Consider the following 144,179-nt stretch of genomic DNA (forward strand, 5'->3'; position numbering starts at 1 on the left):
GAGCCAGTGCTGAAGTGGTCTCATATGCATCAACCCCAGCGGAGGATGCCATATGCCCCAGGAGCTGTTGGAAACGTTTTAGCGGGACCACGGCGCCTGGCTTGAAAGAAGTGAGGCATTTCAGCACTGACTGAGCACGCTCGTTGGAGAGACGTGCTGTCATTGAGACTGAGTCTAACTCCAGACTGAGAAAAGAGATGCTCTGGACCGGGGAGAGCTTGCTCTTTTCCCAGTTGACCTGAAGCCCCAAACGGCTGAGGTGGCTGAGCACCTGGTCTCTGTGTGCGCATAGTAACTCTCGGGAGTGGGCCAGTATGAGCCAGTCATCGAGGTAATTGAGTATGCGTATGCCGGCTTCTCGGAGCGGGGCAAGAGCTGCCTCTGCGACTTTCGTGAAGACGCGAGGGGACAGAGACAGGCCGAAGGGGAGGACTTTGTACTGATACGCCTGGCCGTCGAACGCGAACCGTAGGAAGGGTTGATGTCGAGGGCGAATTGAGACGTGGAAGTACGCGTCCTTCAGGTCTACCGCTGCGAACCAATCTAGATGCTGGACGCCAGATAGAATTTGTTTCTGGGTGAGCATTTTGAACGTGAGTTTGGACAAGGTCCGATTGAAAACTCGCAGGTCCAAGATCGGTCGTAAGCCGCCGCCTTTCTTGGGTACAACGAAGTAAGGGCTGTAGAAACCCTTCTTCGTTTCGGTTGAAGGAACAGGCTCTATCGCATCCTTTAATAGAAGGGAGGCGATTTCTTCGCGCAGGGAATGGGCATGTTGGCCGTGTACTGCGGAAAAATGTACGCCCACGAAGGGGGGCGGAGACATGGCAAACTGAATTGCGTAACCGAGTCGAATGGTCTGGTGCAGCCAGCGTGACGGGTTGGGCAGTGAAAGCCACGCCTCTAAGCTCCGTGCTAGTGGCACCAAGGGGACGAGTTTTTTGGACGTACCAGGTGGGGCTTCGCAGCGGTGCGGAACAGGTAACGCGGCGTCAGGAGGCAATGTGGCGTCCCGAGGCTCTGGTGCTGAGAATAAACTCAAAGCACTTACCTTGCTCCGCGCACCCGGAAGGGGGCGGGTTCGTGACTGAGGAGGAGGTCTGATGCTTGCGTTCTCTGGACTCGTCTGAACCGGCCGGCTGGGGAACAGTCGTGAGGCTGAAGGCGGGGACACCGCGTCCGTGGAGCCGGGACTGTTGAGGCCTGAAAGCAGAGTGCCGTGAGAACGGCATTTGCGGGCCATGTGCCCCAGAGACAAAGGAAATAGCTCTTTTATGCCCCCTCGCCGCTGGCTGTGAGGCGAGGGGGCGTACCCGGCGGAGCTGCACCCGCTGCCATCCCCAAATCGCCTCCATCGCCAGCCGCATTTTCCTCAATCCCGTGGGAAGAAGGAGCAACACGGGGGGCGGCTGGAGTGGCTTGCTCACGGTTGTAAGCAAGCCGCGATCGCAACGTTGTCATGGTCATGTTCTCGCAGTGAGAACATGAACCATCCACAAATGCAGCCTCGGTGTGATCGCTACCCAGACACATGAGACAACGCCTGTGGCCGTCTGAAGCGGAGAGCACTCTACCGCATCCAGGAACAACACAGGGGCGGAAAGGCATCTTTATGAAGACGCGTCCTTAAAAGGACGTTCAACGCCGCTGTGTTTTGCTCTTTTAGTGAAATTTACTCTTTTAATAAAAATCACTCTTTTGTGAAAAAAACTCGTGAGAGCTTTTTTAATCTGCACTGTCGATGCGCCCAGGGGCAGGAATGCACAGCCGTGCAAACAGGAGAAAGCCACTGTTGTGCGCCGTAGAATCCAACAGCATGCAGCAGAGGAATGTCAGGAACTCAGTGTGTAGTATGCAGCAACTGCAGACACGACCATCGGCTCCGAAGAAATTTTCTGAATGAACTCCCGTATTTGCGCCGCTTAAATACCCGTATGTCCGGGGGCGGGACATGCAAATACTGGTTGCCAACTCTCATTGGCCTTTTTTCATAGTTCAGAGGTGAATATCGGCGCTCAAGAGAGACCCCTAGTGTCGCTTCTCTGACACAACGTGGAGAGAGCGACAGAAGGGGAATGGTGTTTGTTGGGGTGATTTGGCATGACACTGCCTTAAGGTGTTTTCACACTGACAGAGATTAAATCACTGGAGGTCACTGGCATTTTTACTCAACTCCAGTATCCAAGTGTATCTCACTGGTAGTCACATTATTGCTCATTTGCATAAAATGTAACTCTGATCAACTTTGTTGAATTGCCAATGGTCACTGTCTCTCATATCACCTGAAACACCAACTGTTTTTGAAAATGAATTGTTTAGTATACACATTAGTGCCATGTAACATATCTCAACAGTAGCTTCTACTAAACATGAATCTTACAATCACTAAAATGACAACTCGCCGCCTCTCTTTCATACACACTTACACACACATGTATAATAAGGTTGACTATATGCAAGGCCAGCCCAAACTGCAGTGATTAGTATGCAGAGTCACTGCTCTTCACAGACTGTCATTAGAGAGGTGATCTCCAGCATATACTCAGACACATTTGACTCCAACATATTAATCACTGCAACCATCAGGGAATTCTCACCCCGCTGAAAGATAAACATCAGTGTAATTGTGCCCAAAAATGTCTATGGAGAATCATTTGTCTGTCTGTCTATACCATGGATCAGTGATGGTATTAAACACACAAACAATGGCACTAAATAATTACAATTAGGGCTGTTAAACCGATTACAATTTTTAATAAATGTAATTATACGGCATGCTGATTATTTAATCAGATTTATCACATATCAATATTTGCTAAGAAAGGCCCTTGATTAAAGATAAATAAATATAAGTAATCCATAATAATTTAAATAATTATAAATGTAATGTAATAAATATAATAATTTAGATATACAGATTAAAATATATTCCATTATTGTGGCAGACAAGTAAAGCATTGACTAGACAATACAAAAAGTGGCTTTAGAAGTCAATATATTGTTTGTTTTATTCCCAAATCATTGAACATAAGCCTACAGTCAACAGCAATACTTGTTGTAATTTAGTTTGTCAATCTGTCCTGTTTTCACAGGACGTGTTCTTGCGTTCCATCTGTGCTATTTTTAATTGTCTTATGTACATATGCGTAAGACAGACACGTTGGAGTGTCTCTCTGGTTTTATGCTTTAGAAGAGCTGCATTTTTAGGATCTTGTGTCAAAGCTAAAAGATGTTGAAACTTCATGTCTCATGTCTCGTAATCCCTGCATTCTGTTCTGCTTCATCCACCTATTAACATGTCCTGTATGACTGGCTCTCATTCTGTGGCTGTACTGTGTGTGAAGTATGTTAAGGTGCGCTGACTGCCCCCTGCTGACACAGCACATAAAAACATAAAGTTACATGTACCTAAACTCGAATTGCCCAACAGAATGTTTACTTTTATTATGGGATATACATACAGGCATGATTAATTATGTAATTATTTTAACATATATTTTATATATTTAATTGCATTAAAATGTAAGAGGCTGGGGCAGCCCTATACATTGTGAATATTGCATATTTGACCAAATTTTGCACTTAAAAATGTGACTAAAAATGTCCTTTTGTTAGCCATTGACTAGTAAATATTCAGATTTCACTCATCAGTGAAAACTGTTTTGTGGCTGAGAAGAATTTATGCACCGAGAACCTTTCACTGCATGTTGCGTCCATGAATGTGTACATGTAAGTAACAACATAATATGTGAGTAAAGTGACTTGCTTTGACTCGTTCCGTATAATGTGTGTCCAAATATGAGATCCCCACAATCCATTTTCATTTTATAACATCCTTTCTGTTATTTACAGTCAGTTGTTGATCAAAAAGTAAAAAGAAACATTAATTATAATCACACATTGCACAGATGAGGTAAAAAGCATCTAGCAACTTCTCTCATTAATTTGCAACCAACCAACACTTAATTATTTGAGGATCTGACAGGAACTCTTAAAGAGACGTACCATTTTAGCTCTTGCTATACAGATCAATGTAATCTCAATGTAAATACTTGTAAATATTACAAATGATGCATATAAACAAACATATACCAAAATGTAGTAATGTAGTAAGTATAATAAATGCTTGATTTTATGCCCCTTCAAGTAAAGGTAATAGATGAAATAGCCAAATCCACATAGAAAGTGTCCACATACTTTTTGTTCATGTAATGCAAATTCACTTAGCTACTAATAAGCATTTTCACCATGAAACATACAGATTTGTGTTGGAAAAACCACAATAAGAAAGCCATGTTTATGTAATCCTGGGTCAGTGTCCTCATATGAGCACGTTCCATGCGGACAGACCAGCAGTGGTGCAAACAAATAGCCCAAATTAGAATTGCAGAATGTTTCTGTCTCAAGATTGTGCCTTCTGGAAAAATGTTTAGAGATTTAGACGGGTCCGTGTTTTAGCCTTACTGTCAGAGATTCCTGCCAATTCTGCAAAAGACAGGAAAATAATAGCATAGGCAAGAACCACTGAATATGCTAAATAAACCAAAGGCTGGTTGCAGATGGGCACTCAAAGGGCAAATCAATTAAATATCAAACCTTCTTTCCTTTTTTTATGGGTTTATTTTATTATTCCACATGCATCTTTTGGGAGGACACATGGAATACCATTTTTCTTCAACACTCAATCTATCAGACTTTCCATATCAAACTGGAAACTTCCATAACTGAGAATCTGGTGAATCACTTGCTTCCTTCCTTTGGTAACATTCTGTTGTTGTCTTTATGTATCCAGATATTTACAAGGAAAGAAATCATGAATTTTAAAAGGCCGTGTAGAAGCTCAGTGAAGCAAAACTCCAGAGTTCACATTTTGTATGGCACCATAATGACTGAGTGTGCATGCTCTGTGCTTTGGAAAGCTTTCTTATGTGCTGCTTCAGTTGTTGTGCTGCTGTGGTGTCTCGGAACACTAGCACTCAGATGGTAATGACATATAGTGTGCAGGAAAAAAAATAATTGGCAGTTTTCAAGTGTCAGGCAGTTTTCAAGTGACCACTGGCCTGTCTTCTGGCACTGCAGGAAATTTAATTAAGGGGCGATGCTTCATTTTCTAAGACTGCAGCTGAAAAACTTTGAAAGGAGTCAGTAATAAAAAAAGGAGCTTTTTACACTTTGAGGAAAATGTCAGAGGTGCTTGTCTCTGCAAAAGTTGCCACCATGATGTTAAGATATTGTCAGCAAGACGTAATAATTGTACAGGACAGCGAAACCATAAGAAATCGAGTTACAATCAAAGTTATAATGATATTTCCTAAGATAACCAGAGAAGAACTTTGTGCACCATAATCAAACCTACAGTACGCCTAACCATGAAGTCTATCCCGTTACCCAAACTTAGACCACTTAGACTTATCGAATCAAGTCCTATTTTTGTGTGCATGTTCAAGAAGCAAATGGAGGTAAAGTCACTAAAATCTTGTACCGCTCAGATAAATGAATAAAACTTTTTCTTATTTTTATCACCTCATTATTATTACATTGGAAAAATGTATTTGGCCGAACAGAATAGGAAGGTTAACTGTTAAAGAATTACTACAGAATTCAGAAAGAAAAAGATGCTTGATACTTGACAAAGGACACCTTTTCGGATTAACTTTTTAAAGTAATTTTTTCAAGTTAACCTGACAAACAACATCAAACAACATCAGTCCTAACTGATCACCTTTATGAGCATCTAATAAACTAAAAATATATTGATGACACATATTTTACACTTCCATTTGCCAGTAACAAATATTATATTGGTAATTCTTAACAGACTAGTTCACTCAAATATATAAAATCAAACTTTGATGACATTCATAACTATTTGAATGTATTTTCAGCTGAAACTATCTCTGTTAAGTACACTCACTGAGCACTTTATTAGGAACAGATGTACACCTACGTATCATGCAGTTATCTAATCAGCCAACTGTGTGGCAGCAGTGCAATGCAAGATATGGGTCAGGACTTCAGTTAATGGTTACATCAACCATCAGAATTGGGAAAAAATGTGATCTCAGTGATTTCGACCATGGCATGATTGTTGGTGCCAATTTTTCTGTAACTGCTGATCTCCTGGGATTTTCACGAACAACAGTCTCTAGAGTTTACCCAAAAACAAAAAACATCCAGTGAGGCCAATGAAAATCAGCATTTTTACAAATTTACAAATGGAATTTGCATACCACTCCCCCGGACATACGGGTAGAAAAGGGCCAGGTGTATGAGGCTGGCCCGGCTGGTGCTGGAGGCGATTTGGGGAGTTCAATGGGCATGGTTTCACTGGGTAAGTCCATGCGGACCTCCCGTTCCCCAGCACACTCGTATGCCCCCTTCTGGTTCCGAATTGAGACCAGCCCACCTCACGGCCAGTTTGACGTCTCTTTCGGGGCCCATTAGCTGGATGAGTCTTCGATTGCTGCATCAGAGAGTGCACTGGCAATGTCGGATGCTGAGGACTCGACTGGGCTGCCACCTTCAGGTCTGCCCGCCCAGTCTGAAGCCGATGCAGAGCTGACAGCCATGCTTGCCCAGACCACCACGAGTATCGGGTTGGACTGGAACCCTCCAGCCTCCCCTGAGCGCTCGCTAGGTACACCAGGGCAAGGCACTAAAAGAACTGCATGTGGATAGTCCTGATCCTTATGTGCTGCAGGAGCTGTGCTCGGCGACCGACCTCACCCTCCGGGTGACAAAGTTCACGGCGCGTGCACTCGGGCAGGCGATGTCCACCTAGGTGGTCCAGGAGTGCCACCTGTGGCTGAATCTGGTCGAGATTAGGGACGGCATCAAAGCACGCTTTCTCAACGCGCACATCTCCCAGATTGGACTTTTCGACGACACCATTGAGGACTTCGCCTAGCAGTTCTCAGCGAAGGCATTGCTGTCTCCTCTGGAGTCAGCAGCACCTGAGGTCACTGCGGGCCACTCATATCCCGGGCAGCCACAACACCACAGCAGGAGGGCTGTCACAGCAAGCAACGCTCAGCGGAGAGTGGAGACTCCACCCCAGGTGGTCAGGCTTATTTGGAGTCGATTCGGCAAAGCACAGGTAGACCTGTTCGCTTCCCGGGAATTCTCCCACTGCCCGCTCTGGTATTCCCTGACGGGAGCCACCCTCGGGACAGACGTGCTCGCACACAGCTGGCCCCAGGAGCTGCTCAAATACGCATTCCCTCCAGTGAGGTCAGGGAGGATGAGGAACAAGTCACCCTCCTGGCCCCATACTGGCCCACCCAGACTTGGTTCTCGGACCTCACGCTCCTCACGACAGCACCTCTCTAGCAGATTCCTCTGAGGAAGTACCTTCTTTAAGTTCTGTTCTGTGGATGGAAACACCTAGTTGATGAGAAAAGTCAACAGAGAATGGCCAGACTGGTTCGAGCTGATAGAAAGGCTATGGTAACTCAGATAACTACTCTGTACAATTGGAGTAAGCAGAATAGCATCTCAGAATGCACAACATTTCGAACCTTGAGGCGGATGGGCTACAGCAGCAGAAGACCACGTCAGGCACTTTATTAGGACCATAGTGTTTGGAATAAAGCTAAATGTAATGTTATTCATGAATGTTATAAAATATTAATATATTTTCTATGACGTGCACATAAACTACCTCACATTTTATTGAAGATGCGTTTCTGTATCTGAGTCCTGTTTTAAAATAGATTTTCTATGAAAATCTACACTAGACGGAGGTCTTTGACCAATGCACCGCATCTAGCAGTTTTTCTCCGAATCTTGTGCATGTGTGCCATGTTTTTAAGACAAAAATAAAAATATACAAGCAAAAAACATTTTGGCTTCACTTGGGCTGTTATTCAATGTGTATTCTTTTGTGTTCTTACGTTCTCGTGGACTCATTCGACGTCATCATCCACTGCCAAAGTTCAATTCTAATAGGCTTCTCAACAACGCAAGTACAGAGAATGCATATTATTACACAGATATGTTCTGATCAGGCCAGATATCGAGGATGGATCGAGTGGTGACTTGTGAGCAAGAACCCGATACTACGGTGACAGATGAAGGACATTTATCGTTGTTTACCCACATAAATATCATTGGTTTTACATCAAGAGTTTCCCACTGTAAGGTGGCGAAAGTCTGACAGCTCGTAGATTCGTTATACTCTATCAACATTTGTTGTTTTGTTGGGCATCATTTTAATATCGAAATAAACACATGAAGGAAATGAGTAATTTTCACTCCCAAATGCATCTAATACTCGACTGTAGAGCCCTGCAAGCATCTCTAAAAATGATCAAACAGTGATTCATTGATATTCTTGAAGCCCTATTTAAATGTACACAATAAAACCAAGACACCACTGGACAACATTGAGTTTTTGGCAAATTTAGTTTTATACCCTTTACAAAGAGCTGTACTACCACAGTTTAAAGAGGTACATATGTTGACTGCGTCATAAGCACCCAGTCACATGACATGATGGCACCTTAAGCCACATTCCGGAAACTTCCACTAAAGTACAAAAAACAATTGTACACATCAACAGCTTGCAAATACAAACAGAACAAACCACATCAAAGAAATATCAAATGGTAACTCACAAAAGCTCCTTTTGCCTGGTACTTGAGTACTGGAGACATTGATGTTAAAGTGAGTTTGTATATGTTTGTGTGTTTTCACGTGCATGTGTGTGTGTATAGATAAGTGATAAATTGATGTTTAATTAATGGAATGAGATTAGATGCATGATCATTACAATTGTTTCTGTTTCTGTTAAACAGTAAGGCAAGAAAAATACTTAACGCAAGTATGAAAATGCAGACACAAATGATTTTACTTTAACTAACTTGCTCAGAAAGATTCTCTTCAAACTGTTCTTCTTTACATTACAGAAGTAGGTTTGAAAAAGAAAACAGACCACAGTAGAAGAGTTTGCGCTAATGTCTGCTATAGTGCCCCTGTTGGCAATGCTGAGAAGGCCACATGTACATGCCATGCTTTATGAAATGTAATCAGACACATTTTGGAACATATGAAATTAAGCTAGCAAATGTAGAAGCATTGGCATTCGTGTACTAGTGCAGTGTGTTTTCAAGCCTTGCTCTAGTTGAAAGAACGGACACATAAAATGTATACCGCATTTCAGGGAACTTACACCTCATTTGTTCATAGGTGGAATGCGTATTTTAATTTAGATCCTTGTCTTGTTGCTCTTTAGGTCCATGCAGCATATTGCAGGTCATGCTGGATTGTCTTGACATACTTTTTTCTTTTTTCTTTTCTTTACTTGAGATCTGTTTCTTCAAGGCACAGCAAGAGAGCACAAAACAAATCACAAATCCTTTACATTCAGATTGGCAAGAAAACCCTCCACCCACCCCATCCCTTCCAGTCCTATAACCACTAGCAGCAAAGACCACGAGTACAAAATTTACTAAGGAAATTAGAGTGTTTGTTACAGAAGCCAGGGCAACACTTGACGAATCTAAAGAGAGCTGCAGGCTGTTTTGAGCATGAGACAGAGGTGGTCTTGTAAACAACATAATGTTAGAACGTTTGGGGTTGAATCTAATGTACCAGGATAAACCAACATGACACTTTCAGTTTGGGTTGAAACACATACTGTAAATCATTTTAGCCACAACATAGTTGAATGATTATCCTTAAAGTAATGTTCCAGCTTTAATAGAAATTAAAGGAATAGTTCACCCCAAAATGAAAATTCTGTCATCATTTACTTAACCTTCATGTTCTCCAAACCTGTATTACCTGACCTCTTTCTTCTCTAAAATAATGCATTTTTTAAATTTCTGTTTGTTTTCCAAGGAAGAAAGAAAGTCATATGAATTTGAAACAACAAAGTGTGAGTAAATGATGATAGTTTTTTTTATTATGGGGTGATTCGCCCTTTAAGGCCCTTTTTGGTTTTCAATGCAATTAAAGGAATAATTCACCTAAAAAATATAATTCTCTCATCATTTACTCACCCTTATGCTATCTCAGACTTGTATCTCTATTGGTTTAATCCATATATTCTAAAGCGATACGATTGGTTTTGGGTGAGAAACAGACCAAAACGTAACTCTGCTGTATACAAGTGAAATCGCGCTACAAACATGATCACACCAAGGAGACTGCAATGTCAAGATTTATATAGAAAAGTTACATTTTGGTCGGTTTCTCACCCAAAACCGATCGCATCAGAATATATGGATTAAACCACTTGAGTCTCGTTGATTACTTTTATGCCACCTTTATGTCCTTTTTAGAGCTTGGAAGTCTTGGACCCCATTGACTTGCATTGTATGGATATATTCACATCATATCTCCATCAAAATATGTTCATTTGCGTTCTGCAAAAGAAAAAATCATACAAGTCTGAGATGGCATAAGAGTGAGTAAATGATGAGAGAATTATAATTTTTGGGTGAACCATTGCTTTCACAATGGGGCAAGGTACTGCACTGGGATAAAATGTAAAAATACACCTTGTTTCTAAAGTATAGTCACCACACTTAAAGATTGTTTGTGTTAACTTGGTTCTATTTTGATAAAATCGTTTATTAACCTTGCTTGTGCAAAGATCCATCCGATTTTTCAACTCCTGGAATGACCATGTAAAGCCGGAATGCTTTGCCCAACAGACTTACAATGCAAGAGCATTAAAACTGAGGTATGAGTTCAAATAATTTTCTGAAGTAATTGACTGCATTTATGACATGAAAGCATAACTTGTTTTGAACCTGGAACATCTTTTGATACATTGGATTTCAAAATAATGTAAGCACTTTTTTCATTTTTAAGTAGCTGCAATTATTTTTCAATTAAATTAAAAGGTAACCGGGGGTTGGGCAAAGAAAGGGCAAAAAAAGTTGGTGATAATAAACGCAATAATAATCTAACAATAGTAAACACATGAAAACAACACCCTCTTGGCACAATGTTGCACAATTACATACTTTACCAATGCTAAAATACAAGTAGTTAATAAAATAGACAATAATAAGCACAAACTGTAATAACAGAAAAAGGATTAATTAACTAATTAGATTTGCATGTCTGGAGCACTGCCTCTCTTTGGAGCTACATGATGACTATGCCTAAAAAAGCACATCGAAAAATCTTTCAAAATGCAGTGTTCCAAGGTTCAATCTACCGTAATGACAGACGCCATTCATTTGATTATGCAGGAAAGGAAAATACAAGAGAATATCGAGAAAGTAGAAAAACAATTGGACTGGTCTCTTTTTTTTTTTTTTTGCTTTTATCCACTTCAGATTGAGCCTGTGGTACATCTTTGAAAGCTCATCAAAGTCTTTAGAACTAAAACCACCATCTCAGCAAATTCCCCATCAACAAGCTTTTGAAGCAGTTTATAGCTTGGATGACCCTAATTAGTCTGTAAATGGAGACTGTCGAGGACAAAAAAAAATGCTGCATAGTTCCTCTGTATCAGCCACTAGCTAAGATGGGGTATGGGGCTTGAGCTTTGGGGATGGAAGCAAGGCGAGGGGGCGAGGCGGGTCATTTGAAACCCACAGGGCTGTCCATGAGAGTGCTGGGACAAACTAGGTCATCCTTGAGTTCAGTCTCCAGAGTTTCCTCCAGGTCTTTCTCCTCCCCCTCTTCAGTGTCACGCACTGAACTCTGGCTGTTCCCCATGGTGCCGTAACTCTGGTGGGCCGGAGAAGGCATGGGAGTCAGACTCAGCTCAGGCTCCAGCAGGACGGACGCTATAAAAACCTATTAAAAGGAGTGAAAGAAGTAGAGGTAAGCAGGTGGACAGCAAGAGTGTCATTATTTCAAGAGCTTCTTTTTTGGTTTAGGCAGCATGCTACAGGTTAAGTGCCTTTGACACGATGAGTGGAAGCCTTAGAGGCAATGAGAGGAGAGTGATTAATTAATTTTATGAGAGAGGCTTGAAATGAGAGGGTGATGAACTAAATGAGCTGTGATGAGGGAACATGAGCAGGTACATTAGCTGTGGTTGTGCTAGAAACAGTGCTTCTCTCTGCATCACTGAAAACTCCTTCTGTTGCCTGATCAGACATCTGAAACAAAGAAGGATAGCAATCAGTTTAGTTTTTTGCCTGAAGATATAATTCTCCCACAAACATTCATCCTTGACAGATTATTCTCCAAGCCCATTCCAAGATGATTTAATTACAGCGCCTGCACAGCAGTACCGTATTGAAATGACTCAAACATTCTGGTTTGAGGTTTTTTCTAAAACCATAACCTTAATAACTAAACTTCTGCAAATAATTCAGCCTGAACTGCTTAACATACAAACTACATTCAAACTTTGTTTTGTAGATGATTTCAGACTCAGGTGTGCCATCTATTTTTGATGTAAACTTTATATTTTTAAAAGGGATAGTTCACCCAAAAATATCATTTACTCACCCTCATACCATCCCAGATGTGTATGATTTTTTTATCTGTAGAACACAAATTAAGATTTTTAGATGAATATTTCAGCTATGTAGGTCCATGCAATGCAAGTGAATGGTGACCAGAAATGTTAAGATCCAAAAAGCACATTAAGGTAGCGTAAAACTAATCCATACAGACTCCATGTCATCTGTAGTGAAATAATAGGTGTGGGTGAGAAACAGATCAATATTTATGTTATTTATTTTACTATAAATCTCTACTTTCACTTTCACATTTGGAGATGTTCTTCTAAATATCTTTGTTTTTGTTCAGCAGAAAAAACAAGTTATACACATCTGGATGGGCATGAAAGTGAGTAAATGATGAGAGGATTTTAATTTTTGGGTGAACTATCCCTTTAAGAAATGTAAGCTAAACGTTACAAAATCTCCCATTGGATTACGTTGAAAGTATGTTCAGCATTAACTGACAGTGATGATGTCAACGTTATATATGCATTTCTTACATGTGCACTCACTGAGAATTTTTTTAGGAAAACCTGTACACTTACTTATTCATGTGATTATCTAATCAGTCAATCATGTGGCAGCAGTGCAATGCATAAAACCATGCAGATATGTGTCAGGAGCTTCATTCAATAATCACATCAACAATCATAATGGGAAAACATATGTGATCACAGCACTGATTGTTATATATATAGATCAGCGGATCACAGTGATTTCAACCGTGGCATGATTGTTGGTGCCAGATGTGATGGTTTGAGTATTTCTGCAAGTGCTGATCTTCTCAGAGATCAACGGAGAATGGCCAGACTGGTTCAAGCTGACAGAAAGGCTACGGAAACTCAGATAACCACTCTATATAATTGTAGTGAGCAAAATAGCATCTCAGAATGCACAATGCGTCAAACCTTGAGACCGATGGGCTACAACAATAGAAGGCCATAGTAGACCTAATAAAGTGCTCAGTGAGTGTATATACATACTGTATGTGATCAGTCTTGTCTTCCTTGTATATATTTTTTCTGCACAATAAATACTTTATTATTATTATTATTATTATTATTATTATTATTATTATTATTATTATTATTATTATTATCATTAATTAAGAGTCAACTGAAAACATGGCAGGAACAGAAAATCACATGACAGGAACATTATTCAAAATAAAAGATGAAAATAAAATAAATATATATATATATATATATATATATATATATATATATATATATATATATATATATTATAGGACATCTGTCATGTTTTCATGTGTTTTTGTTCATGTCATTCATTTTGAAAACTAAGTTACTTGTTTATGTCATGTTTTCATGTCTTTTGTCCTTTTGGTTGCTGTCATGTGACCCTCTTGTTTCACTATGTTTATTAGTCCTGTCTCTTCATTGGTCTTGCCATTGGTTGTCTCTGTCTTGTAGTTACCCATGTTCATGTATTCAGCCCTCATGTTTGCCATTGTCTGTTGTCAAGTATTGTCTTAAATGTAACATTGTGTCAAGTCGTTTATGTTTGTTTTGGATTCTCACTGTTGGGTATATCACTCAGCACAACGAGCCAACGGCCACGGCCGCCACGGCCACTGAGCCAACGCCTGCCACAGCCAACGAGCCAATGCCTATGCCCGCCACGGCCAACGAGCCAGCATGGCAAGCCTCGTCCATCCCAGAGCCAGCTTTGCAAGCCTCAGCGGTCATGTCATGCCATGTTGACACGCCTGCCATTCCTACCTCGTCATGCCATGATGTCACGTCATGCCGTGTTGCCACGCCTGCAATTCCTACCTCATCATACCATGTTTCCACATCTACTCCTCAGCCTAACACGGCCGTCCGGAAGCAGAAGAAGAGAAGGGCTCCTACTCCCCAGTCTCTGCCCATGCTCACGACCAAAGATGTCATTCCCAGTCTCTGCCAGTGCTCATGACCGCAGAGTTTGTTCCCTGGACTCTGCTGGTGCTCACAAGCACAGAGGTCGTTCCCCTGTCTCTGCCCATGCTCACGACCACGGAGGTCATTCCCCAATCTCTGCCCATGCTCTCGACCACGGAGGTCATTCCCCTATCTCTGCCAGTGCACATGACCACAGACATCGTTCCCGTCTCTACCCGTTCTAGTGACCACAGAGGTTGTTCCCCAGTCTCTGTCAGTGCTCATGACTACAGATGTCATTCCCCAGTCTCTGCCCATGTTCACGACCATGGAGGTCATTCCCCAGTCTCTGTCAGTGCTCACGACCACAGAGGTCGTTCCCTAGTTTCTGTTAGTGCTCATGACCATGGAGGTCGTTCCCCTGTTTCAGTCAATGCTCAAGACCACAGAGGTCGTTCCCCTGTCACGGCCCATGCTCACAACCACAGAGGTCGTTCCCCTGTCTCTGCCCATGCTCACGAACATGGAGACCTTTAGCTTTTTACTGCCTGTCCTCACAGCCACCAAGACTGTTCCCCTATGTGGTCAATTACTGAGACTTCCACATCTCTGCCCCCTGAGCCTTCATCTTCTGGCCCTGACCATGTCCTGTGGCTGCCTCCCAGGCCTCTTGACCATGTCCTGTGGCTGCCTCTCAGGCCTCCTGACCCTATTCTGTTGCTGCTTCTCAGGCCTCCTGACCATGTTCTGTGGCCGCCTTCCAGGTCTCTTGACCCTGCTCCCTCCTGGAGCCACCACCCAAATGGCCAGACCCACTCTTTTCCTGGAAGCCACTTCTCTGGTCAGTCTCATGCTCCATGCCCTGTCTTACCAGGCCATGCTCCACGCCCTGTCTCGCCAGGCCATGCCTCAAGGCCCCCCCCCCCCAATGTTCATGTATTTAGCACTCATGTTTGCCATTGTCTGTTGTCAAGTATTGTCTTAATGTAACGTTGTGTCAAGTAGTTTATGTTTTTTGTTTTGGATTCTCGTTTTTAGATATATCACTCATGTAAATAAACTGTAATTGGGTTCTCAGCCTGCCTACATGTTACACCTTCAAATCAATTAAAATGAACAAACACTGTGAAGAAGCACTGTTCCTTGTTAGTTCACATGAACTATATACTGCATCTATAAATTAACATAAACCAAGATTAATAAATGCTATAAAAGGGTGTTGTTTATTGCTAGTTAACTTAGGCTAATGCATTAAAGGTGCTATATATAATATTTTTACTGTACTAAATCATAAAATGACCATAATATATCATTAGAAAATTAGGAAACATGCTAAGTTTAAATACCGGCTTCTCCGATAACAATGCTACAGCCATTATATTCTACTTTGAAGTTTCCATTCCAGGCCGGAATTTCTGTTTATGTTTTGGCCTGTGTGATCCCGCCCACTGCCCACTCACCAATAGTATTTCGACACCACTGGGTTGCCAGATTTGAACAAGTTTGCAGGCAAACAACACTGCGTGCTGCAGCCATGGAAGCCAGCAAACAAACTGGATTAGAGATAACAGATTCCACCCGACCTAAAAAGCCTCGCCATCCATCTAAAAGCCACCATGACCAGAGGCTTAGTAAAACAAAGGATAAACACTGGAGATGCCTTTGGAAGATGGAGACCGCTTACAGCCCAGAATCCTTTAAAACAGATGCTGAGTTGGCTAAATTGTATCAACATTCTGGCAACCCACATGAGCTTCGAGTTTGGGGCGGGGCAGACAACTCTCCAATATTTTGAATTTGGACTGCAGTACCCATTTCAAATACTTGATGTCAATCTTACATATAGCACATTTAAGTAATGTTAACTTTTACACCTTTTTAATCTTAAGAAATGTGTTATTATAAGTATAAATTAACATTAAATAAGATTAATAAATGCTGTAAATAAGTGTTGTGCATTGTTAGTTCATGTTAACTAAGGCACTCTCTATCTTATCAGTATAATGCAAAAACAAATTATAATAATAATTGTAAAGTACATAAAAACATTGTTGTAAGACAGTTTGTTTTTCATTGCTGTATTACAGAAAATCTTTGAAAAAACTATGAAAAACAAACTGTTGAATAAATTGTCATAAAAGCAATGATATATGAATATATTATATCAGAATAATAATACATGACCCTCACATATATTTGTGAGATTCATCCATAAACTGAGCATTTACATTTCACCAACATATGAACCATGATACGACTCTACAAAACATCGAGGTTTCCATGGCTGACCTGATAGGTTGTTGATCTGTTAGGATTTAGTTTTTTGAGACACACGCCAAAGCAGGAGAAGGCAATACAGGACAGTAAAGTTCCAAAGGTAAACAGACTGATGGGCTGCATTGGACCTGCAGAGAGATAAAGCGATAAACCATGGGGTTATGCAGAATCATTTAATAAAACATTTATCTAAGTTTTTAAATGCACATTTTGCAAGATTGTATTTGCGTCTTAGTGTTTCCATTCAGCATTTTTTAGGCATAAAAAATATGCGGATGGAAACTCTGCTCTTAAGGCTGTATGGAAAAACGAAAACACTGAGAAACATTTGTTGCATGGGAAAATTGCTAGATTGTCGTTCTATTCTGAGTCTGGCCTGCAATTGGAGCAACAGTACATAGAAACACTAAAAAGCACAATTAAAATATGATACTTCAAATACTAATACTTGTTCTGATTTATCTGCACATTAAACCAGTCCCATATGCAAAAAGACATTAAATCATGTAATAAAATCATAGAATGAGCATAAACCTACCCAGTCTGAGTACAGAGAAGAAGAGCAACCAGAATATGCAGAGAATGGGTGCCACTACCACCTGACTGATGGCAGCCGAGTGGATCCGCTGGCTGAGCTTTGTGGGTATATAAGTGTAGTAGATATTATAGCGATCTACCATATGCTTCAGAACAAGGTAGAGCAACCCTGCAAAAGAAAGTTTATAGATTACAATTCTGAAATACTTTAAGTTAACACATGGTCATTTTTCAAGTGTTCTTCTGATGGTTTATAGCAATGGTTTTTAGAGTATTCTGATAGGACAGCAATGAAAAACAATGATAAATGCAAATAATAAAATGCAACTAACCATATAATCGTGCAAAGTTAAGAGAGTAAAACACATAGGCTTATATATTTTAATATATTTAAAAATAATTTCTTCTCATATCTTTTGTTAGTTACATCAAAGGCCGGTGTCCAGCCAAACTCAAATGTATTTTGTAGAAGTTAGTCAAATTAGGCAGATGTCAACAAAGACATTCCCTTATCTTCGAAAGCCATGAACAAAAGTACACAAGACAAAAGAAAATACAAATCAGACAACATTTAATATGGGTTTACTTGCAATAAAAGTATATGAAAGTGGTTTGTGCCAAACTCTCAAACTTTTGAGCTTATCAAAAGAAAGCAACATGATCAAATTGCTGTTCTTATTGATATTAATACATTTCAATGTTTTATTTTAAAGACATTTTTCCAATACTTGTGTACAATAAACAATTTTGGTACTGTGTTGGGTGGCCACTTGATGTCCAATGTTGAGAACTACTGGTTTATAGGCCCTAAGTTTTCCTCTCCATGCACAGGTATAATATTTATAAATGATAGTGTGTATATAATCCACATGTGAGTTAGTGGCCAAATAAATGCAGAACTAAGTTAAAAAAAACATGATGATGGATGTCAGCGTATAGTAAATAAACAGTCATGGTGTGTATTGGTGAAAGAACAGTCGTGGAGTGGGCGTCTGGATCTCGGCTAGACGGGTCGGAGCGTCTGGAAGACTACAGCAGATTCGCACCTAGCGGTCATGTCACACTGCGATACTGAGATGCGGCTCAGACACCCACACACACTCACTGGCGATGGGAACAAGGTATGAGAACATGCACGAAGGTACAAATGAAGACTGGTGGAAAGAAAAAGAAAGCAGTGGTGTAAAAAATGAAAGGAAATGAGAGGAAAAGAACAAAAAAGGACATAAATGGTGTCGTTGAGATGATAGAAGAGTGCAAATTGGGAGGGAAGAGGAATAAGGGAGTGCACAATATGGGCTAAAAGGAAAAGAAACCCTAAAATGATGGACTCACCGAAAGGTACAATGATGGGGCAGGTGATGCTGTAGGTCATGCTGACTGAGAATATGCACATGGTCCAGGCATATTCGAGACCAAACTGAAACTCATAGGCCTGACTCTGTGGGTGAAGAGAAACGGGTTGTTAGCGGTTTATGATAGGTCATTAAGAGCGGTTTGTCTATGGGCCTCCAAGACAATTACTATCAGTTACATTTGACATGTATTACACAACGGTACATGGCATAGATGGAATAGGAAAACGTTTATACTAGAAATACAGACAAATATGGAGTGAAATGAATGTCCATAAATGAAAGGATGAAATTCTTATCTATAATTCTATAACATAATGAAATTCTTCATGATGAATGAGGGATTTTAAATGGCGGTTGTTTGATTTACTGAATCAGACACAACTTATTATACAGATTCACTCACCCTTTTAATGTGGATTCGCTCAGCTATAGATTTGGCAAAACAGAGGCGAAGAGAATACACCAGCAGTGCAGGAATACGCAACAGCTCCATAGCCGTTCCTATCAGACTAGACGTGATCACATAATTCACAAAGAACGCCCCATTATCAGGCAAAAACACACACCTGGGGAAATAAAACGAATTCGATTACATCTATTGGTAAATGGCTTTAGTTCTAAGAAAATTATTATGATTTAGGGAGCAGCAAGAACTTACTGAAACTTCAAATCTGTTTCATCAAGGAAGTGGATGTCAAAAAGCCACCTGAAGAACAAATCCAAGCTGCGGAGCAGATAAAGGGGAAAATATTATAATGTCACTTTGTTGGACATTTTGCTATCTAATGCAACGGCATGCCTTATAGGAATATTCCGGGTTCTATACAAGTTACGCTCAATCGAATGCATTTGTGGCATAATGTTGATTACCACAAAAATGTATTTCAACTCATACTTCCAGTTATTTAAAACCAACAAAGAAATTGGGTTATAGTGAGGCACTTACAATGGAAGTGAATGGGGCCAATCCGTAAACGTTATAATACTCATTGTTTCAAAAGGATAGTCACAGGACATACACAATATGTGTGTTAACATGATTTTAGTGTGATAAAATCACTTAATAACCTTTTCTGTGTAAAGTTATTTCCAATTTTACAACTTCGTTGCCATGATGATGTAATATCAACAAACCCTAAAACGACTGTAAAATGATGATTTAAACAACTTTGCAGCTCAAATAATACATGAGTTTTAACAGAAGAATGAATGTAAGTGGTTTAATAAAAATATTAGATTCACATTTCTGACTTTAAACCTTCCAAAATTTGGCCCCATTCACTTCCATTGTAAGTGCCTCACTGTAACCTTGATTTTACTGTTGAATTAGGACCTGGCTAATTGGCCCTCAATTATATCGACATCAATTATAGTGGTTTTGATTACAGAATAAAACCGGCTGTTTTTTTTAATGAGGATTCCATTATTAGTAGTGCATGTTAATGAATTAAAAAAATTCACCATGGTTGGAAAGGGCTCCAGGATACAATTTTGGAAGGCCCTAACTATCCCTCTCAGTACTGTTCAGAGCATTATTAAGTGCCAGGAGGATATTGATCAGGGAAGCTATCAAGGGACCAAAGGCAACTTTTAAGGATTTTACAAGCCCTTATGGCTGAGATTGATCAGTCTGTGCATGTGACAACAATCTCATAAGCTTGTATGGCAGAGTGTTAATAAAGAAGCCTCTTCTGAAAAAGTGCCACACCAAGTCTCATTTGCACTTTGCGAAAAAACACTTGGAGGATTCTGATGCCTTGTGTTAAATGGTTTTATGTTTCCCCTGTTCATGTGTTTTGCTCTTGTTTTCATGTCTTTAATTTCTAGTTTAGTTCCTGTTCTGGTCATGTGGTGTCTTGTCATGTGATTTACTGTTCCCTCATGTGATCTTGTCACATGTTTCCCCTGTTCATGTGTCTTGTTTTCATTGGTTCATTGTTTGATTGCTTTGTTATTAGTCTTGTCTTTTCATTGGTTATATTTCATTGAGTCTTGTTATCTTGTTTATAGTTTAGTCTTGTGAATGGTTGTCTTGTTTACCTGTTACTCATGCCCTTGTCTTTAAGCCATCAAGTTTGTCATTGTCTAGTGTCAGGTATTGTGAATATAACTTTGTTGTTTTGTGTCAAGTCAAGTCAAGTCAAGTCCAGTCGCTTTCATAGACTTACCAAATCATGTCAAGTTTAGTTTAGTCAAGTTCATGTTTATGGTCAGATGAGACAAATGTTTTTGGACTGAACTTGACAATGACCCTAAACACACCACCACCACCACCAAAAAAAATAAAAATGCAGTGCCTCAAGTATAGGACGGTCGAAGTCCTTGACTGGCCAAGTCAGAGCCCTGACTTAAATCCAATAGAAAACCAGTGGATGGACTTGAAGAGAGCAGTCTAACACGAACAATTCTGCAAGGAAGAATGGCCAAATATTCCCCAATCTAGGTGCGAAAATCTACAGTAGTAGAGACGTATCCAGAAAGACTGATGGCTGTCAACAAAGCAAAAGGTAGCTCTACAAATGATTAAATCCAGGGTTATGATCACTTTTCATTCCCTGTTATTCTTGTTTTTCATCTTTTATACATTTTTGAAACTGTTGCCCTTTTTTCCCCTTACTTTAAATAAAACTGGGAAAAAAAATATTTTTAATGTCTTTTTATTTCAGGCTATAAGACAATAAAGTGACTATGCCAAAGGGGTATGATGATTTTCTAGGCACTGTATATAAAAGAAAACAATATTATTCTGAGATTAAAAAAAGGTGTATTTTATACAAAAGCCTGAGTAATATTTTATTGTGATGCTTTTATAGCTGATAAATTCTGTATTCAGATTATACGATATTTACCTCGACAGACCCAGTGATGGTAGAATAATGACCATGAAGACAAGCAGTGAGAAACATTTGTGCATGGTGACCTGATTCTCACAGGACCTAAGAGAGACACACATAACAAGAAGTGAGTAAGTGAACTGAAATGTTTTCACCTCAGCAACTAAATAGTGTAAATTGACAGTCTTCACTAGAAATAACTACACCTTCGTTCCAGTTCTTCAACAAGAATCTGCATTTGCAACCCATTTTACTTTAAAAATAAGAATTTAAGAGTTGAAGAAAAAATAGGAATGGACTTTTTTATCAGAATTGATTGGAGTGTGAAAAGTGGTCAATATGTGACAAATATTTGGAAGGAAGGGGTTAAAAAAAAAAGAAAATTGATTCAGAGGAGGAGCAAGTTATTAGTCCTACGTTTTGATGAAAGATTGCAAAGACTAACAATTTGAGTCATTCACAATAAGACCGGGAGCATGTATAAAGTATATAAATGGGGTCAATTTTGATTTCATGTTCACTTTAAAGTACATATTTTTGCACAGTGTTTCCATTGTAAATACACCAGGTATTCAAGTGGACATATAGCAGTAGCAGAAAACCCAGAGTTTGATCCACATCAACTATAATGTGACTCTGTGAAAGATGCCGCCAGTGTGCATATGATTATTCCCTTGTTGTGATCGCTATGACAACAAGACTGGAGAGGCAATCAGAGAGTGTAGAGAGAGGGACGGCATGTAAGCGTGTTGTGCATGGGTGGGTGGGAGTCTGGGTTGAGGGCTGTTCTGCTGTTATGCAATATGTTTGTGCTCTGATAATATGAACATGTTTATGCAATAGATTTAAGCTGCATTACAAATACAGCTACCAAAAGCACAAACTTTTTTACCCTGGCCATTGGGAAATGCTATATTTGCTATATTATTAACAGTCATCAAAAACTATGAATAAATATAAGACATAGAAGCTGAAGGTAACACAATACGAACACACTGTTGCATGCACATGCACGTTGTGCTTGAGACGTCTGTGAAAGAGTGCATTGCCTGATAACATTACATTCTATTTTAACCATCATATTTGTGTACAAATATCTGATAATTTTTTTTTAAATAGGCTTATTCCTTAGGAATAAAAAACCGGTTCTGTTAATGCATGTTTGGTTTTAAAAGAGAGTGACAGCTATATTCTTTAAGCAAAGTGGCTCTCCTAAGAGTCATCGAATCAAATTTTGGTTGTTGTCCAATACGAATGGAATTGAAATCAACAACTAGTTGTATGACACGTTATTGGAATAAGTAAATAATGAGGTATCGATGTTATTGACGTGCCACCATATTGGATTTGTGTTTTGTTTCCATGAGAGAAATCAATGGTTTGATATGAGAGTGAATAGCAACTTTTATTCATAAAATATGTTTATCATACAAAGTAACTGTATACCTTCAGAAGACATGGAATATGACACACAAGTCACATGGACTGCTTTTGGGTGTATTTTTAAGATTTAAAATAGGGATGTCCCGATACCATTTGTTTTTTCAGAATGAGTACAGATACTTGCATTTTGGTACTCACCAATACTGAGTCCGATACCTGTTTTTGTTTTATTTTAATAATTTATTTCAATTGTATCATCAAAATAGTATTTAAATAAATGAATTCATTAAAACTTAAATTTGTAATGTATTATTTTATCAAATAAAGTGATTGTGGAGCGGAGGGGGCGGGCCGGGTCGGAATATCGCGCGCCTGGTCCCCAATCGGCCTGATGAGGCGCTACGAGGATAAAGGCGGCGGTGACGATTGTTTGAGAGAGAGAGGATTACGGGCATGTCCGTCATATGTGTTTGTTTATGTGTTTTTGGTTTGAGTTTTCATTAAATTATGATTTATATTGACAAGTCGGTTCTCGCCTCCTCCTTGCCCATACTTTAACTGTTTTACATTGGTGCCGAAACCCGGAAGGAGGAGGGATGGCCGTCGCAGAGTCCTCGACACTGCCGCCCACCCAGGGAGCGCCGCTGCCATCTGCCGGGTGACGGAGTAGCCCGACCGCCCGGATGCGGGTACGGCCATCGTCCGCGGAGCAAGTGGGGACTGGATACCCCGACCGCCTGGAGCGAGGGAGCTGCTGCCGGGGGCGGAGGAGTGCCCTGCCGTCCCCAGAGACGCGGAGGGGTCGAGGGAAGACCGCCGTCCGAGGGGAGGAGGGAAACTCTCCGACCGCCCGGAGCGGTAGAGCCGCTGCCAGGGGCGGAGGAGTGTCCCCATTTGCCGCCAGAAAAGCAGAGGCGCGTTCTGCCCGCTGGGGGTCGACGGTTTCACTCCGGTTCGCCAGGGGGTGGAGCGGCTGTCGTCCGCCTGAGTGTGGAGGAGTGTTCGAGGACCACGCGACGGTACATCAGAGAACCGGTGAGTGAGCTTTTCTCTCTCTCCTCTCTCTCTCCCTTTCGCACCGTGTTGGCCTTTTCCCTCGCCTATTTTGTTGTTGTTTTTCCCCTCCTGTCTCCTCCCAGGGCGAGGAAGGCGGGGATGACCACGCGGGACGCAAGATACACCCCGCCCCAGGGATAGGGGGGGTGTACATCATGCCGGTGGCACCCCGGCCTGAGATAACGCCGGGAGAAATGTGGAGCGGAGGGGGGCGGGGCCGGGTCGGAATATCGCGAGGGATAAAGGCGGCCGGTGACGATTGTTCGAGAGAGAGAGAATTACGGGCATGTCCGTCATGTGTGTTTGTTTATGTGTTTTTGGTTTGAGTTTTCATTAAATTATGATTTATATTGACAAGCCGGTTCTCGCCTCCTCCTTGCCCATCCTTTAACTGTTTTACAGTGATTATATACAGAACATCACAGCACAATACAAAATACAACATTGGAGTTATTTTTGTCATATAAATGTTGCATAACACAGATGTGAGATATTGCTTAAATATAATACAATTACTATTGATTTATTATTGGTAGTAGTAGTATTACAGTAAATATTAAATAACTATACAGTAGTGATCTAATTCTCTCGTACATTTTTCCATTTAAATAGAGCTTTTATTATGGCAGAGCTTTTATTTTGAAGTCTTTCTGTGTTGCAATGATGGTAGCATCTCAGTCCAGAAAAGCCGATCGCTACGTGACTCAAAGTGATTATTCAACCGGAAAAAGCTGTTATTAAATTAAATATGTAGTCTGTACCTCACGCTACAAAATAAAATAGTGCTCTGTCTGCTGTCATCTTCTAAAAACAGAATGTGGGATGCTCTAAATGGTATGAGCACTTTGTGTCTTTATATCAGCTCAACACCGTTTCCACACATTCACAAGCACTCACATTTGAAGCACGCTGCACATGTAAACTATATATTTATCAAATTAAATCACAGCTTTTGTGGTTAACTAATGTCTAGGACATAACGTGATTTTAATTAGAGCACTGAATGTTAATGGGATGACAACCTGAGCATTTTTAAGAGCATGAGTACAAGTAGCCTACATGAGCGCTGTATCGGATCCGATTCCGATACAAGTCATCCCTACTTTAAAGGAATACTTAACCCAAAAACGAAATCTCTCATAATTTACTCATCCTAATGCCATCCCAGATGTTTATTACTTTTTTTTCTTCAGCTGAACAAAGCTTTGTAGCTCTGTAGGTCAATTCAATGCAAGTGAATGGTGGCCAGAACTTTGAAGCTCCAAAAAGCACATAAAGGCAGCATAAAAGTAATTAATGTGACTACTGTGGTTAAGTTCATGTCTTCAGAAGTGAAATGATAGGTGTGGGTGAGAAACAGACCAATATTTAAATCAATTTTTCTATAAATATACACTTTCACCAGCCCGTTCACCAGCCCGAGAGGACAATTTCTTCTTCTTCCTCTGTTTTTAGGTGATTTGCATTATTTGTGCATATTAACATCTACTGGACAGGGATGAGAAAGAAAAAAGGGAGGGTTAAAGGAAAAGAATAAATAATATCGCACAACAGCCCAGTAGGTGGCGATATGCACGAAGATTGCGAATCACCCAAAAACAAAAGAAGACCTCTCGTTAACTTGCATAGGAGGGCTGGTCAAAGTGGAGATTTAGAGTAAAAAAGGACTTTTGATCTGTTTCTCACCCACACCTATCATATCACTTTTTAAGATATGGATTTAACCACTGGAGTCTTATGGATTACGTTTATGCTGCCTTAATGGGTTTTTTGGAGCTTCAAAGTTCTAGACACCATTTACTTGACAGTGTTGAATTGACAGACAGAGCTGAGATATTTTTCAAAGAAATCTTCATTTGTGTTCTGCAGAGGAAAGAAAGTCATACACATCTGGGATGGAATGAGGGTGAGTAAATGATGAGAGAATTCACATTTTTAGGTGAACTACCCCTTTAAAGTCAATTGCTATTGTACAGAAATCAATGATTGTAAAATGTTTTATAAATAAGATTGTCTAAATGAAAATGCACAAATCAAATAGATTTCTCAATGACCTGTTATCAGGGAAGAACTTTCCACACTATGACAGACTGGGGTTCATGTTTCAGTGCGATAATGACAAAGGGCCTCATAAAACAGAACAGAGCAGAACAAAGTTCTGTGTACATTTGTAAAAAACAAATCTGACCTAAACCTGCCTTGAAACTAAGCCAACTGAATATACATCAAAAAAGGTAAGAATGGTTTTACGAACAATTTAAACAAAGATCTGTTCTGTTTGTGTTTCATGCATGAGGCCCAGTGATTATTAATGCATAACTGAGAGAATGGACCTACCAGATAAAACTATTTCCTCTTCTTACACTATGCAACTAGCAATGTTTAAAGTCAGATGGTGGAAACAGTATCATACCTGGTCCAGTGGTACTCAAAGAATGATGAATAGTACACTATGAAGGGCAGGAGGATGGAAAAGGCCCACAGGAGTAGGGTGGGGAAAAACTGGGTAATTACTGGGTTCTAGACAGTAAAAGACAGTAAAAGATCAAATTCCAAACATTCAACATCTGAAAACAACACAAAAAAGCACTTTAAGTTTTATTTTATTTTCTAATGTGGCGTAATACAGAGGTATGGTTATAAAAGTGCTTTGATGGTCACTGACCCTTAGGCTTTCAACTGGCCGAGTGACGTTGAACTTGTCCATAGTATTTACAATGATAGCAGGGGTTGTGAGAAAGAAGAGCAGGAGGAAGAGAGTAATGTTGAGCAGAATGCATCGGAGCCACCAGCGAGAGCCACACACTGACAGATTTTCCCTGGACAAACACAGGCAAAAATCAACACAAGTTTTTAACTGCAGTTACAGGACAAGCTGAGTGTTCTCTCCAAGAATAAGTCGGATTTCCAGCTACCATTACACAAATAAGACTTTTTGTGCTGGAAACAAGGCATTAGTGATTCCCAATACGGGAAAGTCTGCTTTCGACACTTAAAGGTGTCATTTTTTGATGCTAAAACACTTTCTACTATGCCAGATTAAAAGGAATAGTTTACCCAAATTTTTTTATTCTGACATAATTTATTTTCCCTCATGTTGTGCCAAACCTGAACACAAAATATGTAAGGCAGAAATTTAGGCTATGAAAGCCTCAGTCACCATTCACTTTTGTAGTATGGGGAAAAAAGATCCCATTAATGCGAATGGTGACTGAGACTAACATTCTGCCTAATATGTCCTTATGAGTTTCAGGGAGCAAATAAATTCATATGGGATAGGAACAAAATATTGTGGCTAGAACTTTGAAGATCCAAAAAGCAGCATAAAAGTAATCAATACGACTCCAGTGGTTAAATCCATATCTTCAGAAGCAATATGATAGGTATGAAAAATAAATAAAAATTAAGATCTGGGTGAGAACCAAACCAATATTTAAGTACTTTTTTACTATAAATTCTCCTTCCTGCCCAGTAGGTGGCGATATGCACAAAGAATGCGAATCGCCAAAATGAAAAGTAGAAGAAGAACGTGGAAGTGAAAGCGAAAGTGGAATTTTATAGTAAAAAAGGACTTAAATATTGACCAGTTTCTCACCCACACCTACCATATCACTTCTAAAGAAATAGATTTAATCACTGGAGTCATATGGATTACTTTTATGCTACCTTTATGTACTTTTCGGACCTTCAAAGTTCTGGCAACCATTCACTTGCATTGTATGGACTTGCAGAGCTGAGATATTTTTCTGAAAAACTTTGTTTCTGTTCAGCAGAAGAAAGAAAGCCATACACATCTGAGAGTGCATGAGGGTGAGAAAATGATGAAAGAATTTTCATTTTTTGGTGAACTATCCCTTTAATATGCAGATACAACTACAAGCAAGCCATTCATATGTTAATTTCCCCGCTGTGCAAACATTGTGGCTCTGATAATATCAAAACATTGCTCTGTTTGTTTGAGCATTCCTACCAGTGTGACATTGCAATATTGTCTCAACAATTATGTGATTTGGGGGCGGGACTATCAGTTTGCTTGACCAATGGCAGATGGGGGAGTCCATCTGTTTGGTAACGCTAGCGGCATAGAAAATGCACACATCACCTTTAAGTAAAAGCATTGTACAATAAAAGCATGCAAAGACAATAAATAAGACATACAAATGTGTACAATAAAGGCATACAAAGAAGAATGAGGTTTACATAAAACACAAACAAATTATTTTCTAAAGTAATTGTTTCCACTGTATAACTTGCAAAAATCTATAAATTTTTGAGTGCTACAAAATGACGAAAACATTTACACTTCAATATCTGTTTTAATGAGAAGCAAACAAGCTACAAGATTAGAGCTTATAGCCATAAAAAATAAGTTCTTGATTTCAGACAACACACAGAAACACACACGCGGTCCAGTCAAGCAGAAAGACTGGCTGACACTACCCCCCACACACACACACACCCACACTCACTCAAATATATGATTCTAAACACATATTATGTAAGAGATATAATGGATTTCACTGTGGCTGTCTAGGCAAACACTCAGATTGAGACTTAATTAATCCAATTTCATCTCTTAAATCCATGTGTAATTGACTGGAAAAAAAGCATGTAATGAAAAATATACACGGCTCTAGTTTGCAGATCACAAGTGACTTAACTCTATACTTAAAAAAGGCAAATAAAACATATAAAACATCAAATCACTGTATTTGTGGATTATTTAATGAAGAGTTTATACTTCCCCCAATAACTTCTCTCTGCAGTTCTTTCTACTTTCTGTATAAAAAATAACAATAACGAACATTTATCCTTTAAAAATGCTATTTAGGCTTACCATATGATGTCACTGGGGGCAGGGGCATAAGAAACCCCCCACTGATGTGAGCGCACTACTGTTGTAATGCTGGACTGCTGGGGTCTGTGGCTGCAACGAGCTCGGCTGTAGTCTTTTACAATACTACGGAAACATAAACAGTATATAAAGTGGCTTAAAAGTACATCAACTTCATACAGAGGCTCTGTCTCTTATAAGTTGTTATAAGCTGTAATAGCTTAATAGAAAGGAATTTAATGTACACTCACTTAGCACTTTATTAGGAACACGTACTTATTTATGCGATTATCTAATCTGCCTATCGTGTGGCAGCAGTGCAATGCATAAAAACAGATATGTGTCAGGAGCTTCAGTTAATGTTCACATCAACCATCAGAATAGAGAAAAATCAGATCTCAGTGATTTTGACCGTGGCATGATTGTTGGTGCCAGACGTGCTGGTTTGGGTGTTTCTATACCTGCTGATCTCCTGGGATTTTCACACACAACAGTCTCTAGAATTTACAATGGTGCCAAAAAGAAAAAACATCCAGTGAGTGGTTCTGTGGATGGAAATGTCTTGTTAATGAGAGACGTCAACAGAGAATGGCCAGACTAGTTCAAACTGACAGAAAGGCTATGGTAACTCGGGTAACCACTCTGTACAATTGCAGTGAGCAGAATAGCATCTCAGAATGTACAACACGTCAAACCTTGAAATGAATGGACTACAACAGCAGAAGACCATGTCAGGTACTTTATTAGGACCATAGTGTTCCTAACAAAGTGGATAGTGAGTGTACGTCCCATTTAATTGAATTTGTGTCTAGGAGAAACAATTGTGATATTAATGATATCTAATTTGTGATTTTTCTTTTCTATGGGGTGAGAGCTGTAACTGCAGGTTAAACCTCCATCTAGGCTTCAGTAGTTCAACTGTTAGAAGGCTTGCTTAAATCTGCCAAATTCAATAATCACCTCCATAATCAGCCAAAAAAGCAACCATTTACACCCGACACTTACACTGCAGTCATCCTTTCATCTCTGAAGGTGACAAAGGCAATGCCCAGCCTCTTCATAGAAATGCGGTTTTTCTCTGCATTAAACTCATCTGTCAGTTTCTCCTCCAGCTCGCTGTAGTACTGCTCTGCATCCACCTGAGTAAAGGAAAAATCACATTACACAAGAGAAGAGGAATATCGGATCTCCTTGCAGTGCAATTCTGCACCATGACTGACTGTTGGAGTGTGGTGGTCTCCAGTGGCCAACATGAGGAGTTGCAGATTGTCCATTCCACAATGACGTTGTATATAAACACAACTCAAATCATCCATTCTGACACTATAATGAGTGTATGAGTGTAATTCACCTGTTCAAAGCCACATATATCACAGCAGAAGATCTGAGCACAGGGGTGCATCTTTATCATGGTCCTCCCTTCCTTCTGAGATTTAGTTGTGAAATACAGCCTTCCTTTCATGGCTTTCCGTCTGTGAAGGATATGAAACTGGTGGAATTAAACTGTATCTTTAGAGGACTCACTCAAGACAAAAGAGAAATCCCTGTTTAATACAGTTTTTTTATATAAATTATCAGTGTGACTCAGCTTTATGACACTCCGGAGATGTTTAAATGTGTGAATAACCTTTCTGAGTCCAGCTTCATCAGTTTTTGTACGTCAAAGCAGAATAGGACGTCTGTGACGGTACAGCTGGGGTATGCCTCACTGTTTGGAGATTGGGGAGACACAATGACATGTAACATTTTTTACAGTGTGATTAAAAAATGAAAGGCCTTAGTTCTATTGACTTTAACAGTAGTACTCAATATGCAGAAATATTGAGATCAAGCAATACTGTATTTCTGGGCTTCACTTACTGCATATGTTTGCTAATCAGGCCAGGATCAGAGATTTCTCTGGGAATGGAAGTGATCATTAGAGTTCTGGCCACCTGTGATAACAGATGAGATAAGAACTATTTCATGAAGCAAATACCAGTGTTTGCAAGGCAGCAAAACAAATAGAGCTTTGGAAGTGATGCATACATTTTAGAAATGGTAGGAACATAAAATAGTGAGTCTGAAAGTTTTAAAAAGAAATAGCACAACTCTCCTCAACAAGCCGCATGATTTGAGGTATCAATCATGTCTGTCGTAAAGGTATGTGATGAGTTACACTCCAAAGTTTAATACTTAGTGTGCTTTGTTTATATCTCTAACCCTAAGTTTAAAAAAGGTCCCATTAAAGGTATATTCTGGATTCAATACAAGTTAAGCTCAGTCGACAGCATTTGTGGCATAATGTTGATTCCCACAAAAATGTATTTCAACTCCTCTCCTTTTCTTAAAAAAATGCAAAAATCTGGGTTACAATGAGGCACTTACAATGGAAGTGAATGGGACCAATCCGTAAATGTTAAAATACTCAATATTTCAAAAGTATAGCAACAAGACGTAAACAAGATGTGTTAATAAATTTAAAAGCTTCACATTTCTGACTTTAAACCCTCCAAAAATTGGCCCCATTGACTTCCATGATAAGTGGCTCACTGTAACTTCAATTTGTGCTTTTTTTTAAATAAAAGGAGGGACGAGTCGAAATTATTATGCCACAAATGCTGTCGATTGAGCTTAACTTGAACCAGGAATATTCCTTTAAGACAAGTCAGGTCACTCTGCGCCCACATTCCGGGCACCTATTTTCTAGGCCTGATGCAAATAGTTTCTATGTAAAGGAGAAAGACCGAAAACACACACACACACACACACACACACACACACACACACACACACACACACACACACACAACCATTCTTAAAATGAACAATAAAATCGGACAAAAATGGTCTCACATTTTTGAGTAAACTGACAATCAGTGATGGGTAGATTACTTCAGAAAAGTAATTTGTTACTGATTACACAATGAGCATTGAAATCAGTAGGGTAATATTTTTGATTATTTTACTTTTGAAACGCTTATTAATTAAACATTTTACTTAATTTGAATTTGTCAGTCCATGAGCCAAGCCTTAAATTACTAAAAAGAATAAGAGAACACATTTTTATTATACATTTATAAATAATATAAATTATACATATATTGATATATATTATTATGTTTTTTTGACACTTTGCGGTTCTCAAACTTAGTGGAACCTGTTCATACTTAAAGAGATTTTCCAAAAATAACCTCCCTATAGCCGAATCATCTACAAAACAAAAAGGCAATGGAGACAGTATGTTAAATGGATAATTCACCCAAAATGAAAACTATCTCATCATTTACTCACCCTCATGCCATCCCAGATGTGTATTACTTTTTTCTGCTGAACACAAACGAAGATTTTTAGAAAAATATTTCAGCTCTGTAGGTCCATACAATGAAAATAAATGATGGCCAGAACTTTAAAGGTCCAAAAAGCCCATAAAGGCAGCATAAAATTAATCCATATGACTCCAGTGTTTAAATCCATATCTTCTGAAGTGATATGATAGGTGTGAGTGAGAAACAGATCAATATTTAAGTCCTTTTTTCCTATAAATCTCCACTTTCACTTTCACATTCACATTCGTAATTTTTTTTTATTTTTCTATTGGTTTTTTTTTGTGCAATTCGCATTCTTCATGCATACCGCCACCTACTGGGCAGGGAAGAGAAATGATAGTAAAAAGGATTTAAATATTCATCTTTTTCTCACCCACACCTATTACATTTTACTTTAAGTTCTGGCCAGAATTCACTTGCATTGTATGGACCAACAGAGTTGAGCTTTTCTTCTAAATAGCCTAAAAACTCATACACATTTGGATTGGCATGAGGGTGAGTAAATGATGAAAGAATTTGAATTTTTAGGTGAACCCTTTTAGTGGTTTCAATAAGGAGTTTGCCTTGCAAGCGAGGTGAAAAAGCAGTAGTATTCTGGAACAGAAATGAGACATATCAATCATATGGAGTCTGAAATAATACATTCATGCACATTAACACAGCTGTGTGTGTTCACCAACCTTTTCATCCTCCTTGTATTCCAGTCGTGAGGCATGGTGGGCCATGCACAGCACAGTGATCACAAAATACAACAGAGCAAAGATACTGTGCAACCACAGAAATGTGTTCCTAATTCGAGAAGGACAAAAAGAAATCAAGATCATGCAGACAACTTCAAAAATATTCATAAATAAACAAGTTTATGCTCATTCATCATAAATAATTAGCCTACTTTGCTGGGATGTTCACCACTGTTGCTCGGCCAAAATTCTGAGGGCTATCTTCTGGAATGCATGGAAATAAACAACTTGTGTTAGCTTTTCATGTTCTTCTCACTCTGAAAGTACTTTGAAGCCTGTGTGGTAAAGTGCAAACTGTGAAAATAGAATATTTTTCTTAAAAAAAAAACATCTCTACACCACAATCATTATGCTCTGGGTTAGGTTGCTATGACGAATCTGTGAACGTGCTGGTTTATTTAACAAATACTATGTCAAACTGTTGCATGGATATGACAGCCAGCGTCAAATCCCCCACCCTATTCTAACCAACTGGCCCATAAACTACGCCACAGACGGGTCTACCACACATCCACATGTTACGATCAGTCACCACAGTTTAAGAGGATCACAGTAAAAACCCTGCAACCAAGGTCTTCTAAGTCGTGTGAAAAGTTTGCAGGACTGAGATCAACACGAGGTAAAGCCAGTGGCTTTTCACAATGCTCTTCTTGTGGTGTGGACAGTCAGGGACTTTCCCTTATTTAACTTGGCCCTTCAAAACATCTATTGTGCCACCCAACCACCTACAAACACTATAAGGTGGTCTGAATAACATTTTTACACACATCCAGTAATGGACGGTTAAGAATGAGCCCTTCTAAGTCTTCTAGAGTTTTCCCAGGACTTTCCTAATGCCATTCATCAGCAGACCCACACAGAATCTGCCCACAAAAGTAAAAAAAGAACTGGAACACCTGTCATTCACAAATTTCTATACATTACCTGCTTCTTTCATGTTCATTTGTTAAATATTTTGGGTAATTTGATGCAGCTACCAATAAAGATACTTGCTTGTACAGCTTGTACTTTCAGCTGTGTTTAACATAATTTACCATGCAGACCCCCCCCCCCCCAAATCAGCACACAGCTACTCATCGGCTGATAATAATACACAGTTAAAGGGATAGTTCATCCAAAACTGATACATTTCTCATAATTTACTCACAATCATCCCATCTCAACTATAACTTACTTTCTTCCGTGAAAAACAAACAAAGATATTTTGAAGGATGTATGAGGTGTTTTTGTCCATTCAATGTAAGTCAATGGGGTCCAAAACTTTTAAGATTCCAAAAGTAAATAAAAGTAATCCATAAAACTCGAGTGGTTTCATCCATGTCTTCTGAAGTGATACGATCCTTTTGAGTAAGAAAAAGACCACTCAACCAGACCATCAATAAGAACTCATCTTCCTTTTCAAAATAACCAAACTGGGTGTGAAAACCTCAAGCCTGGCAACACTGTGTCTTGTTTGTGTACATCACTTTGCATATGCGTCATGCGCGAGGAAGTGTGTGAAGGAGCTTATCTTATGAACTGTCCAAGCAGACTGCAGATGTCAAGATTTATAGAAAATAAAAACTACAATTTTGGTTGATCATCTCCTAACAAGGCCATATGTCAAGGTCTGGGTAGATTAGATGGTATTTTAGCGAACAATCAGTTCTTGTAGTCAATGTCTTGAATGCAGGAGAAATGGGCAGGAGTAAAGACCTGAATGACTTTGACAAGGGCCAAATTGTTAAGGCAAGATGACTGGATCAGAGCATTTCTGAAATTGCAAAGCTTGTGGGGTGCTCCCGGTGAGCAGTGGTGAGTACCTAATGACAGTGGCCCGAGAAGGGACAAACCACAAACCGGCAACAGCGCATTGGGGGCAAAGGCTCATCAATGTGCATGGGCAAAGAAGGCTATCCCATCTGGTCCAAACCAACAGAAGTTCAACTGTGGCACAAGTCACAGAAAATATACAACTGCGTAGCCGCAGACCGGTCAGAGTCACCATGACGACCCCTGTCCACCTTCAAAAGCGCTTTCAATGGGCACGCAAATGTCGGAACTGGACATTGGAGCAGTGGAAGAAGGTTGCCTGGTCCAATGAGTCCCATCTTCTTTTACATCACGTGAATGGCCGTGTACGTGTGTGCCGTTTACCTGGGAAAGTGATGGCAGCAGAATGCACCATGGGAAGACGACAAGTCAGTGGAGGGATTGTGATGGGTCCAGCCATTAATCCAAAGCCACCTACCTAAACATCATTGCAGACCAGGTAAACTCCTTCATGGCAATGCCATTCCCTGATGGCAGTGGCCTCTTTCAGCAGGATAATGCGCCCTGCCACACTGCACACATTGTTTAGGAATGGTTTGAGGAACAAGATGAAGAGTTCAAGGTGCTGCCCAGGCCTCCAAATTCCATGGATCTCAATCTGATTAAGCATCTGTGGGATGTGCTGGACCAACAAGTCCATTCCATGGTGGTTCCACCTTTCAAATTACAGGACTTTGAGGATCTGCTGCTATTGTCTTGGTGCCAGATACCACAGGACACCTTCAGGGGCTTCGTTGGGTCTGTGCTGTTTTTGTGGCACGTAAAGGACCAACAGCATATTAGGCAGGTGGTCAAAATGTTTTGACTCCTCAGTGTACATTGTCTGGACAAAAATAACTGTACATCCATCAAAATATCTTTGTTTGTGTTCCGCAGAACAGCATGAGGGTGAGTAAATTATGATAGAATTATAATTTTTGGTTGAACTATCCCTTTACAAGAACACTTGTTCTTTTTTTTAAAGAACATTGGTTAAGCCAGGGGATGACGTTTTGGACCAAACAGAGAAATTGTTTAAAAGTATCACAATGATTACACTCTTCGGAAGTCAATCTACAAATGGGTTACTTAAGGAGGGTGACAGGAAGTCATTTATTTTCAGTGACAGTTGCCATTTTGACACAACTTGAGCAGCTGAGAAACAACAACCTCATTATAACCTTGTTTTTGTGGTAATCAACATTATGCCACAAATGCTGTCGAGTCCCATAGGGAGGTAAATTAGAGCTTGAGTTAACCCTCCTTTGCGGAGAGCAAGCCAAAAATGTTTACCATATACCAGTCAAAGATTACTGTATATGGGCACTCGTGGAAGTCAATGCAATGTTAATAGCCACTTACCTGAATAGCAAAACATTAATTTTAATAGCACAGACTTTTAAAAGTAACTCTAAGTACTCAGGTTTGTTCCACACAAGGGAATTTAAGAAACCAGGCTAAATTATAACTGAGCAAGGAAACACTGCAAGTAACTCTCTTATTATAACAAATGAAAAGAGATCTGTTAAAATGAATTCATGAGATCATTTTCAAAAGGTCCATAATTGTTTAGGTGCAAGCACACTGATGAATTAAGAAATTTCGTTTTAAAGGACTGCCTTTTCATTGGATACCAAATATGTTTTGTATGTTGTCATGAATTCTTTACAGCCGAGAACTAGAGCAAACAGTAACCAAACAGCTGAGAGTCTGGTGGAGCTACCAAGGAGGTTCCCGGAGAGGTTGACGGGCAGGATGATGGTGAGAGAAAGCAGACACACCACCATCAAGAGCAGAATAATGTGACGCTGGAATGACAGGTACGTGACCGCATCAATACCACATTTACTGCGGATCTCTTCATTCCTACAGAAAATAAAAAAAGGACACTTTTGGACACCTAAGTCACAATTTCATTACATTAGAAAATATCAAACAAAGAGATATCTGCAAACAAATGATGCTAACAGACCTTTTCTCAGAACTAACTTAACTTTCTTTTTTCAAATAACTTGTCCCAAAGTGATTTTAGTGGAAGTTCCCATCATGTTCACACTGGTGTCCTGGCAGAGTAACCAAAATGGTGTAGTTCATCACATTAAAAGGATAATTCACCCAAAAATGAAACTTCTCTCATCATTTACTCACCCTCATGCCATCCCTTTCTTTCTTCTGCTGAACACAAATAAAGATTTTTAGAAGAATATTTCAGCTCTGTAGATCCATACAATGCAAGTAAATGGTGGCCAGAATTTTGAAGTCTCAAAAATCACATAAATGTAGCATAAAAGTAATCCATACGACTATGGTTAAATGTTTGTCTTCATAAGCGATATGATAGGTGTGGGTGAGAACAGATGAATAATCAATCCTTTTTACCTTACATTTTCCTCACATCCCAGTAGTTGGCGATATGCACAAAAAATGCAAATCGCCAAGAACAAAAAAGAAAATGTAAGTGGAGATTTATAGTAAAAAAAAAAAAAAAATATATATATATATATATATTGATCTGTTTCTCACCCACACTTATCATATCGCTTATGAAGACATGGATCCAACCCCTGGTGCCATATGGATAACTTTTATGCTGCTTTATATGCTTTTTGGAACTTCAAATTTCTTCACTTGCATTGTAAGGACCTTCAAAGCTGAGATATTTTTCTGAAAATCTTTGTTTGTTTTCTGTAGATGAAAGAAAGTCATACACATCCAGGATGGCATGAGGGTGAGAAAATGATGAGAGAATTGTCATTTTTGGGTGAACTATCACTTTAACAATGAACATAAGTTCTACTAAGTTTGACAACTGCAAAGTGTCAAAATACTTTTTGTCTTAATTTTGAATCAATATCTACTGCTTTACAATTTCCTTAAATTTATGTTAAAAGCTTATTTTTGATAAATGTTTCGCTTGAAAGTGTGCTTGTGCTATCTTTACTGAAAATATGCCACTTGCCTTGATATTGTTACATAGAAAAAATACATTCACCCAAATACTTTTTGGGCGCACTATACTTTTTTTTCAATTAGTTAACACTTTTATCCAATGAAATTCATTTTATAAGTATGTGTGTTCCCTGGGAATCAAACCCATGATCTTGGCGTTACTGGCGCAACACTCCACCAGTACACTACAAGAACTAAAAAAGGTAAAAATGCCTTTATGTGAGTATTCAGTGTATTCAAAGTAAAATATTGATTTCGGTCAACAATATATGTGTGACTGTCTTTTTGAAAAATCACACAAATACATGAGGGCTTTGGGTGCAATTATGATAGTAAGGAGCGCTCATACATACAAAAACACATACAAAACACAAACAAACACACCCCTCTGGCCTCGCCTCATCCAGTGCGAGGAAGCTCTTAGCATGGCCTCCCAATCTCCAAAGAGTTCAAGAAACTGTTTAAGTAACCATCTAAATACGGTATGGCATCAACATGCAATCCCAGTGGTCAAAATAACATCTCCGAAGCCGTGGAGACAGACAAGTGGCTGGTTTACGGTACTGAAAACGTTTGAGCATGCCCAGATGTTAGACATGCTGGTAAAGTGCCTGGTAAAACCTTCACCCTGTGTTTTCCCTTCTAAAAAGAATATTTCACCCAAAAATGACAATTCTATGATTATTTACTCACCCTCATGTTGGTCAAAACCTGTATGACTTTCTTTAAAAAAGTCAGCATATATTTGAAAAAATATTTATTATTCTTAATAATATAATTATATATAAAAAACTGGTTACTATATTATACATTGGTGACATATTTCAATGTTTCACGTTTAATTTTTTTTATTCAATTATTACTAAAAACTGTATTGCAATTGTGTATCTTTAACTACAAGTTGACATGAACAAGTGTAATGACTTATTTATGTTTCAAAAATATTCAAATGCACAAAACAGTTCTTGCTTCATTTAGAAACGGACATGACTGAAAGTAAAGACCAGTAAGAGAGTCAGATGTTTAGTCAAATTCAGATATTTATTCAGTAACCGCTCTGGACCTCAATTCCCAAAAGCATCGCCAGCATAAGTTGCTCATAGAATACAATTCATCTTAATTTTGCGGCCCACATCCCAAAGCCATCATAACTTATGTAGTACTTGAAAATGGTCTGTATATTAAGCTCTGGAGTAATTGTAGGGTGCTTAAGAGCATCGTAAGGACAATGTGACCAAGATACTTTTATTTAAAGTTTTGTTTATTTTTATCTATATAGATCTATATATATATATATATATATATATATATATATATATATATATATATATATATATATATATATATAATATAGAGGTCTATTTATCACATCAACTGGCCAATGTATTTTAACTATCTAAAGTATAATGATAGATTATAATATAGTTTAAAATAAATGAATAAAATAGATAAATACATGACTGAATAAATAATTAGCTCTTTATAAATAAACTACCAACACAGATTTGAGTGCACGACCACATAGCCTGTGCCCCCTCCAGCTCTTTAAACAATGAAAATAAATGTAAACATTTCCTAGTGAGGTAAATTAAGCATGTCTATAGTTACGGACAAATATATTTAACTGACAATGACGAGCAACACAACACTGTCGCATTTCAGCACTTCAACTATACGGACAGCGACACTCTTAAAGGGATAGTTCACCCAAAAATGAAAGTTGTCTCATCATTTACTCACCTTCATACCATCGCAGATGTGTATGACTTTCTTTCTTCTGATGAAGACAAATTAAGATTTTTAGAAGAATATTTCAGCTCTGTAGGTCCATCCAATGCAAGTGAATGGTGACCAGACATTTCAAGCACCAAAAATCACATAAATGCAGCATAAAAGTGATCAGTATGACTCCAGTGGTTTAAGATGTCTTCTGAAATGATGCAATCACATTTGGTGAGAAACAGATCAATAATGAATTCCTTTTTTACTATAAATCTCTTTGTGTTCTGCAGAAAAATAAATTCATAAACATTTGGAATGGCATGAGAGTGAGTATATTATGAGAGAATTTAAATTTTTGGGTGAACCATTACTTTTAAGCACGTCCTGCAGCTTAAAAAATTAAAAAACATACGTGAAATCACTCAGCTGCTAAGATCTTTTGGGAATGGTGGCCCAGTCTGGTTAATGAACAAAACATTTAGATCATTTTAGAGAACTGAATAAAATGATTAATTGAAAAGAGTAGACTTAAAAGAACATCCAGGATATTCCTCACCTTTTGTGTTCCACAAAACAAAGTAAGTCATAGCAAGTCAAGTTTGGAACAACATTAGGGTGAGTAAATGACAGAATTTGAATTTTGGAGTGAACTATTTCTTTAATGAGATATAACGTGAGCAAACAAGACTGGGTGATGACATCACTGCTTCTTACACACTTACTTCATTTGGTACAGAGATGTAAGCCAGGAACAGAAGCCCTATAAAGAGAGCGAGGGAGGAGAGACAACGGTGTCATAAAAAGGTCTGGCACATATATAAAAAAACAGACAAGTACTGTACAGAGCAAGTCTGGCTAGCTTAGTGTCTGTCAGAGTAATTTGTTATTTAAGTGAACATGTGTAGCCTAACTAGTGGAACAAGCTATGTAAAACACATGCAATAATCGTTAACATGGCTGCGATGTCGTGAACTGTCATACACATAAAACATAAGGAGACAGAGTGAGGTCAGAATATAAATGGACAGATAGTGAGTATAAAAGAAAATAGACATTTAAATTGCACAGGCTATTTTGTTATGAAATCAGTTCTGGGGCAACACATGGGTGCTGGGTGACTAATCCACATAAACAGATTGAACTGGTCTAATTTGATTATGCCTCTCTATGTTTTTATGACAGCAGTAACTTCACATAACCATGAAGACAAGAATGACATTAAAACATTATATATTAGTGTGATTTTATAATAGCAGCCATAAAGCTTTGTATTCATGGTTCATTTGTTTCTGCATGAACATATTCTTAACCCCTAAAATGTTGCATATTTTGGCTGTCACCTGTAATTATTCACACCAAAATTTAAAAGGTCACCTTACACACATACAGTACAGTGGACTAACTGCAAAATATTGGTCTCAGTTTTGCAGAACTGAAAAATAAAATACTACTACTACTACTACTACTACTACTAATAATAATAATATTGTATATATGTTGAGATCACATGACCAGACAAATATTACTTGCACATTTATAAAATAGCATTGGTAATGGAGGACTGAATATACTGTGTATAAGATGCTGAATCTAAACCGTTAGGAGTCATTGCAGCATTATTATATTATATTAACATGGGAAAGAAAAGGGAATTTGGATGTTTTTCCTTTGTCTCTTTTCTTCTTTGTAATGGTTCTCACCATGTCCTTGGTCTCTGAATCTGATGGACTGGATTCTGAAGGGGTTTTCTCTTTCTCGCTTTGTTCGCCATAGAATAAAGATGTCAAGCTACAGAACAAAGACAACAAAAAAATAAATAAATGCACAGATAAAATTTCATGAAATAGGCTATATTAAAGAGGTCTTCATTCATTATTCACACAATTTATATATATATATATATAATTATCAAATAAACCATAAAGCTTGTTTAACATTTTTTGGACATAGGTAAGTCTCTGCTTTTTATTTATTTATTTTATTATTATTATTTTTTTTTATCAAAATTATATACAGTGGCAAGAAAAAGTATGTGATCCCTTTGGAATTAGCTGCATTTATGTATACATTGTCTTCAAATCTGGTTTGATCTTTATCTAAGTTACAAAAAAAAAAAAACACAGTCTGTTTTAACTAATAACACAAATTATTGTACTGTTCTTGTACATATTAAAAACAAAATTCAAACAGTCATAGTGTTGGTTGGAAAAGTTATGTGAACCCCTAGGCTAATGACGTCAACAAAAGCTAATTAGAGTCAGGAGTTGGCAAACCTGGCATCCCATTAATGAAACTAGATTGGAGGTGTGGGTTAGACCTACTTTGACTTATAAAAAGCACTCAAACATTTTGTGTCAAACATTTGTGCAAGAAGCATCCGTTGACGTGGACCATGCCTCGCAAAAAGACATCTCCGAAGACCTATGATCAAGAATTGTTGCTTTGTATAAAGCTGGAAAAGATTACAAAAATATCTTGAAGAGCTTAGATATTCATCTGTCCACAGTTGGACAAATTGTCTATAAATGGAGATGATTTAGTACTGTGGCTACTCTCCCTAGAAGTAGCCGTCCAGCCAGTATGACTCAGAATGCTCAATTAGGTAAAAAGTGACAGTTATAGAATTGAAGGTATCATTAGAACTGGCAAACATATCTGTTCATGAATCTACTATACAGAAAACATTAAGCAAGCAGGGCATCCATAGCAGGACACTGCAAAGAAGTTTGCCAAAAACCACCTTGACACTCCACAACACTACTGGGAAAATGTTTTGTGGACTGATGAATCTAAAGTTGAATTGTTTGGGAAGAACACATAGCAATACTTATGGCATAAAAAGGGCACCGCATACCAACATTAAATCATCATCCCAACGGTGAAGTACGGTAGAGGGAGTATCATGATATGTGGCTGCTTTGGGGCCTGGACCACTTGCCATCATCAAGGGAAAAAGGAATTCCCAAATGTATCAAGACATCCTACAGGATAATGTCAGGGTTGTTGTGTGCCAGCTGAAGCTCAGTAGAAATTGGGTGATGCAGCAGGACAATGAAGTACAATACAGAATGACGTCAGAGTCCAGGCCTTAATCCAATAGAGATGCTGTGGAATGACCTCTAGAGCGTTCACACCAGACATCCTAATTATGGCTGAGCTGAAGCAGTTCTTTAAGGAAGAACATTCCAGAATTCCTTCTGAACATTGTGCAGGTCTAATCAGCAGCAACCAGAAATGCTTGGTTGAGGTTACTGTTACCAAAAGAGGATAGACCTGTTATTAAATCCAATGGTTCACTTACTTTTTCCACAGCACTCTGAATGTTTAATGGGATGTGTTCAAAAAATACATAAAATATTATAATTGTTTGTGTGTTGTTTGCTTATGTACTATTGTGTTTGTCAATACTTGTGACTTTGATGAAGATGAGATCACATTTAATGACCGATTAATGCAGAAAACCAGTTAATTCCAAAAGGCTCAAATCTTTTTCTTGCCACTGTATTTTTTTACTTAAAAACTTAAAAGCCCTAGTGACAACTTCCCCATGTGACACATGTCTCCTCCATGAAATCAGTCCCATCACTGGATGATACTCTTATCACAGATGTGTCATGCCTCTATAGCTTTCATATGTGACAAGGCCACAGGCAGTTTATAAAAGCTTTAACTCTGAGCCAGCTCCAAAATAAGTCAAGCTAAATTAGTCTCAGGATCAGAAAGGGAAAATCATTTCATCATAAGATATGAAAAGAATGAAGTGAAATTCTAGAATCCATAAATATAATATATTTATTACTGTGAAGTCTCTCTCTCTCTCTCTCTCTCTCTCTCTCTCGCTCTCTGTCTCTCTGTGTGCCCTTGTGGACTGATGCAATACTGTGTAAATAAACACTGCAGGTGAACATTCACATAAACACAGAGTTTAATGCCTCATGCTGATGCAGAATAAAGCAAGATTGCCGCAGTGGAACATCATGAAAAACTTAAGACTTATAATCCAATTCCACCCACAACTCCCAAATGGACATTGTGTGTGTGTGTGTGTGTGTGTGTGTGTGTGTGTTTGAGAGGGGGGGTTACACACACACACAAACACACACACATATAAATATAAGAATAAATAAGTGCTAAAAACTAGACTTAGTAGTAAATTATACTGTAACAAACTGGATTCTTCTGGATATGTATATATATATTATAAAGTGATAAGTCTTGAAAATGTCTTGATCAAACTATGTCCTTTTAACCCTGAAGGTGGCGCCAGCATCTCACACTCACCTGCTAAGCATTAGGTTCACTTTAAACACCATACACAGTTGATCAATTATTTAGATTCCAGTTTAACATGTTCTCCACACAGTCACAGGTTATGAGATGATACCTGTCATTCTCCATCAGTAGAGCCAAGCGACCGTAGTCCCACGCTGCCTTCCTCAAACAGGAGAAGATTAGTAGCAGTAACTAAAACACAAATGCACCAAACACAGGGTCAAATCAGTTCACATACATAATGACACGTTCCTGATCTTACTGTAAACAATTTATCTGTTCATATTGTTTTGCAAAATGTCAGTGTAATTTTAATCAAAATGTAATTAGTTGTTCCACTCTGAAACTTTCCTTTTTCAGCTGAGGTCATCAAGCCGTCTTACATTTCAGCCCCTCCCCTCTAACAGCCCCTCCCCCTATACGTCTAGGCCACGCTCCCTTGTTACTTTGTTATTAGTTAATTTGCCTCACCTGCCTTCCCTCGTTAACCTCCTCACTTCCTTCCCTATTTAATCTCCCTGTGTTTGCTGTCTTGTGCCAGTTTGTTGAGGACGTTTCCTTGTTTAGGTGTTGTGTCTGTTTGCACCTGCTCTAGAACCCTCATTCCAATTCCCCTGCTGGTCCTTCCCTGTTTGGCTCTGAACCACAGAGCCTGTGGGGCTTCTTTTCTCCAGCTCAGACAGTCTTATCCACTCCCTGACCTGGGACTGTGTTTTAATAGCATAAATACTTTTCTAGGTGGATGAACCCATAGTTATACATTAGCAACGTAAATCCTAAGGGTAGATTTTGATGACCTCAGCTATATGTAAAAACAGTTTTATGGATAGCTTATGGATGACATCAGTTCCATGTCCTTTCCTGCTAACCTCGCATGTATACCAAGCAAAAGTATCCGGGATTGTTTTTTTACATGACAACACGGTCTCATGATGAGATTGCAAAATCGTACTTTTACACCAACCAATCACATACGCTTCCATTGTCTCCTTAACCCTGATATTTCCTTTTTTTCCCATACTAAACAAAATGAATATTCCAATTAAAAACATGGTATGGGGTTCCACTTTATGGTTAAGTTATGGGGTTTGATTTAGTGGTTAAAATGAGTAAAAACCTCATGATTGCATGTTCCCACCAGATATTGCGCTGTTGTGTAAAATGTGTGGCATTATCATACGGTTATTAAGAAATAATACACTCACTTTAAATAACACATGGTCCTAATAAAATTCTCAACATGGTCTTCTACTGTTGTAGGCCATCCGCCTCAGGGTTTGACATGTCGTGCATTCTGAGATGCTATTCTGCTCTCTACAATTGTACAGAGTGGTTATCTGAGTTACCATAGCCTTTCTGTCAGCTCGAACCAGTCTGGCCATTCTGCGTTGACTTCTCTCACTAACAAGGCATTTCCAGCTGCAGAACTGCCACTCACATTATGTTTTTTGTTTTTGGCACCATTCTGAGTAAATTTCAGAGACTGTTGAATGTGAAAATCCCAGGAGATCAGCAGTTACAGAAATACCCAAACCAGCACGTCTGGCACCAACAATCATGCCACGTTCCAAATCATTGAGATCACAATTATTCCCCATTCTGATGTGAACATTAACTGAAGCTCCTATATCTGCTTGATTTTATTCATTGCACTGCTGCCACACAATTGGCTGATATAAAAATCGTATGAATAAGTAGGTGAACAGGTGTTCATAATAAAGTGGGTGTAAATTTCCACACCATAACATTTTTTATGTCCATTATACAAGACAACACTATATATTATTTAGAGAAATTCTATAATTATTAGTACAGTCTGTTGCGTTAAAGCCATTTGTGACAGGGCGAAGGCGGGGCCGAGTTGTGATACTACATACTTTGATCATATGAATGTCAAGCAGACTGTCTTCAGATGTTAGCCCCTAATCAGGCTAATCAAGCCTCAGAGAGGGATAAAGGCCGACTGGAGACAGCAGTTGGACAGAGAGAGAGATTTACGGGCAGCTGTCCAACACCTTTGTGTGTTTGTCTTTTTGTTTCATTTCTTTATTAAAATATTATTGATATTGTCAAGCCAATATCCTCTTCCTCCTCCTTTCCATTAATCCCTTTACACTGGTGCCGAAACCCGGGAAGGAGGAGGGATGTGTCGTAGTAGAGTCCTTGCCACTACCATCCACCCCAAAGGAGGTCATCCTGCCGAAGGACGGAGGAGCACGGCCACCTGAAAGCTGACGAACGGCCGCCGACCGCGAAGGGAGAAGGGGCTCCTAATGACTGCTTGGAGCGGTCAGGGCTGCTGCCAGGGGTGGAGGAGACCCCTACCAGCTGCTGAAATGCGGCGGGGTATGAGACCGCGACCGCCTGGAGTGGGAAGCCGTGCCTCCCCGGATGGATCGGATGCAGTCTTCCAACCCCTGGTGGACAGAATGCCCCACCGTGTTCTCGGGAAACGCTGCCAGGGGCGGGGGAGACCCCATCTGTTTCCCGAGAACACGGCGGAGCATTCTGTCCACCAGGGGTTGGAAGACTGCATCCGATCCATCCGGGGAGGCACGGCTTTCGTCCGTTGGAGGTTGGAAGAGTGGCCAAGGACCAAGCTACTGCGTATCAGAGAACCGGCGATTAAGTCTCATGCCTTTACACCGTTTAATTGCTCTCATTTGCTATGCCTGGGGTTTGCCCGTCATCCTCTGTGTTATTTCAGAAAGATCTGTGGGACGTAATGCACATGTGTTACGAGCATTCAATGATACCCTGAGGGTCAAGTTTGCCTTTACCCTTTAGTCAATCAAAAGGCAAACTTTGATCATATGAATGTCAAGCAGACTGTCTTCAGATGTTATCATTCTTGAGCGCAGACCTGAATAGTGAACTTTATTGGATTTTTAAAAGCTATTTTTATTCTAATGTGTTGCTGGATGAAGCACACCGGTCATTGTTTTAATGAAGTGTATGCCATTGCTTTGAGGTGTTGTTTTGCATTGGTTTAAATGAGAAAACATTTTGAGAGTTGTTCGCTTTGCTTTTGTGGTCACTTGACATGAATGTGTGTGTTTAAGTGGTGTTTTGTACAGAGATGAAATTATTAGGGACGTTTGTGAGTGTCATCATGTTCAGAGGTTGCGTTAGATAAAATCATTATCCGTCACTCTAACGGACTTAGTTGTAAAATGTCTGTCACGATCTATATTTATCTGTCATACTTGTTTTCATTTAATAAGTATAAGGGCTCCATTCAGGGGCATTACATCCATACACAGTGGATAGACCTATATTATATATTTTTGATTCCTCATGCTTGAGCCTGGTAAAACCAATGAGTTCTAGTCTGAAATTTGTACCAGTCAATCAACCGTTGTACTAAAACAAGTTTTTTAAACTTTGCAGATTACAAACGCACAAGTTCATGGCACTTTTTCAGTGTGCCTGATATCAGCATGAAATGCCACAGATGAGAAGCACAGATGGTACATCTCTGAAGCTCAGTTACAGGTTCTTCATTAAAATAATAGAGAATTCTGCTCTAAATGTAATGTTTATATAACTTTTTGTATAACTGATAGAAACTATGTGCCACCTTTTATGCACTTGCTTTTTGATATTGTACTATTTTGTACTTTATTATCATGCTGTGGAGCGGAGGGGGGTGGGGCCGGGTCGGAACGGCCTCCTGGCTCAGGAGACTCCAGATCGCATGCCGGTCCTCTGCTTGAGCCCGCATGATCTCGAAGAACCAGCGATCCTGGTCCTGCCGGAGCTCAAGCAGGGATTGTTGGTGGCTCTGATGCATTGCAGAGAGGGACTGGAGGACCCCTGCCAACTGGGAGGACTCTACGGGGCGATCACCTTCCATCATTTGACAAATGTGAATCCCGGGTTTCGGCACCAATGTAACACGGTTCAGGATGGGCAAGGAGGAGGCGAGAACCGGCTTGCCAACATAAATAATATTTAATGAAAACTTAAACCAAAAGCATAAACATAAACACACACATGACGGACATGCCCGTAATTCTCTCTCTCTCGAACCATCGTCACCGGCCGCCTTTATCCCTCGCGCACCTCATCAGGTCGATTGGGGACTGGGCACGTGATATTCCGACCCGGCCCCGCCCCCCTCCGCTCCACACATGCATTAACACTTTGATGTAATGATTGATGTATGCAGTCATGAAATAAGTGACCCTCTTCTTGAAGTCCGAACACAGTTGGTCAAAAGAGACACATTACAAGGTACAGTATGGCTGTTAGGTTTGGCAGAAGGAGGCAGACGAGGAGTGAGGATCTACTTGCAGTTCTTTTAATGATATGAACAAAAGAGTGAACAGGATAACTAAAATAAAACAACACCAGGAACAAACAAAACAACCACGAGGGGAAAACACAACATAAACATGAAAAATCATCAACGGAGAAAACGGGCAGGATATAAACACACAGACTACCATAACATGCACAAACAACGATCGACAGGGGAATGGAGAAACAGCAGGGTTTAAATACATAGACACAGGATAATCACAAACGACATTCAGGTGCGAACAATGACAGAGTGCTGGCAGTAATGAGGGCCGGGAATTGTGGGAAGTGGAGTTTTTTAACAAAGACTAGTGAAACACAGTGCAGACAACAAGGGAATCGTGACAATGGCGATGGTGCCTGTTAATATGCATCTTAACCACTGATAGATATATCTATATATAGAACTGGATTGCTGATGACATCATAGCATTGAAGCCACTGAGCCGCCTTATTGCTATGCCCAAACATTCCAATATGCCTATTGACTTAATAGAAAATCATCTAATTTCAGTGAATAAACAGGCCATTTAATCACAGATTTTTATTTCTAAAATCTGCCTGTACATCCCTACAATGCAAACGTCCAATACATGTGATTATTTATTTATTTAAAGTCGGGAATTCTTTGAAAGCCAGAGCGAGTTAGTATATCTATATCAAACATATACTCTACTTCTAACAAACTTCAGTGGCGAACAGATTAGCTCAATGTAAACAAGTTCAATGAATCTGAGCTAAGACACAAGCAGACATTTTTAGAGATATTTATTTACAACACTGAAGTGTTCGCTCTGTTACTAGCTTCACATACAGTAAATCGTTTCAGTGAAAAGTGTGTTTTTCTCACGGCACTTGCCTGAAAGCACGCGTTCTCTCCCTCTATCTATCACACATGCATGCAGAGAATGAGGGTGACAAGCAAAGCAAAGATGAACTAACTAATACTCTAGGTTTAAAAGGCAAACGCACACATAATGTATGAGATGTATCTATGTACAGGGTTGTGGAGTAACGGAATACATGTAACAGGATTATGTATTTAAAATACAAAATATAAGTAACTGTATTCCACTACAGTTACAATTTAAATCATTGTTATTTATACAAATACAAAGTATTTTGATTACTGAAGAGATTACTTTGCATTTTAGTGTCATTTGTTTCATTTAATATTTAGTCCTTTCAGATGGATTTCATTTATACAGAGAAATTAACACTTTCTTATGATGTGTTACATTCATACGAGCAGACAGAGAAGTAAGTTTGAAGTAACTTTGGAGCAGAAGAAATTGAAATAAACCTTGTTTAAATCGTCAGCTTTATGCTAAGCTAAAATGTTATTTCTTGCCATTTTACATGCACGTTACCAGACATGATCATATTTTTTCATCAAGACAATTCACGTTGGATCATAATTTCTTTTTTCTAGTAAGACCTTTTATATTATGGCAAAAATCATATTCTTGATAATAATTTTTTTATTATTTTCCTGTAAATATTTTCTGCATAAGATATTTAGGTTTTTCAGAGAATGTATTTTTAACATGTGTATTTTGTTTTACTGCACTGGCAGAGTTTTTATAGTCAAAACAAGTGAAAAAATCTACCAGTGCTGAAGAAGTAATCCAAAGTATTTAGATTACGTTACTGACCTTGAGTAATCTAACGGAATACGTTACAAATTACATTTTACAGCATGTATTCTGTAATCTGAGGTGGAATACATTTCAAAATTAATCCTCCCAACCCATATTTATGACTACAGAGAGCACTTCAATAGGAAAACAGGTCAATCCCAGGCATTTTAGGCAATTTAGAAATCCCAGTCTGACTTTTTTTAAGAACCATCCAAGGGAAAGGAAGGGTTCACCATAAAACAAGCAGATATTACAGCTTTTCCACTTTACATTACAAATTGTGGAGAGTTTTGCCACTTCCCTTGATGATCGTTTCGCTGCACTGATATGCTGCACACAAGGACAGGTGAATGCTTTGACATCGCAATCGTTTACCGTCTCCCTTATAACAAATAGAATCCATAACGAGCAAATTAAACATTAATCATGATTGTCACTAGAGGGGGAAATGCTACTTCCGTATCCAGCGTTATCCAGCGTGTCAGTCATTGATGCTCTATAATAGTTTGGGCATACCAAGATGGCCGCTTGAACACTTCCGGTGACTTCACCTCCTGCTGACAGTTTACCGTTGTGTCAGCAATCCAGTTGTATTTATATATACCTGTATATATCAGTGATTTTAATGCATCTTAATACCAGATAATGAACAGGGCACACACACACACACAGTGAGTGAATTCAAAACCGATGTACTATATACAAGTATTTGGAAGTATGCATCAATGTTTCAAAAATCGATAAATGACGTGACAGATCATTTTCAGTTAATGCAGTGGTTCTCAATTTTCCGGTTCACGCACCCCTTTGAAACCATAATTAATCAAAATTGATACTGCTGAAAAAGCAACCCCAGGGCATGAACACATTGCAAATTGCACATGTTGCCAGCCAAAGACTGTATTACATGATCCACCAAGTTTTCTTCCTCCAGGGGACTTTGGCCACTCAGAAAACAGAATCCTCCATTCATCCGCATTTAACTGTCAGAAAGTTTTATATCTCATTGGAGACATTTTTACACTAGATAGTTATTTTTAATAAAAACTGATAATTGCAAGGACTTGTACTTGTGAATAGAAATAAACCTAAATCCTCTTCCAGTAACTTCAGATGGCTGTGATTTGCCCATCCGGGCCAGCTCTGAAAAACGTTACACGGATCATGTGACAGTGCCGTCTACACACTGTTTTAGGAGCAGTCAGGACCCCTGGACGACAATTTACACCCGATTAATGATACTGACAAACTAACCACTGAAATAAAAACGGACCTTTTTGCCATCATTTACTCACTCTCATGGTTCAAACGCAGTATGACTTTTTTCATCTGTGAAACACAAGATTGAGGGATGAGAGGACCGTGTTTGTGGCTGTCCAATCTCCAAAAGCACACATAAAAGAACAAATAAAGTTTTCCATAACACTAGATTATTAGATTTCAATTATTCTGAAGCCATATGACAATGTTGTGAGGGGAACAGACAGAAATGTAAGTGTTAATTCTCCTCTTTACCCATTTAAAACTGGTGCGCACTTGATAACAGCTTGTTTACTTTACATCATGAATGCTTTGGACTGTTGAGACCTGCGGTGCCAGACTGAAATTTAAACAAGGCAGGAGAAAAGGCAGAGGAAAGGAAAGTGCGCACATTGTTTCTTGTGTATATTGTCACTATTTTTGTTGAATGTGTGAAAGTAAATGAGATTTTAGGATGGGTCAGTCTTCTGCTCCCCCTCTGCAATACCCCCTTAGTGGTTCTCAATTTGAGATAATGCCACACCTGACATGTTGGGTTAAGTGATTGTTTGTGCCCCACTAGAAATAATGAGCCTGAGACGCCCCCACATAAGAGACACTTGATCAATTGACTGTTTATTTTACAGTGAAAATCAGCGGTCAACGGATGTAGAAAGGAAGTCCCGTCTTACAGGTAATACAGACAATCACATTTTAGATACAGACATCGTCTGTCAATTAACTCGAGAATGCGCATGTGCATTAGCTATACGAGCTGGGAATCTTTTTTTTTTGCGTAATCTGTGGTAAAGAAGCACAATTTATGATTCGAGTTATGTCCAATTTTACTGCTGCGTGAAATATGTTCTGTGATCGTAATCTTGACCAACCATTTTGGAGATTTCGGTCTTCCTCATTCAAATACAAAAGGAGCTGCTCTTATGTGCCACTTATTTACATAGAAAAATAGCTGCCGTTTCAAAAGATGGCCGCCAGTGGACTGACTTGCTAGAAAGACTTTGCTTGCATTTAAATACAGCGAAAGCAAAAAAAGCGAAACATGAACACATGAACGAGGTTCACTCCAAAACGTATCTTATGCCTTCAGAAGATTTGGAATATGTCGCATGAATCACAGTTTTTTCAAAGTCAAGGACTTTTGAGTCCTTTTTCAAGCTCAAAACAGAAAGTTACACATCTTTAAACAACATAAAGCTGAGTAAACAATGACATCATTTTAATTTAGAACATTTCTTTAAATGCATGTCCAGCAGTTGCAGCTGAACAATGCAGTTGTTTATTGTAATCATATTAGTAGGGATCGTTTACCAGCCACAGAATGATGTTGATGGAGAGGACAGTGGGAACACCTCCAAAGGGTAGACCTTGCAGCACACTGCTGCGGGATTGAGAGCGATAGCATCTCTCCAATGTGCTGTTCTCCTCCATCAGGGAGCACAGGAAACTGCTGAAATTCAGCCCTTCAAACTGTCAAAGCATCACTGAGGAGAGAAGACATGAACACAGTATGAATGAGATCAAGAGGATGTGAAGAAGATAATAACAGTGAACACGAGCTGTTAAACTCAATGATGTCAACAGCAGATTGATAGTACAATATTTGGTTTGTTCTGTCATTTTGAGTCACTCTGACCCAGAAACACATTTTGAGTTTTATACACTTAAGTAAAAAGGAAAAAAGAAAGGAAAATTCACTGCCAACATTTAATGATTAGCTATATCATATATAATAACAATGTCATAATGCAGTTATTAGTCAATTATAAGAGAAATACCTGAAATATTAAATAGATCTTATTTGTGGTATTTCATTCAGGAAGATCTGTTGGACTCCTTTTCATCATCAACTTCCAATGTGACACAAAATGGTTCAAAAATGAATGAAAAATAAGTAAAAGTAATAATAATACGTTGATGCTGGTGTGTGCAGTCAGTTTGCAAAAAATTGAACAAGTTCCTACCTAAATACTAAGGATGCTCAAAAGACTGTTGTATTCAGTTTAGCATATGGGTTTCGATAACCTTTTTGAATATTGCCCTCAAGCTCTTTCACATGAACCTTTACACATGTAGAACAGAATGCAAGGGTGAACACTTATTGGATTGTTTGTTGATATTACAGGTCATCATGTGCGTTAGACCACTGGTTTCCATAGTAGTGAAAAAACATCACCTAACTCAAACATCTAGACAAAGCCGTGTCACATCAGTCAGTTAATCCACCATAAAATCACTATAAGAAGCTACACTTCCCTCAAGTTAATATCAACTATCATGCAGCAACGCATTGACAATAACAGTCCACTACTGAAATACTCCAATCGACATAAGTGGTAATCTAATCAACCTTTAAAAAATCTGCAAGAAAAATTACATAGGTTTGATTAGCGATGTCATAAATTATACATTTATATTGATTATTGATCGGCATGTTATTTTATCGATAGATTTTTGAGCCATCGTTACATTAAGATTATCCGACATTTCAATTAGAAGCCTAATTTGTGTGCTTTCCAATTCACACTCAGTTCCCTTCCGTTTAATATAGTCTAAGATAATAGCTTTGGGGGACCAAAAGAGGGCGATATAACATTTACTGAAGCCGGACACAGGTTGGAAAGGCACATGTATAACACCCACAGGACGAGCTGATGCGGTGCAGCAGATGGCAGTCAAAAGTTTCTGAACCAGTGGGGATTTCTTTAAGACTGCAAGGGAAGCTCAGCTTCCCCTATAATGTCAAAAAAATAATGGTCAAATATGTACTATTGTGTAAACAATTTATTGACTAAAAATGCGTTAGAACACGTTCATCTCGAAGACGAGTTCGTTCAGAATCAGCTACATTACATATAGCAGGTCGGCTGACTCGATTTACTTCTCATACATTCCCGTAGCGTCAGTGCATTTCCCTGTTGAAGCCGAGCGTCCATTGACTTCAACAGTTTTTTTCAGTGCTCCGAAAATAGACAGTCATTGGATAAATGCTGCGATTATGTCCCGCCCACGGACGCTCAGCGTCTCTGGGGGTGAATGAGGAGTGGGCTGGCCCAGACTCCGGGCTTCCGCGTGATGATTGGAGGATCTGTCGAAAGACTGCATCTCCTTTTGATTGACAGCGAATCTGTACTATAAGAAGTCACTGAAGCTATTTCAGGCTCAGTCCCATCATGGATTTCTCAAGTGTAGTCGAAAGACAAACTGCTGCAACCTATTTCTTTATATTTGTTTGGCGAAATTGCTAGTCAATTTGCATAATACATTTCACACAATTATACACCACATTCCTTGTTTCAGTTTTACCAAGTTTAATATATTTTGTTTTAGAGCGTTCGTTCGTTCGTTCATTCATTCATACAATAGGCTAGGCTAGCGTCAGTACGGGTGAAACTGCGCACGATGGCAGACGGTGCTAATATTGTCGACCTGATTTTGGCGAAGCCATTTGAAAGTCTTCCTTACGAGGAAAAAATTAGAATTAAACAGCAGGGCAGATCAACACCTAAGATTGATTTAGTGCAAAAAATAGGGAAAAATAACAGGTCTTTTCAGCTCTCCTGGTATGACAAAGTTAGCTGGCTGACTGGAAGTGCTGTGACAAATAAAATGTACTGCTGGCCATGCCTCTTGATGAAACCATCTCACGGATGTGTTGTTTGGTCAAAAGTGGGGTTTGAAAATCTGTCTAACTTTGACAGGGCATATAAAAGACATGAAAAGAGCAATGAACATGTGAGTGCATGTGCAAGATTAAGTTGCATGGGCAGGATCAGGGTTGAGCATGCAATCAATGAAGGTGCTCGCATTCAAGTGACTAAACATAATGAAACAGTCAAACAAAACAGGGCCTTCCTAAACCGCCTTATTGATGTAACATCCTTGCTTGGCTGACAGGAGCTGTCATTTAGGGGACATGATGAGAGTAGTGAATCATCCAACAAGGGCCAAGTAACACAATGGGCCAAGGTCGTTTAAGCAGCCTAGCTCTGCTGGCCATTGAGAAGACACTGGTCAAGTCACTGGAAAAGACGCCTAGTTGGTACGACAGAGTCACAGTGCATTTTCTCGAAAAGGAACGTAGGGCAGAATTTACTTTTAAATAAGTTTATAATGTAGGCCGAAAATGAGCTTCCCCTCTTTGAAAGACCAGCAGCCGCCACTGTTCTGAACTCTAGGTTTTGTACTTCAAGAATGAACGAAGTGACATTGATGAGTTTGCAGGTTAGTGTATGAAACTGGTGTAACTGCGCAAATTGAATGATTAGAAATCACAACGTTTATTGTGCAATTTCTCTGTGATATATTTTGATAATCATCTGGAAAATCTTCTAATTATTTATGCATGAAAAAGGCATCAATCTCAAGCCTAGTTTTTTTTTTTTCATTCTAGATTATTGGGATATCTATGCATAAACACACAGATGTATAAAACTCATAAATGCATTATAAACTCCAGCTTAGTAACTCCAAAAAGAAGAGGCAGCCAAAAGACTAGCATTAAAATATAAACTATTTTAAAATAAACTATAATTAATGTAAACACGAAGTGATAGAGAGCAAGAGACAAAGAGAGAGATAGCGAGACCAGAAGGTAATGTTAGTTATGATGCTGTAATTTCTTGTTGTTTGCAATGTCAATCAGATGGCCACCTTTTTGTTGTTTACATATTGACAATTTTTAATACAATCAAGAGTAATATTATTGCTCAAGTCACAATTTAATTAGTAAACTAAGAACCACAGCAACCAAAGAAATTCTTGTCATTGTTACATTACTATTAAGAGCGAAACAGATGTCTGCTTCAAAATGGAGCCCAAGATTGAGAAATAAATTGTTTTGGTGATTTTTTATGTGAAATGAATAGCAACCAATGTTAGTTAAAGCACACTTTGATCTTGTTGATAAAAAATTATGGAACATCTCCAATAACTAATTTACTACAGTCAGGACAGACAAAAATGCCAACAGAACTTAAGGTCATTGCACTGTTGCTGACAGAGATGAGCATCTCCATTGGGCCAGATGGTGCATAAATGTTTCTTTATGTTTAGTGACTCTCCTCCTTTGGGTTTGGGTTTGGGTTAGGGTTAGAAACAAAATAAACAGCCAATACACATTTGTGTTATAGGCTTAGTAATTATGACCATGAGTCAGCAGTTCCCTTCATCTAAACACACACACATTTGAATGCTATACTTGAATTCAAAATTAAAATCACATAATTATAACAATAAATATTTTAAGAAATCTTATACAGCAAGATAATTAACACCTTTTATAACAATTTCTCTAATAAAAAAGAAACTTTGGATAAAGGTAACAGTGCCTTCTACAAATGGCTAGGCTGCCTGTAATAGCTGACAGACAGCAACGCTTTACGTGTTATTTAGCCTTTCTCTTTTCCAGCCCAGAAATCCGCAGGCCCCGTAGACACAATTTGTGGACATGTCGCATGAGCACACACACACACACACACACACACACACACACACACACACACACACACACACACACACACACACACACACACACACACACACACACACACACACACAGCTTACCTGATACACAGATTTGCCAACCAAACAATACTTTACCACACCATACACAATCATATCACACTACACTAACTGTACTATACTTTAAAATACTATACCACACTATACTAAACTATAATATAATATACCACACCATAAAGTTCATACCAAACCGTACCACATTTTCTGTACTATACTATACTATACAGTACCATTCCACATTATACCGCTGACTGCTCTGATGCAGCTCGTGAGAGGTTTTGGAAAAGAACGTAATTTGGAAATTATATGAAATTTGTATTCTGAACACTGGGTGTCACTATCACCTACAGCCACATTTCATATCGCATTTGTCTCCACTAGCGTGTTCTCTTTATTTGAAACCAGATTTTATCCTCCAGATTTCCACGGATGAAGAAAAGAATGATGCTTTTGTTACAGGACTGGTATCAGGTTAAATACTTTGCTATGTACTCGTTCTCGATAAAATGTCCCGATACCACACATCATGTTACAACTGAGTAGAGCGGCCATTGTGCAGCGCAGGTGGCCAGAGACTAGCGCACAGAGATGCACGACCGAAGCACACTCTCCTAGAATGTCTTCTGCAGTGCTTGGAAGTGTATTCGTTGTTGTGAATTGAGAGTAAGGCCATAAGCGAGAGTGCTCAAAACACTCGCAGATCTCTGCTAGTACAGCGCGCGCTCAGCTCGCACTTGCGTGTCAACCAAATAAAGGTAGTGGCTTTGTAACACAACTAACAACTGAACAGAAACTGTGATTGAATTACTAATAAATAAAGAGTAATTCCTCAAATCACGTCACAGAGTTTGAGTCTTGGTCTTGTGGTCTTGGTCTCAAGACCTCTTGAGACAGTTTAAACGGAGTCTTGGTCTTTTTTCGTGTCTCATTACTCAGTGTCTTTGTCTGGATCTTGGTCTCAGCACTTAAAGTCTTGGTCTGGATTTGGGTCTTGGCTTACGTTCTTAGTCAAGACTGCAGTGTTTTACTAGTGCACTAAATGTGATAATTATTTCAACCACTAGTTAGCATGGCATCTTCACCATTGATGAGAATTGTGTCATAACTTCAACAAGCACATCACATGAATGTAAGTACAAGAACTATGGTCAAACAACACAAAGCAATCATTAGTGATTTACGGTTGTAAGTTGTAAGCAGGAGTGGCTGGTATTCTTATGAGTTGTTGGTGGGAGTAGAGCTGCACGATTATGACTAAAATCATAATTGAAGATTCATTTCCTTGATATTGGAATCACCATTAATAACATTGATTAATATAAATTTATTGCATGCTGTATTATGCTACACATCCCACACAAGCTGGGAACTGTGTTCCTGAATTACTTCTTTGCTGTTCTATGCCTCAGTTAATGAAGACAGTGACGAAACGGTCAACTTCACATTGTTCCTCATTAGCAGCATGAAAAACAACTGTTATTCAAATTGTGATTAATTATTTATAGAAAGCGAGCAAAGAGCACTCAATTTATAATCACTGAAGCTGTCAATCATTTCAGTTCGGCGTAAACTCACTGACTGAGTTCTGCACTCTCGCCAAACTCCCGTTATCCTTGCCCAGTTTTAAAGAGACATTTTTTGACTTTGATGTTTTTTTTCCTTATTCTTTTACAAAGTACTGTTACTGCCAATCTGGAAATTTACAATAAGGTCTATGATTTCTAAAAATGAGCATTCCTTTTGTCATTTCGTAGCTATACTGACTACTAACACCGTGTAAGTTATTGTCCGGACCTTTGCTGGGAAGAAAATCTAGAGACAGGACCTCTTGGTACTTTAATTAAATACCCCTGCTCTATAAAGTAAGTACACAACTATAAGTTGCTTTAAATAAAACAGACTTTTATACTAAAGTTGATAGCTTTAGTATAAAATAAATATATTTATGAAACTTTAGCTTGTGTGAGAAAACCCATTATTTTGCATGTTACATGCATTAGAAAAATATATCTGAAAGCACACAATGTTTTGTAAATGCTACATGGCAACTGTGTTCATTCTAAGCATCTTTGCACATGCAAACAAGCTAGACAATTCTACGATAATATAGACAGTAAAACCTAATGGGAGATAAACTGTGCTTCTTACAATAAAGTGTGATTAATGTAAAATCCCACTTTGATGTGAGGTGTTGGGTGTTTTGCAGTTATTTGAGAAGGTAAAAGAAAGAAAAAACACACACATTGGCGTCTAAAGTGCCATGACTGTGGTGGTGAGCGGCTGCTAAGGCGAAGAAAACCATTTGAGCTCTGATGAAACGCTGAAAAAAGAACAACACAAAGAACATCACAGCACCTCTCATGCGGCAGACAAACATTAAGTGCAATCCCAATGTGAGCTTTCTGCCAAGTGTACAATCTAGACAGGACCATCATTGCTCATCAAATGTGCAATATCATTGAGTAAAATACGTAATATTCTGAAATTCATATTGTTCTTCAAACTATATAATAAGCTGACACTCAGAATGTTTCCCCAGGGACAACCATAATTGTTGAGCCCACTACTGCTTGTTAACACTAATGCGGAAAGAATGATGGGTGCCAATGGAGATACTAAACCCTAATCCAACTCCTGTGAAGCTTTGCCATAACACTAAACTGTCTGTCATTTCTCCCTGCCTAGCTGTGGAGGACCTCACCGTCACACAGGGTCTGTGTATAAGCAGGCTTGATGTTCCTGATTCACCTCCTTTCTGACCTGTGTCCTCTTCTGCTCCTGCACAACTGAGAGACTGTGGTCTGAGAGACATTGATGGATGTGAAGTCTTATGAGGGAATTTGAGGAAAGGTGAGGAAATTGGAAAATCTGATTTTGTTATACCATGATGTACAGGATAAGATGCCAGATGCCTTTCTGCCAGGATAAGATGCATTGTGGTTAGGCAAAAGAATGTGCATAAAACCCATCTTTATGATGGCCGCTCATTCTGCCTGCCCTACTGCAGTATCTCTTCTGCTCATTACCAAAAATTAAAAGATGTGCTGTCTGAGATGGCGCTATCTGTCAGCTAGTATACATAAATCCCCCTTTGTGATGGTCTGGAAAAAGGACAGTAATCCATCAAAAATGCCTACCTGCTATCCCATCAGGCTGACAGCCTCACTGCCTTGGGAGATAACGCCCTTTTCAGCACCATGGACTTCACTTCAGGATTTTACAACATTCCACTCTATGTTGGACAGGCAATAAACTGCCTTCACAACGCCTGTGGGATTTATGAGTATAATGGCCTTCCACAGGGCCTTTGCAACAGCTCTGCATTTTTCATGCGCATGATGCTCAGCATTTTCGGTGACCTCAACTTTTCCATCCTTCTCTGCTGTCTTAACAACTTGCTGGTCTTTGCTCCATCAGAACAGGAGGTTTTTGAAGACCTTAGAGATTATGTTCTCTTGGCTGAGAACCAGTAATTTAAAGTTGGCTCCTAAGAAGTGTTACTTTTTTTAAGTTTCTGGGCCATGTAATAGATAGCAGTGGTGTGTCAGTTGAAGAGGAGAACATGAAAGTCATCTCTGCTTTCCAGGAAGAGGATCTTATGGAGGATGGACTCATGTCATCACAAAAGAGAATCCGGTCGTTTCTTAGCATGGCCTTGTACAACCAAGCCTTCATATCTGGTTGCTCCCACATTTCTAGACCCTTATTCAACTTAACAGCTGGCCAGAAGCACTTAGGGAAAGGCTCTGGTGGCCACACTTTCCGTGAGATGACGTCCCAGGACTGGACCACAGCTTGTGAATTTTGAGCACCCTTTTATCCTCTGACGCATCATGGCTTAGGTGCAGTACTTTCTCAGGACCCTTCTGGTGACATAGTGTTTTCATGTCGACTAGTCGACAACAACAAATGTAGTTGACACTAGGGATGTGCAGTGAAGCCATTATCTGTATCTACTGTATTGGATAGAACTGTGGGGCTAACGAGTGTAAATGCCATTTTTAAATATTACGCTTACGTTTATAGTTTCTATTAATAAAATATGCCTTGTGTATACCTTTTCGTAATAATAGCCTAATAACAATAATAATAATAATAATTAGAATCATGTGTTAAATTAACATAGACATTTCAAGAAGTGGAAAGTGTACATGATGTCATATCTTAGTTAATATTACACTTGACAAGCTTCAGAAGCGCACAATTGAATGGAGTTGAGACCATGGCCATCCGATCTGATATCACAATGTGTGCATATTCATTCATAAGGTTTACACTTTCAACTGCACAGATTTATAAATGAGTTGTTATAATATGTAATATGTAATAATATGTTAATTTTTCAATGTCGCTTTATGATTGAGTATCTTAGATTATCAGTCAAATGAATATTTTGCATATTATTCGGATGAATGCACTTTTCGTTTTGACGTTATTATTTGTGCCTATCCGAATAGGGTATTCGGCTTCGGTCACATCCCTAGTTGACACTGTCAGTCTGAAGTCGACTAGCCACTTTCCATGTTATTTAAAAAATGCATCTCTAGAAAATACAGCGGGTGAAGGATTTCTGATTTATTAGGTTTAGGTTTAAGGATTGGGTAATAGTTTCTCAATCACGTAGTGCTGCTTGCACAACATACTGTACGTGAAAACCGCACACATAGTGCCATAATGATATGCAATCCACCACAAGGTATTGGATTATATTAAATACAGTGGCAACAATAAGTATGTGAACGTATGTTTGGAATGACCTGCATTTATGTGCACGTTTGTCTAAAAATATGGTTTAAGTTACAATAATGAACAAACACAATCTACTTTAACTAATAACACACAAATTATTGTATTGTTCTTGTACATATTAAATACATCATTCAAAAATTCACAGTGTAGGTTGATAAAAGTATGTAAACCCTAGGTTTTGGGTAGTGGTGGGTCTGTTTGGTTTTTCCTGTGTCTGTGTATTTTCGTTTCCCACGTTTATTTTCCTTGCCACGTGACCGGCATGATTAGCGTTTCCAACTTGCTCCTTCTGTCGATGCAGTCTTGCCTCTTTGTCTGTTTCTGTTTGTTCTCTCACCAAGGTTTGGTCCTGTTTTGGATTATTACCCGTTGGACATTCCCGTCTATGAAATATTACTCACCTGTGTGGATTACAGCTTCTCACTCACTGTCTGCCATTCCTCTCATCATTCTCATTTGCCTGAGTGTCTTCAAATTGTCATCACTCCTCACAGTCCATGCCAGAGATTCCATTCTGTGGTCTGTGCCGGTTCCATCCTTTAATGTAATTTTGCCCCTGTATTCTGTGTTCCTTCAACAAATACTGAACTTTTATTCCCTTGAGTCCTCCTCTGCTTCTACACGCCCTGACACTAGTTTAACGACATTAACAAAAGCTAATTAGAGTCAAGAGTTGGCAACCTGGCATCAAATTTATGAAACAAGGTTGGAGGTGTGGGTTAGTGCTACTTTGACAAATTCAAACATTTTGAGTTTACTATTCACAAGAAGCATCTGCTGACGTGGACCATGCCTCGCAAAAAAGAGATCTCAGAAGACCTATGATAAATTTTTGTTAGCTTTGCATAAAGCTGGAAAGGGTTACAAAGTTATCTCAAAGATCTTAGATATCCATCTGTCCACAGTTAGACAAACTGTCTGTAAATGGAGAGGATTTAGTACTGTGGCTACTCTTCCTAGAAGTGGCCATCCAGCCAAGATGACTCAAAGGGCACACTGCAGAATGCTCAAAGACGTCAAACAGAACCCTAAAGTGACATCTAAAGACTTGAAAGAATAATTGGAACTGGTTAACATCTCTGTTTATGAGTCTAGTGTACGGAATGCATTAAACAGGCAGGAAACCACGGAGGAAGACACTGCTTTCCAACTAAACATAGCTGCATGACTGAAGTTTGCCAAAGACCACCTTGACACTACACAATACTACTGGGAAAATGTTTTGTGGACTGATGAAATTAAGGTGGAATTGTTTGGGAAGAACATGCAGATCGGATAATTTAATGACTTGAATCTAGTGAGTCTCATTCATCAAAATGAGCAAACCTTTTTTCAAGTCATTTAATTCTTTTGAGCAGAATTAAATTAACACTTTCAATTTTCAATAGCCAAATCCCCCCCAACATGTCTACTTATGCAAACTTTGATTATTGTCCCAATAAGGAAAAATATATAATGCAGCCAAGGACAAATGATGAGAAACAGAAAGATTAGTTCACCTCTTGATTGAATCTTCTTGTCCGAGTCATTAGTTTTTTTTGTCACATGACAGCCGGCTGAGGTGAACTAATCATTTCTGTTTCCTGTGCGAGCAATGCATAGCATATATGGCTGTTACGTGACAAAAGAACGAACGACTAGCATCCAAAGAGTTGAAAGGTGAACTAATCATTTCTGTTTCCTGTGTGAGCAATGCATAGCATATACGGCTGTCACGTGACAAAAGAACGAACGACTTGGAACAAAAGAGTTGAAAGGTGAACTTCTAGGTATAATTTCCCTGATGGAGGGAACGAGATATTGTGTCGAATGAAGCGACACTAGGGGTCTTTCTTGAAGGCCTTGGTTACCTCTGAACTTGAGAAGAGGCCAATGAGAAATTGGCAGACAGAATTTGCATGTCCCTCCCACGGGCATACAGGTATAAACGGAGGGAATCGTGCATCTGTCCATCCAGGTTTTGCACTGAGGAGCCGAGAATAAGTTTCGCCATTACATTAGCATTCATGGCCGCGGGGACACAACATCTTGTTCCCTCTATCAGGGAACGGAGGTTATAATAGTAATCTAGACGTTCCCCATCTGTTGCTCAATGTTGTGTCGAATGAAGCGATACTAGGGGTCCCTATTCAGTCACGCCATGTGCTGAACCATGTACGTGAACTGCTGACGCAGGTGCGGGCAGGCAGTTGCGTGCCAAAGCAGCAGGCTGCATCAGACTGCACGTACCCTTCCGCAACGCCCCATAAAAACATCATAAATGGTTTAGGTTCCCGGAAGAGGGGGAACAAGAGACGTGCCAAGCATGGGAGCAGGCCACGCCAGCCACGCCTTTTCTCTCTCTATGTTTCTTGCATAGAGTTAAAGAGGCTGGGGCCATTTAACGCTATAACACACATTGGGGAAGGCGTTCTTTTCCAACTTCTATTCTTTTGGGGGGGAAATACCTCGTGGAGACCACAACCTGCCCAGGCTGGGGGAGGTTAAATGTGGTGAATACATCACATAGGTTTTCAGGCCACATGTGGAAGTGGCGCGGTGGTAGATCCTACCTAGTGAGTGTGGAGTTGCTACATACACAGCGACATCTAAAGCTCAGCGTGCGGTCCACATAGGTACGCAAATCATGCACTGGACACAGCAATGATAAGGCTGGGTCTGCCTCCTCCTGGGGCAGCTTTGCTTGCAGGTTCACTACCTCGGAGGGAGTCGTAGGAACCTTGGACACGTAGCCCGGTCGAGGTCTTAGGATGATCTGCTGGACCGGACTCCAGGCAACTGTTGCTGACAGAGAACGCTCGCAGGTCCCCAACCCTCTTGATGAAAGCGAGTGCAATCAGGGGGGCCAACTTCAAGTAGAGGGTCCTATGCTCGACTGACTCTAGCGGCTCGAAGGGGCGGGGTCTGTCTGAGGATGTCATATGCCCCAGGAGCCTCTGGAACCGCCGCAGTGGAACTGCTGTATCTTGTCTGATCTTGTATCTTGAGCGAAGAGAGGCACGCTGTCGTTAAGACTGAGCCTAACTCCATGCCGAGACAAGAGATGCTCTGAACCAGGGAGAGCTTGCTCTTTTCCCAGTTGACCTGAAGCCTGAGGTGCCTGAGCACCTGGTCACTGTGGGCGCACAGAGATTCTCGAGAGTGAGCTAGTATCAGGCAGTCATCAAGGAAATCGAGTACGCTGATGCCCACTTACCTTACCGGGCAAGGGCGGCCTCTGCGACCTTCGTGAAGACACAAGGGGACAGGGACGAGCCAAAGGGGAGGACCTGGTTCTGGTACATCTGACCGTCGGACGCGAGCCGTAGGAAGGGTCTGTGCCAAGGCAAAAGTGAGACATGAAAGTACACATCCTTCGGGTCTACTGCTGCAAACCAATCTAGATGCTAGACACGCGTTAGCATAAGTTTTCGCATGAGCACCTTTAAACGGGACTCTGTGTGAGGCCCGGTTCAGAACTCAAAGGTCCAAGATTGGCCACCACGCACCGCCTGTCAATGATGAAATGAGGGCCGTAGAACACTGGCTTCATCTCGACTGGAGGGACGGCCCTATCGCATCAAATATTCATGCCTCTGCTGTATGGAAATGCACATTTTGCTGAGGATTATTTGTTGTATGTTCTTCTCACCACAATTGTACAGAACAGTTATCTGTGTTACCGTAGACTTTGTCAGCTCGAACCAGTCTGGCCATTCTCTGTTGACCTCTCTCATCAACCATCCACAGAACTGCCACTCACTGGATATTTTTTGTTTTTGGCACCATTCTGAGTAAATTCTTGAGACTGTTGTGTGTGAAAATTCCAGGAGAGCAGCAGTTACAGAAATACTCAAACCAGCCCATGGCACTAATCATGCATGCGATTTATCTAATCAGCCAATTGTGTGGCAGCAGTACAGTGCATAAAATCATGCAGATACGGGTCAGGTGCTTCAGTTAATGTTCACATCAACCATTAGAATGGGTACAAAATATGATCTCAGTGATTTTTAACATGGCATGATTGTTGGTGTATGTATTGTATTAATATATAAAAATACTAAAGAGTATATTAAGCTATTTATTGTCTTTTAAACCATTGTTGGTTGATGATGATTTATCTACTGCAACTCTGCAAAAAAGTCTGAAATGCTTGGTTTTACATTTACATTTACATTTATGCATTTGGCAGACGCTTTTATCCAAAGTGACTTACAGTGCAATTATTAAAGGGACAATCCCCCCGGAGCAACCTGGATTAAGTGTCTTGCTCAAGGACACAATGGTGGTGGCTGTGGGGATCGAACCAGCAACCTTCTGATTAACAGTTATGTGCTTTAGCCCACTAGGCCACCACCACTCACTAAGCGCCTCCTTAAAACTTGGAAGTAAACGCCCTCTGTTTTGATTGGCAAACATCAAATTCAGCCAAATAGAAGGAAATGAACAAGCTCCACAACATTATAAAACAAAATTTCAGGGGTTACACATAGTGCACATCTGACACATTGCATCTGAATATATGAAACTGTTCATCTCAAGCACACCTGTTAACCCTCACACACTATCTACACGAGAGTCAAGTCGCTTCAAAAGCAATAGAATCCATTATAATCAATGATGCTGTCTACCAAGGAAGAGTCCGTTGCCACGCCAACAGTAAACAGATGTCCTGTTCCATTGTGCACTGCACGCTCTGATGCTACTACTGCCAACAACTAGAGGTAGACCAATATATCGGTTTAAAAGATTAATCGTGCCAATAGTTGCAGTTTGGAACTATCGGTTAGCGGCAAAAATCTGATGATAGTGTGTTTCGGGCATGTCCTGCATAAAAGTGCTGCATTCCAGTTATTATTAAGATTTTGTTTGAACAAAAAAATGGACCTGGGATTTTATTCATTTTTGACTTTTTTTCTTTATAATAAAGAAAAAATAAGATTTTTTTTTTTTTTTTTTTACATTCTATAAATCAGTTTGAAAAACCATCGGCCGATTAATCTGTTATCACACTTTTCCACCACCTTAGTTATCGGCAAAATCCACTAACGGTCGACCTCTACCAACACAAATAAACGGTTTAGGAAGTTTGTGTCGATAGACAGCCTCAAGCTGCTATGTTGCATCGCATCAATGGACGTGCCCGATGTAAAGCTCCATGAACTATCAAACAGTCATGTATTTTAAAATATTCATGAATATTTCTGCTTATATACTCTTTCGCATTGGGTCCAAGTTGTTTTTAACTGTCCCATCCTTAAATAACAGTTTAAAAATCTTTGCAAATCTTGAATCGTTTTATGACTAGTTCATAATCAATCCACGCCGATAGCCGAAAAAACATGCAATCCACACTGAAATATGCCGACGAGTACATTCAGTGTGAACTAGATGCACACACATCCAGTTTCCAGTACCATCCTGCACTGAAATGCACATCGCTGGAAATGCATCTAAATGGTCAAAAACGTCTATACAGTGCATATTTTCATACACCAACAATTAAAATTAGTGTAGATGGGTAAAAGAAGGTATCCATGATGCGTTTGTTCTCAAAGCAGCAAGAGGCAGCAGCTGAATGAAAGAGAATGTCACATTCTTCTTCAGAGTTGTACTTGACACAGCATAATTTCAAAGAAGCTCAAGATATGTATCAAGAGGTCAAACACTTCTGTCTATGCATGTTTAAATACAAAAATAATTAAAAATAGTCCAGATCGGTCCCTTTTGGTGTTCTGGAATAGTGAGGCCACAGTAGCACTTGTTTGTCCTTCTCTCTCAGTATACGAACTGAAGCACCAGTGGGCTGGGCCAAGGGTGCATTGATGTTTTTTCACTTTAGAAGCAGTCTTGAATTAATGTACCCCTGGTGACGTAGGGAAGTCACGGAAGTAGAGAGTGAGGTATTTTTGCAGCGTATTTCAATAAATGCTTTTATTGCATTGGGGATTATGTTTTGAGTTCTGAAATTTACAGTAAGTTTTTATTGTAGAAAGACCTATTATATGTCAAAATAGGACATATAAGATGGCATGACATGACCCCTTTCAATGGAATAGAGATATATGAACTATCATCAGTGACTGTGATAAAATTGTCCATTCCAAACTACACTAATTCACTTATTTACAATATAAATGTACATCCTTTTATCTATCTATTATTTTGCAATATACTGTATCTGCCAATTTACTTCACATATTGTAAATGCTATATAACCCTTAATCAACATTAATAACATACATTATGTACCCTAATGCAAAGTGGATACATATGAGGAATTTATAAATTAGTTGCCAACATTCGAAATCTATTAGGGCTGGGTGATATGTAAGAAATATTTTCACTATATGTTTATAAGCATATGATATCCGATTACATCTTTAAACCCCCTGCGCCCACTGCAGAGGGATCTGAGATTATTTTTTCTTAAATTATTTTATTGTAAACTGCTGAATTTAAACCAAAGATGCTTCTAAATTAAAATTGCACTTCAAACTAAATGAAAAAGCTGGTCAAAAAAAATCTAATATAATCACCTCCCCAAATCCAAACATTTACCATCTCCATATTCCTCCACCAGCCCCAATTGCCATCACACAAGTATCCGTCTACTCAACAGGTGGAAAATTACCAATACAAATTAAGATTTAAAGACAATTATAAATGTAAACATCATAAACAAAATTTCATACCTTCATAAAATGGCATCAACAGTTTATTTACTTCAATTAGTCTTTGCTTAAATAAATAAAAAACAAAAGTTTTCCTATTAGGTGTAAGCTTCATAAATGTCATTGTGATCACCAATTAATCTTATCATTCTTATCGACTTTGTGTTTGTATTGCATTTTGTTAATGCAGTTAATGCTGCCTGAAGAAAGTGAAATATAACTCAAATTTAGGTTCAAGGAGAAACATTTTTAGTTTTATTTTATAATTACATTTATTTTATCTTTATTGCTTAAACTGCTTTTACCCTAAACAAATAGTAATGTTCTTTAATCGGGCCTATGCATGCCATAATTCTATTCAAGAGTAAACTTTAGTTTAATTCCATGGCCTGTAAAAATAGACAATGAATACAAGTTGATGTCACAAAGCAATGTTTTGAAGTTTTTCATAATGACCAATGCTTCGTCACTCATTATGTTTCATAATAATGTATTTCCCAACAGGCTATATTTCTTAATAATGAAATTTCTGATATATGTGTTGTATTTGTCATGTCTGAGAATAGAGAGTAGGTTATAACTGGAAAATGTCGGCATGCATGATAACTATTTGGCTACTATTAAATAAATTTGGTGACTTCAGGTCCATGCTTTTGTAATTTCCCGATATTGTCGATCATCTTCTGTCAATGATTTTCACAAGCGGTATCTGGCTATATGTCTGCATCGGATATTTGTCAAATATCGTCTATATCCGATTACAACATCCTATCGCCCAGCCCTAAAGCCTCTGTACATAAAGTTCTGCTTCATCAGGCTTTATTATATTAAACTGTATATATATATATATATATATATATATATATATATATATATATATATATATTGTCACGGTCCCTGTGTTGTCTGCCCCGTGTTTTCTGTTTCACATATCACTTATCACGTTCCATGTCACGTTTTCCTTGTTGTCCGCCCCGTGTTTCACTGTCTGTGTTTAAAACTACAATTCCCACAATTCCTGGCCTCTCTCACTGCCTGCACTCTTCATTGTTCTCACCTGTGTCTCGTTTAGTCGTCATTGTGTTTGTGTATTTAACCCTGTTTGTTTCTCCATTCCCCTGTCGGTCTTTAATGTTTGTGGATGCTCGTTCCCGTTCTCTCCGTCATTGTTTCTCTTACCCGTTAAACCCATTTAATGTCTTTCGTGTTGCTTTTGTTGTTTTGCTTTATTTTTCCCCATCGCGGGTATTTCCTTTGTTGCTGTAGTGTCTGTTACCCTTTTGTTTTGTTTCAATAAAAACCGCTGCATTTAGATTCCCGCTCCTCGTCTGCCTTCACCTACATTCGTGACATATATACTGTGAATGAGCATGAAGAACTGAAAAGTGTTTTTGCAGAGCACTTAACTGCATAATCAATGATTTATAACGCATTTGTAAATGACTAATTAATTGTTAATGAACCCCTTTATAAATCCTTAACAAACTGAACATTAATGCAAAGTGTTACCGTCATGTCAACCTCTTATTAAGCAAGATCAGAACTGTGATATTGCTTTTATACAGATCTATAAACAAAAAGTCAATATTGAGTAACTTTGCAGACACATTGTGGTCAGATTTGAGGACCGGAACTAACTGTTGTATAATGTTATAGATTGCTATTATAGTTTATTATAGTCATTTCTTTTCTTCAAAGGTTTAAAAACAAAACTTAAACTAACATCAGAGACTGCAATCAAATTGTCTGCTCCAAACTACACTAATGTCTCTACTCTAGTAGTCTTACTCTACTTATTTAATCCATAAATGCATGGTCATTTTCCAAAACACTCCCAGCAATTATATCTATAAAACATTGATGTAGATAAGTGTCAAATTTTCAACATTTTTTCAAGACAATTAGAAAATATAAATAAAATATATGTTGATGTTTTATTTTTCAGAAATCAAAGAGATAATGCAACAAATCAGGACAAATCTAGAACCGGATCTATTATTTTCACACTGAAATTTCATGAGATGCAACTGACTGTCAAACACATATTGAGCTACACATGACACATAAGATACACATCAGGTACACCTAAGTTACATATATGTTACACATATGTATTTTCTCAGTCACTTATTGAGTCTAAATAGATAAACAACTTATTTCAGTAGAACACTCAAATGACAATAGTCATATTCATGTGTTACACTTGCTATAGTTTACATCAATGTTGTTTCTACGTCAGCTAGCAATGCCAAATGTAAATCAAATCAATCACTGAAACATCAGTGCCATCTTGAGTAAGAAATAACAAGTATATGTATGTGTACACGCATATTGGATACTGATAATTCACCATTGTTGATCAGTGATTTAATGTTTATTTGTATAAATATAGATCTCATTTATTTTGTAATAAACAAAGAAAGAGATATCCTGTGAATGTAAACTTAAACAGATATGAAGTAATAATAAAAAATATAATTTATGGAAGTGCAAAAAAAAAAAAAAAAACATACCTTGGGTCTCTAAAGACCCTATAAACTTTTGGTTCCATTATAAAATTATTTTAATTTTTTTTAAATTGTAGCAAAAAAAGAGGTTTGGACAGAACTCCAAAAAACGGATGAGGTCCTGTGTCTCTATAGAACCGAGGTATGCGTTTAAGGGTTAACCATTGACATAAACATATTACAGTTTGTGTAGATTACTGTTTGCCATTCTACGTAAGACAATGTGACAAAATATGTCATAAACCGTCCATAACTAAACAAAGACAGAAATCGTTCTAACAGGCTTCTTTGTGACTTCAAAACAAATGGAAATAGATGCTTATCCATATGAAAGCCAGCCTTTGTTTGCACCCCTTTGCAACTGACACAGCAAAAACGAATGCAAGCATAAGGCACCACTATTCTCATTAGCACAGAAATAATAGTGGTGCCTTTAGAATAGTAAGAGACGTCAGCCAAGAGCAGGTGTCCATTCTGATGATTTATTCATGATCCGATTATGAGCTTCAACCATCATTCTATCACAAATGCAGTAACATTTCGAACTGCTTTAATCGCTTTAGTCAGCTTGGTAACCTGCATTGCTATCAAGATGCTCCATTTATGTTAAGCAGATGGAAAATCAGAGTGGTGACTAGAAAACTGTTGCCATAAATGTATCTTATGCTTGAAAGTCAGACAGATACTGGTAATTGATAAAGACAGCCAATGTCAGCCATTTATCACTCTGTAGGAGAATCATTGATTTCACAGATTACTTCTTTCATGATGCATGAGTTTTTAAAATGCCACTGAGGCTTACAGACTTATTTCAGCGTGGTGGAGAGCATGGAAAATGCAACTAGTGATGATGTTTTGTGCTGTCATTTTAAGGCTAATTAAAGCTAAAGTCTGTAATTTTTGTGCCAGAGTTGTCACCATGAAATAGCATCAAAAATAATCACTGTTTTCAAATTCCAGAAAGCTCTTTCCATCTTCTATTGATTGTACAAAACCAACTCAAACAATTAATGTTGCTGTGTCCAATCGACGGGCCACATGATAGTGCCACAGAACCACAATGTTACACTTTTAGGTGAAATCAACCTACAAAATGCTTACTAATAGTTAAGACTGCATATTAAGCTGGGATACAAGAAAAACATTAACATTGATAAGAATTACACAGCTTTAACCTTTTAAAAGAAGACTAGCATAGCTGTTCACCAGCATTTGTTGGATATTAGTTTGCTGCTTGTTAACCACACCACCTAACAACAGATAACTGGCCTGCTCTGACTTCTAAACCAGCATGGCTACATTAGTTGGCCAGTTCAATCAGTAAGAACCTGTTATTTCACTAACAAATGGACTACCGTGAGGATCACCGTGTTGGTCATCTTCACCAGTATCACCATGCTTGGTCAACCAGCTTCACCAGCTAAGTATTGTTGGTGTTCAACATGGTTATGTCAATCCACCTGCTAAAACAATTATATTTTGCATAATGAAAATGAAGCATATACTGTATATTTAGAACCATTACATTTGTTTTCATTGTGACATTATTTTTAGGTCACTTAAGTCCATTTTACAATCCAATTGTCATTACTGTAACACATCCAGACATTGTACTTATAATATTGTTACAGGCTTGCCAGCTCAACACCACACAAATTCTACAGCCGCATTTGTCTGGGGGTAAATAGAAAGGCTGGCTAGTAGGGAAATTAACCTTAAAGTCTATGTATTGCCAGAAGGGACTGAAAACATTCAAAGGAACAAAACAAAAACCAAAAACAAAGGACATTTTTGCAGAACCTAACCAAAAACGGGAACAAAGTCCCTTTCAATTGTTCCGTAGTGAAAATTTTATTTTTAAACATTGGTAACCCGTTAATAAACAGATAAATTCGTTCGATGATTTTTTTCATGAAACCAAAGTCTAAAAGTTTATTACATTACATTTTCAGAATGACACAACTTCCTGCTGCCCTCTTTTTAGTTGAACATGATAAGACAGTGCTTTGATTCTGTAGCAAACCGTTGCGTCTTTGCCTTAAAGCTGAAATGTGTAACTTTTTTCAGCTTGTTAAAATACTTTTTTTCAGCTTGTTAAAATACTTTCTTCTATCCCAGCTTAATATGCAGAGACAACTATAAGTAAGCCATTCATATATTTATTTTCTTGAAAACTGTAAACACTGTGTCTATGTGGGACTATAAAAAATTCCCCCGTTTGTTTTGAGCGACCCGCTTAGACCCGCCCCCACAAAGTCACTCATCCAATGGTGTGAGTTGTGGGTGGGATTTTCTTTTTTTCTTTTTTTTTTTTGTGTTACATAAGTTACATACTTGAGCTTTAATCCCAGTTGTTGATGTAGCCTTCTGTGACATGCTAAAGACCTTTTAGACTGCTATGTACAGGGTTGGGGAGTAACGGAAGACATGAATACAACGGAAGCCCCTCCTCCTGTCCTTTTCCAGAAGAGAAGGGGGAATACTCGCGGGTTCGCGTTACTCGTGCGAACGCAAGTTTAAACACAAATTTATAATCCAGCGGTCTCGCGCGAGCAATGTGAGGCGAACATTTTCTTCGCGTTGTTTTTGAACGCACCATATCTATTCCTGAACACCAAAGGAGACCCTTCTGGACTATTTCAAATAATTTTTGTATAAAAACATGACTAGACCAGAGATATTCAATTAAAGTTCCAAGAGGTCCGGTCTCTACATTTCCTTCCCAGCAAAGGTCAGGACAATAACTTACATGGTGACAGTTAGTAGAGTAAAGTCAAAACATTCTTTTTTTAAATTAGGTGAGGATTATTACATTGGGGCCCCAGAGACAAAACCAAATTAGTGGGGTTTGGGGAATATTCTACCTAAAAAATGTAGATAAAATCATCTGTTTGTTTTGATGCTGAATTTCCTTAAAGTGGAAATCTACAAACAGCAAACAATGTACATCACAATTGTAAAGCCGTAAATACCGTTAGCTAAAGTTAAGTAGGCCTATAATGGAATATAAATATGAAATAATGAAAACATTCTCATGAGAGCTCCACTACATTACTAGTAATATCACATTTCCGGTTGTTTTTCCTTGCCATCTATGCCAGAGATGATGGCATCTTTCATTAATTTTCACAAAAATAATCTGTTTGTGAAAGACTTACGTATCATAATAATCATAATAAAGGCACTTTTAGACAGAAACCATTTAAATTGTTTAAAGGCACTCTGGAAGCAGCAGGTTGTCTTGTCACAAACCAGGTTTTGCTGAATGGTCAGATTCATTTCAGGCGCATGAAGTTCACTTTGTATCTATATTGCTGCTCACTGTATTTTTCTGCTACGGCCTAATGCACACAATTAGATAGGATGTGGATCTCATCATGAGACTAATTTGCATAAACACATGCGATTGGATAGAACACTGGTGTTTCTTCACCACTGCTAGAGACAGACAGAGGCTGCGCTGAACTTGATAAACAGCACCCAGTCGTCATGTTTGAAAGCTGTCTGAAATTTATTTATTGACTTCGATACTGTTAAGTTTGATGCTGTTCAGTCCGTATTGACCCTTTGCTAGTTTCAGACATGGAACATAGTCCACCATTTGAGTATCACTGCACTAAACAGACGTCTTTGACCTCTGCTTTTAAAGACACAGAGTCAAGTTACAACTCTGAAGAGGAGATGCCATTCTCTTTCATTTCAGCTGCTCTGCCTCTTGTTGTTTTAAGCACAAACGCATAATGGAAGTATTATTTTGCTAATCTGCACTATTTGTAATTGTTTGTGTATGTAAACATGCACTAGATGAACATCTTTGACCGTGCTGATGCATTTCCAGTGATGTAATACTGTATGTGTGTCCATCTATTCTGAATATTTCAAATGTCATGATTTTTTGATTAAGTAGTTTATGTTGATAGAGTGTTACAGTTGTTCATTAAATGAACAGTGCAATATATTCGGATGCTATGTGTTGGATGTGCGTTATGTGTAAACCCTGAAATTGTGTTTTATAATATCGTGGACCATGTTCATTCTCTTCCAATTGAATTTCAAATATGGCTTTATTACACTATTATTCATAATAGTGGCCATTTACGTTGAAGTTTTAAGGAGGCGCTAAGGCCAGAACAGTGTTTCAGACAGAGGGCAAGAGAAAGTGTGTCAGTTTTGGTGTACTTTTTTTTACTTAGATTAGCAGTGGACCTCAGGGAAGATAATAAAACTATTTAAAAGAGAATTTCATGACCCCTTTAATACTTTACCATTTTAAAAATATAGCCTATCATTTTTTTCCACACTGCAGTAATGAGAATATTATAATTACAATTTTTTTGTGTGTGTTGCAGTAATGAGATGTGGGGGGTAAAATGTGCTGTCATGAAAATAATGTCACAATGTAAAACATCTTGATTGCCAAAAACATATGCCTCATTATCTATATGCAAAGTATCATTTCTTATTTGTTTCTTTTGATTTTGGAGTTAAATAGGACCAGGACATTGTCTTAACAGGTTTACTCAAGAATCTTAAATTAACACGTAAAACACTCTTACAACACATTATGCCATTCTGAACCTAAACACAAAATTCTAGCCTTCTTTTTCCCTTCCAAAGCGCAACACGATCATTAACACATCTCTGTCCATACTCACTCACAAACAGATCAAATAACACTTAACTCTCTACGTGTATATATATATATATATATATATATATATATATATATATATATATATATATATATATATATACACACACGTAAAAAAAAAATATATATATATATATATATATATATATATATATATATATATATATATTTATTTATTTTTTTATTATTATTTATTTATTTATTTATTTTTTATTACATTTTTTTTTTTTTTTTGCAGTGCAGTCCCTAACATTCTGCCTAACATCTAGTTTTGTGTTCCATGGAAGTTGTTCATATGAGTCTGGAACCACATGAGGGTAGGTAATGATTAAAATATTTGGATGAACTATCCCTTGAAGAAAACAAAGCTTACTTTAAAGGGATAGTTCACCCCAAAAAGTAATAATAATGGTAATAAGTTAGATTTAACCACTGGAGTCTTATGGAATATTTTAATGCTGCCTTTATGTGCTTTTTGGACCTTAATCTGGCCACCATTCACTTGCATTGTTTTTGACTGAAAATATTACCAGGACATGTTCTTTAGATTCACTAAAGTTAAACAACCCTTTACAGGTGCATACTATCTAATTCTCAAGGGGAAGATGAGAGACAATATATCTGAATCTGAAAGTTATGAATCTTCTTGAGCATCATTAAAGCTTCAAGGAAACAGCGTGGAGAAATCTATCCGCCCCATCCTCTGATTTGAGATGCAAACATCAGTGGTGGAAAAAGTACAGATTATTTTATTTTTACTTAAGTAAAAGTACTACTACTGAGGAAATAATTAATTGAGTACAACTAGAAGTACTGAGAAATAGTGTGACTCAAGTAAGAGTAAATAAGTAGTTTGCTGAAAAACTACTCAAGTACTTAAGTTAAAAGTTATTTAATGAAAATGATATTATATATAGTATATACACTTCCATTTTTAGAACACTAAGACATTTTTGTTCTTGAAAGAAATTGATGCTTAATTTCACTAAAGATGCATTAATTACATGCAGATATCACAATACAGTGGGGTATTCCCAATATGCTGAGCTATTGAGTTCTTACAAGTTGCTTTACACTTGCAAGTAAATGGCCAAAAAGAAACTTTTCCAAATTTTTCCTAAAATTCTATTTTCTCATAAAGTATATTGTTTTAGAGAGATGAAGGCTATTCCAGTCCATGCATTACTGTATTGATAAAATAATCTCTTACCAGTATAGAGAGGGAAGTGGACGGCCAAATGCACAACAAAAAGACAAGTAAATCACAGTCTCTAGATTGAGAAACCAACTCCTCACAGGTCCTAAACTAGCAGCTTCTAAATGCCAAAGACCTGCACTGCTGCAAGAGGATTCTTGGACAAACAGAATATTTTAAGAATACAACATTTATTTAAATAAAAATAGCCATTTGTAACATTCTAAATGTCTCTAAATGTCTTTAAACTACATAATGTGCATTGTGACTGAAACATTCCTAGTTCAGGTTTAATCTCATTCACGTATGTCCAAGTATTTTGGCTATTAAGTTACCATACTATACAAAACTAGTATAATGCAATATCATAGAGGAGGAAATTTATACTCGATGATACTGTAGCAATTATCCAGATATGGAATGAGATTATTAAGCAAACTGTTATCAACTCCTACATGCCAACTGAATAAAATAGGGCAAAAATAAACATTTCACACAGTGTTTAATGAGAGATATGACTGATTCAAACACTAGTGGTTGTTCTGTATATGTATTATTGTATTACAGCTGTAATAATAATGTTTTAATTAACATCATGGTTATTTAACATATTGAGATATTATTATTATTATTAAGTAAAATGTAGATACATTATGTTTCACACCTTCTTTATATAACATTCATCCCTTGCACACTTTTGGTCTCTAGCAGTTGAGGCTTTTCAGACAGATAAACAGCAGCACAGGGCAGAGAAGTACAGTACAGCACTGTGCGCGAGAGTGTTACCCACTAGGACAGTTTATTTTCAACAAGAGGAACGAACAGTTATGGAATTTAACATGGGATTAAAATACTGAACTGATGCAGATTGATAGGCAGGAAAAATAAAAATTATGTTCAATGAAAAGTCAAAAGAAGATCGCAATGTATGTAACTATATCAGATATCATTAATAAAGCACAGGAACTCATTGCATGGGCATTTTTTGTCCCCATATTTCGAATTTCAGGGATATTTGTGTCCATTTCGGTGCCATTTTTGGCCCGAGTCCCCGTTAGTTTCCGACACCAAGGTATTTAAAAAGTTTGTTTTAGACATATAGTAGCAAGTAAACAAGATATCCCCAAATATATGTCAAAATACATTGTGTTAAAGTTTGGCAAAGTTAAAACATTGCCTAAAACGAGTGAAGTTTGATCAATGGCAAAATGTGATCAAACAGTTTCCTGCTACCTGAATGAACGACTCCTTTCCAGAATAAAATTAAATATGCAGAAAATCACACTTTTACAGTTCTTGTATAATGACAGGGCAGAATATCTTGGAGAAGCTAGAGAAGAGAGGACACCGGCGGCAGTTTATGCAAGCTGCTGTGCTCATGACGCTATGCCCTGCGGGCTTCCGTCGGACTGCGAACAGCGCATTTGAGTTTATAAACTGATTTATTCCTTATAACTTGCCTATTTCTTCTCCCCCCCAAAAATCTGAAATATTATGTATTTTTTGCACTTTGTAATTGTGGTTAAAAATAACTTTAGCGAAGTAAAAGTAGGCCTACTATTATTTATTTATACTTAAAGTAGAAAAATATGAAAAAAATTACTCAAGTTCTGTAACGAGAGTAGTATTAGTTACTTTCCACCTCTGGTAAACATCTGAATGTTCCCTGTTCAATAAATTATCCAGACATTAAACTCTCTGTTGTCAGCATGAGAGGACTGGGAAATACACTGTCCGTAACACCAGAGCAACCATAACTTCAATAAAATAATATTAGAATATCACAATAAATGAACAACGTGCGCACTCATGGTGCAATGAAACAGAGGGGCTCGTGGTGACGTTGAACCTGCGATGACGAACAAAAAAGACTAATGTGATGCGATCAATGCACTCCTAGTATTTTCAGACACCCTGCGCATTTATATATTGAATTACCAACCTTTCCTTCTCTGTTTCGTATCCAAGCATAGATCTTCTGCATCAGATTTTATTTTGTTTTTTAAACGATAATTCAACTGTTAATCAATACGCCCACTTTTAATACATTTCAAGTTCAGACATATTACGTTAAACGTATTCACGGTCTATTAAGTCATTTCCTTCTTGATTCCTTTTAATTTACTATAGCTCACTGTAACCGATGTGAATAGAACAATAGTGCGGCTTACCTTTACAACACCTCCAGTGGTTTATGTCCGGTTAGATGCTTGTGTCTGTCTGCATCAGCACCAGCACACACGGGGAGCGCCCATCTGTTTAGGGACCGTGTATAAAGTGACACTCTATCAACACGATTAAGGGGTCGGGTTAGTAAAAACAAAATATTTGGCTATGCGTTTCCACATTTCGCAGGTGTAAGTTTGTTGACATAAAGACTCTTCTTAGAATTCCACATTCATATTGAGGCATTAATTATCTTTGTGAGAGACCCGCAGCTTTAACGGAATCAATCCTTCTGAAACAAGCGTTATGTTACACCGTCATCTGCTGGTGAAAAGTGTAAGCACGTGCATGCTAATTACTAATCAGTCAACTCGCACATTGTGCGCCACGGTATACAGGTAAAATATACATACAAACCATCTCAAATTATATAATAATAAATATTTATAACGGGCTTAACATATAACCAGTGCATATAGGTTGCATGTCTCTTTAATATTAGTGTATTGGTCTTTCTTATTAGCGAATGAGGCTGTTGTCTCCACACCAACAGGCGGTGCTAAACAATTCAGAGACGTCGCAAATAGATACATAATATATAACGGCGATGAGAATTATAACAGATTTGCGTTTACAGAATGAATTGAGCGCTGTTTTCATCTGCAGTAAGGGATGCGCTTCTGGACTCGTGTGAATTAGCCGGCGTCAGGTAATTATCAAGCAACATCCTCATTCTGTTCACACATATGATGCTATATAGGCTTTATATTAATTCAGTATGTTTATCTAAAACATAACCCTGCATACAAACTGTCAAATTAAAACAAGTGGTGACATGTCTTAGAAAAATATTGTTATATGCAATGCATAAACTGCATCAAAGCATTTTAGTTTTTTGTCTGACATCGACATTTTTGAGTCATGGTGCAGTGTATCACGTTAAAGGGATAGTTCACTTCTCTCATCATTTACTCACCCTCATGACACCCCAGATGTGTATGACTTTCTTTCTTCTGCAAAACACAAATTAAGAAATCTCAGCTCTGTATGTGCATACAGTGCAAGTGAATGGTGGCCAGAACTTTGAAGCTCCAAAAAGCATATGCTTTTTGGAGCTTCAAAGTTCTGGCCGATTTAACCACTGGAGTCCTGTGGATTACTTTTATGCTGCCTGTATATATACAGGCAGCATAAAAGTAATCTACAGGACTCCAGTGATCTTCAGAAGCAATATATGATAGGTGTTGGTGAGAAACATATCAATGTGTAAGTACTTTTTACTATACATTTTCCTCCCTGCCCAGCAGGTGCCGATATTCACAAAGATTGCGAATCGGCAAAAACAAAATAAGAAGAAAGTGAAAGTGGAAATTTTAGTAAAAAAAAAATCCTTTTTTTTTTGGAAATCTTCTTTTGTGTTCAGCAGTAGAAAGAAAGTCATACACATCTGGATTGGCATGATGGTGAGTAAAAGATGAGATCATTTTAACTTTTAGGTGAACTATCCCTTTAATAATGTATAGGTTTTAAAGTGGAATGGTAAAGTCACTAATGTGAAATATGCTATATGGCCAGGGCTCCAGACTAAAAAAATTATAATTGTGGCCAAATGGCTGTTTTTAGTCACCAAATCATATAATTGCTAGATATAGATGGTTATTCAGAAACAAGATAGAAAGCAGAAGAAAACGAAGACAGCTGATAACCCATTAATCAGAGGATTAACAAACAGTATATATATATAGTTGAGAAGATACATAAGTTTGCATTCCCTTTAAGTCTCAACAATGTTCACACCCCTTTCATATTTATACATATACACTGTTCAGCCAAAACATTAAAACCACCTGGCTAATATTGTTTAGGTCCCTCTCGTGCCACCAAAACAAAACATTCTGGTGACTGCTGTGTGTAAAATCCCAGGAGATCAGCAGTTACAGAAATACTCAAACCAGCCCTTCTGGCACTAATAATCATCCGTGGGATTGTCTTATCAGCCAATTGTGTGGCAGCAGTGCAGTGCATAAAATCATGCAGATACGGGTCAGGTGCTTCAGTTAATGTTCACATCATCCATCAGAATGGGGACAGAATTTGATCTCAGTGATTTGGAGCATGGCATGATTGTTGGTGCCAGACGTGCTGGTTTGAGTATTTCTGTAACTGCTGATCTCCTGGGATTTTCACACACAACATTCTCTAGAATTTACTCAGAATGGTGCAAAAAACAAAAACATCCAGTGAGCGGCAGTTCTGTGGATGGAAATGCCTTGTTGATGAGAGAGGTCAACAGAGAATGTCCAGACTGGTTTGAACTGACAATGTCTACATTAACTCAGATAACAGCTCTGTACAATTGTGGTGAGAAGTGGGTTGGGGCTGTGTTTGTGTTACGAGGGGGACCTAAACAATATTAGCCCGGTGGTTAAATGTGTTTGAATGGGAGTGAATGAAGCATGAAGTGTAGTGTGACCGCACCTTATAGTCGTCTTGTAAAAAACATTTTAACATAGAAAGAATTACACAGCCGACCTTCCAATTTTGTGCTGCAAGTGGTAAAGAATTTCTGTTTAGATAGCAAAATATCAAAGACCTGTTCATTAGCAGCAGAATACATTTGAATCCAAGTTTACAGTCTGTCAGCAACATATGCTTCTTTTGTAATTTTTGCATCAGTAGCACCTTCTCAACTGACATTTCGTAGGAAAATTCATAATTTGATAAGACTGAAGCCTAGATGAAATGTAGGATTTTATGGCAAGTACATATGTTGCTCATGTCCAGATAATATGAGCTACAATCTATGCAATAAATGGTGTTATTGTTTAATATATTCTTTCATTAATTTAACAGGCTTTGTTGTTCAGGATGGTTAAACTTCGACTACTCAACGTGATTGCCCCTGCATACTTCTACACTGCCACTGTGGTCACATTCGCCCTCTACTTCCTCCTGTTCATGCCCACTATTTTCCAAACCCCAGGTGTAGCGTTAAGTCCCTCCATGCTGGTCCACACTGCCGTCTTTCTGTTCTTCCTGGGGAATGCTCTGGGTAATTACACTATGACTATACGGTACCCATCTGAGAGTGCCAATGAGACCGTTATTCCGGTCTGTTCACCGGATTGCTCAGACAGAATAGATGCACACTACCTCTTGAATGGACGCCACTTCTGTAAAGTGTGTAAGAAGGTGATTCTTAAACGGGACCACCATTGCTTTTTCACAGGAAATTGTATTGGGAATAGGAACATGCGTTACTTTATTATGTTCAGCATCTATACGTCCTGTTGTTGCCTGTACTCCTTGGTAATTGGGGTGGCCTATTTCACAATAGAGTACTCCATTTCTTTTGAAAACCCATTGACGTTCCTCACACTTTTGCCCCTGACCACTGGCTATTTCTTCCTTGGTAAGTTTGATTCAGCTTTGCCTGAGACTTGTCTGTCATTTCCCTCCTTGTAGGGAAAACATTTTATTCTGTCAACATTTACCCACCCTCATGTCGTTCCAAACCTGTATCCTTTTCTTCTGTGGAACATTAAAATACATTATACATGTTGACATGAATGTAATGTCATAAAATCACTTACTAATCTGAACTTCGTAACGTTATATCAAATTTTGTAACATGCTTAGCAAGACAATGCAATGCAGGTAAACCGTATAAGCAATTTTATCACACTAGAGTCATATCAACACATATATGGCACTTTTCCACTGCACGTTATGGTTCAACTTTTCTGAACTTACGTTTCCACTGCAGTTTAGTGCCGCCTCAACGTGGGTGGTATTATAGGCTGATCGTCATAGTTGCGCCTCCTCTACTGCCGTGACATCATCTTAAACACAACACAAAACCATTAACAATAACAGGACCGCTAGCTGTTAGCTACTAGCTCATTGTGCTGCATAAAGCAGTTGTTGCATGGTGACTTTACACAAGTGTAACAGTTAAATTGGCCTGTTGTTTTAGAAGCAAGCTTTCTAGTAGCTAGTCAACAAATTAAAGTGAAGCTTTCAAGCAGAGTATAGAGTTAACGTAACAAAACATACCATCCTCCATCATGGACTCCAACAACACTCTCCCTCCCATTGCTCGCCAGTCTAGATAGCGTCCATTTGGTTGAACCACTTCTTCTTTCTTCTGTTTGAACCACTCCGGCTTTTGTGGTCCTAGATGGTTCTTTAGTCACTTTAAATAAATGTTTTGCTTTACACTATTGGTTGGTCCGGTGGTAGCCGTGTGCGTCCAGCAGCTGAGACACTTCCTTAAAGATTTTTTCGTTTCGTTCGTCACTAATGAGAGGAACGTCTGCACCTCGTTTATTGACCACAACGTGGTTTTGTGCTCAGCCATTTTTTTTCACAATTCGAAAGTCGTGTGAACAAATGATACTGCTATCGCTGTTGCTAAACTTAAAACTAGCGGGTTGATGTCCCGTGTGGAAAAGTGATTCTGGTAGTGAGGATTCTCTCTGACCAATCAGTGATCTGCAGGGTTTTGACTCCACATTTAGTATAGGCTCGGCTCACTTGGAACCTCGACCGCGGTGGTACTAAAAAAAGTACCAGGAACTATCCACAGTGGAAAACCCTAAAAAAGTGAGCAGAGTCGAGTCGAGCTGTACTGTGCAGTGGAAAAGCCCCATTAGTGTTTACATCTTGTGGCTATACATTTGAAACAATGTGTATTTTAATGCTTATGGACTGACTCCATTCACTTCCATTGTAAGTGCTGTCAGTTGAGCTTAACTAGGATTGAACCCAGAATTTTCCTTTAATGTGTTTTTGAAAAACGTAATAGATCCATACAAAAAACTAAATAAAAAAGTATCATGTGACATGTCATTCACCCATGTACCAATTTTATGATGTTTTTGAGAAAAAAATGTTAAGCTTGAAAGCTTCAGTGCCCATTCAGATTCTTTGAAATTGCATGGAAAAGAACTTCACCTTTTGTGTTCAATGGAAAAAAGAAAGACATAAGGGTTTGTAATGACATGTTGTTGACAAAATACTGGCAGAATTTTCATTTTTGGCTGATCTACTACTACTTTAAACCTTTGGTAACAATTATCTTTCTTTTCCTCCCTCCAGGTTTGATTTCAGGTCTTCAGTTCTTTCTGGTTATAATGCTTTATATCTGGCTGGGTATAGGGCTTGTGAGTGCTGGCTTCTGCTGTCAACAACTTCTACTAGTGGCCCGAGGGCAGACCTGGTGTGAGCTGCAAAAAGGTCAATTGTCAGAGTGCCGTGGTACCTGGCGGGCCAACCTGAGTGACGTTTTTGGTTCACGATGGGCTCTGGGCCTTTTCCTGCCAGTACAGACTGTTGAGACCATACCTGGCAACTGGCAGATCTACCATGACCACAAACATGACTAAAGACCTGAAGACTCACTTTTTGCCATATCATTGTGTTCATCATAATTTGACCTGTATTGTTGTGTGTGATAAGGGCTTCGATTAATTAAAGTTGTATAAGACCATCCAGCTGATCTAGATTTTTAGTGGGTTTCTGTCATCACTGCACAAATTAGGAGAGTGTTATGTAAAGATATGGTACAGTACTACCCATATCAATGTCTATCAGTAGGGGTGCACCGATTGATCGGCCACCAATCGGAATCAGCCGATATCCTTCTTAAATCTGCGATCGGCCAATCGTGCCTAGATCTAGGGCCGATTTGTTTTGCAGCACACGGGGAATCACACATACACACTGCTCCTCTAATGAATGAGCGCTTGCTTAGCTCTTGATGCATGACAGTGTGGCCTCTGGAGGGTGAAATTTTGGCAATTCTAAACATTCACGAATGTAAACTTTCAGACATGATGTAATTTAAATGAATATGCCGGTTTGGCTTTAAAAATGTGTAAGAATTACACGTGTATGAAAATTAAGCTGCCCAATTTCTAGAGTCGTTACGGTAGTAATTCTGACTCGCTGCATCATGAAAACTGAGAGAATAAAGAGACTGCAAACAGGGTTGGGGAGTTACGAAATATAGGGGAATACGTACTTAAACTACTAAATAAAAGTAACTGTATTCCACTACAGTTACAATTTAAATCATTGGTATTTTTGATTACTGAAGAGATTACTTTGTCATTTGTTTTGTTTAATATTTAGTCCTTTCAGATGGAAAACATTTATCCATATAAATTATGTCATTCAAAGTGCTTTTGAACAGCGGAGAAACACTTTCTTATGATGTGTTACATTCATACGAGCAGACAGAGAAGTTTGGAGCAGAAGAAATAGAAATAAATCTTGTGTAAATTGTCAGCTTTACGCTAAGCTAAAATGCTATTTCTAGCCATTTTACCTGCACATGTTCCCAGACATGATCATATTTGTTTATCAAGAAAATTGTAAATCTTTTTTTCTAGTAAGACGTTTGACATTAGGGCAAAAATCATATTCTTGATATAAATGTTTTTATTGTTTTCCTGTAAAAATATCAAAAAATCCTTAAAACAAGTTCAATTTGATTTATCTTGTTTTAGAAACAACACTGCACAAGATATTTATGTTTTTCAGAGAATATATTTTTAACATGTGTATTTTGTCTTACTGTACTGGCAGAGTTTTTATAGTCAAAGCAAGTGAAAAAATCTACCAGTGCTGAAGAAGTAATCCAAAGTATTTAGATTACGTTACAGACCTTGAGTAATCTAACGGAATATGTTACAAATTAAATTTTACAGCATGTATTCTGTAATCTGTAGTGGAATACATTTCAAAAGTAACCCACCCAACCCTGGCTGCAAACGGATATAAAAACGAATTAAACAAATAAACATGCAAATACGTGTCGTGAGTCATGACAATCAGACGTTGTGTTGAGCGATAGAGACTGTTTGAGCGATCATGAGCACTTTCAGCTTCACTCCCTTCAATATTCTCACTCAGGTGCTCTCAATATCTCATCAGTCACTCATCTCAGTGCTGTTTTGTGAGGATTCAATCTATTGAACTATTAAATCAGATTAATATTAGTCACAATAACACTAATCACAGATGTAACTGTTTAACCTTCAATATCGGCACCGCGCCGTCACCCATTTGCTTAATAATTAGTGACCTGTGTTACAGCAAAACGCCAAAGACAGTAATATCATAGATATGAATGATTTCTCACTGGAGCAGTTTTAGAGCTTGTTATGAATATATTTTTCTTATTTTTGAATGTATCTCTGCTGTGTGTGATGCTCTCGTGTTTTTACTGGTTACCAGTATATCACAATGACCCTTTGATATTGACAACAGAACTATTAATAACGGTTTTCAATACAAAAAAAAACATTTTTGCAATTCACAATTAATGTAATTTTAATGTAATTTTTTAAAAACTTAATAAAAAGGTTTCATTTCTTTAACATTAGTTAATGCATTAGGTATCATGAACAAACTATGAAAAATATATTTTTACAGCATTTATTAATCAATGTTAGTTAATAAAATTACATTTGTTCATTGTAAGTTCATAGCATGTTAAGTTTAGTGTAAATAAATACAACTTTTGATTTTTTTAAATGTAATAGAATATGTTGTAAATAAGTTCATGTTAACTACAGTAATGTTGTTAAATAAGATTAACAAATTGAACCTTTTTGTAAAGTGTTACCATAATTTTAATGTGTGGGGCATAAACATATATCTGCAGCATGTAACTTGCAAAAGTGTGGCAAAGGGCACTTTTTTAAAAAATCGTTATCGCCCGATCTTAGTGTTAAAACAATCGGAGATCGTATCGGCCTCACATTTCCTGATCGGTGCACCACTAGTTCTTAATATGCAGTTGTTGCCCCTAATGTCACATAGCTACTGATATTTTTTCATTTAAGGCCAGTATGGCCTGTAAAAGAGCAAATAAACATCTTTTTGATTAAATCATTTATTCTTTCTTGACTGTTGCTTAAACAAATAAAAAAAATTAGAATTGACCCATTTGCTTGTAAACAATTGGCAATTGGAATGGGCCATGAAAAATCATGATCGGTGCATCCTTATCTATCAGCGCTGTGTTGAAACTCAATTCGAGCCCTAGTTCTGTGCAGCAGTGATTAGCTGCCGTAACATCAGAAAAGAAGGTCAGGATTAAAGGGTGGATGTGTTGAATCATTATTTACAAAACAATACACAGTAATCAGCACACTATTACACTGCCAAAACGTGGCAGACCCCTACTTTACATTTATATATATATATATATATATATATATATATATATATATATATATATATATATATACATATGTATAATCACTGAGCACTTAATTAGGAACACTATGAGCTCGAACCAGTCTGGCCATTCTCTGTTGAACTCTCTCCTTTCAACAATGCGATTCCATCCACAGAACTGCCGCTCACTGGATGTTTTTTGTTTTTGGCACCATTCTGAGTAAAATCTAGAGTCTGTTGTGTGTGAAAATCCCAGGAGATCAGCAGTTACAGAAATACTCAAACCAGCTCATCTGGCACCAACAATCATGCCATGGTCCAAATCACAGAGATCACAATTTTTTCCCCATTCTGATTTTTTCTGAAGCTTCTGACCGGTTTCTGTATGATTGTATGCACTGCTGCCACACGATTGGCAGATTAGATAATCAAATGAATAAGTGGGTGTACAGGTGTACCTAAAAAAGTGGTTAGTGAGTGTGTATACAATATATAGAGCATATATAGATATTTATACCATAATCTGTGCTAATACTTGATTCTGATTGGCTGGAATGTGTGCAGCACTTACTGTATAAAGTTATTATACAGTAAGTGCTACTTTTACTGTCACTGCCACGTTAGTTGATTATAAAAAAAAATCAACTAATCCCTCTTTTATTTAAAACAAAAGCAAAAATCGTGGTTACAATTAGTCGATAGGGCCAGTCCATAAACATGAAAATATATATTTTTTCTCTAAATTATAGCCACAAGATATAACCATTTTACTGTGCATGTTTTTAGTGTGAAAATAATTGCTTGCAGGGATCTCACCGTTACTTCATCATGGCAATGAAGTTGTAATATTGGATATAACTTTACACAGAGAACTTTAATAAGTTTAATGTTTACATTTTGCGGCTGTACTTTTAAAACAATGTGGTTTATGTGGACCCTTTTACTTTCATTGAAGCCACTTACTGTAACTGCAATTTTGTATTTTTAAGTCTAAATTAATATTTTGTGGTAATCAGCATTATGCCACAAATGCTGTTGTTTGAGCGTTACTTGTTTTAAACCAGGAATATTAATTTCATCTAGAAGTTTTCATACGACTAAAATAAATGTTGACCTAATTTACTATAGAACTTGCTGATAAAGTTTTTAATCAAGCACGAGTCCAAAAAAAGAGCATATGTTACTGATATTCTAGTATTGTACTTGTTATCCAAACTTCAGTTTTTATGACAATAATGGCTTCCTAATCGTAACGTGCTAAAAAGGTAATTACTCACAACAAATTGAGCTAAGCTTGTTTAGGTCGACTGCCACACATTGATTGGGATTGCGGCAAATGTTTAACATACTTTAATGTCAGTGTTGGATGTAATCAAACAACAAAGTAATTAGTTACTGTAATCTAATTATGTTTTAGCCCAAAAAAGTAGTGTACTGTATTACATTTTAAATTCTTGTAATCAGATTTCAGTTACTGACTTTCAATTCATGTAATTACTTTTAAGGGAATTATAGGGTTATGCTTATTTCTAATATATTATTTATGTAGAATATATTAATTATGGCCCTGTAACGAGTCATTGTGATGGAGTGTTTGACTTGTAACCATGAACAAGGAAGAAATATAGACATTATATAGAATATGTTGAGCAGATTGGTGTTTTAGAGAGTAACTTAAAATTAAAGTAATTGTAATGTTTTTACTTTTTCAATAAAGTAATAAGTAAAGTGATCTGATTACAATTCTATAGAAGTCATTTTTAATCGATTACTATTTTTACGTAACTTACCCAGCACTGTTTAATGTATTATTTATAATACTTCATTGCATTTCAAATGTATTGTCACATTGAATATGTCCACTTTGCCCAAAATCACTACAGATTAGCAAATGGTCGTGGTGATTTGTAAAACAGTTGAAGCAATGATTATGAAATTATGAGCCCCCACCAAGAAACGTACAAAGTAATTAGTAATAATGGAGGGTCACATCACTGTAATAGAAACCCTCTTATAAAACAGCAGTACGCGATTAAGTTTCGTGTCAACGTTTCAATTATTGTAAGTGCGCGATTACGATTGCATCGCTCTCAACCATGTGCTGAAACCTGGCCTTCAACGTCCCTTAGGAGAATCATGTATACTAATCATGTATATCTTGACCGGATTGGGTGTCTATGCTTGGTTTAGTTAAAAAAAAAAAAAAAAAAAATTACAATTTTTTTAACCACATTAATAAAGAAGACCAAGTTGTTTGTGTATTGGTTTAGTTATGTCGTTTGCAATAAAAAAAAAAAAAAACAGTACTGCACGTGTATTTGGCATGAACAAATATGGCGTATATTTTTAGTACGAAGCATAGTCTTCTGTGATTTAATTATAAATCTAGGTTGTTACTAAATTTTCATATGACACATGTGACCAACATGTATTTAAAATGCCTTTACTTTTAAAGGCACATAAAAAGTCAAATGACACCTATAGAATACAAAACTGCACTTCAATACAACACTCATGATAAACAAGGCTATTGCATAGATTTCTACAGCAAATGTGTGTCATTCAGCACCATTGTGTTCTTCTGATAGATCAAGACAGTGTGTTTTTATTGTGGCAAGCAAATTCAAACACATTTCAGTATACAACTCAAAGGTCCCCAAAAACAATGTAAAATTCACAGAACAAATGTACACTTTTATCACATATATCACATCTAATGCATTCATTACACAACAAGTAAATAGCACACCTGACCTCTCCTGTAAAGGCCTATTAGTAACCTGCTTTCCAAAACACAATGACCAGTCTTTGTGCATGCAGTGTAGCAGATTGCTGCAGAATTATACTATTAAAAATGTAAATCTGCTCAGATAACTCACAATCTTTGTAAAAAATGTAAAACACTACCATAAGAAGAACAAGGCAAGAAAGAAAAATCACCACACAAATGCGATTTTCAAATATGCCCTGAACTACACAAAAGTTATACTCTTACTCTCAAAGTCCATTGGTCTTACCAAACTAAATACCAGTAACAAGAATATTTACTATTGGAGATTCATTTGAGAACAAAGTAATAATGTAACTTGGCTTGCCGTTACATACAAATAATGTTAAGTTCAAATAAATTCTTACAAGTTTCAAATATGCACTTTATAAAATTTGAGAATTTTACATTTTGAAGTTAAAAAGCATTTGATGAGTATTGTGCACATGTATAATCCTCTTAACATCAATGGGTAAAACTTTACAATAAGGATGTATTTACTAACATCATCTTACTACATTAGTTTACAAACAATACATTTTTAAGCACTTATTAATATTGTTTAATTGTTTTTTTATTAGAAGTTGTATTTGTTAACATTAGTTCATGCATTATGAATTGTTAGAATAAACAGTTGTATTTGTATTAATGAACCAATATTAATAAATGTTGTATATGATTATTGTTCATTGTTAGCTCATGATACCTAATGCATTAACGAATGCTAACAAATACATCGTTAACAATAATCTTTGTGATTAGTCAAAGGCATTATTAGATATGGTTTCATTAGCCAGTTTGTCTAAACATTCAAGTAGGTATAGCTGCAGGCTGGAGATCTCTAAATGGGGCAGAATATCCAAAAGAGGGTGGGGTAATTTCAGAAGGGGCCGGGTTACTCTAAAGGGGGGTTGCGCCAACTCCGAAAAGGGGCGTCACTTCCACTCACAGTTAGGGTCAGGGAAAGGGTTAGGTTAGGGGCTCCCTATAGCTTTGCTGGTGGTTTGGAGCTCCCACCCCTTTCTGGAGCTCTGTCTGCAGCTATATCATTCTCCAAACTTTGGGCCCATAAATTATTTTTATAAGTTGTGTGTATTTACACAGTTTAGAAGCCACCCAACTGTGCAGAACTGATTTTCTTTGTCACTTTCACTGCTGCTGCATAAGCAACTCTGAACAAATAAATTATAACTTAAATACTAGCCAAATCTGAAAACAAATCTGAAATCAAAATAGCACAATGCCCATGGCATCTTTAGGTCTTAATTGATCTCAAAATAGAGACACATGGAGTTACAACTACCTTTAAACAAGATTCTTTGATGTTTCCAACTGAAAAGAGTAAGAAACTGGTCAAGTTATATTCTAAATGATCCATGACTAAATCTGCCAAGTAAATGACCTTCCACTACACCACACAACCATCAGATGTGTTGTCTGCTCCTGCATCCCTTACAGAGTCCACCAATGATTCCATCGCCTTCAGTTCGCCGTCTCCAGAGTTCTGGAGGGTTAGCTGCAATCTGGTCCAGACTTTGGGGTCTCCGCTACAAATGGCCTCCAAAAAGAGGTCAGTCTGAGCTTGAAGGCTCTTAAGTTGGGCCTGTGAACGTTTGTTTTGTCGAATAAGCTCCTTGGTACGCAGTGTGATGCCCAGCAACCCTGACCGATTCAAAATATTGTATGTGTTGCAGAAGCGCTTGCGTTTGCAAGAGCTTGGAGAGTGGGCCTCTGAGATGTTCTCTGCATCACTACTCTCGGTGACTGTTGTATTGGGACACTTTTGAGGTGATGAAGTGAGGAACGAGTCAGAGCAAAGCGAGAATGGTGAAGTAGTGGTATGAGGCTCCTGAGAATCAGAAAGCTTGGATGAGGAGTTTTCCTCACTCATGTCTGGGACAGTTTGACTGACTTCTCCCCAAGAGACAGCATTGGTGTCAACACTATAACCATCAAATGTCTCATCGTGCTTCAAAGTGGAACTCTGGAAAGTTTTATCACCATGACTGTGCTGTTGATGTCTTCCACTGTGGCTGTGGTTTGACTTCTTATTGATGGCACTGGGAGCCAGGTCGACTGCAAACCCTTGTGCAGGATGTGGGGCAATCTTTGGAAAGGTGCTTTGCATGGGAACATGCCTTCTGGAATGTTTCTGCTTGTCAGATCTTTGGGGGGTGCAGTCACCAGTGGGAATGACTGGCTGGAGGAAGAGAAGTGGAGATTGAGGAACCACATCTATTGAAGGGTTTAAGGTCCAAGGTTTTAATGCAGGAGCCACAGAGTTAGCCTGGAAGAAGAATTATCAATGAGCAGTTTTTCAAAATGACACATTCTCTTTAGCTCTAATGTTGTTGATTATGGCAATATTTTTGCAAAAATAAATTACGTGGTTAATTACACACATCACTGCAGTTTAGAAAGAGTTCAGTCCATAAACATTAAAATACACATTGTTTCAAAAGTATAGCCACAAGATGTAAACATTATACGTGTCAAAAGTATTTTAGCGTGATAAAATTACTTACTAACCTTATCAGTGTAAAGTTATATCCAATATTATAACTTTGTTGCCATGACATCACAAAGCTGGTGTCATGCTGAATTCTGACTCCTAGTATGGTTATGGTAGGTATAGGGGTAAGCCTTAGGAAAAGTAACCAATCAGGTAGAGTCTGATTTTGGAACAACACCGGTAAACTCAAAAAAGCTAATTTATTATAACAAAACTTTAGGTCTGTCACTTGATTAAAAATTGTAATCAAATTAATTACATGATGTGGTGATTAATTAATCAAAATAATTGCATTTAATCGCATGTATCAATATTTACTGTGAAAGGCCCCACAAAATAGATAATTTAATGCAGAATAATTGAATGTATATAATAAATATATATTCTGATAATCACAATACATTAGATTAGTGTGGCTGACAAATATAGTAGTATAATAGTGTGGCCTACTCTAGACAGTAATCGATTTTTATTTGAGTTTGTCAATCTCTCAGAAGACGCGCTTTGTCTGCACAAGTTAAAATGTTTGTATATGCAGTATGTACACATGCGTCAGATAGACGCTCTTGGAGATAGATTTGAATACTAAATCAAGCATTCGAATTTTGGATGTGCGCCAAACACTGATGATGACTTACATTCTTTGGCTAAAACAGGTGTACTGCAACGGATAAAAAACAGCTAGAGAGTTTCTCGAGGAACGTTTAACAGGTTGAATTTTCTTTTAAATTTACACAGCATCTAAAAAATGCATTGTTGCTGCATGAGACACTGAAAAAAAAAAAACAGCGAAAATTGCCGCATTGGTCGAAGATGTCCACTTAGCGTTTGCTTACAAAAAAAATGATGGACACATTCGGAGTGAACGTCCCCTAAAGGTGAAGGTCTCTGATGGTTTTGTCTTGACTATGCTTTGCTCTCCCTCAACATCTCGCAGCATAAGAATTAGGTCCGTTCATAGAACTGTAATTAAAAACACTGTGGTACTGCTGTCATTATAAAGCTTGAGTCTGTGGCAGTACTATGGCACAAGTATAGGCTACTGTGCAACACTAATGGCACTTTTCCACTGCAAGTTACGACTCTACTCGCTTTACTTTTCTGAGCTTGATTTTCCACTGCTGTTAAGTGCCACCTCAAAGTGGGTGGGATTATAGGCTGATCGCCTCTACTGCCGCAACATCTTCTTAAAAGCGACACAAAACAATAAACAATTACATCACTGCTAGCTGTTAGCTACTAGCTCATTGTGCTGCATAAAGCAGTTGTTGCATGGTGATTTTACACAAGTGTAACAGTTAAATTGGCCTGTTGTTTTAGAAGCAAGCTTCCAGTAGCTGGTCAACTAAATAAAGTAAATCTTCAAGCAGAGAACAGAGTTAACATAACAAAACATACCATCCTCCATCGTGGACTCCAGCCGTGGCTGTAGTCACTTTTAATTATTTTTTTTTACTTTTCCCTACACTGCTGGTAGGTCCGGTGGTAGCCGTGTGCGGCTAACAGCTGAGACACTTCCTGAAAGACTTTTTCGTTTCACGTCATTTGGTTCTTCGCTAACGAGAGGAATGTCTGCACCTCGTTTATTGACCACGGCGTAGTTTTACGCACAGCTGTCTCTTTTTACAATTCTAAAGTCACATGAGCATATGATACTGCTATCGCTGTTGCTAAACTTAAAACTAGCGTCTTGATGTCCTGTGTCGATGTCCGGTAAGTGTATAATGTTTAAGTCTTGTGGCTATAATTTTGAAACTGTGTATTTTAAATGTTTATAGACTGACCCCATTCACTTCCATTGATAGTGCCTTACTGTAACCATGATAACATGAAATAACATGAGGGACGATTTGAAAATATTTTCTGTGGTAATCAATATTATGCAACAAATGCTGTCAATGGAGTTTAACTTGTATTGAAGAAGGAACATTCCTTTAAATATACCAGATCAATCGCCTGCTTTAAACAAAACCATTTCTGAAAGGGAATGACAACTTTAATTGGCTGATCTCCAAAAGAACTTATTCATAAATAAAGGCTTTTGATATAGATTTAAATGCACAATATAAGTTGTGCTTTTCGGTGTGCTTTTGCCTTTTGCAGCTGGCTGGCAGGATAATATTATTTCCTGAGCAATTCAATGTGCATAAAATCATAGCATTCATTGACCAATTTCACAGATCTTCTCTTTGACAGGCTGTATATTGACATGTTTTATAAAATAGTGAACAGTAGATTCTAAGGAGCAACTGCTCAGTATTCAATCAAAGCATTGCAGTAAAGAGCTGTCATTACAACACATTACACATATATGGCTTTAACTCTGCAACAGACACAGATGTGTGTCATACACTAAAACATTACGAGGAATGAAGCTATTGTTGTTAAGTGACAACAAACAGACAGCATCAGCCTAGTGTAAAATACCTGCTTGAGGAGAAAGTTTTTCATTACGATCATAGGAGAGATGCCTGGATGTGTGCCAGGAATAAAAGGCACCTGTCGACACGTCTTCATCCTGTGTAAGGCAGTGCTGCGCGGTCCCATGTCTTCAAAGTCTGTTTGGTCCAAAGCACTGAAATATCCTGAACTGGCATCTATGGTTTGAAAGATTAGGCTATATTTATATACTGCTAAGAGTAAGATGCTGCAATTATGTGCAGTTATACACCTATATAACTATTTAATTACTGACTATATTTCATTATTATATTCAGCAATGGGTGCATTTGTTATAATCATATCAATGCATTTTTGAAAGACATGTAGGGGTAAAGAAATCCACAATATAAAAACAACACACAATGCCAGGAAATAAGTTGAGTGGCAAACCTGAATCTTTGTCGAACTCATTGGATGCTTTCCGTTTGTTACCCATGGTGAATCTTCTCTGGCAGTCTAGTTTGTTCGAGTTCAGTCTGATGGGAAGTCCTTCTGCGCAGTTACTGAAAGCAGGACAGAGCCACCGGATTAAATGAAGGAAAGTCAAAACCCTGAAAGAGAAGAGGCCAGTGTAATGAGAGTACATTTATGACTCATGTCAATTAAAGGGATAGTTCAACCAAATATGACAATTGTCTCATCATTTACTCACCCTCATGCATGTATGACTTTCTTTCTTCTGCAGAACATAAATGAAGAAGAATATTTCAGCTCTGTAGGTACATACAATGCAAGTTGGTCCATATAATGCAAATAAATGGTAACCAGAACTTTGAAGCTCCAGAAATTACATAAAGGCAGCATAAAAGTAATCCATATGACTCCAGTGGTTAAATCCATGTCTTCAGAAGTGACATGATAGGTGTGTGTGAGAAACAGATCAATATATAAAGCCTTATTCAAAAATAGATTAAATATATCCTTTTTACTATAAATTCTCCTCCCAGCCCAGTAGGTGGTGATATGACCAACAAAAGCAAATCATCAAAAACAAAAGAAGAATGCGAAAGTGTAAGTGGAGATTTATGGTAAAATAGGACTTAAATATTGATCCGTTTCTCACCCAGACCCATCATATCACTTCTGAAGACATGAATTTCAACCACTGGAGTCTTTTGGATTACCATTCACTTGCATTATATGGACCTACTGAGCTGAGATATTGTTCTAAAAATCTTCGTTTGGGTTCAGCAGAAGAAAGAAAGTCATAAACATCTGGGATGGCATGAGGGTGAGTGAATGATAAGAGAAAATCAAAAACAAATAAAGAAAAACAAATAAACCCAACAATATGTCAGATGCAGAGCACACCGAGTCGCATGAAACCACCTGACGTTTTGTTAGTTATGTTTTAATGCAAAATACATCTTAATATTGAAAACAATTGGCAAAAACAGTAACAGGCTGTTTCATATCTAATGGTTAACAGTTTATACATACGAATACATAACTAAATATCTAGAAACTAGTACTGCAGCACTTCATAAACGATGCCAGACACCTCCGTAAACACACACTACAGAACAAAACACGCGTTTTTCATGACTTACCAAAGGTACTTCTCTTTAGGTTCCGCTTCTCGTTAAGTCCCGTGTACGAAATGAGGCTTAACTTGTGAAAACAAGCCTTATGTTTCTCTTGTTGTGGACATTTGATTGCCTAGAGTGCAACGTGAGTTTATAACTGTAGCTCCGCCTTTACTGCTGACCTATATGGCTGTAACCAGGAGAACCGTTTATCATCACCTCTTTAACAATGCAAGACCCGCCCCTTTGTTTTGCATATCGCCATTTGATTGGTGTAGATCTGAACCCTTGCGACTGTAAACGTGACTACAACATGTGGCGTGAAATTTGCAGTGTGACTGTAGCGTCTAGAATGAATAAAGCACGCGTTGCAGCGTCATCCTCTCTTTTTTCTGTTTACAGAATAACTCACCACAAACAACGATAGGCTGAAAACATAGATACTAACTATGAATTTCGACGCAATGACATTTCATGGAAAAGTTTTTTTCGAGTTGTGCCCAAACCTCTTTAGTATTCCTCAATCTATCTCTTATAAACAGTGTAAAACACACACACGTGTTGGGTTTCCATGTTTTATGGGGACTTTCCATAGACACAATGGTTTTTATACTGTACAAACTTTATATTCTATCCCCTAACCATCACAGAAAACTTTCTGCATTTTCAAAACCTTTTCAAAAAAGGTATAGTACATTGTAGCAGTGACATTTCTTCAGTGGTGTCACATGAAAAGATATAATCAAATATTTACAAAAATGTGAGGGGTGTACTCACTTTTGTGACATACATTATGCGGACAATTAATTTTATCATGAGTATTTTAAAGTGTTCATGGGATGTCATAAAAACTGGAAGCAGAGCAGGGAGATTTTAAAACAAGAGTATTTATTTTATAATTACAGATCCTACCTTCAATCTGTGGATGTACCTATATGCCTTTGTCCTCATGAAACTCCAAGAGACAACCATTACAAATATCTCTGTGCAACACCTCTAACCATCTTCTCATGTCATTTACCCATCACATTATTGTTAAGGTGAGCAGATATTTGAGTGTTAAACCGGGACGTTGGAGGGGTGACTATATTTATACACACACCTGAATCCCATTGAAAACCTCTGGAATGTGATCAAGAGGAAGATGGAAGGCCACAAGCCTTCAAATGTCAAAAAAAGCCGAGCTGCTTGAATTTTTGCGCCAGTAGTGGCATATAGTCACCCAACAGCAATGTGAAACTGGTAGAGAGCACGTTAAGATGCATGAAAGCTGTGAATCAGGGTTATTCCACCAAATATTGATTTCTGAACTCTTCCTAAGTTAAAACATTAGAATAGTGTTGTTTAAAAATGAATATTAACGTCTTTGCATTATTTGAGGTCGAAAACACTGCATCTTTTTTTGTTATTTTGACCAGTTGTATATCTGCAAATATATGCTCTAAATGACAATATTTTTATTTGCAATTTTGGAGAAATATTGTCAGTACTTTATAGAATAATAATTAAAAAAAGTAAATTTTACTCAAACACATACCTATAAATAGTAAATCCAGAGAAACTGAAAATTTCACAGTTAGAATTTATCTTGCACTTTTTGCATAACAGAATAATGCAGCATCACGTGCAAAGGTTCTCAATTAACCATTGGCATTGTAGAAATGTGATATTCGTTATGATCCATGAATTTTTTCCGCAAGAAAAACATCCAATTACAGGGGATTATCGAGATAAAGTCAATGATATTCTGCCTCTATGATGTCATAATGGTGGATCTATGATGTCATATTAAAGTCTTTCTGATGTCATAATGGGGCCTCTGCAATGTCATAATGCAGTCTTTGTGATGTTACAATCGGGATTTCAGCACACAAAAGTATTAACAATGTAAAACAAAAAACAATTCTTGTAGATCTTGCACAAACTCTAATATAGGGAATTAATAAATGTTATTTGCTCTTTAGTCATCTGATTTTCCTAAGTGGTATATTCCAAATCTTTTGAAGCAATATGATAGGTCTGGTTGAGAAACAGACCAGTTATTAATCACAAAAAATCTTGACATATGCCCTTGCTCTGCTTGACGTGTTTGCATGTTCATGCGAAAAATCAACATGGATTTTGATACAACTAGAAGCACAGCGCGATTTACAACAAAGGACACAATTGTTAACAAAGATTCCAGACAATTTTGGCGTGAAATAGCAGATGCATTTTTTTAACCCGAGTTGAAGCCTCAGTAAGACAGAGAGCACTGCAGACTAGGTGATATAAGCAATGCCACCAGCAGAAAGTCTGCAATGAAAGTCTGTAGAGTAAGCATGTTTTGAGAGTAACATATTAAGGCTAATGTGGTTTCATCTCGCATTTGTTTTCCATTTTACAGTCAGTGCGGACTGGTGGCGAACAGGGTTGTTTTGGATTGGATGCTAAAAACTAGACAGAACTGGGAAGTTCTATTGTCAGAGCTGTAAGTGAGAGAAACCTCATTCTTCAAATGGACCATATGGTGGACTCAAAAATGCCGAAGAAGCCTTTGGACTGCTTTAGCATGCAAAGTGTTCACTTGTAAACCGTTATATTGTTACCATTATATTTTATTTCCAATGGCATTACTCAAGAACTATGCCAGTAACTCTCAGAAATAGGAATTAATCTCTGTCCTAAATGTTACCTTCCCTATCTGTCACTCACTCAATGTTGTGTCAATGAGTTGACACTAGGGGTCGCTCCTGCAGTGCCCAGACATCTCTAATCTTGAGTAAAGGCCAATGGCAATTGCCCCGGACATACGGGTATAAAAGGATTGACGCTGCCATCACACATCAGATATCTTCTTCGGAGCCGAGCGAGCATGTTCACAGAGCTGAATTCCTCCATTCATCTCTCTACGCTGTTCGATCTACGGCGCATTCCAGCGGTCCTCCCCCTCACACAACACGGTTGTGCTGAGGAAATACCCCTTGGCACGTCAGCAGCAGAAAACTACGCAGTGAACAACTTTATATATATATATATATATATACCTACGTATACATACATACATACATACATACATATACACACACATATATATATACACACACACACACATACATACATACATACATATATATATATATATATAAAACCACATAAGAGTTTAATTGCCTTTTCGTTTGTGTAGGTTTCCTGGTTGCGATCGTTACCTCTCCGCTTCCCACGGTCACTATCGCTGCCTCTCGTGTTGGGCACTGCCCACGCAGGGACAGCGCTTGTGGATGGATCACGCTCTCACTGCGAGGGCATGATTCTGGCAATGTTGCAGTCACGGCTTTCTCTCTTAAGAGGGAAAGCCACTCCAGCAGCTCCCAGGCAGCTGTGAGCATCGGGATGGAGTGGAATCCTCTGCTCCCCCCTGAACCCTCGCGGCCCGGTGATCGGTCCCGGGCTCCGAGCACCGCTTACGGCAGCACCCCGCCACCGTACCTTTCTTCCCGGAAGTGCATGATGAGCTCACGCGATCACGGCAGGTACCTTTTACTGCCCGGACCCGGTTCACGGGCTCGTCCTCTCTCACTACCCTCGACGGTGGAGCTGCCACGGGGTGCTCGCCGACTCTCCGGGTTCTGCAGGCACTTATACTCCTCGTGACAGCCCTCCCTGGTGAATTCACCTGAGGAAGGACCTTCTTCCTCAGGGACGGGGCACCATCTGGCACCCTCGACCAGACCTCTGGAATCTCCATGTCTGGCCCTTGCACGGGATGCGGAAGACTTAAGTGGCCTACCACCCGTGGTGGTAAACACAATCACTCAGGCCAGTGACAATTTTATCATCAGGTTTCTGAGAGACGCGAGGTTGTTAAACTCCCCCAGGCCGCGCCTCATTCCCTCATGGGACCTCTCCGTGGTCCTTTGGGGAGCTCCCTTCGAGCCCCTGGTGTCAGCAGAGATAAAGGTGCTCTCTCTGAAGACCACCCTCCTGACGGCGCTCAACTTCATCAAGAAAAGCTGATCAGGTGGTGAACCTGCAAGCGCTGCCTAAGGAGGAGGCAGATCCAGCCTTGGCATTGCTGGTTCGGGTACAAGTATAAGCATAAGTTCGGGTCAGCTGGCCGGGTAGAAGTATAAGCATAAGTTCGGGTCAGCTGGCCGGGTAGAAGTATAAGCATAAGTTCGGGTCAGCTGGCCGGGTAGAATTATAAGCATAAGTTCGGGTCAGCTTGAGGTGAAGATGTGCGCACTTTCCCCAGTTGCATTCGCAAGAAGTGTGAACCCTGGACATTCTTCCTCCCTAGCCCCCGTCGAGACTTCGGAGAGGCTTGCTGCCACCCCAGTACAGGTGTCACCGAGGCTCCCATACTGAGGTAAGTGCTCCACATGTGCTGGTTGTCCCCCTAAGCAACCCTGTGTGATGTATATTCCGCAAAATGGTTTCCCTGCCGGTTAACCGCGTCTTCCTTAGGCAGAGGGCCCTCTATCCTTGGTCGCCATGTTTGTAGTAACTCCTCCCCCCTTGGGTAGGATCTACCATGACGCCGCTCTACCCGATGTGCTTCCGCTCCTAACCGGTAAAGACCATGTGTTGTATTCCACCTAAAATCCCCCACCCCTCGGGGCCGGGTGTGGTCTCCGCGGTGTCCTCCTCTTTGGAGGGACACCCCCCAGGCGAACGATGTCATTCCTTTTTTGGGGGGGAGAAAATAGAGAGAAGGCCACAGCAGTCCTTATACTCCTGAGCAGTTAGCTGCTCCCCTAGGTGCAGGGGACCGCTTTATGCCTGCCAGTGTGTTGCGCAGGTAGTTATGCGACAAGCTTGCTGAGTTGGCTACGAGGCACAAAGAGGTCTGTCCGTCTCGCACCGCCAGTCTGCATAACTCGGTTCAGGTCTTGTGGCATTTTCCATTGGGACCCCTAGTGTAAACTCATCAACACAACATCGAGTGAGTGACAGATAGAGACGTTGTGTCCCTCTTGCCACAACACTGAACCAACTGCTGAAATGGCCAGATATTTGGCTCGGCTCAGTGCGATACCTGATGTGTTTTTGCAGCGTCACTCCTTTTATACCCGTATGTCCGGGGAGTGGCATGCATCTTCCACACGCCAATTCCATTGGCCTTTTCTCAAGATCAGAGTTGTCTGGGCTCCGCAGGAGCGATCTCTAGTGTCAACCATAGACTGTAAAAAAAAGATGGACAACGCACCTTCGCACTTTTCCATTGGTGAGAACTTAAGCTGCCAGTGTCCCGATATGGCGCTGACATCTTGGGACTTGAGTCAACACAGTGACTCAGTGACTACTTCGCTCAGAGAACCTGTCAATCACAGCTGTCAATCATGATGTCACAGCACAGTTTTTATAGCATCAAATAACTAACTAAAAACACACTTATTTTGAAAACACACACTTGAAATTACATCAATGTGATAGGAACTACAGTAAATGACAGAAACTATCTTTGGAAAAAAGATATGTGAAGTGTAATTTCATTGTTTAGTTGGTCTCACGTCCCGTTGAATAACATGGGGAGGCGGGGTTTATGACCTATACTAGGACCAGTCACCGGGGGGCGATCGAGACGTTTTGGCATCACTTTTGAGGGCTTGTGCGACACACTTGGTGTCAACTCATCGACACAGCGTCTCATTCCCTCCATCAGGGAGACGTTTTTACATGATTGTAATACACTTGCATTAACATTCTCAGTTGCATCAATAGGAAGCAAAGACATAGCCAAGTAGAAAGTTTATATTCATAGAGAAAAGTACAGTATTTGTTTTATTCAAGGTGAAAATAATTCAATCACTTCAAGTTTTGAATATGTTTAATAGTGATTTACTTGCTAAACCTACACAGGCAGTGAAATAGCTTCTTCCTTGGCTTGTTTCTGTGCTATGGTGGTAGTTGGGCAAGATCCAACTGAGAGAAACTGGTCCTGGAACAGGACAGTGGGGTCCTCGAGCCGCTGTAGAACTTTATGAACCAGAACATTTTGGAAATTTGGGGTAGTTGGATTTTTGACCACCCACTCTTTGGAGTTGTTGGGGAAAACAATATTGCCTACAAAAAGACAAAATTAATTTACCATTTAAGACCGACACAAGTAATACGTATAATACCTGACACAAGTAACTACATCACAATATAATTTGGAAATTGCTTTGACTTTTTAAACATGCATCAAGTACGTACGTAGAAATGTAATCGTTGTGTCCATGTTGGTTTCATAGATTTAAAAAAAAACATTTATAGCATTTTCTAAAAAAAAAAAATATTTATTAACTTAAAAATGTTGTGAATTTTTGAGTTGCGAATATCAAGTTTTCTTATGGTAACTTCATATGAAAAAAAAAATCATCTGATCTTTACACACAGTCATGAGGGTCTAAAAGGCTCCTCTCTGCATTTTGTTAATTTGGTTGACAATTTGTTTTCATATATATTAATATATTATATATATTCCACTGCTTATTTTTTTATGAAATAATAAAAAGATTATTCCATACTACTTATGCCAACATTACTTTTTTCACACTTTCAGTGCCAAAAAATATATCAAAATGACTTTTTGATAGCTTTGTTCCTCAAAGTAGAGGTTTATTCAAGTAACTTTTGTTTTGTTTATTTTTTGAATAACTTACTAGTATTTAACTAAACATTCAGAATGTTTTTCATTGAACACACAGTGTTGTGTTGACGACCACTTACCAGTGCTGGTTGTGGCCTGTTGATGGCGCACAGTCTCATTGTGGTCAAGGACAGCTAGTTGCGTACGAGAAAACATGGAGGAATAGTGAAAGTGCAGGTTCTTTTGACAGTATTTCAGCAGCACAGAATGGAATGTCTCAAGCTTGTCTGAGAAAAAGAGAGAATATTTTCAGTCTGGGGTTCCACAATGATCACTTGCCATGTAAACTATGGCAAACTGTAAAGAAGGAATAACTTACTTGTATGCTTGAAAAGGGCCATTTGCCTCAGGTCCTTTAGGAAACCTTCATTCAAGACAAGAGACGACAGTGACTGGAAGGCACGGGACTCTTTTCGAAGCCATTTCTTTCGCCGCTGCTGGTCAGGACTGAGATCACTGTGGAGACATTTGTGCTGTATTCCATCTTCCATCCAGCTGTGTACACCACAAATGTGATGCAGGAGGAACTTCCACTTTTTGGTCAAGATCTGATAAAAAAATGTTTTAAACAAAATTAGTTCTGAAAAATTAAAAAGGTCATAACATCATTATCATATACACTCACTGAGCAATTTATAAGGAACAACTGTACACCAATTAATTAATGTGATTATTAAAGCCAATTGTTTGGCAGCAGTAAAATGCATAACATCATGCAGATACGGGTCAGGAGCTTCACTTAATGTTCACATCAACCATTAGATTGGGGAAAATGTGATCTTAGAGATTTCAACCTTGTCATGATTGTTGGTGCCAGATGAGCTGGTTTGAGTATTTGTGCACCTGCTGATCTCCTGGGATTTTCACACACAACAGTCTCTAGAATTTACTCAGAATGTTGCCAAAACATCCAAGGAGGGGCAGTTCTGTGGATAGATGGAGAATGGCCAGACTGGTTTGAGCTGACAGAAAGGCTAGGGTAACTCAGATAACCGCTCTGTACAACTGTAGTGAGCAGAATAGCATCTCAGAATGCACAACAAGTCAAACCTTGAGGCGGCTGAGCTACAACTGCAGAAGACCACGTCAGGAACATTATTAGGACCATAGTGTTCATAGTGAAGTGCTCAGTGAGTGTAAACTGTAAATCATTTTGCTACTTACATCAGGGTTACCTCCACATGTTGCACATGCATACCACAAATGGTTGCATATTGATTTGATCCAGGGCTGGACCTCTTGGTTCCCCTTTTGTCTTGACAACGACAACAATTTTTTGAAGAACGCTGTCAAAAACAGCACAACTTTCATTATCTTTAAAACATGATTAGCAACAGTATGGGTTTTCTTGAAGTAGTGTTTGTGTACACTAAAGCAGCAATTGTCAACTGCTGTAGAAATAAATATGCTTTATGTATTGTTTGGGGACTGCAATCCCTGACATGGTGGTATGCACCAGGATAGGGCTGAACATTCAATCAAAATCACGATATTAGGTCATATATCTTGAGTTAGATTTTAGTTTTCTTTGATTAATTGTTCAGACCTATCCTGGAGAAAAAAGGCAAAAATATTTGCAGAGTATTTGAACATAAAACACTCACATGGAGAAAAAGCATTCTTTATGTTGCACATTCATGTCCACATCTCCAGAAGTGCATGAGCACATTAATGAAAAGCGTTTGAAAAAAAGCCTGTGTGTTATTGTACGTCATGGTCATTACTCTCAAGCTCCAATATGACATTAAAGAAGCATAAAAGTACCATTAAAGTAGTCCATATGACTTGTGCATTATATTCAAAGTCTCTTGAAGCCATAGAATAGTTTTATGAAATTGGAAAGGATGCGTTAAATAAGTAAATATACAGTTCGCTACTGACGTGCACTTTAGAAAAACTGGTTCATCGGAATCTTTACGAACCATTTGTTTCAAACCAGTGTTTCGGACTGCATATCAAACTGGACAGGTCATGATATTTCAGCATCATACTGTTTCTAAATGTTTCACGTCTGGACGATAGGGGGCTTTGTTCCAACAGTTTAACCTGGAACATTGTTAAATGCTGGCTGTAACTGATCTCGAGTCAGTTTTGTAATAAATTAGGTCCATTAAATCAGAATGATTTAAACAAGAGTTTCTGATGTTAATTCAGTAATTTTAAAATACCCGTCAGTATCCTTGAGTAGTGTTCCCACCAGAAAATGTTGTTTATGAGAAAGACTTTTGAGCGAGACATAGATACTTTGTGATATTTAAAGAGATTCATTTGTTTTATCATACATGACAATGCCTGCACACCCTTATATATATAAAGGTCTACATATTCTGCAAAGATTCCGATCCATTTACTCCAGGATATTGCGGATTAACAAGAAAAATATATGACAAATACAGGGCAGAAAATAATTTCCAATGCATTGTGTCTTTGTAACTGCTTTTGGCTCGAGTACTCTCATTGCATTTACATGCCTATGACCAGCAGATGTACATATAGTGTGGTTTTTCAAGCACTTTGAAACAGTAAATAATTTTGCATTAATTGGTTCAATTAATTCGAAGTTTCGAAAAGCTTTGTTTGCTTCAGTGAATGAGCACTGCTCTGTTGTTGACACACAGAGCACATGCAGGGTTTATTATTATTATATTAATAACTAGAACAATTATATATATTACAAATGACAATTAAATTTGAATTGAATACTGCAGAATTTTGCACTGCTACATTTCCACTGCAAAGCCTACTGCATCCAGTGTTGACACGCAACTGATTTATTAATTTTTTTAAATACAAACTGACTTGCCAAGACTGGGATTTTGACAAGTGCTAGAAGTGGGAAGGCACGCCCCACCTCGCTGTACAGGCATTAATGCAAACGTGAGGTTACAAAAGCTATTATTATGTACCAGCAGCTGTTATAAGGTGCCGGTAGGGTGTACTGCTCCCGCAAAATGATCAGGGACCATTCTGTTTGACATCCCTACTGTGCTCCAAACTGTCTTGGAAAAGAATGTCTTGATAGACTGGGCTCCTGCTCATTATTTTCCACTTGTTTCTGGTATGCAGAATTGTTTTTTTTCCTGATACTTTCTAGTTTGTGTCTTTCTCATTCTCCAGTCGTTTCCACTAAAGGTCGACCGATAGTGGATTTTGCCGATTCCGATTACTAAGGTGGTGGAAAAGGCAGATAACCGATTCGTTTTACAACATTTTCTTAGTCAGCACATACAGTGAGGAAAATAAGTATTTGAACACCCTGCTATTTTGCAAGTTCTCCCACTTAGAAATCATGGAGGGGTCTGAAATTGTCATCGTAGGTGCATGTCCACTGTGAGAGACATAATCTAAAAAAAAATCCAGAAATCACAATGTATGATTTTTTAACTATTTATTTGTATGATACAGCTGCAAATAAGTATTTGAACACCTGAGAAAATCAATGTTAATATTTGGTACAGTAGCCTTTGTTTGCAATTACAGAGGTCAAACGTTTCCTGTAGTTTTTCACCAGGTTTGCACACACTGCAGGAGGGATTTTGGCCCACTCCTCCACACAGATCTTCTCTAGATCAGTCAGGTTTCTGGGCTGTCGCTGAGAAACACGGAGTTTGAGCTCCCTCCAAAGATTCTCTATTGGGTTTAGGTCTGGAGACTGGCTAGGCCACGCCAGAACCTTGATATGCTTCTTACAGAGCCACTCCTTGGTTATCCTGGCTGTGTGCTTCGGGTCATTGTCATGTTGGAAGACCCAGCCTCGACCCATCTTCAATGCTCTAACTGAGGGAAGGAGGTTGTTCCCCAAAATCTCGCAATACATGGCCCCGGTCATCCTCTCCTTAATACAGTGCAGTCAGCCCTGTCCCATGTGCAGAAAAACACCCCCAAAGCATGATGCTACCACCCCCATGCTTCACAGTAGGGATGGTGTTCTTGGGATGGTACTCATCATTCTTCTTCCTCCAAACACGGTTAGTGGAATTATGACCAAAAAGTTCTATTTTGGTCTCATCTGACCACATGACTTTCTCCCATGACTCCTCTGAATCATCCAAATGGTCACTGGCAAACTTAAGACGGGCCTTGACATGTGCTGGTTTAAGCAGGGGAACCTTCCGTGCCATGCATGATTTCAAACCATGACGTCTTAGTGTATTACCAACAGTAACCTTGGAAACGGTGGTCCCAGCTCTTTTCAGGTCATTTACCAGCTCCTCCCGTGTAGTTCTGGGCTGATTTCTCACCTTTCTTAGGATCATTGAGTCCCCACGAGGTGAGATCTTGCATGGGGCCCCAGTCCGAGGGAGATTGACAGTCATGTTTAGCTTCTTCCATTTTCTAATGATTGCTCCAACAGTGGACCTTTTTTCACCAAGCTGCTTGGCAATTTCCCGTAGCCCTTTCCAGCCTTGTGGAGGTGTACAATTTTGTCTCTAGTGTCTTTGGACAGCTCTTTGGTCTTGGCCATGTTAGTAGTTGGATTCTTACTGATTGTATGGGGTGGACAGGTGTCTTTATGCACCTAACAACCTCAAACAGGTGCATCTAATTTAGGATAATAAATGGAGTGGAGGTGTACATTTTAAAGGCAGACTAACAGGTCTTTGAGGGTCAGAATTCTAGCTGATAGACAGGTGTTCAAATACTTATTTGCAGCTGTATCATACAAATAAATAGTTAAAAAATCATACATTGTGATTTCTGGATTTTTTTTTTAGATTATGTCTCTCACAGTGGACATGCACCTACGATGACAATTTCAGACCCCTCCATGATTTCTAAGTGGGAGAACTTGCAAAATAGCAGGGTGTTCAAATACTTATTTTCCTCACTGTATATAGAGGCCAAAATCAAAAATATATAAAATCTCAGATGTAGTTTTAAAAAAATAATAATTAGTAAAAAATAAGATTGGATGCATAACGTGGGATTTTTAACACTAAACAAGCCTGAAACACACCAGGGACTCTTATTTTGAAATGACAGAGACTTGGATCTGTTGCAATGCTCTATATTTAAAATTTACCAAATTAAGCTTGTTATAGCCTTATACGCATTATAAATGTGCTGACGAGGGACGTTTCCATATAGTCACATTTTTCTTTGAATGCCCTCACATCAATTTAAAAAACATAATTATCAGAGGAAAAAGTGAGAAACAAAATAAATTAATCTGCAACAGTTGCATAGATTTTTGCCGATAACCGATAGTTCTAGAAAGCAACTATTGTCACAAGTAATCTGTCAAACTGATCTACCTCTAATTTCCAATACTTTATTTAACTTTGCATCAGACTCACAATGCAGATTCAACATAGTGGAAAACAAAAAACAGTTCTCAGAACAGCGTCAATGTTCTGAAGCTGATTGGTGGTGTTCATGGGTTGGGGAGGGACTTTTCAGTTTGTTAGGTCGCTCAGCTGTTTGTCATCCTAAGGTAACTCATATTAAGCACTAGGGCTGTAACTAATGTTTTTGCTAACCGATTAATCTAACAATTATTTGACCATTCGGGCGATTATTGCAAAGATTAATCATAAGCTCTTAACCGACTATTCAGCTTGTGCCTCGCGTTAACAGGTTTTATTAAACGTGCTTAGTAACAATAAAGAGGACAAAATCACATTTTAAAAATATCTCTAAATGACTTTCACTGAATTAAAGGAAAAAATACTTTTTATTAAAGGTGCAGTATGTAAGATTCAGAAACCCTTGTTCTAAATGACACTTGTGGCCGTTAAATGAGCTGCAGCCAGCTCGTGCGAGCCAGCAAGCATTGACCAAAACAATGATGTAACGTACAAAGAGACTGAACGTGATTCATCGTCATCATGCTGACAGATGAATTACAAATTAAAATTACAGTTATGATTGTTTTACTACAAACTTAAAGACTTTATATTATATTTGACTCTCCAGTGTTGGAACAGGGCTAAAACAAAGTGTGGATATAGGTCTGATTATGTGAGACTGTTGTTTGAAATAATCACTTTTCTTTGCATGATACATTGACTGCATTTATACGATAGCCAATGTCGGTGTTAGCTAGCTAGCCAGCTATCAATATCTGTTAGCTAAATTTGGTGGATGATGACAGTAGCTGATTATAAAATAGACTGTACATTATAAATATGTTGAAACAATTATTGATGTGATTCCATCACAACTGTCATTGTGATATATCGATGCGCTATTGTTTTATAATTATAAAATGTATATATTTTCTGTATAACCAAGTTATACAGAAAATATACACTAATGAATGGGCCTTTTTGCATTATCTTGAACATTGTCTAGCATTCATTTCATGTGTTATTGTAGTTTACCTTGCTGAAAAATTACAGATTAATTTTTTTTTATTTCAGTTACTGTGAATCAGCATACCTGACTTTTACTATAAAGAGAAGATCGTTGAAATTAAATTCTTAAACAAAGATATATTTACTTGATAAACAACATATATTTTGACTTGCTTTCAGAAAATGTATCTTGAATAGAAGTGAATTTTGCATGGAAGTGTATTTTTTCACTTGTTTATTCATCTGTCAGTGCAGTAAAGACAACATATACTTCTATTCAACATACATTCTCTGAAAGCAAGTCTAAATATCTTATGTGCTGCTTCTCAGGTAAATGTATCTTGTTTTAAGGATATTTTAAAATACTATAATAATACTATATTCATAATTTTCAGATAACAAGTTTTTAAAATGTAGTAAATGTACGTTGTTTTAAAGAGGTTTTAGATATTTATATTGGAAAACAAGCCAAAAAAAAAAAAATAAAGTATTTTGTTGCAGCGTATAAAAGGGCAAAAGACCTTTCTGTTCACTTCGATCCATCTTTAACTCACAAATACAAACAAGAGTGCTTCTGTATTTACTTATTTAGTATTTTTGTAGAATTCCCTCATACAATCTACATTGACATTGATTTGGAGACTTATATTGTTGTTTTTGTGGTTTTGATTCAACTCAAAAGGCCCGGATATACATTGATTGCACGTTCCAGATTGGATCACACCCGACTGACTGCATTGACTTTGAGTGTACTTTTCTGACGCAAACTAATAGGAACACGTTCGACGCATGCGCAAAACAACTGCTTTGTGACACTCTTTTAGTACAGCCAATAGCCAGTGGATACACAGACGAGAACCGCATGTGAGAGTCAAGAAAATATAGATGGCGCGCTAACTCAATTTGCGTCACACATACTGTGCGTGGAGCGTTCCACAACGTGGACACACAAAATATATTTTGGCCTTTAGGCATACAAGCTGTATCTATATGATTATTTATGATCATAATGTAGGGGCCTATGATTATTGTGGGCCCCTAGAACCGTCACCACCTTTTCCCCTCCTATAGTCCTCATCTGTGTATGTCGTTGTTGCATGCGCCTGCTATAGACTGTAATAAAGAGTATTTTGTAGCAGTTGTTGTGCACAGGCATTGAATGTGTCCGTATTCAATTCAATTTAATTGTCTGTTGTCACAAAATGATTTAATGTATTTGAATTATATGAATTATAATATAAGGCCTAAATACATTTATGATCATTTTAATTATTCTAAATTACCTTTATTTGATGGGGCTTTTTTCAGTAAATATTGGTATGCAATTAATTCAATTAATTAATGGCACATCATGTAAAGTCAACCCTAGTGACAGCCCTAATTAATATACAAAATATATTGTGTTTACAAGTTTTTAACCAAATAATAATATTATATTTGTTGCAAAAAAATGAACACCCTTTCTTGAATAATATTTCTATTGCCAGTACAGCATGTTTGCCCATTACATAATTTTGATCAAAAGGATCACTTTTTTTTATGTGAATCATATTGCAAATGAAATTGCAATATTTTTCAAAACAAATCGTCATTTTTGTCAGCGCTTCCCTAGGATGATTAATCATACAACATTGACATACCCTTGACAACATGCCAAATGTCAAACTCGTGGTGAATATCCGGATAATCCACCTGCATAATCTTCATTAAGGATGGGGATCTGTCTGTAGTCATCACCTCTATTTTAATTCCCTGATCCAAAAGTTTGTTCAGACCTCTCTTGAAACCTATGGGCTCCATAGCAACGGCGCTAGATGCTTCTGCAACCTGTATTAAAAAAAAAAGGAAAATAAATAAAAACAATACTAACAATGAGAAATAATAATACTGCATGACAAATAATGTTCAAACAGATTTCAACTTTACAAACTGTTTGTCCTGGCACTGAATAAATAGTCTAATATAATTTTAAATAAAGGCTATATGAATGCATAACTATAACATAAATTTGTTCGTTGTTTAATCTCTATATATTTCCCGTTTCAACGGCATACCCAAAATGAAAGGCTTACAACTCGACAAAATTAAAAACAAGGAGGGTCAAGTGTTTGGTATAATTTTCAAGAACACCTTCACATTTTTTAATTATATAGATTATGATAAATTCCGAGACTCTTCGCCTAAGAAACTGCTGAAATATCACAAAATAACTTGAGCCAAAAATTAACATCTTTTCTTATTTTTCTGATTTTATATTACATATCTCACGGTCTAAATACGGTAGCTCTGAAAAAAACTTTTGTTTTTATCCCAATCATGTCACCTGTACCAGAGTAAAATTTTGTGTTGATACAACAAAGCAATCAAATGTTCTAGCATAACAAATATAATTTATCGTAGTGTCCAAAAACAAATCAAACATAATTGTACATAAGAACTAATTACACATGCAATTACACATGCAAATACAACAATCTAAAGGTAAAGGTATGCTCTATCTCCAGATGGCTGTATGTAATAACAGTGAATGATCCTCTCTGTCCATATTTGGATGACTTCCACCTAGGGCTTGGAAAAAAACTCTCTCACTGTATTTGTGCAGAGTTCCACACAAACAGGTTTTCTCTCTGAGAAATTGTCTCTTTTATTCTTTACATTTAGTCCTTTAATGCACCGCTGCTACAGACATCAAAGTGCCGTTTGCTCACTGTCGGACCTCAAAATCCTGTGCAAAATTTGCGCTTTGGCGACCGTGACTTGCGGAACATGCGCAAATGGGGAGTACACTTTTTTCTCTCCATCAGTCATCTGGGAGCAGTTTGTAAGAATAGAGTTGTCAATGAGAACGCTGCATAGGCTCTCAGACTATCTCAGGATGCATATGCACATAACATGCAACGACATTGGTACTACAGGTGAACTGTCATGTGTGTCATAATTCAGTACAGCCCCTGAAATTATTCTTGAACAAGTTTACTCTTAAACCTATTTTGACATTGATTTTGATAATTTAGCAAAATGATCATTATGACAATAGTAATAGCCTACATTATATTCTAAAATAACAAAATTAGTTTGATAAGTTAAAATGATACATTGTAGATATTTATTTGCTGAATACAAATGGACATAATGCAGCCTTATACAGGAGTTCCTTTGCACTAACTAGTCGCTCAGCTCAGACAACTAACTAAATGGTCAATTGATAGTTTTTCACATCCCTATCTTTTACCTGCAAATACATTTTTACAGAGTAAAAACAATTGGCATTTCAGACAACACTGATCTTCAAAAGACATTTCTTTCCAAGAAAAAGGACTTAAAGTTTGTATCTTTTTATGAAGTTTTTATATCAAATCATAAAATCGCAATATCACGATACACATCGAATCGGCCACGGAAATATCATTTTAATATCGAATTGAGAGGTCTGTGGCAATTCCCAGCTCTACTTCCTTTACAAGGTTGCAGCGATCTGAATCATAATACAATTGGTTTAGCCTTCCATGACGCTGGACATCGTACTACATCATTTCAGATGAAGTCATCTGATCCAGGAAAGCTAACGTGTTTTTAGTCGGATAGCACATTATGTGCTGTGTGCACATTGTGCTCCGTGTGGATTATCTAATGATCTATGAATCCGAATATGTTGTGTTTAGGCTTGTTTTAAAGATAATCATCTCCTCTAAGTAATGCTAAGTGATATTTTACGTTTGGTTTATTTTTCGTGAAGTTATAAGTGGAAACACAGCATATGAGAAACACCCGTTTACATGTAACATGTCAAAGATATGTACTATGCTTTACATGTAGCTATTACTTGCTATATTTTTGTCTGAGTAAAAAAAATAGGTTGGTTGTATTTTACTCTTTGAGAGATTTCCAACAAAAAAGGATACATGGCTATTTGATCAGCATGATGTTTTTACCAATTACAATAATATGTGCAGTGCAAAATTATTACTAAATAATCAAAATGGAACACTTCTGATTTGTCTGCAAATTTCAAAGCACTTTACAATGCATGTAAGCATTATGACCAAAATTGACAAAGTACAGCTTCTAAGCTTTAAAACGAAACCTATTTTCTGTTGGTCAAGACTGTAGTTCTTAATATTTTAATAATCATTTTCTTTCTCTTGGGCCCATCAAAAGAAAACAAATTAAAAATCTCACAGGATTTCAAACTTGCATGCCCAAAACGTTTTAAAATGACCTGAATGTACACTGACCTGCACCAACTCGAAGTGGACTATCTGATCGGTTGTATCATCCATTAAACTGTATGTGTTGTATTTGGCAGAGAATCCTGGACTGTAAGGAGAAGAGAATGGAGAAGAAAAAGAACACTGTTTTTACAAAGCCATAAACTGTTTCTGTTCTGTGATATGTACACAAATATTACATATCTAATTACCTGTCTGATCTCCCATCCCCTGATAAATGCACTCCTTTTTGTAGTACGTTTTGCATACGCAAGATGTTTAGCAGTTCTGCCTGTTGTTCTCTGTATGTGGCATCTATGACAGGGGTGAGGTATGATGACTGGATTGCATAGAAAGCAGTTTTCTCTGGCACTTGAAGGTTCAGCAAGGCAGCCCAATCAGCAATGTCTGCATACGTTGCTCCAGTGAACACCGTACACGCTGCCACAAGTAGGTCATTTGCAGGCATTCCCTGAACATCAGGGCTTGAACTCCAGAGCCCTTGATGTCCATTTAAACATTCCCATTGAACACAGATGAGGCTCCCCGAGTTTAACGTTTTTGTTTCTGTGACTGGTCCTCCGCATTGATGGCAGATCCTGAAAAGCTCCATCAAACTGGACTCGTTGACCAGCCACTTACGTTCTTCCTTATGTACATATTCTTCCTCTTCCTCGTCCTCTTCCTCTGTTATTGGACTTGGAGTTGAACTCAGAGGAGCAAAACTGAGATCCTTCTCATCGGATGAAGAATCTACAGCTACCATTTTGACATCTTGGTCAAAACTTTCTTCAGATTGCTGTTCAGTCTGTGTTGGTTTATTCTATATGGCAGAAAATTAATGAGATAGATAGGAAGTTGAAGTGATCTTTTTAGTAACACAAAATACAATAACAACCATGGTGTAAAAAGGCATTAATATCATTTAATTTAATAATATAGTCACATACGCTGCACGCCACAAAATGAATGAGAGGCTCCGCTCTGCTCGGTCATCTCCTTCATACACACATAGGCGTGCAAACAAACACAACTACTGCTTAATTTTCATGAAGTGTGTCCAGTAGTATTCATCTGCACAATCACAGAGCAATGTGCTTAGTGTATAAACGGCTGTGAACCTCAAATGACCTTTTTCACTGGAGAGTTCAGCTCACGAGTCGCAGGAATTTTGATATAACGAACCCTACAAAAACAGGAAGAACTTCAAAGGTCTTTCAAAATAAAGGTCCCGCTGAAATTAGGGCTTTATTTAACTGGATGCGTGAAATTGAAGACATTGCGACAGAAAAATATTACTACTTCATAAAAGTGTATTCCAGTGGCATGCATTTTGTAAGGCGGTCAAATTTAAATGAGAAATTCACTTCAAGACATGATTTTAAATGTTGATCTTTTAAACTTTATATAGCATCTACAAAACACAGTGTTCCTGCACGAGATGCTGATTAGGCTAAAACGCAACAGCCACAGATGTTTGTCCAGCACATTGCTTTACAAACTGCAGGGTGCAGCCACGATTTGCTACAAGTGTGACAGAATCTCTCCTCGATTCAATATTATAATATCCACCGTTGTTACAAAAATACCAACATTACCTAATTACCAGCAGACTAAATTTGCTACCTGTGGGCTGTTTGATCACAGCTGGCTGTTTTCAAATGCTTACATGCATGTGTCTGCCCATGCACTTGTGTCTTGTGATGAATGCAGCACTCCTGCACAAGACTCAGTGCTGTTCTTAATCAAAATACCCCTCTTTAGGTGATATTAAAGTAAACACAGCCATTAATGTATAAGCAGATGGGACAAATTCTCAAAATGTTAGATTTGTGAAATGTTTAAATGTATATAAGCTGCATGATGTCTGTTATAGGCATTCAGGCATTCTTAATGCAACAAATCAGCATTAATGTAGATCTAATAATCACACAGTAAAGATTGTCAAACATTTAAGTACTTTAATTTGCATTAATTAACTTTTTTAAATGTTGAATTGCTACTCTATTTAATTACTGGCTCTAAAATAATTCCTTTACAAGCTTGAAGCAAGTTTTACAGGAGACACTGAAGGCCTCATTGTTTTAATTAAAATTTGTAATATACATATTTGTTTTTAAATGAGTAAAATAACAGTGTCTTATTGCGTATTTCCCTACCTGTGCAAAACTAAGTTGGCAAAACTGTTAATGAAGCTTTTTTCCACTCCTTTTGCTTTTTACTGTAAGACACAGGCTAAATTGTTTCATTAATTTTGATGCACTTTAACAGAATAATTATTTATTTATTTTGCAATAATCACAAGGTGCTGTTTGGTTCATAATGAATTCATTGCGCCCTCTTGTGGACATTTTAAATGTATATATTTGATTTACAGCTTTATTGTCCTTAAAAGTATGTGATGAGACTAAATACTTTTTTAGAAATGATATAACAGATGGCCTGTCTGATGATAGGGACATTTACAGACAGTGTTGTATGATGTATGCACAAGCTAATACCGTATGTTGATTTGCAAATGTATTATGTGCTCAGGATCTGTGAAGAGTACACTTTTTAAGCATATTTTACCCCTAGGTATACTGCCCATTTGTGGTGGCACTACAGAAAGAGCAGCATGCAGAAACTCAATGTAGCATATAATGATGGAATGAGGCTACTGTTTAAGGTGCCACGATGGAGCAGTGCAAGCCAAATGTTTGTCAGTGCAAGCATGCTCACCTGCTCTGCCGTGCTGCGCAATATCATATACAGATGTATGTTAAGTTATCAGACTCTGCAAATAGTACAATTTCAACAATGATGAACCCAGCACTACGTTCAGTAAGGTTCTTCTCCAGTATGTGGAAGCATTGGTGTTTTAGCCTATATGTAAATAGGTGATATTGTGGACTATGTCTGTTGTTATTTTTGTTTCTTTTTTTTCACGTAGTTTTATTGTTTGTGTTTTAGACCGTGTGAGTCCTTAATAAAGCTTTGATGTTAAATTTTTGCATAGATTGAAGCAGAGAACATTTTGCCAGAACCTCTAGTACATTACATGTTACTTTGTTTAATAACCTTATGTCCAGGTTTTGTAAATCACACAAGCGTTTTTTTTTCTTCAGAAACATGATATCAGATTGTTTTCATTTAATGTTTTCATTAATACTGTCAAGCTCTCAAGTAAAGACGCTGACTACCACACCTGGAGTCGCAAGTTTGAATCCAGGGCATGCGGAGTGACTCCAGCCAGGTCCCCTAAGCAACCAAATTTGCCCGGTTGCTAGGGTGTGGTCGCTAAAATGTGGTTCGCTCTCGGTGGGGTGCGTGGATGCCGCGGAGATTAGCGTGAAGCCTCCACACATGCTACATCTCTGCAGTAACTCGCTCAAGACAAGTGATAAGATGCGCAGATTGACTGTCTCAGAAGCGGAGGCAACTGAGATTTGTCCTCCGCCACCCGGATACGCTACCATGAGGACTTAAGAGCGCATTGGGAATTCCAAATTGGGGATAAAATAAATATATAAATAAAATTAAATACTGTCAAGCTCTGTTGTGCTTCTTTTTGTTTTTAACCCAAAATAATGAATTATAAATGATAATATTTTAATCAAAGCTGTACAATATGTATTTGATTAAACACAGTTTGATCATAACAGTTAATTATAACTTAACATGGAATCAAGGAAAACTAAATCAGAAAAGGCATTTTTTATACATTTTAGCAGTGTAATTTCATCAAAAATATAATTTATTTTATATAAATTATAAAATATATATTTTTTATTTTGTTGCCCACGTATCGATACCGAGGTACCAGGGCTGGTATCGTACCGAAGCCAAAATGTTGGTATTGGAGCACCCCTACGAGCTTCCCGTTTGAACTTGTGTGACATCTCATGTATGTGTGGACTTACCGATTGATAGGAGTGCATGGGAGGGCGGGCATAGTACGTCTGTTGTCCAAGTTCTTCAGGTCTTTTTATCATCAAAATGACTTTTGACTTATTTTTCTCACACTGTCCAAAGTTAGTTGTGCTGGGGACAATCTTCGTGTCTCCATCGTCGTCTGCAGCCTCGAGGTCTTGACTGGACTGAGTTGGATCACCCCCCTAAATCAGAGGTAGTGGACACTGACGTGAAATGCATTTTACAAGTAATATTCTAACGAGAAAGACGAAGCTCTACAACAAGTAGTACATAACATTAATGTCGTTTGTAAACATTAGTTTAGCTCGAATCTCCTTCCCCGATACATGTATCTCCTCACATACCTCAGCTCGCGCAGGAACAGCTGTTGACTTCAGAAATCGCCGTGAACCTCCCTTTAATACTCTAAAATCAGATTTTGAAAAATGCTTACTGCACACCCTCATTGAATTGATCGTTTGAACGGGTGTGCTGAAATCAATCTGAAGAACACGCAGCCATTGCCTCAATCTCGATGGCTCATTTAATGGGAATCTGTGGAAAGTTAGACTGTCCTCCTGCGATAATGCCTTCGGACGTAATCTCACAGCTTTCTCTCGGCTGTCACATCCAGGAAAAGAACACATACGCACCATTTTCACAAATACACCGATAAAGATCAGAAGCAAATCTACTGTGAAGCGTAACCAGCGCCAAGCCTCCGTACCTCCTCCTCTGCTGTAAATAAAAAGTGGTGCCGCACTTCCGGTGTCGCAAACCTCCTTCTTCTTCTACTGCTTCAGTAGTATGGCGTATAGCATACCGTTTGTGTATACCGGCAGCTACAGTGCTTAGTGCAATCAGCATGAGCAATGTACTGTATTCTAAAAACATCCCTTCATAAGAGGCCTAGGCTGCTGCGTGTTTAGCCCCATTAGCCATTACCCAGGTCTCATCATATCGGGATATGTGAATATTAATATTTATTACTCCACTCCCAATGTTTATTCTATTACATACTTACTCTGACTCTATATCACATTCGCTCATTAATCCTTGTGTTTTCCAAAAATGCTATAACTGCTCTAAAAACTTTAATATTCCGCAAACCATCTTCTAAAACCATTCCAGTGTAAAAGTTCCTTCTACTATTATTTAATGCCATCCATTCCTCTGTAAAATAAGGTGTTCTACTCTTTCCATTCCACAACAATAATTGCACTGACCCAAATCACGTTGACCATCAGACACAACACCTGTATGTCCTGTATGTGTAAATCTAGTTATCATTACTTCCTCTTTCCTGTAATGGCTTTACGCTAAGCTAAAATGCTGTTTTTAGCCATTTTACCTGCACATGTTCCATGACACGATCATATTTTTTTATCAAGAAAATTCAAATTGGATCATAATTTCTTTTTTTCTAGTAAGACGTTTGATATTAGGGCAAAAATCATATTCTTGATAATCATTTTTGTATTTTTCCCATGTAAAAAATATCAAAAATTCCTTAAAAAAAGATCAATCAATGAAAACCTCGTAGCTCATGATATGTCTGTCTTTAAAGGTTTTATGCTCCTGTATAATGTCAATATAGACTTTTTATCTACACCCCAGTTATAACCAGATATGGCCCTCATAGGTGTTGCAATCAAATGAGTCCGCCCATGAAAATGGGCCCCCGTCTGACGTCATTGCGATTCCACTCTCACGCTTATAGAACTTTTAATGAGTACAATATTCACTGCCTGGGTAGAAATCCTACAAAATCCTTTTTATGATGTATGTCAATATTACTTGGTAAATAAGACATTTAATTAATTTTAGATCATATGTTACACATAATAGTATATCTGCCACAGCTATAGATTGTCAAATAAAAAAAAAACATAAAATTCAGTTAGCTTACATGTGCCACAGAAATAGCCTACTAAAACACAATATTACAAAATATTTCACATATTTACCCAAAATGAATCAACATTTACACAAACAAAAATGTTAACATAAAGAACACATAGGCTATAACTGTGTGGTAACAGTTTAAGATAGCGACAAGTATTACGCTGTTCAATCTGAATATAACTTTTCTAAAAGAGGCGTACATCAGAGTAGGCACACTCCCTCGGTCAAAATAAAGGGGTTTAGGGTCTGTCAACAGAAACTTCCCACGCTCACTTAATGAAGTGGAACGGACTTCCAAAATGGCGGCAGATATTCCTCCGATGGGACTTTTTTCAATTAATTTTTTCTCTCTATTTTATTTACTTTTGAAATTAAACATTATACAGGGGATTTAGAAGATAAAGGCAACACATTGTTACACAAACCTTCAGTGAGATTAATGTCACATAACAAATTATAATACTGTAACATAAAAGTATAATAAAATATCAATTAAAAAAACACATATGGACATAATACACTTTTGGGGTATCTTCATTTTATATAACCACTCTTCTCAACAAAAGAGAGGTTTTATTTGCTTTTGTTTTACTAGATAATGAGAAGAAATCCTTGTCACAGGAGGCAACATTTCTGCCACTTAGAATAGGTGTGAATGACTGGACCCTGTCAAAACCCCCCAAAGGGAAGTGATTAGAGGAGTTAGTGAGAGGATGTTATTTGTTTTGTTAAACTTTAATAAAAAAATAAAATAATGTAAAAAAAAAAAGTGAAGTAACGCAGCTGTCTATGACACCGTTGTAAGTTCTCGCTGAACATGCAAAAGAGTGGCAAATCAACGGAAATGTGTATTTCCGCCATCTACTGGACTGGAGCGTGAAATGTGTGGTAGTGGCAAAAAATAAATAGGCCAATGTAATTAAGTTTTATATATACTGTATATATATATATATATATATATATATATATATATATATATATATATATATATATATATACACACACACAATATATAAAAGCATATATACAGTATATTTATATGTATTAAACATATGTGAACCATTTGAATTCTAGTATTTAGTAATTTTCTACATTCAAGCGACTCTCAAACTGTTATTTTAAGGCTTTTTAAAAGTTACATCATCCTTACTAAAATGTATCAGGTCTTTTACTGCAACTACACAAACTTTAATGCAAAAATGGAAAGCAGCTCTACTGAAAACTCAAAACTACACTTAAAACTTAAAATCAACTTAATACATTTATGTTTGAGATGAACATAATCATATTGCTTGAAGTCCAAGTAAAATTCAACGCAGTCATTAAAAAGTTGTATGATTACATTGGTATGAAGTGATTAAATGGATTCAGACTTCTAATGGTTGGATAGATTATTTAATCAAATATAAGTGAGTTTAACTCAGTTCATTAGACTTTGGGAAACATTTAATGTTACTTGAATTTGTGCTATTTTAGTGCATTTCTCTCTTTAAACTGTTGAAGAAAATGATAATAAAGCATTTTATTGTTACATTTTGTTTAGATTTTTTCCTAAGATGCAAATAAATTAATTTTGACAGGAAAATAAGTATATAGTGTGAAATTTCAGCACTTTCAAAATCTGCAATTAATCGCTATTAACTACAAAAAATTATGGAATTAGTCACGATTAAAAATTGTAAGTAACGGACAGAACTAGTGTGAACGCATATATATTATACATGCTATTTCTTACTCAAGTTGGCGCTCATGTGTTAGTGATTTACAATTGACATGTTATTTAATGAAGAAGCAACATGGTAGTAAACTGTAGCAAACGATTAACCTCATAAATATGGAAATAAGAATGGGTTTAAAATGTACCGTGTGAAGTAGGGCTGGGTATTGATACAGATTTCACGATTCGATTACAAATCACATGCTCTCGAATCAATTCGATTCTGATTAAAAATAAATTCTTATGTGTAATTTCAGTTATAATGTCCCTTTTGTTTACATATGAAATGCATTCTCTCACAGGTATTGCTGTTAATTATACAGGGACCTTCTAACTAGGTACATTATGAAATATTAATATTGGTAATTATATTTTATGACTTTTTCATCACTTTGGTCACATTTTAGCTTTTAAAAATAAACAAATATGATATTATATTGCATATATTATATTTTGTTACATATTTATTGCTTTATAACATAATTTGTTGTATTTACATTGATTTGATGAACAAGTACTAAAACCGGTACTGTCTCTTTAACAAAACCGGCATTTCTGTAAAGAGTGTCTATAAATGAGAGCATGTCAACGAGAGATGACTGGAATGTCTTTATCTCATCTGTGCCATGCATGATTAGAATTATTTTCTATTTTTTATATTAACAACTGAATGTAGAGAACACAAAGGGTATTAAAAGAGACATTATTCAATGACAAATTGGTAACGTGAATCTCGTCTTTGGACACACACACACATTAAATTACATTACTTTTACTCTCATCATGCAGTAAAAGGATCTTGCTGCTGAATACTCCACCACTATACTACACAAATTCACTGGCAAGTGAAATCTAAACATTTAGCACCCAATTGCCAATATACATTTTAGTCCCATAGTGCGAAATTTGGTTGCTAATGTGAGCAATTTACTCTCATGGAGGGTTGCGAATAGAGTAAAATATAGCTCTTGGAATTTCAGAATCGATATCAAGATCATTCAAATGAAGATTGCGATGCATCGAAAAACACTATTTTTACCCACCCCTAGTGTGAAGAAGCTATACAATCAAAACATTAAACAAAAATGTAATTGCTAATTCCATGTGGTCATACCCTGAAGCAAGCTGAATGCAACATCCTATTCAAAATCCACTGAACTGCCCTCCCAGCAAACACAGGCATAATCATGATTTCCAAAACTTTTATTGCATTACAACAGAAATAAGACCTTTCATACCAATTGAAATGTGTTTATGGGATACTTGAAAATATAAAATAGTGATTAAGAAACAGAAAAAACATTATAAAAAATCTGACCTTTTATTGACCACATATGAGACCTTGTCACTAGACCAGATTGATTCTCCCTCTAAATAAATATCTGATATGCTTTGTGCTTTTACATAAATTCAGCAACCTCACAGAGACACAGTTGACTGACTTACTATAAAAAAAATAAATATATATATATATATATATATATACATATATATATATATATATATATATATATATATATATATCTTTAGATACTATAGAGCATATTTGTAATAATCATGTTAACAATAATGTGTCATCATACCACAGAATTACTGAATGTATCTCTTTATTAAGAGTTGCACATAAGTGACATTTTATAAAGACCTCATCAAAAGTACATACAAAATAACCTGCAGAATGTTCCTTTCTATTTAAAATGTGCACGCGACACACACACACACACACACACACACACACACACACTCACACACACACACTTACATTACGAAACCTTTCATAAAATATGTTTAATGATAATCAGAAACAATAAACAAACAACAGTCACCCTATTAAGAAAGGAACTCTTAAATCTGTATAATAATAATACATATTAAAAATATTTGAAAAACAGACAACTTTTTATACAGTGGGAATCTAATAACCCTTTGGTGGAAGACAGTTGCATTTGTGTTTAGGGCACTATACTCAGTCAGCAGTTTAGATAATAATGCTTCTTTGGTTTAATTCCAGCACTTTTCAGATCTGAGTCCGAAGTGTGGAAAATTCAGTTGTTTCATTTAAAAACAAACAAAAAACAGTATAAAAGAAAAAGAAAAGCGCAAAGCACAGACATTCAGTCATATCAAGCTGAATGTCTGTCTTGGTTCCTCTTGACTGCTCTATTAAGAGTTAAGTCTTTGTCCATGCACAGTTAACACCATTAACATTAAATGTTTTTCAAAGTTGAAATAGCATGTATTGCAGGTTGTGTATGTTATTTTTTCCTTGTTACCACTAGAGGTCAGGATCTCACTCCACTACTTTGAAGCTCAATCTAAGGGCTAAACCATTGAGAAGCTTTAAATGAATCAAACAAAGCAAATACTTTAAATGAATAGTTCACCCAAAAATTTAAATTCTCTCACCATTTATTCACCCTCATGCTATCCCAGACGTGTATGACTTTCTTTCTTCTGCTGAACACAAACAAAGATTTTTAGAAGAATATTTCAGCTCTGTAGGTCCATACAATGCAAGAGAATGGTGGCCAGAACTTTGAAGGTCCAAAAAGCACATAAAGGCAGCATAAAAGTAATCCACTCAACTCCACGGGTTAAATCTATAACTTCAGAAGTGATATGATAGGTGTGGGTAAGAAATATATCAATATGTAAGTCCTTTTTTACTATAAATTATCCTCCCTGCCAAGTAGGTGGTGATATGCACAAAGAATGTGAATCGCCAAAAACAAAAGAAGAATGATCTGTTTCTTACCCACACCTATCATGTCGCTTCTGAAGACATGGATTTAACCACTGGAGTTGTATTGATTACTTTTATGCTGCCTTTATGTGCTTTTTGGAGCTTCACAGTTCTGGCCACCATTCACATGCATTGTATGGACCTACAGAGCTAAAATATTTTTTTTTAAATCTTCGTTTGTGTTCTGCAGAAGAAAGAAAGTCATACACATCTGAGATGGCATGAGGGCGAGTAAATGACAGAAATTTCATTTTTTGGGTGAGCTATTCCTATGAGGATGAAAACATCACCTAACACAGTTTTCACTAAAGTTGAATATAGTCTCAGCATAGCAGTAATGTCTTATTTGCATACTTTACAGTGACAAGTTCATGGTTACAAAAATAATCTTTGTATGTTATCTCAGTTATTCCTTCTAGACTTACAAACACATAAAAAATTGACTTTGTTTATATGAATCATGAAATGCAACCAAGTTTACTTGCTGCAGTGGATTTTAATAAATAAAAGGGAAGACTTGGAAAATGTTGAGCTGGCAACTAATTCAATGCAACCCCTTCTATTACTACTACTATAAAAAATAATACTACAATATACTAATAATATATAAGGGTCAGTCTCAGATTTTAGGTTTGGTCCATTGGTGTTTCTTCTTAAAAGAGCTGTGAGAATCTAATGTCAGCATGAGTCACCGCACAACAGATTCTTCCTTTGTAGATCACTAAAGCCCCCCCCCCCCCCCCCCACCCCACCCCACCCCACGTGCTAAAGAGAAGCCACGTCACCATTACAACTCTGCATCTGGGATCTTAAGGTGCAGAGCAATGGCAGCATCCATAAAAGAGTGATGAGGATGATGATGTCGACAGAAGGGGGCGGGTGCATGTGACTGGAAGAGATCACGGCAGGTCAGTGTTTACCTGCGAGGAGGCTGACACCTGTAAGAAAGCACATATCTATGTTAGTGTGCTGTTAAAGCTTACAGAACAACACATTCCATGTCCTTGGTAAATGGTCCAGGCTATGAAGCATCAAAGAAGCCCCAAATCACGGTGCTCCCTACAACGTACTTCACCGTTGGGATGATGTTTTTATGTTGGTATGAGGTGCCCTTTTTATGCCATACACATTGCTGTGTGTTCTTCTCAAAAAAGTCAATCTTAGTTTCATTAGTCCACAAAATATTTTCCCTCTAGCGGTGTGGAGTGTCAAGGTGGTTTTTACAAAACTTCAAAATTCAGTTAGCTGGAAAGCAGCGTCTTCCTTCATGGTGTCCTGCCATGGAAACTAGGGTTGCCACGGTGTACGGTATTATAATTTTTACTTGGTACAAGGGTCAACACCGGTGTGAAATTTTATACTGGGTAAAAGGGGGAAACATGAATGGAACTTCCAATATCAATACAATAGCCTAGCGAATAGAATAGCCTTAAATAAAGAATCGTTGCCTAATGAAAAGTTTGTCGCTATAATAATAATTCATCGCTCGGTTGCCGAAAAGAACTGCGGAGTGGGTCCAGAGCCACCATCCGGCGTCACTACACCAGGTTTAAATTATGTGCAAATTAAAGCGTTTTTTGACCTTGGGTGCATGTAAATCTATTGTATGAGACCTTTAAAACAAAATTAGGCACGTTTAAAAACCATGATAGGTGTTCTTTAAGGTAACAATTGGACATTATCACTTTTTACAGCATAGAAGGAAGCTGCCTATGTAGACAAAAAAAAAGCGGTTTCTTAGCTGCCACTTAGCGCCATCAGCATGTAAAAACAAAAGTTCTTAGTTACCATTGTCACTGTAAAAATGCACTACTTGCAGTCAGCCATGATTCATTTCCAAGGGGTTAGCAGGTCATATGATGTCAACATGGCAGTGCTTATGAATGTAGAATGAAGCAGCTTTTTCTCTAAGACTTATATAACTAGAGAATGGTTTTAAACAGGTTATTCAATAATACTGTTCTACTACTACTATTTATTTCTGTTTAAACGTTAAGAAATTAGCAAATAAATTGCTAAGTGCACCTTTAACTGCCTATATACTGACTTTTACACTCTGCCAGATCCTTTTTTTACATTACCCTTTCAATTGTACAGTACAATCATTTCATCACATTTAACTTACGTGTCACAATCTTTCACTCTTTGTTTCTCCTTCCTTTTTCTCCCTCGATTTCTGGGTTTCCATCTATATTGAAATGAACAAACACAGTAATCACTATAATCAAATTTCTCTATCCAAATTGAAATTGTGTAAGTGCTCTGCAGCTTGTTACCTGTCATGCTTTGTTGTCGGCTTTCTTAGTCTTGGTGTTACAAAGTGATGAAATCAAGAGAAATCAAGAGAAATAATTCAGTAAACCCAGAAAAAATATTTTTCAATGAAACATTTATATTAAATAATTAAACATACATTATAATAAGAATACCAAGCTCTATAACATCACAAAACATATTCGGTTACATAAACATACTGAATTGTGTTTTCCTTACCTACATTCACAGGCTTTGTGCTCCACAAAGGTCATATCCACATATTCCTGGCCCTGCTCTGCTGGCTTAATCTTTAAAAGCTGAAAAAGTCATAACATTAATAGGTCAGGTCAATATGACCAACAATCAACAAAGGATGTGCATTTTTAATATCTTTAGATGAAAGTTACATTATAAATGTTTCAGGGTCGAATGTTACAGGATTGCATGTTAGCAGGGACAGATTACCAACCGGGCCAATGGGGCCAGTGCCCAGGGATTCACATACAAAAACATTATGGATTTGTACTGTTTACAAAATGTTTAGCACTAGCTTTAGCACCTGCTAACTTTAGAATGCATTCAAAAGGAAATCCCATGTTAAATACAACTTATCCTTTGTCTACGCTTTCAAAAAACTGTAGAAAATAGTTTTAATATGGCCCACCATTTAAAAAAAAAAAAAAAGAATATGAGAATGCATTCATTTCGTTAAGATCCTTTGGACTGTTTTTGAATCAGTAGGTGTTGTTTGAACTTGTTGAAGTGAAAATCCTTACTTGCATGGTGGTATTGGAAGTCAGTGTAGGGTGACACTCTAGGTTTTCATCGCCACAGCAACCAGCGCAGCGGACCAATGGCACGCAGGCGGGGCTAAAAATGTGCTCCACCTCCCCAGGGTACTCCTGAACGACATCCACTAGCTTCTCTATAGTGCGACAGAAGCTTTTGCCCCAAACCTCCTGAAACAGCATCACTGCAACACAGCCAGAAGAATATTGGCGAGTCTATTACTTTTTAGTGAGCATGAATACAAACTACTTATGAAAAAACAAATGTTAACTTAAAAATGTGTTTAATGTTGCAAAATCTAAATATACTGGTCAAAAAGGTGTCGTTGAGAAACAGATGGATATTTAAGTCCTTTTTTTTTTACTATCAATCTCCACTTTCACTTTCCCATTCTTGTTCTTTTGTTTTTGGTGATTCACATATAACGCCACCTACTGGGCAGGAAGGAGAATGTATTCTAAAAAAGGATGCAAATATTGATCTGTTTCTCACCCACACCTATCATATTGCTTCTGAAAACATGCATTTAACCACTGGAGTTTTATGGATGAATTTTATGCAGCCTTTATGTGCTTTTTGGACCTTCAAAGTTCTGGCCACCATTCACTTGCATTGTATGGATCTACAGAGCTGAAATATTCTTCTAAAAATCTTTGTTTGTGTTCAGCCATCATACACATTTGGTATGGCATGAGGGTGAGTAAATGATGAGAGAATTTTAATTTTTGGGTGAACTATTCTTTTAAGGTAAAAGTTGCAGCTAACCACTTTTTACAGTGTGAATAATAATTTAGCTAACTATGAACCAACCAGTTGTTTATATATATATATATATATATATATATATATATATACATACTGTATATAAATGCTAGTTAATCATTTGAATAAGACATGCATTTTCAAGATACTGAAAGCTGCTCATAGTGTTAAGGCACATGATGAGTCTACACTACACAAAGTGGTAATGTACAATAAGCTATTTTTACTTGATTAACATTAACATTAGATTTGTTGGTGTAAATGTATGTATTCAGACTGATTCAGTAATGCTTAATAATATCTGACTTGAATAAAACCAGTTAATTTAAATGTTACCACAAGAATCAAATATATATATCTTTTTTCAGTTGACTTTATTTTCTTCAGTGTAGTATTGTGATATCTGCCACACCATCCACACTCTCAGCATTCTTATTAATAATAATGTGCCTCATTAGACTTAACTCACATTTTCAGTCATAGTAACAAGTAAGAGTCTAAACCTTAAACTCTGGATCAAACAATATTTTGAGAACAAGTTTACAATAGTATACTTTTATTATCATAGTATTGCTTATGTTGTTATGACATACTCTATAGAGTATATGACTTGATTTTACAAAGGTTAGTTATTTTTATGTGCATTTCCTAAAACTACACTTAACACGAACGTGTGAGGACTCTCTTTAAGTGCTCCTTAAGAAAGTTGCTGTCCGTAATCAGTATGTGAAGTGCAGAAATGTGACAGTGTATTCTCGCTCATCATTGTAACTCCATTATATTTGTGTGTAACTTTAGAAATATTATTATTTATCTTGCTAGAAAATATTTACATATAAATGTTCAACCTAATTAGCTACTTAGGCTAATTAAATGTAGTTCCCTCTCGAGAGGTCTCTCCTATTGCGTAAGTAGCTTACGCTATGGGAAAACTCGGTTTCTCGAGAAATATTGAAGTCTTTATGTAAAACGCATTGCAGCTGCACAGCAGACAGCAATGAGCGAGGCAGCTCGGTCATTGGCTGTGCTGCGGCAACTTGCTCGAACCAATGGCGGGGCGACTCTGAACGCTCGCACGCTCAGAGCCCGCCAAGATGGGCGTGGCTAGGGCTATATATTAGGCGCCCCGTCATGAGAGTTCTTTAGATTTAATCTCCTTCAGCAAAGATCTTCTCTTCGCTGGATCCTCCGGATTATTGGAGTCTTTTCGCCCGCCGTCGACAAGCCTACAGCAGGACTGCTACGAGGACGCCGGCGCCTTCAGCCGCCTTCAAAGCCTTCTGCTACGCCATCCGGCGCGTATCACCCTGATATCCTTTTGCTAAGCTACTTTGCAAGTGTTCGCCTCTGCGACGCTTTTTGTATTTTAGTAAAAGAGCATTTTCGAGGCGTTGTTCCAAATGCCTTCCACCTGCGCCTCGTGCAGAGGCCTTCTTCCTGACGGGGACCGTCACATTATCTGCACTCGCTGCCTGGGACCTGACCACGCAGAAGCTGCTCTCACTCGAGGCGGATGCCCCGAATGTGACTCCCTGGGCCTCACCGAGCTGCGCGCTTGCTTCGCCGCCTTCGCCGCGAACGAGCCTGCTACCACCGTGCTGCCGTCCCCTCTGTTCGAGCCGCGCAAGAAAAGTGCCGCTCACAGAGGCCGCCAGAGCACGCGGCACGCAGCTTCACCACTACCCGAGAACTCCCCGCCGCCAGTCCATTTCACGCAGGCGGACCAGCACCCCTCCAACAGAGCGGTGGGTCTCGTCTCGTTCGGCATGTCAGGGGACGACGGTGAAAAGGATGACAGCCTTTCCATTGACGCTGCATCCAACGACTGGCCAGGCTCGGCCTTCGACCCCGCGCCGTCGACATTAGCGGACACGAGCACGGGCACCGCCCCTCGAGGAGGCTGTGGCCAACCATCTGTGCCCACCCTCCACCGCTGGATGGAAAGCCAAAGCTTCTCATCCCTCGAAGCCCTGCCGATCTACCTCAGCTCTCGCCGGTCGCGCATACGCCGCCGCTGGCCAAGCTGCGTCAGCGCTTCATTCCATGGCTGTTCTGCAAGTTTATCAGGCCAAAATTCTCCGCACCATGGACGAGTCTGGACCTGAACCTGAGGTTTTCAAGGACCTGCGCAGCGCCACTGATGTAGCCCTGCGAGCCAAAAAGGCCACCGCCCAATCCATTGGCCGGGCCATGGCTAACATGACTGTCCTTGAGCGCCATCTGTGGCTGACGCTAACGGAGATGAAGGACGCGGATAAGGCGCCATTCCTCGACGCGCCTATCACTCCAAGCGGCCTGTTCGGACCGGCCGTAAGAGAGTTCGCGGAATGCTTCACTGAAGCTCGGAAGGATTCGCAGGCTATGCGTCACTTCCTGCCCAAGTGCTCCAGCTCATCACAGAGCCGCCAGAGACGCCTCAGCAGCAGCAGTGAGCCAAAACGTGTAAAACATTACCCAGTCCCCTTACAGGCGGCTGGAAATGTCTGTACATCAGTCAATGGGCCAGTCACAGAACTCGCTCACCTGCAATGAAACGCCGTTTTAACGGCGACACACAAAAATCACAAAAAGAGTCATTTTCTGCTTGTGTCACTAAGGGGTCACGTGTCCACACTAAAGTGCGCATTCCCACATATCAATACTGTCCAAACAGTGCCGAATACTTCCCCAGCTCCAGCTGGACGCCCCATAAATGTAGATCGTGTGCCTATTGTCATGTATGCACCATTACACACAAGCACTGTTCCCACAGTTATAAACACTTCCCCAGTAAAAGCGGGAAATACTATAAAGGTAGCGCGCGTGCCTGCTGTCATGCATGCACCGCTACACACAAACACTGTATGCATGGCCAGAAACCCCCCGCCGCGAGCGGGAGGATTTATGAAAGTGGCGCGCGTGCCTACTACAGTATATGCACCCCCACCCATAAGCGCTGCCCATACAGTTTCAAACAGTTCTCTGGCTCATGCCGCGAGCATCACAGATGCGACGCGCGAGCCAAGAAACTCCCCGCTAAGAGCGGGAAGCTTTATGAAAGTGGCGCGCGTGCCTATTACAATGTATGCACCCCCACCCGTAAACACTGTCAATACATTTCTCCAGCTCATGCTGCGAGCATTACGGAGATAGCACGCGTGCCTGTAATCTCACACGCACCCCTGCACTCGGCACTCAACAAAGCTGCTCAGCGCGCGCCCGCGCTTCTGAGAGCTGTAAGCTCAGTGTTAGCACAAGGCGATTCGCCGGTGGGGCCCAAACGTCACTGCGACACGCATTCAGCCCATATCTGTGCGAGCAAAAGCCTGGGAAAAAATCCCAGACATACCGAAATGGGTTTTGAACATAATAAAACACGGTTACTCGCTTCAGTTCGCTTTTCAGTGGTGGTCGAGACGAAAGTGAGGAAAGATGTTTCACATGTTCTACGCACCGAGGTGCTCAAACTGATAGAGAAGGGCGCTATAGAAACTGTCCCTCCCTCTATGAGCGAGGCGGGTTTTTACAGCCGCTATTTTCTCGTCCGAAAAGGACGGTGGCCTCCGCCCCATCCTAGATCTCAGACATCTGAACAAAGCTTTAATGATTCGCTCGTTCAGAATGTTAACGACCAAACATATCCTCGCGCAAGTTCAGCCCCAGGGATTGGTTTCTATCAGTGGATTTGAAAGACGCTTACTTTCACATTCCGATAGCGCCTCATCACAGGCCTTTTCTGAGATTCAGCTCGAGGGACAGTCATACCAGTACACAGTACTACCATTCGACCTATCATTGGCCCCCGTACATTCACGAAATGTATGGATGCAGCACTTTCCCCTGAGACAGCGGGAGTGCGAATACTGAATTACCTCGACGACTGGCTAATCATAGCACAATCAGAGAGTCAGTTAACAACGCACAGATCTTGGATTATCAGCCATCTAGAATGCCTGGGTCTGAGAATCAATTTTGCAAAGAGCGTGCTATCCCCCAGCCAAAATATCTCTTTTCTGGGAATAGTGCTAGACTCAGTGCAGATGACGGTGCGCCTCTCATCAGAGCTCTCGCTCGCTATTCAGCGCCTTGCAACATCATTCAGAGCGGGCGCGCACGCCCCCGTCAAACGATTTCAAAGGATGCTCGGTCTCATGGCCTCGGCATCAGCTGTACTCCAGCTAGGATTGTTGCACATGCGTCCTCTCCAACGCTGGCTCAAGAGCCGTGTCCCCACTCAAGCGTGGCGCTCGGGCCACTTTTTAATCAGAGCGAATCACGGCTGTATAAAAGCCCTGACGCCCTGGAAAGCCGTCGACTGGTATCAAACCGGCGTGAGTCTGGGCGTGAACACACGGAGAAAAATGATCACGACAGATGCCTCCAAAATAGGATGGTGGGCCCTTTACGAGGGCAGGCCTGTCTCCGGCTTTTGGTCAAACCCGGAAAAGTGCCTACATATAAACTGTCTGGAAATGAAAGCGGTCGCCTTGGCTCTCAGAGCCCTGCTTCCGTACCTGAAAAAAGAACACGTCCTGGTCCGAACGGACAACATGACGGTAGTATCGTATATAAATCGCCAGGGTGGACTCAGGTCGAGCTCCCTGCACTCTATGGCCAGGGAGCTCATCTTATGGTCACAGCACAACCTGCGCTCGCTGAGAGCAGCGCATGTGCCAGGCGTCCTGAACCAGGGAGCGGACATGCTGTCCAGAGACAAAGTTCTCCCAGGGGAATGGTCTCTCCATCCCCTGACGGCTCAGTGGTTATGGCAAACCTTTGGCGAGGCAGAGGTCGACCTCTTCGCCTCCAGGGAAAATGCGCACTGCCCTCTTTTCTTCTCAAAAAGCATGGACGCGCTCACCCAAGTCTGGCCGAACCGCCCCTTGTATGCTTTTCCCCCGATCGCGATGCTACCTCAGGTCATCAGTCTGAGGCGCGAGCGCCCTCTACAAGGCGCTTATATGCCCAGAAGTGGAAAGTGTTCAGTGACTGGTGTGATACCAAGAGCTTGAACCCCAAATCATGCGAGATACCAAGTGTACTCGCCTTCTTGCAAGAGCTGCTGGAGGCGGGCCGCACACCCTCCACGCTCAAAGTCTATGTGGCTGCCATAGCGGCATCACACAATCCTGACAAGGGACGCTCATTAGGGAAAAACGACCTAATCATTCATTTCCTAAGAGGCGCTAGGAGGATGAACCCTCCTCGCCCCCCCTCGGTGCCGATCTGGGACCTGGCCACGGTCCTGGACGCACTCAAGAGTGCCCCGTTCAAACCTCTCCGAACCGTGCACCTTAAACAGCTCTCGCTCAAAACTGCGCTCTTGCTGGCGCTCACCTCAGTCAAGAGAGCGGGCGACCTGCACGCGCTGTCATCAAGCGCTGCTTGCCTGGAATTTGGACCTAACGACTGCAGAGTTGTCCTTAGGCCAAAGCACGCGTATATTCCTAAAGTGCTCTCCACACCCTTCAGAGTACAGGTTATATCTCTGGCAGCGCTATCGTCTCCAGCAGATGAAAGCGACGCTAATTTACTCTGCCCGGTCAGGGCGCTCAGAGCATATTTGGAACGTTCTGCCCCGTTCAGACAGACGGAACAATTATTCGTATGCTTTGGCGGCCGCACTAAAGGTCTCGCAGTTTCAAAGCAAAGAATATCGCGCTGGATAGTGGATGCTATAGCACTGGCTTATGAAGCCTTCAATGCCCCTTAGGCGTCAGAGCTCACTCTACGGGGATACCCATTGAAGATATTTGGGCCTCGCCTTCGACATTTATCAGGTTTTATAACCTACAGGTCCCCTCATGGCATTCCAACATTCTATCAGCCTGACTGTAGTATGAACTGGAGTATGTATTTGCTGAGCATTATCTCCTCCCTTATAAGGTCCGTCTCTGACTGACTTAGAGGGTTTTTTATGCATAGCAGTAAGTAGAAAAAATCAGTACATAAGATATGTGCTTGTGTTTTTACAATGAGCGCCCCACCATGGGCCACCTTGGGGCAAAGGCGCTCTGTATTATCCCATTATATAGCTCGCCGTTGGCCGTTGGCCGTCGTTGGCCGGCTCGTTGAATAATCACTTTGCTTTAAGGCTCAGGCATCTGCCTCTGGCTTTATAGAGCGAAGTCAGTACGCACAGTGTTTTGCATGGTATTCCCATAGCGTAAGCTACTTATGCAATAGGAGAGACCTCTCGAGAGGGAACGACTCGGTTACTAACGTAACCTCGGTTCCCTGAGAGGAGGGAACGAGTATTGCGTAAGCTGCCGTGCTTGTGCTTGGTCAGTTCGCTTCAGTCGATTGAACCTAAAGAACTCTCATGACGGGGCGCCTAATATATAGCCCTAGCCACGCCCATCTTGGCGGGCTCTGAACGCGCGAGCGCGAAGCTGTCTGCTGTGCAGCTGCAATGCGTTTTACATAAAGACTTCAATATTTCTCAAGCACAGATTGAATATTATTGGTTCACCATGTAGCCAGTGGAGTGCAAGGTAGGAGGCTGGAAGCTGTACTTTAGGAACATTCATCAATCAAGCAGAGTTCTGTTCGTTGCACCCCAAAGTGATAACGGTCAATTTTGCACAAAGTTGTGGTGTGGCGAGAGCGCCTTTTTGTGTCAGAGAGGAAGAGGAAACGAGGATGATGGGCCAAGACTTCAATAAAGCCTATGGCCGGTTTGTTGATACCTTTGTTGCTACCAACTATGTGGCCGTCCACAAAATTCAGTGTAATTTATTTATTCATTTAATTTATTTACTAGTTCATTTATTTATTTTATGCATTTATTTATGATTATTTTTAATTGTTGATTAATAAACAAATAAATTAATCTTAAAAGTAGCCGATATTAAATGATCATTTAATGCTGCATAAAGTGTAATCATAATACAATGAAATGTATTAAATTATATAATAATATAAAATGCATTAACTGTTATTTTCCGATTGTTTTTAATATATCTAGGAAAGGAAACTAAAACAAACAAACAAACAAACAAACAAACAAACAAAAAATCCTTGCTGTGTATCCTGTCATTTCTGAACTTCTCACAGAATTTACTATGGGAACTGACGTTCACCAACACTCAAACCGAAAAGAAAATCGAAAGAGACAGCAAAAATGATTATGTGAAAGAGAGAAAAAGGGAACTAAAAAAAACAATCAAAGGAACACAATAACCTTTGAATCACACGGAGCAGCCAAGCAGAGGAATTATTACCATTTTAATACCAATTACAACTTTATAATCCCATTTATACTCACTAATAATTTTGCTTCAGTTTTCCTCAATATAATTTAATTCAATTTATCGTTGAAAAATAAAATACAGATGGCAAGTAAAAGCAGGTTCTACTAGAATGTAGAAAAGTACATTTCTCATATGTAGCTTCTCCTCATTACAACATAAAAATGTAAGAATGACAAAAAGATGGGGGAAAAAACTCTGATGCAACCAGCTTATGATTACTGGCTTACAGGGCCTTACTTGCTCTAAATTCGCCAAATTATACCCTCTCAAAATAAACAAAGAAAGCAAAAGACAATTAGGCTAGTTTAATTGGTGACAAGAAAAAGAACCGTATGCATTGATGCATATGAGATTATATATGCTGTATGTTCTTACCTTTAGCTGTGCTGTTTACACTTACTAAGGGAGAACTCTGCAAGAAAAAAGAAAAACAGAGAGGTTATAATGTGAACTTATGAGAAAGATTTGAGAGTAAAGATACAGTCATAATGCTTGGAATACTTGCATAGCAAAAACAACCATATGCATAAATATATCCTGTGAACATGTAAATTGTATCAGTTTTGTATTGATGACAGACCAATATAATATAATATTTGTGTATAAAATGCTGGTGTACAGAGGAACATATACCATCCAGAACTAAATGTGCAAGTTAGTGCTGATAAAAGCAACTAATAAGCCAGAAAATCTAGATGTACATGTACTTTAAGCACATATGGCAACTGAAGGGTTGTGTTACTTGAGGGCATGAGAATATTAATATTTCTACCACTTTAAGGTAGTGATGTAGACAAATTGGGCCTAATTTAATAATAAACAAAAAGTGATAATTGTGGTTAGAATGTACTGTATACCAATGTAGACAGATTATGCATGGTTCAGATCTCTGGGGAGCACAAACTGTTTAAACTAGTTAAATGTGAGATTTGAAGGGCACAGAACACAAACAAAGATTTTTTGAAAAATATCTCAGATCTGTAGGTCCATACAATGCAATTGAATGGTGGCCACAACTCTGAAGATCTAAAAAGCACATAAAGGTAGCATAAACGTTATCCATATGACTCCAGTGGTTTAATCCATGTCTTCAGAAGTGATATATGTGCGTGGGAGAAACAGATAAATATTTAAATTTTTTATTACTGTAAATCTCCACTTTCACTTTCACATTCTTCTTCTTTTGTTTTTGGCGATTCACATTCTTTGTGCATATTGCCACCTACTGGGCAGGGAGGATATTTATAGTAAAAAAAAAAAAATTACTTAAATATTGATCAGTTTCTTACCCACACCTATCATATCGCATCTGAAGATATGGATTTAATTACTGGATTACTTTTATGCTGCCTTTATATGCTTTTTGGAGCTTCAAAGTTCTGTCCAACATTTACTTACATTGTATTAACCTACAGTGATGAGATATTCTTCTAAAAATATTAATTTGTTTACTGCAGAAGAATGAAAGTCACACATCTGAGATGGCATGAGAATTTGATGAGGATTTTCATTTTTGGGTGAACTATCCCTTTAAGTGCCACCAGGACCGGACGACTGAACACAACAGCAATTGCTGGTGGAAGAGACGCTAATGCATGTGCCCTCTTTTGTGGTGTAATGGCTGTTTTTACAGGACAAGAGGCTTAGTCGTATCATATTCCTGTTTGTTTAAGTTCAAAATCTGTTTCCTGTAGTATAAGATTCAGCTATTTATTTTCTCAGTGGTTCATCTCCCTCTGCGATTATTTTTCATTGAACTTACTGTATAATAAACAGCATGAATTTTTGTCTTGACCAGAACAATTGAACAAACTGGTTTCAAATCCACGCCTTGAGGGAAATTGCATTTGATACTTTGGGAAGGGAGATACAGTCAGCAATTTCCCCATTCCAGTCCTGAGAAAATACTGTATATTCTCATTGCATTTCCGAAGCTTCAAGTTTTGGTGTTTCTCACTAATAGCTACTGTGTGGCTTCAGGCGACTTGAAATATTGCACTTTAATCACACAGACAACTTTTATGATCCTTTCATGCTGGATTTGCATTTGTATCCTTTTTCAAAAGTAAAACGTTGTAATAGCATGGAAAAAAAGTGATCAGCAGTTTATAAAATTCCACTTCTGTTTCATGGAAGAAAGAAAGTCATGCAGGTTTGGGATGACATGAGGGCGGGGCTTTACATGAACAACCACCCACCTGGCAAATGTGTGAAGAAATCGGCAGTGGTGGGTAATTCCGTCACTCTTACGAAGATAAAATTCTATGAATGTCGGCCACCAAAGCAAATTTTAAGTGTATTTATCTCGCGTTCAGCACTTCATGAGCACTAAATATGCTTCTCATTTGTGACATGTGCATCTACATGGTTTCACAAGAACATTAGCGTGCTTCAGAGAGCTCTGGGATAGTGCAGAGTGGAATTTGCGAGTCAGTCGGGTTTCACTCAATCACTCGAGACCAAAAATGATGGACAAATTATTGACAGAGTTTTCCTCCTGTTCGTTACTGGCCATGTTTGCCTTCAGATATTCTATAAGGTGACTTAAATCATTAGGCTTGTGTACTGTTCAACTCATCAGTGGTGTGCACAAAAGGGGGGCAGCCACTAAATCTCATTTCAACCAACATACTCTCACTGCGAAATCGTCAGGATTCGTACAACTTTTCAAAATTTGGCTAATTCGTATAATATAGTGTGACTGCACTCATTTGAACCCCTATGTCTTTCACTACAGCCAATGATGTCGCTGGACGTCGTTTCCATTTTATACGCAACAATTACTTGCTTCTATAACACAACAGCTTCCTATCATGTTTAAACACTCTACTACTGATTGGTTACGTTTAGATAAGGGGTTTGGGTTAGGGCATAATAGTATGTCATTAACACCGCATGCGGTAATTTGCACGTCATGAAGTCGTACGAGTTTATGCGAACAGCATCGTATGTGACCATACGAAATAGCCAACTCGTAAATTATATACAACTTTTCGTGAGATCGGGTTATTTCAACTCAAATGTATGCAGTAACAGTTTTTGTGAGGTGGGGGATTTGGCTAGTTAAAATGCTGAGTGGCTAGTTACTTCGGAACACCACTAGACACAGTGGCCGAGGTTAATGTCGAGTAAATTATGACAGAATTTTCATTTTTGAGTGAACTTCTCCTGAAGTAGGCCTATGTCATTTCTGCAACACAAGCGCAACTGAACAGAATTGCAAAAATAAACTATATTTTCTATATACCGTCTGCTGTTGTTCAAACTGTCGGATAGTCCCACCCTCAACTTATGCCACTGATTGAATAATGTTGCTGGGGCAGATCTAAGCAGGTTTTTGAGAAAATTGCATCTATGCATGGCTTACTTTTAGCTGTCTCTGCATATTAAGAAGGGATAAAAGAATGTATTTTAACACTGAAAAAGTTATATCCGCTTTAAAAAATAGCCTATATGAATCAGATACAAATTCATTTTTACAGTCATGATTAGACAATTAAACTCTCTGAGTGCATTCATCTCAATTCACCCAGTTGAAATGCCAGATAGGTCAAACTATCAGCCACCAGAGGCAAAAAAAGTGTATTCATTGTGAAAGTGAAAGAGAAATCATGCAGGGTCAATCTGGTCATTTTGAATTTCTCAATAGAGGGAAAACACACAGAGACAGTTACAGGAAAGAGAAAGTATTGCCACTAACCCCATAGTGCAAAACATGATTGAGAGTGCACAACATTCAACTTCCTGTTGTCCCCTTATCATACAGTTTGCACTCCTTAAGAAGAATAAATGACCTGCTTTTTAGGCAATGATATAGCTTGTCTCTGTTCCATAAACCTACTGTTGTTAGCTGTCGCACTGTCTAAATACATAGACAGCTACCATCTAAAGCCAGTAATGTATACACAAATGCTTGGCCACTGCATTGCTAGTTTGCGGTCCTGTTGTAAATCCTTGCTGTGCTTTCTTGTTTTAGAGTGCCGATTACAACTTCAAAACTCAAGGTGGCGATAGAGTTACAAATGTCTGTGTCATTAAACTAGATGTGTTATAATTTAGGTAGCTAGCTAAAAACACGTTGATAATCAAATTCACTTACTTGCTCAACAAGATCCTCTTCAAACTGTTGCTCTGCTATTAGTTGACCTAAAAGAGATAACTGACCATAAAGGAAAATGCTCTTAAGATAGAACCTAGAAGTTTACGTAAATGTTTTTATTATTGACCACTACAACACTCCTTGCAGCAATGTTCAGAATGCAATGCATGCTTGTGTTGCATTATAAATGGCAGAAAGCATTTCAGATCACAACAATGCTTGAAATCAAGCTAGCGTTTCTAGCAGCGTTTGCGTTCATATGTTTGCATACAGAATGTTTCAAGTAAGCTTCCTAATGAAATGGAACCTCATAAATCATTGATTTGAAACACTCAACTTTTATTTTAACACTCACAAATACACTGCACACAAATAGCTTCATTATATAAAAATAATGTGATTAAAAAAAAACTGTATGTATTTACTAATACCCCTTGACCATACAGAAATTCAGTAATAATAAGTAATTGTCCTACCAGCACAGCAATTCTAGCTTAAAGTACCACCTTCATGTTTTTGCAAGTCGCAGTCAGCAAGGGGCAGTCAGTTTAGCTCCAGCTGTACAGGCAATGCGAAGCAGAAAAAACAGGCAACAAACCAACAACTGTTCAAAAATAGTGTACCGAGGTCTCGGAACAAGTTTTTTTAAAGTTCAAAATTACTTTTAACTTGACACAGTATCGTTAAAATGGACCATTTATGACTAGAAACATGACACAACCACAGTGAGATGCTCAAAAGGCGTCCCTGTCTGATGCATAAGTACAGACAGTACATATTTGCAAAATGTATTGCTGTAGATTGTAGGCTAATGATAGGCTTATGGTGAAGTATGGAAATAAACCAAACAATATATTGACTTAAAAAGCAAATTTTTGTATTGTCTAATTAATTATTTACCAGTATACTACAATGTCATTATTATGTGTTATATTTTTAATCATTTTAAATATTATATATTGAATTATATTTTTTGTGGCTTATTTCGGCAAGTATTGATGTGCAATTAATTGTATTAATTCATCTGCATAATATGTAACTAATTCGATTACATTTTGAATTGTTTGACAGCTCTCATTTTTATAGACATACCCGCACAGGCCACAGGCCTATGACGTATAAATCAAATTAAAGAGTATATGAATTGTCCCACATGGTGGACGCCAGATGGAAATTAAAAGTAGTCTAGGATCTATCTCAGGGGTACCCACACTTTTTTTGTGTGGTGATCTACTTTTAAATGATCAACTCAATAAGATCTACCAACTAAAAAAACACAGTTTCATTTAAAAAAAGAAAATGCTTGTTAGGCCTACTGCATGTATCCCTACATGGAATTCATCTTCTAATTAATAAAAAAATATATAATAATGTTCAATGTTGATATCATTCAGGTTTAAAACTAAACCCAAAACACCAACAGCACAATAGATTACAATAGCCAGAATAAACAAAACCTCGCCTGGTCAATATTTGCTCATCATCAGAATAACCTGATGATAATAATTCTGATGATGAGCAAATATTGACCAGGCGAGGTTTTGTTTATTCAGTTGCATATTAGTATTCAGCATATAATTAGGTGGTTGTGTTGATTATAGTTGGTAGCACACCCCTTACAAGGGCTTGGGCTCACCTACTTTATGCAAGAGGCACTCTATACAGAAAGGACTTGTGAGGAGATGGATGCCACGTCCAAGTTATAAAATCTTGCGAACGTGTTTTGTGAGGACCATCCTGCTGCCAAACACATGTCCTGTAAGGACACACCATTTGTCTACACCCATGAAGAGGCCATGCCTCTGGTTGAATGCGCTTTGACACCAATAGGGCAATTTTTGCCCTGGGATTCATCGGCGAGAGCGCTCGCATCAACGATCCAGTGGGAGAGCCTTTGTTTGGAGACGGACATGCCTTTGGTGCATCCTCCATAACAAATAAAGTGCTGATCTGACAGCCTAAACTGACAGGTGTGCTAAACATATGTATGCAATGCCCTCACCAGGCATAACATATGCATAGATTGGGGGAAAGAAGGCTTTGCAAACAAACCACCTGAGACCTGAAGGGCGTTGATAAAACCATAGGCACGTTGCCTTTTTGAAGTTTAACAGAAGCTTTTGACAGATCTTGACCAAACTCCAGGCATGAGCTGTCAGTCGACAGTGCCTGCAAGTCACCCACCTGTTTAAATGAGGCCAAAGCCAATAGGAGTGTGGTCTTTAAGGAATGCACCCACAGCTCAACAGATTCCAATGGCTCGAACAGGGAGTTTGTGACTGCCTTTAGCACCAAATTTAAATCATAAGGCAGCACCATATAAGGGCGAGGGGGGGTTCAAATGCCTCGTTCCCCTAAGGAACTTAATAGTTTATGTTTGCCTATCGCCGAGCCAGCCTCCAGGGCGTGGTATGCTGATATAGTCACTACATAAACCATGAGCGCTGATGGGGTAAAACCAGCGTCCAGCCGCTCTAGACGGAATGTCAAAATCTCACCATGTGAAGAGCACCAATTTGCAAACATGTGCCATTTAAGTGCATAGAGATATCTCGTGGACAGTGCTTTAGCCTGTAAAATGGTGTTCATTACCGCTGTTTTCCGTTCAGAGGCCACATGTGTAGGCTCCACAGCTCTGGCTAAGGATGCCAAATCATGCCTAGTGCTTGAGAAAGAAGGTCTCTCCTCAGCAATATTTCCCACAGAGGGCCATCCAGTATTTCTATCATCTCCGGAAACCAGGACTGATTCTGCCATTTCAGCACAATTAACAGAACTGTTTCCTTGTCCACTCAGACTTTGCTGATGACAGAATGAAGTAGGTGCATAATTATGATTTACCGACCATTTGTGACCTAGTGCTTCCACGCCCAGTGGGGCTTGGGACATGGGAGTACCAAAGGGGACAGTGGGCATTCTCCGTGGAGGCAAATAGGTCGACTTCCGCTTTGCCGAATATTTCCCAAATCCTCATCACTGTCTGTGGATGAAGTCTCCATTCCTCTGGTACTGCTCCCTGGAGTGACAACAGATCCGCTCCGAAATTCAGACAGCCCGGCTGATGACGCCTGCTCAATGGGAGGAGGCATTGTGTCATGCTCATTAATTGTGGTGAGCAGAGGAGATTTATGTACGCCACTACTGTTGTCTGAACGAATCAGAAAGTGGTGATTCACGATGTCGGATTCAAAAGATCTCAAAGCTACAAAGACAGGCAGTAGTTCAAGGTGGTTGATGTGCCACACCCATCTTGCATTTGTCCAGGTGCAGAATTTCAGTGTCCATCGCACCCCAACCTGTGTTGGATGCACTGTGGTCACCACTTTTCTTCTGAAAATTTGACCCAGCATAACACCTTGTTGGTAGAAGGCCGGCGCTGTCCATGGTGCTAGAGCAGCCAGACAGCAGCGAGTGACTGAGATATGAATGCACCCAAGGCTCCAGTCGCAATGTGGAATGTGTCCACTTGAGCCAGTACTGGAGAGGTCTCATGTGTTACAGACCTTAAGGTATGACAGCAGATGCTGCCACCATAAAATCCAGCATTCTCTGAAATGGCATCAGTGGTAATGTTCTCCTCAGTTTGAGAGAGACACAGAATAATGGTCTTTAATGGAGTGCTTACATTTGGGCCATGGTTTGCATGGCTTCACTGCTCAGTAGTCGCTTTCGGCTGCACTGGGGTAGCAAAAGATGGATTCTTTGCTGGGCACTGACCAGAATTAGATAGAGAACATGCCAGGAAAGGGGAGAAAGTGATTCATCACTTTGGCAGAAAGTGTTTCATCGCTTGAGACTGCTTTTGTGCCACGATGAAGCACTCTGAAAAGCCTTCCACAGCGTTGCCAAAGAGATCATCAGGCACCAGAGTGTTCGAGGAAGGCTGCTTTCTCTGCGTCATGCATCTCCATGAGAGTTAGCCAAATATACCGATCCAGAACTACCAGGTTGCTTATCGCTTTGCTGATGGGATGCGCGGTAGCTTTCGTAGCTCTCAGAGCCAAGTCTGTAGTGGTACTTTTGAACAGATCTGGATCAGAGCCTTGCTCATCCATTTGTTTATGGAGCTTAGCTTGAAAACCTGGAGCATAGACATGCAGTGGAGTGCTGAACCAGCTTGGCCCGCTGCTGTATAAGCTCTTCCAGCCAGTGCGGACATCATTCGACATGGCTTGGAGGGGAGGGCGGGATTTCCATCCTATGATACTATTATGGCAGAGCTGCGACCACCTGTTTCACCGGGAGAAGCTTTGAGAAGTCATTGGCGTGGTCCACTTTAGTAAGAACGGCAGCACCTCCGATCTGAATGCACAAAAGTCGGACACCATGTGTTTTTGTGCTCTGCATGGACCTCAGGGAAGAATGGTGTGCTCTTCCGGTTTGCAAAAATCATTCATCCAGGGGAGAATTTTCTGGCTCTTCTGGAGGGGATCACTCATGACCTAGCTCTCCCACCTCCCTTGCGAGGATGCTTAGAAGCTCCTTGTCCATGTCGTGTGCACGTTCTTAACACTCGCTGGGGGAAGAGGCAGCAACATCCTCCATGAACCACTCACCTGAAGCTACAAGTGACACAGCATCATCCCCATCGTCAGAGCCGGCAAACATAATGAGGCTGTGCACTCCAATAGATGGCTGGTGCTCATCACACACATATTGCACAGGGTGGACGTAAGATCCTCCCCTAATTCTTCCAGCTCAACCTCATTTCCTCACGTGCCTCCTCATGTGGTCCCTCAGGATGTAACACAGAAGAGGCAGGTTGGAGGGCCCTCATAGTGATGGCAGTCTTTCTCCATGAGAGCTGCTTGTGTGTGGGTGTAGCCCAGGCAGTGAACACAGCTCTCATGCTCATTAGGTTGCGGGATGTGCCGTTCGCATAGGAAACACTGAGTGGTGGTGGTGTAGTGGTCTAAGTACATAACTGGTAATCTGGTAATCAGAAGGATGCTGGTTCAAGCCCCACAGCCACCACCATTGTGTCCTTGAGCAAGGCACTTAACTCCAGGTTGCTCCAGGGGGATTGTCCCTGTAATAAGGGCTCTGTAAGTCGCTTTGGATAAAAGCATCTGCCAAATGTAAATGTAAAACACTTGCGGAACGACATCTTTAAAAAGATGTATATCACACATGACTGAGCGCACACTTATATAGAACAACTGCAAACAATGGCTCAGACACCATTGCAAATCAGTGGATTGTCGTGATTGTATAAGGGTTTCAGCAAGGTCTTCTAAGAAGGACTTCCCCATAATGTTTGCAGCAATGTCAAGTGAACTGAATCAATAGGGAACTAGGAAATAGGAAGTACCCCATCCGTTGTATGAGTTGGCATCACCCAACTTCTGTCAAACAATTCCCCTCTAGCGTAGAAGGCGGTGTCACATGGTACCTGTTCCTTTTCCCAGCTCTGGCCATGATGGGTCAATCACAGTCATTTACTATTACAGGATGATGATGTTTTTTAAATGCTTTTATAGATAATGCTGAGGCAGATTTCCATTCACAGGTGTGAATCCTTGCAATTATCGGATTTTATAAAAAAATTACTATCCTTTGAAACAATATATAAAACGCTCTGAGATTTAAATGAGGATGCATGGAGGATTTGTTTTTCAGAGCATCAAGCACCCCCTGCAGGAATAGACTAGACACACGCAGTGGCTGACAACATGTGCAATTTCGTTCTGTAGGTCTCAACCCACACAAAACTTTTGTGTGTATTTAGAAAACATGAAATATACCACATGAGTTATATATGGAGTCAGTGAAGATGTTGAAGGCATCCATAGAAATTATCAGTTTTTTTTTCAGGGTGAGGAAAGTAAATATTTCAGAGCAGGTTAGAAAAATCTTCTGCAAGGGTTTTTTTTTTTCCTGGAACATGGATGGTAGCATGAAAGTAAAGTGCCTTTTCAATAGATAAATATATAAAAGTTTTGTTGTTAGGAAGAGAATACAATTTAACTCACTTTTATTTGCTGAAAATGCCCTGTTGACAAAAGATACACCGCTACATCATGACCTGTACCCAAAGTTTATTGTCACCAGTTCACCTTCTGTCACTCACTTGACGTTGTGTCGATGTAGTGACACTAGGGGTCTCTATTGAAAGCCTCGGTTACCTCTTATCTTTGAGAAAAGTCCAATGAGAATTTGCAAACAGAATTTGCGTGCCCCTCCCCCAGACATACAGGAATAAAAGAAGGGAAGCGTGCGTCT

At 38.7% G+C, this 144,179-nt stretch overlaps 5 protein-coding genes across 5 annotated transcripts in view; 1 reads left to right on the forward strand and 4 right to left on the reverse strand.

The window, feature by feature from the left end:
* Positions 1–8,394: 8,394 nt before the first annotated feature.
* tmem63c (transmembrane protein 63C) lies at positions 8,395–78,043 on the reverse strand. Its single transcript, XM_052145815.1, has 23 exons — positions 78,012–78,043; positions 51,871–52,043; positions 43,473–43,552; positions 40,789–40,876; positions 39,811–39,848; positions 36,141–36,283; positions 32,779–32,830; positions 32,567–32,675; positions 30,439–30,512; positions 30,206–30,286; positions 29,930–30,050; positions 29,584–29,717; positions 28,582–28,704; positions 26,410–26,563; positions 26,158–26,264; positions 21,321–21,407; positions 19,130–19,195; positions 18,875–19,037; positions 18,449–18,554; positions 17,115–17,282; positions 16,589–16,704; positions 11,991–12,065; positions 8,395–11,757 (listed from the first exon to the last, which is right to left on the reverse strand). Exons 2-23 carry the CDS (start codon positions 51,988–51,990, stop codon positions 11,539–11,541), a joined length of 2,424 nt encoding a protein of 807 aa, XP_052001775.1. The 5' UTR covers positions 51,991–52,043; positions 78,012–78,043; the 3' UTR covers positions 8,395–11,538.
* Positions 78,044–78,608: 565 nt separating this feature from the next.
* Positions 78,609–83,704, forward strand: zdhhc22 (zinc finger DHHC-type palmitoyltransferase 22). Its single transcript, XM_052145830.1, has 3 exons — positions 78,609–78,715; positions 80,860–81,418; positions 83,107–83,704. The coding sequence occupies exons 2-3, from the start codon at positions 80,875–80,877 to the stop codon at positions 83,391–83,393; spliced, it is 831 nt and encodes a 276-aa protein (XP_052001790.1). The 5' UTR covers positions 78,609–78,715; positions 80,860–80,874; the 3' UTR covers positions 83,394–83,704.
* A 5,079-nt stretch (positions 83,705–88,783) lies between these two features.
* cipca (CLOCK-interacting pacemaker a) lies at positions 88,784–95,614 on the reverse strand. The gene is made up of 4 exons (XM_052145823.1): positions 95,468–95,614; positions 94,308–94,468; positions 93,903–94,072; positions 88,784–91,250 (listed from the first exon to the last, which is right to left on the reverse strand). The coding sequence occupies exons 2-4, from the start codon at positions 94,351–94,353 to the stop codon at positions 90,372–90,374; spliced, it is 1,095 nt and encodes a 364-aa protein (XP_052001783.1). The 5' UTR covers positions 94,354–94,468; positions 95,468–95,614; the 3' UTR covers positions 88,784–90,371.
* Positions 95,615–101,209: 5,595 nt separating this feature from the next.
* On the reverse strand, positions 101,210–117,200 carry LOC127657150 (uncharacterized). The gene is made up of 9 exons (XM_052145816.1): positions 116,820–117,200; positions 116,463–116,657; positions 112,773–113,383; positions 112,588–112,669; positions 109,993–110,179; positions 103,221–103,342; positions 102,376–102,604; positions 102,137–102,283; positions 101,210–101,488 (listed from the first exon to the last, which is right to left on the reverse strand). The coding sequence occupies exons 1-9, from the start codon at positions 117,108–117,110 to the stop codon at positions 101,277–101,279; spliced, it is 2,076 nt and encodes a 691-aa protein (XP_052001776.1). The 5' UTR covers positions 117,111–117,200; the 3' UTR covers positions 101,210–101,276.
* Positions 117,201–123,581: 6,381 nt separating this feature from the next.
* LOC127657160 (placenta growth factor-like) overlaps positions 123,582–144,179 on the reverse strand; it is a 48,891-nt gene continuing 28,293 nt past the window's right edge. Inside the window, exons 2-7 of the mRNA XM_052145833.1 lie at positions 134,234–134,270; positions 125,852–126,048; positions 125,313–125,392; positions 125,096–125,125; positions 124,945–125,007; positions 123,582–123,757 (exon numbers count right to left, since the gene is read on the reverse strand). Of these exons, the coding sequence (XP_052001793.1) occupies positions 123,736–123,757; positions 124,945–125,007; positions 125,096–125,125; positions 125,313–125,392; positions 125,852–126,048; positions 134,234–134,270 (429 nt within the window). The 3' untranslated portion in view covers positions 123,582–123,735. The remainder of the gene's footprint in view (positions 123,758–124,944; positions 125,008–125,095; positions 125,126–125,312; positions 125,393–125,851; positions 126,049–134,233; positions 134,271–144,179) is intronic.

This window comes from Xyrauchen texanus, chromosome 16, assembly GCF_025860055.1.
Source record: "Xyrauchen texanus isolate HMW12.3.18 chromosome 16, RBS_HiC_50CHRs, whole genome shotgun sequence".
NCBI classification, from domain to species: Eukaryota; Metazoa; Chordata; class Actinopteri; order Cypriniformes; family Catostomidae; genus Xyrauchen; species Xyrauchen texanus.

What these genes read in the sequence shown, in the direction of transcription:
- tmem63c (XM_052145815.1), bottom strand. Translation starts at nt 51,990, where the DNA reads ATGGAGGAGAACAGCACATTGGAGAGATGCTATCGCTCTCAATCCCGC. An exon ending in AATACAAGGAGGATGAAAAG is followed by an intron (nt 30,513 to 32,566) that starts GTTGGTGAACAC and finishes CTGTTATCACAG; the next exon opens with GTGGCCAGAACTCTAATGAT. An exon ending in GATGAAAGGATGACTGCAGT is followed by an intron (nt 28,705 to 29,583) that starts GTAAGTGTCGGG and finishes ATGTTTCCGTAG; the next exon opens with TATTGTAAAAGACTACAGCC.
- zdhhc22 (XM_052145830.1), top strand. Translation starts at nt 80,875, where the DNA reads ATGGTTAAACTTCGACTACTCAACGTGATTGCCCCTGCATACTTCTAC. An exon ending in CACTGGCTATTTCTTCCTTG is followed by an intron (nt 81,419 to 83,106) that starts GTAAGTTTGATT and finishes TCCTCCCTCCAG; the next exon opens with GTTTGATTTCAGGTCTTCAG.
- cipca (XM_052145823.1), bottom strand. Translation starts at nt 94,353, where the DNA reads ATGGGTAACAAACGGAAAGCATCCAATGAGTTCGACAAAGATTCAG. An exon ending in TGAGTTCGACAAAGATTCAG is followed by an intron (nt 94,073 to 94,307) that starts GTTTGCCACTCA and finishes TTCAAACCATAG; the next exon opens with ATGCCAGTTCAGGATATTTC. An exon ending in AAAACTTTCTCCTCAAGCAG is followed by an intron (nt 91,251 to 93,902) that starts GTATTTTACACT and finishes TTCTTCTTCCAG; the next exon opens with GCTAACTCTGTGGCTCCTGC.
- LOC127657150 (XM_052145816.1), bottom strand. Translation starts at nt 117,110, where the DNA reads ATGGTGCGTATGTGTTCTTTTCCTGGATGTGACAGCCGAGAGAAAGCT. An exon ending in TCCACTTCGAGTTGGTGCAG is followed by an intron (nt 110,180 to 112,587) that starts GTCAGTGTACAT and finishes TTTTTAATACAG; the next exon opens with GTTGCAGAAGCATCTAGCGC. An exon ending in ACAGGCCACAACCAGCACTG is followed by an intron (nt 101,489 to 102,136) that starts GTAAGTGGTCGT and finishes GTCTTTTTGTAG; the next exon opens with GCAATATTGTTTTCCCCAAC.